This window comes from Staurois parvus, unplaced genomic scaffold (genome assembly GCF_062004578.1).
Source record: "Staurois parvus isolate SC_StPar_1 unplaced genomic scaffold, SC_StPar_1.0 ptg000320l, whole genome shotgun sequence".
NCBI lineage: Eukaryota > Metazoa > Chordata > Amphibia > Anura > Ranidae > Staurois > Staurois parvus.
The window spans coordinates 2,214,632-2,358,810 of record NW_028318116.1 but is presented as its reverse complement, the minus strand read 5'-3'; the positions used below and the strand labels follow the sequence as shown (position 1 = coordinate 2,358,810).

The 144,179-nt window shown below is 44.6% G+C and overlaps 1 protein-coding gene across 3 annotated transcripts; it reads right to left on the bottom strand.

Moving 5' to 3' along the window:
- Positions 1 to 58,334: 58,334 nt before the first annotated feature.
- LOC149457482 (uncharacterized) lies at positions 58,335 to 125,623 on the bottom strand. Of its 3 annotated transcripts, none has more exons than XM_089683708.1 (9): positions 125,483 to 125,591; positions 125,107 to 125,213; positions 105,643 to 105,798; positions 86,661 to 86,846; positions 86,448 to 86,571; positions 83,305 to 83,414; positions 68,892 to 69,059; positions 68,686 to 68,809; positions 58,335 to 59,467 (listed from the first exon to the last, which is right to left on the bottom strand). In XM_089683708.1, exons 3-9 carry the CDS (start codon positions 105,772 to 105,774, stop codon positions 58,464 to 58,466), a joined length of 1,848 nt encoding a protein of 615 aa, XP_089539834.1. In that variant the 5' UTR covers positions 105,775 to 105,798; positions 125,107 to 125,213; positions 125,483 to 125,591; the 3' UTR covers positions 58,335 to 58,463. The 3 variants fall into 3 exon arrangements, with proteins under 3 accessions (XP_089539834.1, XP_089539835.1, XP_089539833.1); XM_089683709.1 differs by having other exon boundaries at positions 125,156 to 125,213; XM_089683707.1 differs by lacking the exon at positions 125,107 to 125,213 and having other exon boundaries at positions 125,483 to 125,623.
- Between the last annotated feature and the right edge of the window lie 18,556 nt (positions 125,624 to 144,179).

Sequence of the window (144,179 nt, the reverse complement as noted above, 5' to 3'; positions counted from 1 at the left end):
GCCGATAACTGACATTTCCCTGTTTACATGTGATCAGCTTTGATTGGACACAGCTGATCACATGACCGAGCCGACATCTTCGGTTCTTTCCGTTGATTGGTGATCCGCTGTGTCCGAGGGACAGCGCACCACCGATCGCCGTGCTGCATGCTCCCAGAGCTGCGCATGCACGGTTAGAATGGGAGGACATCATATGACGTCCTCCCAGAACGAGAGAGCTGCCTTGCGCCAGTCATTGTACTATATGGTGGGCAGGAAGCGGTTAAAGAATTGAGCTCTGTCATTTCAAAACCATTGTTTCTCATTTTTAGGGACTGTAATGACTGGCATAGTACCACAGGATTGGCGTAAGGCCAATGTGGTGACAATTAAAAAGGGGTCAAAATCTTTACTAAGTAATTATAGACCTGTTAGTTTACCTTCTATAGTTGGGAAGATACTGGAGAGTTTAATAAAAGACCACGTAGATGAGTTCTTGCTGGGAAAAAACATTTTTAAGCAGCAGACAGCATGGATTCATGAAAGACAGAAGTTGTCAAACAAATCTGATTTCCTTTTATGAGGAGGAGAGGAAAACCTTGGACAGAGGGGTGGTGGTGGACGTGGTATACTTGGATTTTGCAAAAGCATTTAACACAGTTCCCCACACATGGCTAATGTGTAAGGTAAAGTCTACAGGCTTGGAAAAATCTGTATGTAAATGGATAGAAAACTGGCTAAAAGATCATATTCAGAGAGTAGTGGATAATGATGCATACTCTGCATGGTCTAGGGTCATCAGTGGTGTACCCCAGGGTTCAGTGTTGGGACCCTTACTTTTTAATATATTTATAAACAATATAGGGTCTGGGATTAAAAATCCCATTTCAGTCATTGCTGATGACACCAAGCTGTGCAGTGGAATAACGTCCTTACAAGATGTCTCCAACTTACAAGCCAACCTCAATGCACTGTGTAATTGGGCAACTATGTGGCAAATGAGGTTTAATGTTCATAAATGTAAGGTTCTGCACTTGGGAACTTAGAATATGCATTCATCATACATACTAGGGGGGGTACAACTGGGGGAATCAATGGTGGAGTAGGATCTGGGAGTTCTGGTAGATCACAAGCTTAATGACATGCAATGCCAAGCTGCAGGTTCTAAAGCGAGCAAAATCCTCTCTTGTATTAAAAGAGGTATAGACTCCAGAGAGATGTCATATTACCCCAGTACAAATTAGTAAGACCTCATCTGGAATATGCAGTTCAGTTTTGGGCACCAATTCACAAAAAGAACATTGGGGAACTGGAGAAAGTACAGTGAAGGGCAACCAATCTGATAAGAGGCATGGAGGAGCTCAGCTATGAGGAAAGATTAGAGGAACTGAATTTATTCTCTTGAGAAGAGGAAATTAAGGGGGGATATGATCAACATGTATAAATACATTAGTGGTTCTTATAGTGAACTCTGTGTAGAGTTATTTACCCTGAAGTCATCACAGATGACAAGGGGGCACTCTTACATCTGGAGGAAAAGAAATTTAATCTCAAAACATAGAAAGGTTTCTTCAAAGTGAGAGCTGTGAAAATGTGGAATAAACAACCTCAAGAGTTGGTTCTGGCCAGCTCAGTGGATTGCTTTAAGAAAAAAAAAAGTCCTGGATTCTCTTGTACACACATAACTGGATACTAACATTTATAGGTTGATCCAGGGAATATCAGATTGCCTCTCAGGGGATCAGGAAGGAATTTTTCCCCAGCAAGAGCAAATTGGATCATGCTTTGCTGGTTTTTTTTTGCCTTCCTCTGGATTAACCGTGGGTGTAGGATTATAACACTTTTTTGGTTGAACTGGATGGACTTTTGTCTTTTTTCAGCCAGACTAACTATGAATACAGGTGTAACATGTTATGAAAGGTGAACTTATCCAATAACATTCCCTTAGGGCATAAGGGTGGGTGGAACCTAAATTAGCATTCTGTGATACCATTACCCTTAAATCTGCTCCCCCCCTCCCTCCTAAGGGAGATCAAATGAACAGGCTGGGGCATCCTGAATAGGTAAATGTATCTTCTTTCTATGAAGTAGTTCATATAGGTGTTAGAAGGGAAAGGGGGGGAGCAGTTTTAGGATTAGTTATATCCTGGAATTCCACCGCATATGTGGGGTTAGACAAAAATATGGAAATATGGCAACACTACATGATTTGCAGGTGTGAAAGTGACTGCATGTTTCGTGTTGAAAGCAGAGGTGGTGTAACATTCTCTCTTCTGCTGTGTGATGAGACGCCTAGCTAACAGGTGGGAAGCCTCACCTTTTGTCATTCATTGCGTGCGCTGCTAGTAATATGGAGTCATGTTAGATCTTATTGAGCTTCAAAGAGGGCATGTTGTTGGCGCCTGCTTAGCTGGTGCCTCTGACGAAGTTGTCAAGTTATATGTCGTATTGCGAGATGCAGTATCAAAGGTTATGATGGCATATAGTTTCCTGGAAAATGTCGTCTGATAGGCTCAAGCATTGTCAACATGGTCAACTGAATAAAAGACAAAAAAGGACATTGTGCAGGATTGTGACCTGCAATAAAACCTGCAGAGCTCAATCTCAGTCTTCCAAAGCCCGTGTCCACAAAAACTGTGTGGAGGGAACGCTATAGGAAAACATTCAAGTGGAGCTGCAATTGACAAACCACTAGTGACTGATATTAATGCTCAGAAGAGAAGAGTTGTGCAACACCCATAAATCGTGGTCTATCGATCAATAGAAGACTAATATGGTGCAATGAATCAAGCTTCACACTGTTCCTAACCACCACTCGTGTTTACAAGTGGCAAATGGCATCTCAAGCTTATGACCAGGATTGTCTTTTACCAATGGTAAAGCATGGTGGAGGCACAATTATGGTTTGGGCAGCCACATCTTGGTATTCTGCAGGTCCATTATCACCTTGAAGGGTAGGAGTCACTGCCAGCGACTATGTAAAATTGCATCTGACCATGTGCACCCCATGGTGCAGACATAGTTTCACGAAGGCAGCACCATTTACAAAGACAACAATGCTCACATTCACAGTGCTGATGTTGTCAAATCATGGTTTGACGAGCCTGCGGATGAAGTCTCGCACCTTCCCTGGGAGCCACAGTTGCTGGACCTCAATATCAGAGCCACTATGGTCAATTTTGGAGAACAAGGTTTGGGTTAGTTTTCTGCCTCTGGCATCTGAGAACTGGAACAGTTTTTGCATAACGAGTGGTATCAGATTCCATTATCTACCATCCATGACAGATATGTCAATTCCCGGGAGAATTCAAGCTGTCTTGGATGCCAAAGGCGGTCCAACACCATAATAGGCAACGATTTCATTCTTTTACCCGGCATTTCCATAATTTTGTCCAACCCCCCATATAAGTCACTGTCTTGTCCTGGTGTTTGCTCCACCAAAACTCTGATTGAGCTGTCACCAACAACTCCTAGGACAACTACTGAAAATCGTAAGCAAGTAGGCATGGTTCTTGATATCAGCACTGTGCAGTCAATCACAGAGCTCAAAGATCGGGAGCCCCATGCCTACCAGCTCTAGGCACCACAACCCATTTTAAAGCATTGGCTGGTCTTGGTTGTCAAGGACTTGCTTGGGAAAGATATAAGTTGTATGGTTATCCTCTGGGTTAGCTTTGTCCAGCTCTCTCCACTTTGCTGATGCGCAGAGAATTTGGAAGGCATATGCCCATCTTTTTTGGTTTACATTGCTTTATGCTGGTAATCATTGGTGAATGCTAGGCATTACACTGGCCTTCAAAGCAGCCCAAATCCAACACTAAAAATTTTACTTCAGACATGTCAACCAATTAAGCTCTCACAACTATAGACTTGAGCAATTGTTGAATTTTGGAATGGGCCTATTGACTCAGCCATAAGGGTCAAGTTACCTTCAGGTATGATCTTTATTGCATTCTTACATTGGTCCAGCTTGGCACAATATAAATATGCATATCTAATTTCTGAGGGACTTCTGGGGAAGTGCAGACTACTACATGGGTGCAAATTTGCCTCTGAAGCAGCAGCTAGCGTGACTGGCAAAACGGGTCAGGTTCCCAGCTCTTCTCCTGTAATGTCAGCTTCTGGGATGCTTCTCCCCTCATCTCCGCCATCTACAGAAAATATTAAAGCATAACTAAAAAGGCAAAACTTTTTTTTTTTTTCTTTTTCAAATTTTTGACAGAGTGGGGGTTGGATTAGAACAAGTCAGTTTTTCTGGCTGTCTTTGCCTAAATTACCCTCTATTTGTCCTACTTACCATTATCATTGAAAGGGAAAGTAAAAATAAATACCAAATTTTGGGTTGTCCCCAGAAAAGTAACAGAGGGGAAGTTTCCAATGGGGACACTAGATCTGGTGGCCCCAAAGAAATTCCCTTAATTTGTAGGGATTTCCTATGACGTCCTGTTTGGCTATGGGGCAGAAAGTGAAGGTTAATCTCCCCAATGGGACAAAAACAAACATTACAGAGTTTGTAACCCTCTTTTGCTTTATCCAAAATGAAAAGTTTTGCCTATAGTTCTACTTTAAGGTCTCTCTGGATATACAGTGGGGCAAAAAAGTATTTAGTCAGCCACCAATTGTGCAAGTTCTCCCACTTAAAAAGATGAGAAGCCTGTAATTGGCATCATAAGTAGACCAACTATGAGAGACAAAATGAGAAACAAAATCTAGACAATCACATTGGCTGATTTGAAAGAATTTATTTGCAAATTATGGTGGAAAATAAGTATTTGGTCACCTACAAACAAGCAAGATTTCTGGCTCTCACAGACCTGTACCTTCTTCTTTAAGAGGCTCCTCTGTCCTGCACTCATTACCTGTATCAATGGCACCTGTTTGAACTTGTTATCAGTATAAAAGACACCTGTACACAACCTCAAACAGTCACACTCCAAACTCCACTATGGTGAAGACCAAAGCTGTCGAAGGACACCAGAAACAAAAATTGTAGACCTGCACCAGCCTGGGTAGACTGAATCTGCAATAGGCAAGCAGCTTGGTGTGAACAAATCAACTGTGGGAGCAATAATTAGAAAATGGAAGACATACAAGACCACTGATAATCTCCCTCGATCTGGGGCTCCACGCAAGATCTCACCCCGTGGGGTCAAAACGATCACAAGAACAGCGAGCAAAAATCCCAGGACCACACGGGGGGACCTAGTGAATGACCTGCAGAGAACTGTGACCAACGCAACAAAGGCTACCATCGGTAACACTACGCCGCCAGGGACTCAGATCCTGCAGTGCCAGACGTGTCCCCCTGCTTAAGTCAGTACATGTCCGGGCCCATCTGAAGTTTGCTAGAGATCATTTGGATGATCCAGAAGAGGATTGGGAGAATGTCATATGGTCAGATGAAACCAAACTAGAACTGTTTGGTAGAAACACAACTCGTCGTGTTTGGAGGAGAGAGAATGCCGAGTTGCATCCAAAGAACACCATACCTACTGTGAAGCATGGGGGTGGCAACATCATGCTTTGGGGCGTTTTCTCCGCAAAGGGACCAGGACGACTGATCCATGTATAGGACAGAATGAATGGGGCCATGTATCGTGAGATTTTGAGTGCAAACCTCCTTCCATCAGCAAGGGCATTGAAGATGAAACGTGGCTGGGTCTTCCAACATGACAATGATCCCAAACATACCGCCCGGGCAATGAAGGAGTGGCTTCGTAAGAAGCATGTCAAGGTCCTGGAGTGGCCTAGTCAGTCTCCAGATCTCAACCCCATAGAAAACCTTTGGAGGGAGCTGAAAGTCCGTGTTGCCCATCGACAGCCCCAAAACATCACTGCTCTAGAAGAGATCTGCATGGAGGAATGGGCCAACATACCAGCAACAGTGTGTGCCAACCTTGTGAAGACTTACAGGAAACGTTTGACCTCTGTCATTGCCAACAAAGGATATATAACAAAGTATTGAGATGAACTTTTGATATTGACCAAATACTTATTTTCCACCATAATTTGCAAATAAATTCTTTCCAAATCAGCCAATGTGATTGTCTGGATTTTTTCTCTCGTTTTGTCCCTCATAGTTGAGGTCTACCTATGATGCCAATTACAGGCCTCTCTCATCTTTTTAAGTGGGAGAACTTGCACAATTGGTGGCTGACTAAATACTTTTTTGCCCCACTGTATATAGTTGTAGACCACACCATCTTTGGAAAACTTTGATTCCTCAAGACCAGCATAGACAGCTAAATATCACTTTATCCATTTGAGTGTTATATGGCTTGGAACTTCATTGATATAGCTGGTGGCTCACTTATTATGGCAATGACAAGTTATGTACCATATAGTTTTGAAAACCTTCATATGAAGATGAATTGCCAATAAGTAAATACTAAATGTGCTATACTATCAACTATAAACAAGAATACATGTTCTGATATGGACACCCTTTCCCTTAGAGTCTTCCAGTGTTCTTTGAAATAATTGATGAGTTGCTCTGGCTCTACAGTATATTCCATTATATGAATCCCTTATGGACTGTAAGGGGTCCTTTGTCTCATGAAGTGGTCTGTTTTTGGTCATTAATATGGAGGAGATTCCTTTACATGATGTAGACCAGGGGTGTCAAACTGGCGGCCCTCCAGCTGTTGCGAAACTACAAGTCCCATCATGTCTCTACCTTTGGGAGTCATGCTTGTAACTGTCAATCTTGCAATGCCTCATGGGACGTGTAGTTTGGCCACCAGTTTGACACCTGTGATATAGACTCTGCTACCTATTGGGTATAAATATCTGCCAATTTATATGCATCTTGTCTTTTTTGGGAATGAAGCTTACAATTCATTTTTGTCTGGCAGCTACTATGGTTGGGGTTTAATAATTGCCCATTTATGGTTTTAGAATTTAGACAGTAGGTTTTCGTATGTTCTAGGGGTCTAATAAATTATATTTCAATTTACACACGTCAAGGGGTTTACTGGGTCTATTATATACATAATTGTTTCAGGGATACAGTAGAGATTTTGATACATGGAGGTCAAGCCCTAGTCTGGTTTTTATTTTTCTTCACAATGTAAGTATGCACATCTCATGTCTAAAGGGACTGGTGAGGAAGTGCAGACTACTACGTTTATGACTGATCTTCAGGGTCCTGTGCTAAGCAGTGTTCCCTTTGCACACTGCCACAGGGCGGCACTTGCTCAGCACTGACACCATTCTCAGAGTGCTTTTTTTTAATGGACGAGGTGGAGCTTGTGACATCACCACTCCTACTCTATCTCGTCAAGGTGAAGAGTGGTGGCAACCTCACAAACTCCATCTAGTCCAATCAAGGAATACCACTTTGGAAGGAGTTTATCAGGGTTGATTTGGGTTAAGAGTTTAACCACTTAAAGTCCAGACACTTTTACCCCCTTCCTGTCCAGGCCAATTTTAACCTTTCAGCGCTATCACACTTTGAATGACAATTGCGCGGTCATGCAACACTGATTGATTACCCATATGAATTTTTTAGATTTTTTTTTTTTTTAGACAGATAAAGGTTTATTTTGGTGGTATTTATTCACCACTGGGATTTTTATTTTTTTTGCTATATAAATGAAAAAGTCCAAAATTTTTGAAGAAAAAAAAAAAAAAAAAAGCGTTTTTCTTATAAAATTTTGCAAATAAATATTTCATCAAATCTTGGCCAAAATGTATTCAGTTATCTTTTTAGTAAAAAAAATAACCCAAATTAGTTTATAACCAAAATTTAAAATTTTCTTGCAGCCATTGAGAACTACTGTGTGAGCTGTGATTGGTCACAGCTTATCACATGGTACAAGGCTATTATGAATAGCCTTGTACCATGTGACCTCTGATCAGATATTTCACACGTAGTAAGCAATGATGTCAGAAGTGATATCTTGCTTATTACTCTGCATGTGATCACTGATTGGCCAATCAGTGATCACATGATCAGGATCTCGCACAGAGGTCCTGTCCGACGATCGGTGTTCCACTGTGTCCGGAGGACACAGCGGGCACCGTATCGCGGTGCTGCTCGCTCCCAGGGAGCGGGCACAGTCCAAAATAGCGGGCGACCTTTATGAACCGCAACCAGCCCCTGGACTGCCACCATCCGGCCATTTATATACAGTGGCCGGACGGCAAGTGGTTAAATAAAGTGTTTATTTTAATTAAAATAAACCAGAAAGTTACAATGACAACACTGTCACATTGTAACTCTTTTAGACACCGCAAATACTGTTCTGTGAGTAATCGTTTATCCAGCAGCAGAAAGATCTTCTGCTATGTAAAATGCCGGCTGTTAAGATGACTGCTGGGAATTTCCAGTAAATGTGGCTAAAGAGCTGTGAGGGAGGAAGAGGAGGGGCTAGGCATAATACATGTGGAGGAACCCTTCCACCTGGGCTTCCTCGTGCGGAGCAATGCGTCTCAGCCAATGGTCCCCTTTTCCGGCAAGTCTTCCAGCGCTCTGCCAAGGCGGGTATTAGAGCTCAAAGACAATCCTTCCCCGATATCCCAAACCACGAGTCGGAACTTCGTGTAGGGTGAATGAATGAATGCTTTATTGAACACCGCTCAGTATATACAGCACATCCTGGCAGTAATCCCTGCCCCCTTCAACCCCACCAGACAGTCTGGCACCTGGTTTTCCCCACCCGCAACAAAACTCTACAGCACAACAACAGCACAGTATAAAATCTAGAGAAGTGAAAGACTACAAGTTCACATTACCCTAAACAGTGTAGAATGCCTGTCTACATAACAGCTGCTAAACATATACAGCTTTAAAAAGGGTAGAACGGGAAGGCCACTTAACAAGGGGATAAAACCAGAACAGAAAGGGCAAAATGTTATCACAAAGGGACGGTTCGTATGCCCCAAAAAATAGATTTTTAGATGGGCATCAAAGCCCAATGTCCATAACTGGTTAAAAGGGTCTGGGCATACTACACATGCCCACAATTTCTTTGGATGGGTGTCAAAGCCCAATGTCTATAATTGGTTAAAAAGGACAAGAACTGGGACATTGGCTGGACTAAGGCATAAGTGCACTCATTCTTTAATAGACACTTAGGTTTTCTCAGGTAGATTAGAAGGTGCGGCTTAACCCACGGGTAAAAGCAGCAAAGCCGATTATGGTGAAATCAGAGTAGCAGACAGAAGAGGGGGTTTCTGGCCAGTGGGGTAAATGGCAGGCCTGTGCTTAAGCAGAACAAATACTAGCCGACAAGTTTACTTTGAACACAGTTACAAACCTCATTAAGTATTTTTGCCCATTGGAAACCATCTGGGTCCATGGAGAAGTCACGGATCGGAGACTTCTTTTGAATCTTAGGCAAGTAGCAGCAGTGGGGTCTGCAGAGAGAGACATGGCATGGTGTCAATTACAAAGAATTAGAAAATTACTAAACCCAGGACCCTGCATTCATATAGAAGAACCAACCAAATTCAAGAATCAACTGTGCAACAGATCAAATGGGCATCTTTTTTTTTTTTTTTATAATATTTGCATATTACCAGGAAATGTGACAATCTCTATTTAAAGTGTTAATAAACCCAAGACCCTGCATTCCTACTATAACCAGTCTCCCACAGTACACACAACATGGAAATGCAATTATTTTAGAGCAGTCTTACAACTTCTGTCAGTGTCCAGCAGAGCACTGGTTAGTCTTGTAGGAGTTTTCATTCTTCTCTGACTGTCCAATGAGGCTGCATGACTCCTGACCTTTTTGGACAGCACCGATTGGCACTATTTATCACATGCACCCTCACGAGAAAATAAAAAAAAAAAAAAAAAAAAGAAAAACTAGCAATACACACCAAACAGAGCATGTGCAAGCTTGCCACTGCTGCTCTGTACTAATCGGCAGATGGACTGGGGATAGTGACAGAAGGAGGGTCATACATTATACAATTTCCTTTCCTGCAACTGTGGGTTGAAAAAAATTGCTCTATCATAGTCAGTGTTGATAGGGAAATTCCTCCCACTGCCCTATTGTATTCCGACAGCAGAAGTTTATCTACTGTCAGAATAGAATGATCACTGCTGCCGGCTATAGCCGCCGGCAAGATTGTGCAAAAAACCCAGCAGGCTGGTTGTACTGAAGTCGACCGATAGATCAACTTCAGTACAGCCAGCCTGCCCATAGATGGATCAAAATTCGGCTGGTTCCTGCTGAACCAGTTGAATTTTGATCCATCTAGGTCTGGCTTTAATGCTGCGTACAGCCTGCATATATGCTGACAGTATAACTCCATTAGATTGCCTAAGGCAGCAGCCCAGATGAAAAGCAACTAGACAGAAGCCAATGAAAAGGCAAGTAAAACCACTGAACGCCAATCCCCCAGGGTATCCTGCGGCACCGGTGCCATCTTGAGGTTTTTATTTACTGCACAGAGATGGATTGCATGGACATTAATCCTGAGATTTATTTTCCCTTCGCTGCACCGACACCAAGCCATGCAGCTGCACCGACACCAAGCTAGGGGTATTTTACTGTACAAATTCTGGGGGTTTATTATTGCAGTCACTGACAATGTAGGGGGTCACTTTCAGTCGCTGATTGTTTAGAACAGGGTTTCTCAACCAGGGCTCCATGAAACTGGTTCCTCCAGAGGGGTCTAGGGGTTCTTTGAGCAATTTCTGCCTCTTAGAGAAGTTCTCACTGATACCGTTGATCTTCTTAGCTATTTGAAAAGGGGTAATTCTTCCCACTGACCCCAAGGCAAGAAGCATTCTTCCCACAGACTATGTATCATGGGTTGCAGATCTAGTCATTTTTAGCAGGGGTTCCTTCAGACTGAAAAGATATTTCAAGGGTTCCCCTGTGTTGAAAAGATTGGGAAAAGCTGGTTTAGAATGTGGAACCATTGATCTTTGCAAGCGGTTGACTATACTCCAAACCTAACCTTGGTGTTCATTTGTTACGATTTTAATTTATTGCACAATTTACTAATTGTTGCCTATTGGAGGACATGGAGTAGACATTTTAGATTATAGCACTCCTAAATTTCTTACAAAATTTTTTCACCCACTAGACTCAAAAGGTTGCCTACCCATAAATTAAACTATTCCACATAAAATGCTTTTCATATTGTTTTAAAGGGAAGATGAGAATAAATCAGCTGAACACTGAAATATTACCAAGGTTTAGATAACTAATGAACAACAAATACCATTCACATAAAAATCAATGGAAAATAGAACAGCACAACAATCTTTACCTGTGTAAAATCTTCTCTCTGGATCTGGTAGGAATCCAAGAATATTTCTGGTGCAATTTATCTTCCATCCTTGTTACAAAGACACGTTCCCTGTGTTTTTAAACACAATCTTCAACTTTAACATGTGCCATGTTTCATCTACCATTCAGCTCCTAAGATCAGACCTCCGGTCATACCAGCCCAGCAACTTGAAGGTGGTCCCTGACACTTATTTGTAACCTGGGGATCAGCTGGGAGAGTCTCCCAGATTAACCCTTTCATGGACATTTAGTGGTCTCAGGATCACAAAGCTTTATTGTAAGTTGTTTTATGGAATCTGGAGCAAATGGGTAAACCAGGTGCGGACTAACAACTCATGGGCCCCTGGGCAATAGGAGATCATGGGGCCCCTGCGTCCTTGCCCAAACTCAAAAAAGCCTATGAAAAAGGTATCAGGGGCATCTCATGGGGCCCCCTACTGACCCCGGGCCCTCGGGCAGTGCCCGAGTTTCCAAATGGTCAGTCCGCCCCTTTAGGTAAACTTCCTTCTATTGCCTACAGTAGTGGTGGCCAACTTACTAAGGGGCCTTGAGTGCAGCCCCAGACATTGCTAAGGGCCACACCTAGTATTCACTAAGACGGCTTTCACACTGACCAGTTTTTTGTCTGCTTTCGCATTAAAAAAAGTGGAAGAAAAACACGCGACCATGTATTTCTATGGAAATCTTCACACTGGTCCATTGCGAGTCTGGTGCATTTTTTAATCCTGCTTGCTGCATTTTTGGTGCAGGTTTGGTGTGGTGAAAAACCACACCAAAAATGCATCTCCCCATTGAAAATGTGGTTTTTGAGTCACATGTTCTGTAAAAAATGAATCGCAAACGTGGTAAAAACACATATGTGTTTTTGCTATAGATCAGTGTGAAAGTAGCCTTAAAGTGTTACTAAACCCACAACAGTAAAATCCATCTGTATATGCAGTAAAGCATGCTTGTTATACTCACTGTGGAACCTAAGGGGTTAATCCTCTGCATTGTCTAAAAAGGCTGTTTGATCCTGTCTTCTCTGATCCTCCCCTTCTTCTACAGTCCTCAATCCATCTGCTGATAGAACAGAGCCTGCACATGCTCAGTTTGGTGTGCATTGCTAGAGAGGTTTTTTTTTTCTTGGGAGACTGCGTGTGATTAGCACAGGGCCAATCAGCGCTGTCCAGACAGAGGGTCAGGGGTTATGCAGCCTCATAGGGCAATCAGGGGAGAATGAAAACTCCTTCTACAAGCTTTAACCAGTGCTCGGCTGGACACTGATAGAAGTCATAAGACTGCTATAACTGTTGATGAGAAAAGGTATTTAGCAGTTTCTATTTACTAAAATAATTGCATTTCCATGTTGTGTGTACTGTGGGAGAGCGGATATAGTGAATGCAGGGTCCAGGGAGACCAGATATAGTGAATGCAGGGTCCTGGGAGACCGGATATAGTGAATGCAGGGTCCAGAGAGACCAGATATAGTGAATGCAAGGTCCAGGGAGAGCAGATATAGTGAATGCAGGGTCCTGGGAGACCAGATATAGTGAATGCAGGGTCCAGGGAGCCCAGATATAGTAAATGCAGGGTCCGGGGAGACCGGATATAGTGAATGCAGGGTCCTGGGAGACCAGATATAGTGAATGCAGGGTCCAGGGAGAGCAGATATAGTGAATGCAGGGTCCTGGGAGACCAGATATAGTGAATGCAGGGTCCTGGGAGACCAGATATAGTAAATGCAGGGTCCGGGGAGAACGGATATAGTGAATGCAGGGTCCTGGGAGACCAGATATAGTAAATGCAGGGTCCGGGGACAGCTGATATAGTGGATGCAGGGAATGCAGGGTCCTAGGTTTAGTAATACTTTAATGTAATGCTACAGAAAGTTGGTAGATTGCAAACACATAACAGGAGCTGGTCAGAGACTGCAGCCATGATACAGGAGCTGGTCAGAGACTGCAGACATAATACAAGAGATGGTTAGAGACTGCAGACATGATACAAGAGATGAGCAGAGACTGCAGACATGATACAAGAGATGGGCAGAGTCTGCAGACATGACACAAGAGATGGTCAGAGACCACGGACATGATACAAGAGATGGTCAGAGACCACAGACATGATACAAGAGATGGTCAGAGACTGCAGACATGACACCAGAGATGGTAAGAGACTGTAGACATGATACAGGAAATGGTCAGAGACTGCAGACATGATACAAGAGATATTTAGAGCCTGCAGACTTGTTACAAGAGATGATCAGATACTGCAAACATAATACAAGAGATAGTCAGAGACTGAAGACCAGGGATGATCTCAATTGTATGTGAACATGAGTCTGAACCTGGCTGAGCTATCCCACTAAGAAGCTGTTACTGTGAGCAGCCAATCATAAGCGGTAGAGACATTCTCCACCCTGCATATACATGCTTCTTGTCTTCATGCAGCTACGGGGCAGGAAATGCCTCCGCTGCCTGTGACCCATGTCTAAACACGCTTGAGCTCATCCCTAGTCAGAGACTGCAGACATGCCTGTAGATGATGTAGGAGACTGAGAATGTAAGATGAGCATGGGGATCCTCCAAACTTATCTCTGAGCTGTAATGTATGCCTCCCAAAGCTCACGCATGTGGCCCCTTATATTGACAGTAGGTGGCATACATTACAGCATACCAGGTATTTTCCATAGTATAGTAGATCTGAGGATGAGGAGTCCCCATCGAAATGCATCAGTGCTGAATACTTGTATGGTAGTGACCAACAGATGTCAGAAGGATTCAAGAGTTCATCAGCTGTATTTGGTGCACTGGGCAAGTCTCCACCTGGATGGGTGCGATGTTTTAGATATTGCTTTTAGCCAAGTACCTTTATAAGTATAAGGCTAGGTTCACACCTCTGTGTGTTGAGATTGATGCGTTTTTTTCCAGTGCGTTTTCAAACACTTGTTTTTTCTGCATGTTTGCAGGGGTTTTTTTTCCAATAGGAAAGTATTGACTTTGATGCCACTTTGAGGAGACTTTGGATGGGTGCGACTTTGATGAAACTTTGGTGTAACTTTGGATGGGTGTGACTGGGATGCAACTTTGGATGGGTGTGACTTTGATGTGACTTGGATGTGACTTTGGATGGGTGCGAATTGGATGTGACTTTGGATGGGTGTGACTATGGATGTGACTTGGGTGCGACTTGGATGCAACTTTGGATTAGGGTTGCCACCTCATCCCTTTAAAATTGAACAGATTAATTACACAGGTTCTGAGGCAAATGTATTGCAGATAAGGCACCAAGTGAATTTAATTACCACCTTAATCAGCCACAGAACCTGTGTAATCAATATGTGTTGGATTTTAAAGGGATGAGGTGGCAACCCTACTTTGGATGGTGTGACTTGGATGTGATTTTGAATGGGTGTGACTTGGATGGGTGCGACTTTGGATGGGTGTGACTTGGATGAACCTTGGATGCGTCTTTGGGTGGGTGTTACTTGGATGTGACTTTGGATGCAGCTTGAATAGGTGCGAATTGGATGTGACTTTGGATGTGTGTGACTTGGATATGACTTAGGTGCGATTTGGATACAACTTTGGATGGGTGTGACTTGAATGCGCCTTTGGATGGGTGTGACTTTAATGTGACTTGGACGTGACTTTGGATGGGTGCAACTTGGATGTGGCTTGAATAGGTGTGACTTTGATGTAACTTGGACGTGACTTTGGATGGGTGCAACTTGGATGCAGCTTGAATAGGTGTGACTTTGATGTAACTTGGACGTGACTTTGGATGGGTGCAGCTTGGATGCGGCTTGAATGGATGTGAATTGGATGTGGCTTTGGATGTGACTTGGGTGTGACTTGGATACAACTTTGGATGGGTGTGACTTGGATGAACCTAGGATGCGCCTTTGGATGGGTGTGACTTTGATGTTACTTAGACATGACTTTGGATGGGTGCAACTTAGATGCGGATGGAATGGGTGTGACTTTGATGTGACTTGGACTTGACTTTGGATGGGTGCGACTTGGATGTGGCTTGAATGGGTGCGAATTAGATGTGACTTTGGATGTTACTTGGGTGTGACTTGGATACAACTTTGGATGGGTGTGACTTGGATGCGACTTTGCATGGGTGTGATTTGGATGAACCTTGGATGTGCCTTTGGATGGGTGTGACTTGGATGTGACTTTGTATGGGTGCGGCTTGGATACAACTTTGGATGGGTGTGACTTAGATGCGACTTTGGATGGGTGTGATTTGGATGTACCTTGGATGCGCCTTTGGATGGGTGTGACTTTGATGTGACTTGGACGTGACTTTGTATGGGTGCGACTTGGCTGCGGCTTGAATGGGTGCGAATTAGATGTGACTTTGGATGTGTGTGACTTGGATGTGACTTGGGTGCGACTTGGATACAACTTTGGATGGGTGTACCTTGAATGCAACTTTGATGCTACTTGAGTGCTAAAGACTGCATCAAAGTCACACTACATAAACAGAACTGTCTTACTTGCCTATTAGCAAGAAAAAAAAAAAGTTGCAACAAAGTTGCATCAAAGCTGTACCCATCCAAAGTCATATCAAAGTCAATACTTTCCTATTGGCAAAAAAAAAAAATGAAAAACACAAAAAATAACGCACAACATGCGTTTTCTGCCATGTGTCCGTTGAAGTCTATTGAACCAAAAACGCACCATGTTGCATTAAAAAAATTCCCTGACCATTTCCAAAAACACAGTGGCTGAAAAATGCATAGATGATGTCTCATAGAAAACCATGTTAAATGGACTGTAGTGCGTTTCCGCAAAATGCACTAAAAATGCACAGGGGTGAACCAGGCAGAGATGATTCGTAATAAAGTTTCACTGAAGGTGGTACGTGAAGCCAATGTGCTCTTTTTTGTATAGTTTTGTTCCAAGATCCTCAGTCTGGAAGGTACAGCAAGTCTGAGGATATCCTTTTATATTATGGACTCCCGTGAGAACATTAGCGTGATCGGACTTTGGGTTGAAAGCAATCAGCTTACAAAAATGTATTTTTTATCACATAAGAGCTGACAGGTTTTTTTAACACATACAAAACCATATTTATCCAATCCAATATAAACACGTCACTTTGCGTCACAAATCCCACAACTTGGTATAAAAACATTTTAACATTTTTATTGTAATAAAAAATCCACGTATCTTAAAAGCAATAATACGGCTTACAACACAAAAAGTCACAAAATACAAAACTGTCTCAGATGGCATTGACTTTGTGATGTGTCTCCATTCACCCAACACGTTTCAGAGATATGCGACTCTTTCTTCAGGGGTTTGAGGGATATCACATCTAGTTAGACAGACAGTAATGAACATAGAAGTAAAACCGTACAGATTAACCACGTCAGTACCGGACACTTTCACCCCCTCCTGCCCAGGCCAGTTTTCAGCTTTCAGTGCTGTAGCACTTTGAATGACAATTGGTCGGTCATACAACATTGTACCCGTATGAAAATTTTTATAATTTTTTTCACACAAATAGAGCTTTCTTTTTGTGGTATTTTTTCATCACTGAGTTTTCTATTTTTTTGTACTATAAATGAAAAATATCAAAATTTTGATTAAAAAAAAGTTTTTTTTTGTTTCTGTTATAAAATTTTGCAAACAGGTAATTGTTCTCCTTCACTGATGTGTGTTGGTGAGGCTGCACTGATGGGCACTGATAGGCAGCACTGATGGGCACTGATGAGGTGGCACTGATAGATAACACTGATGGACACTCATAGGCAGCACTGATGGGCACTGATGAGGCGGCACTTAAAGGCCACACTAATGGGCTCTGATAGGCAGCACTGTTGGGCACTGATGAGGCAGCATGGATAGGCAACATTGATAGGCTGCACTGATGAAGCGGCACTGGTGGGCATTGATGAGGAGGCACAGATGCTGCTGCACTGATATGCAGCACTGATGGGAACTAATAGGTGGCACTGATAGGCACTGACTGGGGGCACTGACTGGGGGCACTGATGGGTGGGCACTTCTGGACACTTTGGGGGCTGCACTGATAATCAGTGCCCTAACTATCTGTGCAGATGTCCACTGTGACACTTGCTGGTTATCTGCAGTACTGTGACAGCGTGAGGAAAGTGCTGCTGATATTTGGCAACTGTATTTACTTTGTGATCAGCTGTGTCAGTGGACACATCGGGGTTTATTTACTAAACCTGGTTGACTCAGAATCTTGGGCACCTGTGCATGGTAGCCAATCAGCTTCTAACCTTAGCATGTTCAGTTAAACTTCAGCAATAAAACCTGGAAGCTGATTGGTTTTTATGCAGAAGTGGACAAGATTCTGAGTCAACCAGGTTTAGTAAATAAACCCCAGCTGATCACGTGGTAAAAGGCCGCTGTGATTGGCCTTTTACCTTGTCATGTGATCAGCTGACAGCGCCAGGTGCGTGCCACTGGGGGTGCACGGGGGGCACGTTCTGGGAGGACGTCATATGAAGCCCTCCCAGAACTGGACAACCGTGTTGTATCCATCAATTGCCTATAGCGCGGTTGTAAAGTGGTTAAAAATGTGCGATTGTCACCACCCTGACTTTGTGATCTGTCTCCATTCACCCGATGCATTTCAGTGACTATTTCTTCAGGGGTTTGAGGGATAGCACATCTAGTTAAACAGACAGTAATGAACATAGAAGTAAAGCCGTACAGATGAAAAGCATGTGTGATTGTCACCACCCTGCCTACCAGTCACGAAAGGCCCAACCCCCAATCCTACCAAGGAGGGAAGGGGACACATAGACCCTGATTTACTATTGTGCCTGGGCGCATTTCTGTGGGCAAACGTCTAATTTTTACGAGCGACCGTCTACTTTTACCCCGCTAAGAGATTTACTATTGAGCATCGCCCATAAGTAGACGCCCAATTGAATTTACTAACCAGACACACACCAGGAATCAGACTCACAAAGCAGACTTGGTAAGAGGTATGTCTAACACCATGAAAAATCACTGCAGAAACATGTTCACTTTGAAATTTGCTTTGCCAAATATCAGGACTTCACTTCAAACAATATCTACCATTTAAAAAAAAAATTTAAATGTGTTAAAAAGTTTTTATTTTAAGCAAGATGACACTGCAGACGATTGTGCAGTTTATTTGGCTGATATAAATGCTCATGTGCAGAACACATTTTAGCCGTCCTCTGTGGGCGCTTGCTTTTTAGCCACTGCTCAATAGTAAATCTCAGTGTGGATTCCTCTGACAGCCGGCACTCGGTCTCGTCTACTGTGTTTAACAAACAGCAATAGGCATATCTTTATGTATTCTAATTTGATTTCTTTAGTTCTAGTGATTCTATTTTTGTTTCTTATCCTTTATAATTATTTCTGTAATGATTTTACTTATTTGGAAGGTCTAGATAATATTTATTTTGACAGCTGAATGTAAAAATAAAGGTCCACAAAAAAAAAAACAGCGTGGGTCCCCCCTCTCATCCATACCAAGCCCTTCAGGTCTGGTATGGATATTAAGGGGGAACTCAACACCGAAATTTAAAAAAAAGTGTGGAGTACCCCCCAATATCCATACCAGACCCTTATCCGAACATGCAGCCCGGCAGGTCAGGAATGGGGGGGGGGGACGAGCGAGCGCCCCCCCTCCTGAACCATACCAGGCCATATGCCCTCAACATGGGGGGGTGCTTTGGGGAAGGGGGGGTTCCCCCCCAAAGAGCACCTTCTCCCCATGTTGATGGGGACAAGGGCCTCTTCCCCACAACCCTGGCCGGTGGTTGTGGGGGTCTGCGGGCAGGGAGCTTATCAGAATCTGGAAGCCCCCTTTAACAAGGGGGCCCCCAGATCCCGCCCCCCCCTAAGTGAATGAGTCCCCCCCCACGTGAATCATCCGAGTGACCCCGCCCCATGTGACATCTTTGATGTCACATGGGGTAGGATCACATGCTTGATGTCCCCGGCTGGCCCCGCCCCTTACCTATTTAAGAGCTGTCAGCGAGCGACTCACCGCATAAGGCTAGTAAGCCTCGTTGAGTATTTTTGTTTTTTTTCTTTTTTCCGGTCGCCAGCGCGTGACACCGTGATTGACGTTGGATCTACTTCGGGGGACATTGTTTTAATAAAGGACTTGTCAAAGACCCTGTACTGTGTTTTTTTTACACAACACTTTGTTTTTTTGTGAATGAGTATTGGGACCATGTACCGCAGACTCATTCACGTGGGGGGGGGGCGGGATCTGGGGGCCCCCTTGTTAAAGGGAGCTTCCAGATTCTGATAAGCCCCCCACAACCACCAGCCAGGGTTGTGGGGAAGAGGCCCTTGTCCCCATCAACATGGGGACAAGATGCTTTGGGGGGGAGCCCCCCCTGCCCCAAAGCACCCCCCCCATGTTGGGGGCATGTGGCCTGGTATGGTTCAGGAGGGGGGGGGGGGCGCTCGCTCGTCCCCCCCTTTCCTGACCTGCCGGGCTGCATGCTCGGATAAGGGTCTGGTATGGATATTGGTGGGTCTCCACGTTGTTGTTTTTTTTAAATTTTCTGCGTGGAGTTACCCCTTAACATCCATACCAGACCCGAAGGGCTTGGTATGGATGGGAGGGGGGACCCCACACTGTTTTTTTTATTATTTATTTAATTCATGGAAATGATTTAAAATTCAGCTGTCATTGGGAAACCCCGATGACAGCTGAAACATTACTTCTGTCCCTGCAGAGAGCTCCGCTATTATATTTGACATTAAAAAGTATAGAGACTGCAACATTGTATCTATTTGTATCCATTTCAGATATACAGTCAGGTCCATAAATATTGGGACATCAACACAATTGTAACATTTTTGGCTCTATACACCACCACAATGGATTTGAAATGAAACGAACAAGATGTGCTTTAACTGCAAACTGTCAGCTTTAATTTGAGGGTATTTACATCCAAATCAGGTGAACGGTGTAGGAATTACAACAGTTTGCATATGTGCCTCCCACTTGTTAAGGGACCAAAAATAATGGGACAATTGGCTTCTCAGCTGTTCCATGGCCAGGTGTGTGTTAATTCCTCATTATCCCAGTTACAATGAGCAGATAAAAGGTCCAGAGTTCATTCCAAGTGTGCTATTTGCATTTGGAATCTGTTGCTGTCAACTCTCAAGATGAGATCCAAAGAGCTGTCACTATCAGGGAAGCAAGCCATCATTAGGCTGAAAAAACAAAACAAACCCATCAGAGAGATAGCAAAAACATTAGGCGTGGCCAAAACAACTATTTAGAACATTCTTAAAAAGAAAGAACGCACCGGTGAGCTCAGCAACACCAAAAGACCCGGAAGACCACGGAAAACAACTGTGGTGGATGACCGAAGAATTCTTTCCCTGGTGAAGAAAACACCCTTCACAACAGTTGGCCAGATCAAGAACACTCTCCAGGAGGTAGGTGTATGTGTGTCAAAGTCAACAATCAAGAGAAGACTTCACCAGAGTGAATACAGAGGGTTCACCACAAGATGGAAACCATTGGTGAGCCTCAAAAACAGGAAGGCCAGATTAGAGTTTGCCAAACGACATCTAAAAAAGCCTTCACAGTTCTGGAATAACATCCTATGGATAGATGAGACCAAGATCAACTAGTACCAGAGTGATGGGAAGAGAAGAGTATGGAGAAGGAAAGGAACTGCTCATGATCCTAAGCATACCACCTCATCAGTGAAGCATGGTGGTGGTAGTGTCATGGCGTGGGCATGTATGGCTGCCAATGGAACTGGTTCTCTTGTATTTATTGATGATGTGACTGCTGACAAAAGCAGCCGGATGAATTCTGAAGTGTTTTGGGCAATATTATCTGCTCATATTCAGCCAAATGCTTCACAACTCATTGGACGCCGCTTCACAGTGCAGATGGACAATGACCCAAAGCAGACTGCAAAAGCAACCAAAGAGTTTTTTAAGGGAAAGAAGTGGAATGTTATGCAATGGCCAAGTCAATCACCTGACCTGAATCCGATTGAGCATGCATTTCACTTGCTGAAGACAAAACTGAAGGGAAAATGCCCCAAGAACAAGCAGGAACTGAAGACAGTTGCAGTAGAGGTCTGGCAGAGCATCACCAGGGATGAAACCCAGCGTCTGGTGATGTCTATGCGTTCCACACTTCAGGCTGTAATTGACTGCAAAGGATTTGCAACCAAGTATTAAAAAGTGAAAGTTTGATTTATGATTATTATTCTGTCCCATTACTTTTGGTCCCTTAAAAAGTGGGAGGCACATATGCAAACTGTTGTAATTCCTACACCGTTCACCTGATTTGGATGTAAATACCCTCAAATTAAAGCTGATAGTCTGCAGTTAAAGCACATCTTGTTCGTTTCATTTCAAATCCATTGTGGTGGGGTATAGAGCCAAAAATGTTAGAATTGTGTTGATGTCCCAATATTTATGAACCTGACTGTAGATGTTTTTATTCGGATACATATAGATACAATGTTGCAACCTTTTATACTTTTTAATGTCAAATATAATAGCGCAGCTCTCTGCAGGGACAGAAGTAATTACTTCGCTATTATATTTGCCGGCTGTAGACGGGGCGAAAATCGGACAATTTTTTTTACCGTTGGTGGTAACGTCGGCCCATTGAACAACCGATTTTTTGTTTTGTTTTTTTTTTAAATGGCCAGTTTTCGCCCCATCTATGGCCTGCATTTTTCTTTTTCTTCTTTTTCTTATTCTTTTTTTTATGCTTCTTTTTCATTTTCTTCTTTTTCTTGTAGGTCATGGCTCATGCGCAGATTTTTAATCTGTAAAAAGATCAGTTAATTTGCCGATCATTGCCGCTAAAATCGGCCGATTTTTATCCAATTTTACCGATTAAAAAAAGTGGCAAAATCCCAAAAAATGGCTGACCAATTAACCCACTAACGGCCCGAAAATCAGCCGATTTTTTTCCGGCTGATTTTGGACCCATCTAAAGCAGGCCATAGATGGGTCTAAAATCGGCCGATTTTTCTGCCGAAAAAAAAAAATCGAACGATTTTTGGGCCGTTCGTGGGTTAATTGGTCAGCCGTTTTTTGGGATTTTGGCACATTTTTTTTATCAGTACATTTGTAAAAAATTTTTTCCAACTTTACTGATAAACAAAATGTGCCAAAATCCCGAAAAACGGCCGACCAATTATCCCACTAATAGAAGAGGCCCTTGTCCCCATTAACATGGGGACAAGGTGCTTTGGGGGGGAGCCCCCCCTGCCCCAACGCACCCCCCCTGTTGAGGGAATGTGGCCTGGTATGGTTCAGGAGGGGGGGCGCTCGCTCATCCCCCCCCTTTCCTGACCTGCCGGGCTGCATGCTCGGATAAGGGTCTGGTATGGATTTTAGGGGAACCCCAAGCTGTTTTTTATTTAATTTCGGCGTGGAGTTACCCCTCAATATCCATACCAGACCCGAAGGGCTTGGTGCGGATGGGAGGGGGGACCCCATGCCGTTTTTTTTTTTTTTACATTTTGGTGTGGAGTTACCCCTTAAGATACATACCAGACCCGAAGGGCTTGGTGTGGATGGGAGGGGGGACCCCATGCTGTTTTTTATTTATTATGGTGCTGGTTTTAAATGTAATTTTCCCTTTTTTTTTTCTTCACTATAGCTCAGAAATTCACCTGTCACTTCCCCCAGCTAAAAGAGAAAGTTTCTTGAAATTTATATCCCTAAAGGAAACAATGTTTACTTTGAGTTTATTAAAAGTTACAAAGTTTTCTGTAACTTCGGGGAAAGTTACTTCTAAGCTTGTGAACTATAGTAAAGAAAAAAAAAGGCTGGTATTTGCATTTGAAAATCAGCACCGACATACACTTTGTATTGCGAAAAAAATTATTAACAATTGTGTAAACCGAGGCATTATTTTCAATGGATTTTCATTTGTAAACCAAAAAATTACGTTAACCGAGGCGTTGGTAAACTGAGGTACGCCTGTATTAGTATTGCAATCTTTATTGGGATACAAAGAACCAACATACATCTGAATTGGCAACATAGCAAAACATTTGTGTCACATTTGAGATATCTGGCTAGTTACACTGACCTTGCCCAGGGACTTAGGGTTGATTCACACCACAGAAATAAAGGCAGGATTAGTGTTCAACAGCTCTGTAGATTAGTGGTTAGCACTACTGCCTCCCAATGCTAGGGTTGTTGGTTTGAATCCCAACCACAGCAATGAATTTGCATGATCTCCTTGTGACTACCCTAACATACATGTGCTGGTGGCAGCATCTTTGCTTTCTGTTTAAATGATCCCTAGAATGTGAATTAGAATGAGGCCTTGTCTGTTCAAACACCTTTAAAGTAGCACCTTATGTGAATGTCAAACGATGGGATGAGATAAGGGCCTGGACTAATGATTGATTGGACAATGCTGGTTTGCACTCCACCTCCTTTTGGGAAAGTTTGTCAAACCATGAGAAGAGTGAGCGAGAGAAAGAAAAGGATTAAAAAAAAAAAAATAATGGCATGGAATCCCCCCCCCCCCCAAATCCATAACAGACCCTTATCTGAACATGCAGATACTGCATGCCTTCAAAGATTTATTTCCTTTGTTGAATTGCCTGCTTGGTTCACACTAGATGTGATTTAAAATTGGGCTTTTTGTTGGCAATTTCACCGTGTTTTCTGTAGATTTACCAATGAGTTATTGCGTTTTCAATTGTGTTTTGCATTGCAATTTCTATTGTAGTCTATATGTGAAATCGCTACAAAATGCTGAAAAAGTTAGACGAGAACTACTTTTGAAATTGTGCTGCAGCAAATCGCTTACGTTAAGACGCTCACATCCACATTCATTAGATCGGATATCAGGTACAATTTCAATTCCCAAATTGCACCTGAAATCGTGCACCCTGGATGCGATTTGCATGGCATGCGACTTGCAAATCGTATGCCAAGTCGCACCCTATTGTCTGCTATTAGAGCAGTCACATGGGTGTGTTTCCGACACTGATTTCTAAAGTAGTACTACTTTTGTGACAATTTGCATAGATATCTGTGTCAGATGTCTTGCAAATCGTAAAGAAATCAGCATCTTCACTGTACGTCGCACACTTTCTAAATCGGCTTTGATGTGACCGGGGTGTAAGGCCTTTTTATGTTTGATTTCCTGAGTGTTTTTCCGATTTATGGAAAATGCCGCACACTAGCAAAAGTGAATTGACATTTTCAGTATTGCATGCGAGATGTGGTCATGTGACTGCCTTAACTCATGCGATAATCTGGAGTGAATTGTGCCCATAGGGCCAAGAAATATTGCCAATAGGGTTCCCTTTCAGATCCCTGTTCAATGTTCTGTTGTATGCTGCACAGGTACACTTCACTGTGGCTTTCTTTCTGACTCTGATTTGTGGGGCCTGTATACCAAGGGTTAACGCAGGTGGGAAGAGAATTAATCAGGTGCAAACACTTTCTCTGACCAAATGAATGACAGTGGTGAGTGTGGCCTACCTTATATAAAGAGATGCAGTAGTGGCTGATTTTTTTTTTGCCTTGTACAGGCACATTATTTCTGCAAGTCCTTGTCTGTGGTGGTTTGGGGAGGAAGAGATATTGTGGTGAATTGCCCCAGGCCACACTCACACTGTGTTTTGATGTGGGCTGTAAATGTTTTGCATGTTCTCCCTTCCTTAGAAGTGTGTTTGTGTGTTATTGTACAATGATTGTGTTTATTATCTTTGCATTGTAATCCTAACACATGTCCATTGCTCTGCTCTTCCGAGTTTGCTTTATTTAGAATGAAGTGCAGTTTTCAGACAAACATGGTGAGAAATGTATGTGTGGGGGATTTGGGGAGGTGGGAGGTGTTTTTATTTTTTCACGTATGTATTTTTATATTGATATTTCGATCTGCAGCTTGTTTTGTGAATAAGCCCAAGTGATTCATATTAACTGTTTGTTTCCTGCTGTAACCTGTGAAAGCACAGTTCATTATAAGTATAATCTTTTAGATTGTAAGCTCTTATGAGCACGACCGTTCTATTTTAGCAACAATCTTTTTTTTTTTTTTACACCAAGATATTGAATGTAGCTTTTTGTTGGTGTCCAAATAAATGTGGAATGTGTATTTGATCAATAAACATTTGTACTATGTATTTTTTGAGGGGATTATTTCATGTTCTAGTTGAATGTTGCACAGGGGCTAAATGGTTAGCACTTCCACCTGGCCGTACTAGGGTCGTTGGTTCAAATCCCAGCCACGGCACCTCCTGCCTGGAGCTTGCATGTTCTCCCTGTGCCTGTGTTTTCTCCGGGTACTCCGGTTTCCTCCCACACTCTAAAGACATGCTGGTAGGTTAATTGGATCCTGTCAAAATTGGCCCTAGTATATGTATGAATGTAAGTTAGGGCTCTTAGTACGCCCCTTGAGGGTTAGGGACTGATGTGAATTTACCACATCTATATGTAAAGCGCTGCGTAAATTGACAGCGCTATATATAAGTATCTGAAATATACTAGCACCCCTAACACTTATTTTTGCTAGCTATATAATATGCCCAAATCTTCCTTGTTAGAGCGCACATGTGCAAGTATGTCCAAAATAACAAACCAAAAGCCTTCTATTGCACGACAAGACCATGTTATGTACCAATGAATAGGTCGTGTTCAATGTGCAGCTAGCTATTCTTTTTCTACAATCCTCTTAACAGTAATAATTTGGGCCCCCAATTTATGTTGACTTTGGGCCTTTACTGGCAAATATATATTCGCCAATGTCATATACACAGTATAGCTGCAAGCATACGATCACGAATGCCAAATCTACAATAGAACTGCAACCATATATTTGCGAATGTCATATACACAATGGAGCCGCATGTAAAATTGCTATGGTGCACAAATAAACACCAAGACGGCTGTTGGAGGAGGCTCTAGAGCAGCTGTCATACCGGAAATACGTCATGATGTTGGTGGAAGGATGTTTGCACACACCCGGAAGTTGAAGTGGGGAGTGTGAGTGGATGGGAGTGTAGTTAGGAGAGTTTAGTGGTAATTTGCAAGTTTATTTTTTAGTTTTGTGAATTGTTCTTTTGTGGAATTTCAAACCACATCTGGACATGGCGAGATCGCTGTTCTCCACCGAGGAGCTGATCCTCATTTGCTGGGGAAACATTACTAATAATTGTTGTATTTTCAGTTGAAAACATGTCCAATTCCTAGATCCAATGAAGTACATAGCAGAGGTTCAAGGTTCTTCCTAATTATACAGGTGGCACAGACACAAGCATACACCCAGGGCCACTGTTAGATATCATGGGGCCCCGTACAGCATACCTGACAGCCGCCCACCTCCAGAGAAAATATCCAAATTATATTTATGGTAAAAATACACTAAAAACATTATTAATGGACATAATCCCAACCATATTCCTGTGAAATCTAAATGATAAAACTGTACTGAGTTTATAAATAAAGCTGTGTGTGTAATTGAGGTCTTGGGGCTCATGGGTGCTGTGGCCTGTAGAGTGGGAATCAGTGGTTTGTTTTTGTGGCTATCGCCGTTTGCAGGCAACCTATGTTACACTATGGCATTGCTGCAGGTCATAATTTGACAAGCATATGGGTGCAGGTATACAGCCCTGAACACAGACAGTGAGCATTCAGGGCCACTTCTCCACGCCTTCACACCTGTCAGATTAAAACCTGTGTTCATACAGCTGCTGTGTCCCCATAGTATAACAGATGGCTCTAGCCACATAAACAACCCACTCATTCATGCTGCACAGGCCAGAAGACCTGTGTGAATGGAGCATTTTTTCCTTTTTTTTTTTCCTTAGCTCGTTAATTTCAATGGGCTGCCTAATGTGTGGGAACATGCAAAAATACTGCAGGCATATTATTTTAAAAGTGTGTTGCACCTAACCGCGCACATCTGCAAAGGGCATTGCATTGCTTTGCTGTGCTGGAAAATGTGTGTTCTTGCATGCGTTTCTGCACCACCAATGGTGTGAACAAGTCCTAAGGGCCAGTTTACACTATAGAAACAGTCTAGATGTGTTTCTGATGCATTTTTGCATGCCCTTTTTGCATGTTTAGTGTGTTCCAGTACATTTTGGATGCGTTTTGGACACGTTGCATTGCATTTTTGTATCCCTTCCAGTTAGTTTTTTCTACTTTCTTTTTATTCAATTTAATTAGGGACATGTGTGTTTTAGTACATTCAAGGACGTTTCAATGTGTTCCAGTACAGTTCTGTGCAGAAACAATGCAGCGTGGTCAACTTTGTTTACAGCACCTGCAATGCACTGAAAATGCAAGCGCTGATGTGAACTATGACATTGACAACCATATAAGCTTCTTTCTGTGCGTTTGTGATGCCGAAAAAGCAACTGAAACACATGTAGTGTGAACTGGCCCTAAAGATTATTAGAGGAAAGGGAACGGGACTGACCAGGGATTGTGAATTCAATCAGACTAGTGGTGATATACAATCAGCAATCGTATAATAATGTGAGATCTGAGCTGTAGCTGATAGAAAATGAGACACATTCACTTGATCAGTAAATAGTTAAAAAGAGTGGGGCGGTGATCCATAGATTTGCATATGGGACAGGTGATGATGGGGTGGGGGAGGGGGTCAAGTTGTATAAGGAGACAGATTTAAAAGAAGAGAAAAAAGTTACAATGAAATATACACAGCATGAAACTTGCACATTTCCTAATTGGCAGAAGAACAGGACGCAGGTAACATTCATCCACTTTCTAGCCATTAGGCAAAATCATAATTGATTGATTAATATTCCTGGCACTGACACAACCCAGAAAATTGATCTCCATTTTTTTAACGTTCATAAATGTCAAGGAGTTTATAATCTAAAGGCAGAAACTCAGCCATGTAACTAGGTCCTATGAACCTAACAGCATGTCTTTTGAGTGTTGGCAGAAACACATCCATACAGGGAAAGCATGCAAACTGGGATGCAGCCATGACTGGGATTAGAACCCATGACCCAAGTGCTGTAAGTTCTGAGCTCTAACCACTAAACAACTGTAGGAGACACAGTTTGAGCTACAATGTAGAATAGTTACATTGTTTAAAAATGATAAAGCGAGCGCTGGTAAAATTATATAGACTACTAAAATGGTATTACACAAGATAAATATAGCCACGAACAGTAGTGCATGAACTCGTGAAAGGTCATTCACCCTTGTGACAGTGTACTACACTATTAAGCACCTTTCTGGCTCCTGTGGCTGAGCTAATGCCAGCTTTCTTTGAGAACGTGCTTGGCAGAAAGCTGCCCTCAGTGACTTTCTATCCACGTGGACCTCTTCTGTCTGGCCAATAGGCCTTTTGCATATCATGTGAGTTGTATTTGTTACCATTTCTCTGCATTTTGAATAAAGTAATGCTGCACTTAGATATTTTTGTTCTTTGGCTCTTTTTTTCTTGAGCCAATTTTCCCTAAGGAAATTATTGGATATTCTCCTGAGTTCTTTCTCCCTCTGGTGGTCGGTGAACACACTATACGCCTTGGGATACCTGGTCTGAAGAGATCCTGGTTGCTGGCTCCCTCTGGCGGTCTTCAATCAGAGCTCTGCCATTTGGAAATCCTGTTGAAATGCTGCGATAGATGTTGCCATAATCAGAACACCTGGGTCCAGATGCTCACATCTAGATGATCTCATCATCTACATGCGTTTTATATAGCGCTATCTGGTTAGTGCATACTATTCTCATTTCCTCACCATTTGATGTCACGAATATTGTTCGTTTGCTACAAATAGACTGTCACCCATCTTCACATTTCAATTTTGGAAATTTATTCATGAACTTATCCATGCACGGCGATTCATAGCTATGGGCATTATGCACTATTTTGCACACGTATAAGCATATATGTTAAATTCGGAGTAACATATATATGTTTTGTATTTTATTTGTTTTATATCATTTAGGAGTGCTACAGTTGTGACCAAAATTATTCAACCCCCACTGAAATTGAGTGTTTTGGCCAGTTTGACATTGCTTTTGATCATTCAGTCATCTTGCTTACATTTACATTAAAGAGGCACTTGTAGGTCAGACAAATATAACATAACAGTTATAATGAAATAACCACAAATGTCTTTTCTGTGCTCACAGCATTATCAGTTTTATTCAACCCCCAAGTGACATTCAATCTTAGTACTTAGTACAGCATCCTTTTACAGTTATAACAGCTTTTAAACGTGAAGCATAGCTTGACACAAGTGTCTTGCAGCGATCTACGGGTATCTTCGCCCATTCTTCATGGGCAAAGGCCTCCAGTTCAGTCACATTCTTAGGCTTGCGCACTGCAACTGCTTTCTTTAAGTCCCACCAGAGGTTCTCAATCGGATTTAAGTCTGGTGACTGCGATGGCCACTCCAAAATGTTCCAGCCTTTCCTCTGCAACCATGCTCTAGTGGACTTGGAGGTATGCTTGGGATCATTGTCCTGTTGAAAGGTCCAACGTCTCCCAAGCCTCAGGTGTGTGACGGACTGCATCACGTTTCCATCCAATATCTCCTGGTACTGAAGAGAATTCATGGTACCTTGCACACGCTGAAGCTTCCCTGTACCTGCAGAAGCAAAACAGCCCCAAAGCATGATTGACCCTCCACCATGCTTCACAGTAGGCAAGGTGTTCTTTTCATCATAGGCCTTGTTCTTCCTCCTCCAAACATAGCGTTGATCCATGGGCCCAAACAGTTCTAATTTTGTTTCATCAGTCCACAGAACACTATCCCACAACTTTTGTGGTTTGTCCACATGGCTTTTGGCATACTGCAGTCGACTCTTCTTATTCTTTGGAGACAGCAAGGGGGTACGCCTGGGAGTTCTGGCACGGAGGCCTTCATTACGCAGTGTGCGTCTTATTGTCTGGGCTGAAACTTCTGTACCCACATCTGACAAATCTTTTCTCAGTTCCTCAGCAGTCACACGGGGACTTCTCTCCACTCTACGCTTCAGGTAGCGCACAGCAGTCGAAGTCAGCATCTTCTTTCTGCCACGACCAGGTAGCGTTTCAACAGTGCCCTTTGCCTTGAATTTGCGAATGATGCTTCCTAAGGTGTCTCTTGGTATGTTTAACATCTTTGCAATCTTCTTATAGCCATTGCCCTTCCTGTGAAGAGAAATCACCTCTTCTCTTGTCTTCCTGGACCATTCTCTTGCCTTCACCATGTTTGTAACCACACCAGTAAATGTCTAGAAGGAGCTGAGTATCACAGTCATTTTAAAGCTGCCTAATTGGTGCTTATTATGCTTGATTGCTGCTCGGTGACATCCACAGGTGTTTTCAATACCTGATGGAAAGCACCTGTATGAACCTCTGTTCTTCAGAGTGGTAGTCTTTAAGGGGTTGAATAATTGTGGCAATGAAGAAACCACATAAGAACCATTTACTACTGTATTACATAAACAATTGATGTCATTTTAGTTGCATTTGGGTAGTTACAACGTCCTTGTAGGATTTGATTCTGAATACAATTCCAAATGTACACTATAGTCCCTAAACCCCTTTACAGCATTGGGGGTTGAATAATTTTGGTCACAACTGTACATGCTTGTTTTATATATTGAGCTAATTCCTCCCCAGGACCATTTGGGCACCCGCCCTGATTGATGGATGGATGGCTGGAGCTGGATGACTAACCCATAGCTGCCAGCATACCGCTGCACCCCCAGATGTGTGATGTGTATAACCCATGCGCATTAATACTTTTGTTCTGGTGAGTGTAGACCAGTCCCAAGGGTGGTTTATCTTTCACGAGTTCATGCACTACTGTCCGTCACGGAGAAACCACACGTGCCATTCATAGGCACTCTCTGAGTTGGTACTCTCACACGAAGGACATTCCATTATTCAGGAATGATTATATGAACTTATTTTAGCACCATTTACCATTTTACATCATTATTGCAATTATTTGCACTTTTTGGTTTTTACATGCGTTCATTATTGATCACATGCATTTATGGCGCTGCACTTGACTTTACCATAAAATAGTTACATGATTAAAGAGAATGAAGATATATCATTATATTGGGAAATTAGAACTAGACATTCCAAATTATTTGAGATATAAGTGTGAAAATGTTTAACATTTGAAAATAGAATGTATGACATTCATTAGTAAATGCATTAGTTGTCTGATCATTTTGGAGAAACAGCAAAAAAAAAAAAATTCTAATATAGGTGTACTATTTACTGTATGTTACATTCTAAGTATTCTCTTATGCTAACAGAAAAATGCCAACGCTACAAAGCCCACGCTTGTGCGCCATCTAGCGAACATATTGCACCTAAAAATGTGGCAGACGCGATTCCACATTTACTAATAGCAAAGTAGACGTTCGTCAATGAGATTGCTAGACGCCGCTCAGAAGACTCACAGGTCTTGATTGATTTAACTGAGTCTGCCTGAATGTTCAGAGTCTGCTGGTAGACTCAAGTCTTAGTAAATCAGGGCCATAACGACCAGTGGGAAATTATATTCCCCCAATAGGACTTTCAAGGCACTATTACCACAACTTATTATAAAAACATTGTAACACTTTTATTGTAATACAAAACCGTACCTTAAAACCAATAATATGGATTACAACACAGAAAGTCACACAATACAAAACTGTCTTAGATGATATAGACTTTGTGATGTGTCTCCATTCACCCGACGCATTTCAGCATCTCTTTCTTCCGGGGTTTGAGGGATAGCACATCCAGTTAGACAGACAGTAATGAAAAGTAAAGCCGTAGAGATGAAAAGCATGCGCGATTGTAACCACCCCGCCTACCAGCAATGAAAAAGGCCAAACCCCCAATCCTACCAAGGAGGGAAGGGGACACATAATGACCACTGGGGTCCACAAATGTCAATCCCGTAGCGGACTTGAAACACACACACACATATATATATATATATATATATATATATATATATATATATATATATATATATATATATATGGGACTACAGTGTAATAAAAAAAAAAAAGACTTCAGGAGAATTATGACAATGCCTGAAGTAACACGTGATAATAGCAAAAGCCACAATTTAGGGAGATTGTAGGCGACAGTCAAGCATTTGGTGGATTGGGGTTTCGGGACTTTTTGTGCTAGCAGCAACAGTGTGACTCAGAAGGTGTAGGTTGTACGGAGGGTAGAAGTAAAAGGTAGCGCTCAGGTTACATAGTTACATAGTTAGTTTGGCTGAAAAAAGACAAAAGTCCATTCAATTCAACCATTAAAAAGAAAAAAAAGTTATAATCCTACACCCACAGCTGATCGAGAGGAAGGCAAAAAAACCCAGCAAAGAACGATCCAATTTGTTCCTGCAGGGGAAACAATTCCTTCCAGATCCGAGAGGCAATCTGATATTCCCTGGATCAACTTTACCTATAAATGTTAGTATCCAGTTATATTCTGTTTATCTAAGAAAGAATCCATGCCTTTTTTTAAAGCAATCCACTGAGCTGGCCAGAACCAACTCTTGAGGGAGTCTATTCCACATTTTCACAGCTCTTACTGTAAAGAAACCTTTCGGTGTTTGGAGATTTCACTTCTTTTCCTCCAGACGTAAAGAGCACCCTCTTGTCCTCTGTGATGACCTCAGGGTGAATAGCTCTACACCGAGTTCACTATATGAACCACTGATGTATTTATACATGGTGATCATATCCCTAGTGCCACAATTGAAGGTGCAAAGCCACAGGGAACCTGTCCTTGTTCCAAGTACACAAAGCAAAAGAGAAAGAATTTGGCATTGGTACGCTTTCTTTCTTTTCTTTTTCAATAAACTTTATTCCATAGCGAACTGTGCCTAAAAAACAACATTGTTCACCAACCCCCCTAATGCAAACAATGGACAATTGTGTATGAAGAGGCTGTACATAACAGGAGGTAAAGGACAGTGGGCTCCATTCACAAAAGCATCTCTCATGCGGTATTTAGGCGATGGGACACATTTTCCTTAAATATCACATGCAATCCTGAAACTGTCCCTTCAATATACTGTTTTTGTGGTACTTACTGCAAAACGCTCCTTAAATACTACATGAAAAAGTCCCCCCACTCCAAAATAAAAACCAATCTCAGCCAACCTCAAAATCCGCACCCCCGACCTCACCACCCCCACCCCACCACAAAAAAAAAAAAAAACGATCTCAGCCGACCTTAAAATCAACCCCCCCGATCTCACCACTTCCCCCATTCCAAAAAATAACCTATCTCAGCCGACCTCAAAATACACCCCCCCCCCGACTTCACCACCCCCACCTCCCCAACCCCCCAAAAAAGCTAACACACCCCCGACCTCACCATCCCTGCCCCACTCCAAAAACAAAAACACTCTCAGCCGACCTCAAAATCCACCCCCCCGACCTCATCACCACCGCCCCACTCCCCCAACCCCCCCAAAAAACTATCTAAGCTGACCTCAAAATCAACCCCCCCGACTTCACCATCCCCGGCCCACTCCCCCCACCCAAAAAAAACCCCTATCTCTGCCGACCTCAAAATCTGCCCCTCTGACCTCAGCACCACCGCCCCACTCCCTCAACCCCCCCAAAAAACTATCTAAGCTGACCTCAAAATCAACCCCCCCGACTTCACCATCCCCGGCCCACTCCCCCCACCCAAAAAAAACCCCTATCTCTGCCGACCTCAAAATCTGCCCCTCTGACCTCAGCACCCCCGCCCCACTCCCCCAACCCCTCAAAAATAACTAACTATCTCTGCCGACCTCAAAATTCGCCCATCTGACCTCGCCACCCCCGCCCCTCTCCCCCATTCCAAAAACTATCTCAGCTGACCTCAAAATCGGCCCTACCAACCTAACCACCCCCAACCCACTCCACCCACCCAAAAAAAAAAACAAAAAAAAACTCTTAGCCGACGTTAAAATCCGCCCCCACTACCTCACCACACTCGCCCCACTCCTCCCATCACAAAACAACCCTATCTCAGCCGACCTCAAAATCACCCCCCCGACCTCACCACCCCCGCCCCACTCCCCCAACAATAACTATCTCAGCTGACCTCAAAATCCGCAGTACCGTCCTAACCACCCCCGACCCACTCCACCCAAAAAAAAAAAACTATCTTAGCCGACCTCAAAGTCTGCCCGCACAAACTCACCACACCTGCCCCACTCCCCCCACCACAAAACAAACCCTATCTCAGCCGACCTCAAAATCTGCCCTCCTGACCTCACCACCCCACCCCACTTCCCCCACCCCCAAATAAAACCCATTTTAGCCAACCTCAAAATCAACCCCCCGACCTCACAGCCCCACTCCAAAAAAACCCTATCTCAACCGACCTCAAATCCAACCCCCTCCCGAACTCACCACCCCCGCCCCACTGCCCCCACCCCAAAAAAAACCTCTGTCGACCTCAAAATCAACCCCCCTGACCTCACCACCCTCCGCCCCACTCCCCCCAGTCCTAAAAAAAAACAAACCTCTCAGCCGACCTCAAAATCATCCCCTACGACCTCACCACACCCGCCCCACTCCCCCCCCACCACAAAAAAACCCTATCTCAGCCGACCTCAAAATCAACCCCCTCCCCCCCACCTCCAAAAAAAACTCTCAGTCAATCTCAAAATCAACCCCCCCCGACCTCACCACCCCCGTTCCACTCCCTCCAGTCCAAAAAACTATCTCAGCCTACATCAAAATCCGCCACCCCGACCTCACCACCGCCACCCCACTTCCTCTACCCCAAAAAAACCCCATCTCAGCCGACCTCAAAATCCACCCTCCCGACCCACTCCACCCACCACAAAAAATATCTATCTCAGCCGACCTAAAAATCAACCCCCCCAACCTCACCACCTCAGCCCCACTCCCCCCACTCCAAAAAAAACCCAACCTCAGCCGACCTCAAAATCTGCCCCCACACCAAACCACCCCCGTCCCACTCCACCCACCCCAAAAAAACCCTATCTCAGCCGACCTCAAAATCCGCCCCCCCAACCTCACCACCCCTGACCCACTCCACCCACCCCAAAAAAAACCCCTATCTCAGCCGACCTCAAAATCCGCCCCCTGACCTCACCACCTCCGCCCTACTTCCCCTACCCCAAAAAAAAACCTATCTCAGCCGACCTCAAAATCCGCCCCCCCCTCCGACCTCACCACCTTTGCCCCACTCCCCCCACCTCAAAAAAAACCATATCTCAGTTGACCTCAAAATTCGCCCCCCCTCCGGCCTCACCACCTTTGCCCCACTCCCCCCACCTCAAAAAAAACCTATTTCAATCGACCTCAAATTCAACCCCCCCGACCTCACCATCCCCGCCCCACGCCCCCCAATCCAAATAAAAACCTATCTCAGCCGACCTCAAAGTCCGCCCCCCCCGGCCTCACCACCCCCGCCACAGTCCCCCAACCCCAATAGAAACCTCTCAGTCGACCTCAAATTCAACCCCTCCGACCTCAAAACCCCCGCCCCACTTCCCCACCCCAAAAAACCCCCATCTCAGCCGACCTCAAAATCCGCACCCCCGACCTCACCACCCCCGACCACTCCCCCCACCACAGAAAAAACCCTATCTCAGCTGACCTCAAAATCCCCCCCCCACCTCACCACCCCCGCCCCACTCCCCCAACACTCCAAAAAAAACAACTATCTTAGCCGACCTCAAAATCCGCCCCTACGACCTCACCACACCCGCCCCACTCCCCCCACCACAAAAAAAACCTATTTCAATCGACCTCAAATTCAACCCCCCCGACCTCACCATCCCCGCCCCACGCCCCCCAATCCAAATAAAAACCTATCTCATCCGACCTCAAAGTCCGCCCCCCCCGGCCTCACCACCCCCGCCACACTCCCCCAACCCCAATAGAAACCTCTCAGTCGACCTCAAATTCAACCCCCCCGACCTCAAAACCCCCGCCCCACTTCCCCACCCCAAAAAACCCCCATCTCAGCCGACCTCAAAATCCGCACCCCCGACCTCACCACCCCCGACCACTCCCCCCACCACAGAAAAAACCCTATCTCAGCTGACCTCAAAATCCCCCCCCCACCTCACCACCCCCGCCCCACTCCCCCAACACTCCAAAAAAAACAACTATCTTAGCCGACCTCAAAATCCGCCCCTACGACCTCACCACACCCGCCCCACTCCCCCCACCACAAAAAAACCCTATCTCAGCCGATCTCAAAATCCGCCCCCCGACCGCACCACCCCCGCCCCACTCCCCCAAAAACATTATCTCTGCCAACCTCAAAATTTGCTCTTCCGACCTCACCACCCCTGCCCCACTCCCCCCAACCAAAAAAAAAAAAAAAAAAAACTATCTCAGCTGTCCACAAAATCCACCCTCCCGACCTCACCACCCCCGCCACACTTCCCCCACCACAAAAAAACCCCTATCTCAGCCGACCTCAAAATCTGCCCCCTGACCTCACCACCCCCGCCCCACTCCCCCAAAAAGAAACTCAGCCAACCTCGAAACCCGCTCACCGACCTCACCACCCCCCCCCCAAAAAAAAAAGAACTCTCAGCCGACCTCGAAACCCACTTCCCTTACCTCACCACTAACGCCCTAGCCCCCCCCCCCCCCAAAAAAAAAACTCTTAGTCAATCTCGAAACCCGCCCACCCGACCTCACCACCAACGCCCCACAAAAATCTATCTCAGCCCACCTCGAAACCCGCCCACCCGACCTAACCACCTACTCCCCACCCCAAAAAAAAAAAAAAAAAATGATCACAGGCAATTTTGAAAAACCGCCCCCCCAACATCACCACAACCGTCCCACTCCCCCACCCCAAAAAAAAATCTCAGCCGACCTCGAAACTGCCCCCCGACCTCAACACCCCCCCACCCCCCCAAAAAAAAACAAACCTATATCAGCCGACCTCAAAACCCACCCAACCGACCTCACCACCACCACCCCACCCCCCAAAAAAAGAACAAAAAAAAAACCACCTATCTCAGCCGACCTCAAAACCAGCCCCCCGACCTCCCCACCACCGCCCCACCCCCCCAAAAAAAACCACCTATCTCTGCCGACCTCAAAACCCGCCCCCCGACCTCCCCACCCCCCAAAATAAAAACCTCTCAGCCGACCTCAAAATCCGCCCCCCCAACCTCACCACCCCTGACCCACTCCACCCACCCCAAAAAAAACCCCTATCTCAGCCGACCTCAAAATCCGCCCCCTGACCTCACCACCTCCGCCCTACTTCCCCTACCCCAAAAAAAAACCTATCTCAGCCGACCTCAAAATCCGCCCCCCCCTCCGACCTCACCACCTTTGCCCCACTCCCCCCACCTCAAAAAAAACCATATCTCAGTTGACCTCAAAATTCGCCCCCCCTCCGGCCTCACCACCTTTGCCCCACTCCCCCCACCTCAAAAAAAACCTATTTCAATCGACCTCAAATTCAACCCCCCCGACCTCACCATCCCCGCCCCACGCCCCCCAATCCAAATAAAAACCTATCTCAGCCGACCTCAAAGTCCGCCCCCCCCGGCCTCACCACCCCCGCCACAGTCCCCCAACCCCAATAGAAACCTCTCAGTCGACCTCAAATTCAACCCCCCCGACCTCAAAACCCCCGCCCCACTTCCCCACCCCAAAAAACCCCCATCTCAGCCGACCTCAAAATCCGCACCCCCGACCTCACCACCCCCGACCACTCCCCCCACCACAGAAAAAACCCTATCTCAGCTGACCTCAAAATCCCCCCCCCACCTCACCACCCCCGCCCCACTCCCATAACACTCCAAAAAAAACAACTATCTTAGCCGACCTCAAAATCCGCCCCTACGACCTCACCACACCCGCCCCACTCCCCCCACCACAAAAAAAACCTATTTCAATCGACCTCAAATTCAACCCCCCCGACCTCACCATCCCCGCCCCACGCCCCCCAATCCAAATAAAAACCTATCTCATCCGACCTCAAAGTCCGCCCCCCCCGGCCTCACCACCCCCGCCACACTCCCCCAACCCCAATAGAAACCTCTCAGTCGACCTCAAATTCAACCCCCCCGACCTCAAAACCCCCGCCCCACTTCCCCACCCCAAAAAACCCCCATCTCAGCCGACCTCAAAATCCGCACCCCCGACCTCACCACCCCCGACCACTCCCCCCACCACAGAAAAAACCCTATCTCAGCTGACCTCAAAATCCCCCCCCCACCTCACCACCCCCGCCCCACTCCCCCAACACTCCAAAAAAAACAACTATCTTAGCCGACCTCAAAATCCGCCCCTACGACCTCACCACACCCGCCCCACTCCCCCCACCACAAAAAAACCCTATCTCAGCCGATCTCAAAATCCGCCCCCCGACCGCACCACCCCCGCCCCACTCCCCCAAAAACATTATCTCTGCCAACCTCAAAATTTGCTCTTCCGACCTCACCACCCCTGCCCCACTCCCCCCAACCAAAAAAAAAAAAAAAAAAAACTATCTCAGCTGTCCACAAAATCCACCCTCCCGACCTCACCACCCCCGCCACACTTCCCCCACCACAAAAAAACCCCTATCTCAGCCGACCTCAAAATCTGCCCCCTGACCTCACCACCCCCGCCCCACTCCCCCAAAAAGAAACTCAGCCAACCTCGAAACCCGCTCACCGACCTCACCACCCCCCCCCCCAAAAAAAAAAGAACTCTCAGCCGACCTCGAAACCCACTTCCCTTACCTCACCACTAACGCCCTAGCCCCCCCCCCCCAAAAAAAAAAACTCTTAGTCAATCTCGAAACCCGCCCACCCGACCTCACCACCAACGCCCCACAAAAATCTATCTCAGCCCACCTCGAAACCCGCCCACCCGACCTAACCACCTACTCCCCACCCCAAAAAAAAAAAAAAAAAATGATCACAGGCAATTTTGAAAAACCGCCCCCCCAACATCACCACAACCGTCCCACTCCCCCACCCCAAAAAAAAATCTCAGCCGACCTCGAAACTGCCCCCCGACCTCAACACCCCCCCACCCCCCCAAAAAAAAACAAACCTATATCAGCCGACCTCAAAACCCACCCAACCGACCTCACCACCACCACCCCACCCCCCAAAAAAAGAACAAAAAAAAAACCACCTATCTCAGCCGACCTCAAAACCAGCCCCCCGACCTCCCCACCACCGCCCCACCCCCCCAAAAAAAACCACCTATCTCTGCCGACCTCAAAACCCGCCCCCCGACCTCCCCACCCCCCAAAATAAAAACCTCTCAGCCAACCTCAAAACTCTGCCCCACAGACCTCACCACCCCACCCCCCCAAAAAAAAAAAAAAAAAAAAAACCTCTCTCAGTCAACCTCGAAACCCGTCCCCCCGACCTCACCACCCCCGCCCCACCACCCCAGACCCAAAAAAAGCCTCAGCCGACCTTGAATCCCACCGCTCAACCTCACCACCCCCCAAACTATCTCAACCGACCTCAAAACCCACCCTGAAGGCAGGCTGCACAGGAGGAGAGGGAAATGACCCCTGCGGCCAACCTTACACCTCTATGGCCGTATAGACGCCCTGCTGAGGGATTCCGGCGCGGGCTGCCAACCGTCGCCGTGCGCCCCTGGTGAGTGTAGCGCAGGGCACGATAATTTACTGCGCCTGCACTCTCTGACAAAGGCTGCGCTCTCGAGAGCGCAGCCAGTGTCAAGGGGGCGTGCCTCATTGCCCCGCAACGCGGCACTGGGCTGGCCATTGCCGATGCAACCCAGAAGCGTCCGGGGATCTTTAAAAGGCCGGCGCAAGAGCCGGCCGGTCTCTTCCTCCCGCTGCTGTCCCTAGGGCCACCGCTGTCGTGGGAGGTCCGGGTGGGGACTGGGCCTCCGCAGGGATCCCCGCTGTGCACTCTGCATGAGCCCTTCACCAAAGGTCAGACAGCCATGACTCCCACTGCTGTCCCTTGCCGCTGAGCAGTCACAGAGGGAGCCCAGCTGTGGCGGGACCCTTGTGACCAGGCTCTGCCAGGGACCCCCCAAGCCTAGGGGGGAGATCGCCTGCCCCTACCTGAGACCCCCAAGCTAAGGGGAGACTGCCTGCCAGCCACCTGAGACCCCCAAGCCAAGGGCGATCGCCTGCCTGTTGCCCGAGACCCCAGTCCAGGGGTAGATTGCCTGCCTGTTGCCCGAGACCCCAGTCCAAGGGTAGATTGCCGACCTGTTGCCCGAGATCCCAGTGCGCTGTGCAGTCACGGAGGGAGCCCAGCTGCGGCGGGACCCTCGTGACCAGGCTCTGCCTGGGACCCCCCAAGCCTAGGGGGAGAACACCTGCCTGTTGCCAGAGACCCCAGTCTAGGGGTAGGTTGCCCGCCTGTTGCCCGAGACCCCAGTCCAGGGGTAGGTTGCCCGCCTGTTGCCTGAGATCCCAGTCCAGGGGTAGGTTGCCCTCCTGTTGCCCGAGACCCCAGTCCAGAGGTAGGTTGCCCGTCTGTTGCCCGAGACCCCAGTCCAGGGGTAGATTGCCGGCCTGTTGCCCGAGACCCCAGCCTAGGGGGGAGATTGTTCGCCTGCTGCCGAAGACCCCAGTCCAAAGGGGGAGACCACACAAGCCAGCCTGACTGAGACCCCTCGCCTGTCCCGGACCTCCAACAGGTATCTGTGTCTTACTTTCTTATCCCTAGGGGACCGGACACCCTGTCGGATCCATGGGCTCATGCTTTCCCCTGTTTTACCTGAACTGCTTCTGGGACGATCCCGTTTTACCCGAACTGTTCCTGTGATGACCCCTTGCCCCTTGTTGGATTACAATCTGCCACAGAGACTCTTCCTTTGCCCTTGGTGCTGGACTACAAGTATTTAGCCCCCTCCTCGCTGTCACCCCCCCTATTGGCGAGACAACCCATGCCAGGAACTGTCCCTATTGTGCGCACAGATCGCCCTTCCTGCCATTTCCCCATTGACTGACTGTCATTTTGTTGTCTCAATAAAGCTTTGTGTGTTCTCCATCTTCTTTGTCTGTTCTGTCCTGCCTGCACTTCCGTCACACCACCCCCCGACCTCCCCACCCCCTCCCCACCCCCCAAAATAAAAACCTCTCTCAGCCAGCCTCAAAACCCGCCTTCCCCGACCTCCCCACCCCCCAAAATAAAAACTTCTCTCAGCCAACCTCAATTCCCACCCCCCAAAATAAAAACTTATCTCAGCCAACCTCAAAACCCACCCCCCGACCTCCCCACCCCCCAAAATAAAAACCTCTCTCAGCCAGCCTCAAAACCCACCCCCAGACCTCCCCACCCCCTCCCCACCCCCCAAAATAAAAACCTCTCTCAGCCAGAATCGAAACCCGCCCCTAGACCTCCCCACTCCCCAAAATAAAAACCTCTCTCAGCCAGCCTCAAAACCCGCCCCCAGACCTCCCCACCCCCCAAAAAAAATCTCAGTCAACTTCGAAACCTGCCCCCCCGACCTCACCACCCCCAACCCCCCAAATAAATTTTTTCAGCCGACCTCCAAACCCGCCCCCCAGACCTCACACCACCACCCCACCCGAAAAAAAACCCCTCTCTCAGCAGACCTCGAAACCCAGCCCCCTTACATTATCCACCCTCTCCCCACCCCCCCACCCCAAAAAAAAAAAAAAAAAAAAGTATCTCAGCCGACCTCAAAATTCCCCCCCCCCCCCGACCTCACCACCCCCACCCAACCCCCCAAAAAACCTCAGCCGACCTCGAAACCCATCCCCCCGACCTCACCACCCCTGCCCTACCACCCCACACCCAAAAAAAAAACCTTAGTTAACCTTGAAACCTGCCACCCAACCTCACCACCCCCGGCCCACCCCCCAAACAAACTATCTCAGCCAACCTTGAAACCCACCCCCCGACCTCACCACCTCTGCCCCACTCCAAAAAAAAAAACTCATCTCAGCCAACCTCGAAACCCGCCTTCCCCGACCTCACCACCCCTGCCCCACCCCACCCCCAAAAAAAATTCTCAGCCGACCTCAAAACCCACCCTTCGACCTCACCACCCCCGCCCCACCCCTAATACAAAAACTATCTTAGCCGACCTTGAAACCCGCCACCCCCGACCTCACCACCATTTAAGTTTTTTAATTTTATATATATTTCATTTTATTTTCTGTCCAATTTTTGTGTGTTACTTTATAAAAAAAAGTTATTTTAAGTTACTTAAAATGCTAAATACATTTGTTTTTGTCAGCTCCAGTCAGTAATCAGCATACAGTAAACACTTATGACCATCTAGAATCAATTTAAAGGCATAGTTCACCTTTAAAAAAAAAAAACGAAAAACAAACTGCAGCTTCGACCAACATTGAATAATGCCCTTGCTATAGGTGTAGACCCTTTACACAGCTCCTGAAGCCTGACTGAAAAACTCCCGGAGGTGGCATCATCACATCCTGCCTTGTTGCTAGGATGTTGCTAAGACAAGCCCAGCTGTTATTGTTCACCTCGACCACCACTGGAGTGGAATCTGAAATTCTGAGCTCAGACCTACTGCACCAGGGGAAAAAAAACATGTGAGGGGGTTGAATGGTGGGGGTGAGCAGTAACAGCAAGGTAGGACGGGGTGATGCCATCTCTGGGAGTTTTCCAATCAGGCTTCATGAGATACGTAAATGGCCTACACCTATAGCAAGGGCATTAACGCCTTGGCGCTGGTCGTATGCAAATATGCAGCCACTCAGTGGGCGGGCCTTAACGCTGAGCAGCCACAGATGTGCGGCCCTGTATAAACCCCTTACCACGTTGAGAGCGCGCTCCCTGCACGCTCCTAGTACAGTAGCCAGTCATGATCGGTAAGCTCCCAATACATACTTGCCATCAGGAGCTTTTCAATTATGTGACCGCTGACATGTCCTGAATGCCTCCCTCCACCTCCCGGCATCTGCCTGCAAAAAGTTATCCATCAGATATCAGCAGAGGGTAGATTTGGGGGAGATGTGCCTGAATATGCCTTAGAGGAGCAGGATGGAGCTGGAGTAAAATCTCTCATTTACTCAATGCTGCTAGAGAGTGTATTCCTGATCCCTGGAAAGAAAATTCACTCCTGTACCATGTGGCCAGCGACAGTAGAAAATGCCCCAGCATCAGTGGGAGTAAGCATTACCTTAGGCTTGGAAGTCAATTGGATAGAAACATTTCATATCGCCTGTGGTCAATAGGAGGAGGAATGGTGTCCCTTCACTGGTAATAGTGGTATGCATGGAGCCCCATTGTTGGTGTCAGTGGAAGGAATAGCGCTCTATCGTTGGTGTGAGTGGGAGAAATAGTGCTCCGTTGTTGGTAATAGGGGAAGGAATAGTGTTCATCATTGGTGTCAGTGAAAGGAATAGTGCCCCATCATTGGTACTAGTGGAAGGGATAGAGCCCCATGGTTGGTGTCAGTGGGAGGAATAGTGCTCCATCATTGGTAATAGTGGTAGGTATAGTGCCCCATTGTTGGTGTCAGTGGGAGGAATAATACTCCATCATTGGTAATAGTGAAAGGAATAATGCCCCATCATTGGTGTTAGTGGGAGGAATAGTGCCCCATCATTGGTAATGGTGAGAGGAATAGTGCCCCATCATTGGTAATAGCGAAAGAAATAGTGCCCCATCGTTGGTGTCAGTGGGAGGAATAGTGCCCATTCATTGGTGTTAGTGGGAGGAATAGTGCCCCATCATTGGTGTTACAGTTGCAAGAAAAAGTATGTGAACCCCTTGGGATTACGTGGAGTTTTGCATGAATTGGGCATAAAATGTGCTCTGAACGTCATCTAAGTCACAACAATAGAAGAACACAGTCTGCTGAACATAATACTACACAAACATTAGATGTTGCCATGGTTTAATTGCACATAACATGTAAACATTCACAGTGCAGGGAGGAAAAAGTATGTGAACCTTTGGACTTAATAACTGGTTGACCCTCTTTTGGCAGCAATAACCTCAACCAAAAGTTTCCTGTAGTTGCAGATCAGACCTGCACAACGATCTGGAGTAATTTTGGACCACTCCTCTTCACAAAACTGTTTCAGTGTAGCAATATTCTTGGGATGTCTGGTGTAAATCGCTCTCTTAAGGTCATGCCAGAGCATTTCAATCGGGTTGAGGTCAGGACTCTGACTGGGCCACTCCAGAAGGCATATTCTGTGCTGTTGCAGCCATTGTTTTGTTGAATTACTTGTATGCTTTGGGTCCTGTTGCATCACCCATCCTCTGCGGAGCTTCAGTTGGCGGACAGATGGTCGTACGTTTTTCTGCAAAATGTCTTGATAAACTCTGGAATTCATTTTCCCATCAATGACAACAATTCGTCCAGGCCCTGAGGCAGCAAAGCAGCCCCAAACCATGATGCTCCCTCCGCCATGTTTTACAGTGGGGATGAGGTTTTGATGTTGGTGTGCTGTGCCTTTTTTTCTCCACACATAGTGTTGTGTGTTTTTCCCAAACAACTCAATCTTGGTTTCATCTGTCCACAGTATATTTTGCCAGTAGTGCTGTGGAACATCCAGGTGCTCTTTTGCAAACTTCAAACGTGCTGCAATATTCTTTTTGGACAGCAATGGTTTCCTCCGTGGTGTCCTCCCATGTACTCCATTCTTGTTTAATGTTTTCCTTATTGTAGATGTGTCAACAAAAATGTTAGCATGTGCCAGAGATTTCTGTAGGTCTTTAGCTGACACTCTGGGATTCTTCTTTACCTCATGCAGCATTCTGCGCTGTGCTCTTGGAGTCATTTTTACAGGACGACCGCACCTAGGGAGAGTAGCAACAGTGCTAAACTTTCTCCATTTGTAGACAGTCCGTCTTACAGTGGACACATGAACATCAAGGCTTTTGGAGATACTTTTGTAACCCTTTCCAGCTTCATGCAAGTCAACAATTCTTGATTGTAGGTCTTCTGAGAGCTCTTTTCTGCGAGGCATGGTTCACATCAGACAGTGCTTCTTGAAACCAGTAAACCCAAAACAGGTGTGTGGGCAGGACAGCTGTCAGCAACACATCCAATATCATCACACTGATTGGAGTCAAGGTTGGCTCACTCCTGGCTCCAATTAGCTCTGGGAGAAGTCATTAAGCTAGGGCCTCACATACTTTCTTCCTCCCTGCACTGTGAATGTTTACATGTTATGTGCAATTAAACCATGGCAACATCTAATGTTTGTGTAGTATTATGTTCAACAGACTGTGTTCTTCTATTGTTGTGACTTAGATGAAGTTCAGAGCACATTTTATGCCCAGTTCATGCAAAACTCCACGTAATTCCAAGGGGTTCACATACTTTTTCTTGCAACTGTAGCTGCACTTTCTTATAGACTTTTAATATGTTCCGAGTTATGGTGCGTTTTCTGAAAACACACCAAAACCGCGGGACATAATTGAAGTATGTAGGAAAGCACAGCTAACTGGCACGAAAACAGTTAGCTGCTCTTTAGCCAAAGAGCCACTCTAATACTGGACCCATGAGCTGGATTACAGAATAAAGTGATGTTTCTCCCAACAGACTTTAGGTGCACCAGAGCCACTGAAGAAGAGGGTTTAGCCTCAAAACGCGTAAGCCAGTTGGTTTCAGGTGACATCCTCAAAGAGTTTAGGAGCATGTGAAGAGGATTGTATAATTGCTACATTTTAATGTGCCTTTGAGACTTCTCGTTTGAGTAGATTTATTTACCTTTTTTCCCAATAAATGTGACTGGAATAATGCGCTAAGCTGGTGCGTCTTCTCTTTCATGTGTCTTTTCATTACAGTATGAAAAGCACAATATAAAAACAAAGCTACAAAAACATTCCTCACATTACAGGCATAGCTTTTTGGCAAGATGAGTCAGTCTATGCCGCTCCATGTACCTCCTAGTCAGAAACGTCTTCCCACACTCTGGATATGAATAGGGCTTCTCCCTAGTGTGAACCATCTAGTGCTTAAACAGACTCGATTTGCGGGTAAAACACTATTCACATTCTGAACATTTGAAAGACTTCTTGCCTGCATGGCTCTCCTGATGTACTGTTAAAGTGTAGGAAACTGAAAGCTTTGCCGCACTCTTTGCATTTAAAGGAAGCCTTGCCTGTATGGACTAGGATGTGATTACTTAGGTGGGACTTCTGAAGGAACCGCTGACCACATTCACCACAAGAATATGGCTTCTCAACTCAGTATGGACACGTTACATAGTTAGTCTGGCTGAAAAAAGATAAAAGTCCATCCACTTCAACCATAAAAAAAAGTTTATCCAGAGGAAGACAAAAAACCCAGCAAAGCATGATCCAATTTGCTCCTGCAGGGAAAATAATTCCTTCCTGATCCCCCGAGAGGTAAATCGGATATTTCCTGGATCAACTTTACCTATACATGTTAGTATCCAGTTATATTCGGTGTATCTAGGAAATAATCCAGGCCTTTTTTAAAGCAATCCACTGAGCTGGCCAGAACCAACTCTTGAGAGAGTCTATTCCACATTTTCACAGTTCTCACTGTGAAGAAACCTTTCCGTGTTTGGAGATTACATTTCTTTTCCTCCAGACATAAAGAGTGCCCCCTTGTCCTCTTTGATGACCTCAGGGTGAATAACTCTACACCGAGTTCACTATATGGACCACTGATATATTTGATGTGCAACAAGATGGAAGTTGTAGGTAAAAACCTTTCCACACTCTATACATGATAGGGTTTGTCCTATGTGGAGCCTCTGATGGGCACGAAGGTGGGACTGATATATAAAAGTCTTTTCACACTCGGAGCAGGAATATGGTTTTTCCCCAGTACAAATTCTGTAATGATTTCGAAGATTGCTGCTACTGGAAAAACTCTTGTCACACTCAGAACAAGTGAATGGCTGTTCCCCAGCATAAACTCGCAGATGAAGCTTGAGGTTACTGAAGCAATTTAAATTTTTATTGCACTCAGGACACTGCAGAATATCCTGCCCTGTGTGCACCTTCATGTGAATATTGAGTGTTCCTTTTGTCGCAAAATATCCCCCATATTCTAAATAATGAAATTTTACCTTAATGGTCTTCCTCATGCCATCTACTTTCTTAATTTCTTTGGACCATCCAACATGAGAGTTTCCACAGACTGGGTTGAATTTCGAATTTTCAAACCCACGTTACAAAATTGCTTTCCGTACACAGAACAATTTAAGTGTTGCATTTGGTGGTTTCTGCGATGGCGTAAGAAGTCAACAATCCTGGGAAATGAATTTGAGCAAATGGACCATTTAAACACTTTTGATGTGTCTTGTGTCTCATAATGGTCGTCATTTAACAGCAATTCATTGCAGATTTCAACATCTGTTTGTGTTAATTGCAAGGCTTCAACACATGCATCTTCTCTGCCATTGCTTGTTGGTTTTGGTTTGTTGAATGCTATGGATATGTTTTTGAATTTTGGATAAGGTCTTTCTACTTTTATCTCGTCTGCAGACTCTGCTCCAACTGGGATACAATTAGCTTGAGATGAATTGGCTTTATTATTGTCTGGTGAAGAAATACAACATTCATCAAAGCAGCATTCAAAATGGGATGCACCAGAGGTAAAGACAACATAATGATGTGGAAACAGCAGAATGCTAAAGGGTATCTGACAAATGAACACAGTCATATAAAATATGCAGTTACCTTTTACCTGTAAATGTTCACCTTTTTTCTACACACAACTGTCCCTCTCTGTTAGGCTGGCCATACATTATACATCTTTCTTGTACAATTTTCCTTTCGATTTACCAAAATCAAACTATGAAGTCAAACCTAAACACTTTCAATTTGTATGCAATCAGGAAGGCCCTTGTACTACATAGTTGGAGGTAAATCTAAAGAAAATTGAATAAGAAAATTGTATAATATATGGCCATTCTAAGTCTTCCTATCCTCAGTGGCCTCGTCCAGTTCAGTTACCCAGTAGACAACTGTGATGATGCAGCAAAGACAATGGATGGAAAGTTTCAAAAATGGAACCTCCAGGAGGCCACTGCAGATCAGTGACAAGTAAAAAAATCTACCTTACGTTACCTTAAAATGCCTACAATTGCAGTGTCTAAAAGACCCTTATGTCTTTTTAAAGAGAACCTGTCTTAACCTCTTCCCACCAACCAAGCATATATATGCGGCCTTTCGGCGGGTGGCCCTTAATGCCGAGAGGCCACATATATGCATACCAGGATGCAAATATTGTTGTGCTGAGAGTGAGCGTACTACACGCTCCCAGCACAGCTACCGGCAAGTAATGGAAACCTCCCAATCTCTACTTGCGATCAGAAGCTGTGACCACTGTTACATCCAATCATGGCGGTCACATGACAGAAATGCCCACCTCCACCCACCGATGTCTAGAACATCATAAAGGTCAGGGAGGCGACAGCAGGAAAGGGTTAAAAATAGTATTTCTCATAGGGTATTGTTTGTTCACTGTGTGATATAAACAAACTGTTATGATCCGCCAGGTGGTGCCTCAGGCTGCCAACTGACAGACCTACCCAGAGCGTGGGGTCTAAGCCCGGGCTGTGCTTTCACCAGGGCCCCTGATGGTGGGGATGGACTTGAAACAGTGCCGGACCAGGTTCACGACCTCTGAGCAGGCCCACCAGTGGCTGAGGAGACCTCCGGGGACGTACGCAGGTACCGGAGAGCCAGATGTGAAGCGGATGGCGGCCCCAGCAGGGTAGTAACGGATCGTGGTCCCGTGGGGGTAAGCGAGGTACAGAATCGGCGGGCAAAGAGTAGTCGGGTCACACGCAGGGTCAGCAGGGTAAGTCAGTCCGTAGAATGGTCAGGGCAATCCGGGTCAATCACAGGAGCAGGCAGAGTAGTCAGGGCAATCCGGGTCAATCACAGGAGCAGGCAGCGTAGTCAGGGCAATCCGGGTCAATCACAGGGGCAGGCAGCGTAGTCAGGGTCAAACAGGGTCACAAGACGGGTGCAGGAACTCGGAATCACAGATAGACCTTGCGGCAATTACTGACAGTGCAGGGCATGTTTAAATAGTGCGCCCTGCACTGTCATTGGCCGCCCAGGACGCGCCCCCGGGCTGTCATTGGCCGCCCGAGGCGCGCCCGCGGCTTCCACTGCGCATGCGCGGCGTCCTGTCATCCGCGGCTCGCCGGGACCTGGTGCCTGTGTCCCAGCGTGAGCCATCGCCAGCGCGCATGCGCCGGCCGACAGGACGCCGCGATCCCTGACATTGCCCCCCCCTATGGGCACCCTCTGGGAGCCCCACTGATCTCTCCACCGCGGGTGGCCACGAAAAAATTCCTGGATGAGCCTGGGGGCGTGAACATTCTGGATGGGTTCCCAAGAGTTCTCCTCAGGGCCATAACCCTTCCATTTTATCAGGAACTGCGTCTGGCCCCCCCTCTTTCGGCAACTGAGGATAGTCTCCACTTCATATTCCTCCTGGTCACCTATGGCGACTGCCTCAGGAGGTCTGGATTCACGGTCCGGGAAGGGATCCGGTCTGGATGGCTTCAGGAGAGACACATGGAACACAGAATGCATCTTGAAGGTTCGCGGAAGCTCGAGTTCGTAGGCCACCTCGTTGACTACTCGTTTTACCGGAAATGGGCCGATGTACTTGGGTCCCAGCTTCCTTGAAGGGCACAGCATCTTCAAGTTGGTCGTTGCCAACCAGACCTGATCCCCTGGTTGAAGCAGTAACTCTCCTCTTCTTTTCCTGTCGAACGCCCTTTTACTGTCCTCTTGAGCTTTAGCGATGGCTTCCTGAATCGTCTTGTTATTAACAGAAAAGAAGTTCAAGATGTCTTGAGAAGCCGGTACCGGATTTTCAGGCATCAGATCAGGGAGGAATGTGGGATGATACCCGTAATTGGAAAAGAACGGGGATTGACCCATAGCTGAGTGATTCGAGTTGTTGTACGAGAATTCTGCGGAAGGCAACAACGTCAGCCAGTCATCCTGAAGGTAGGATGTGTAGCATCGTAAGTACTGTTCCAGCGTTTGGTTGGTCCCCTCGGTTTGGCCGTTGGTCTGTGGATGGTAGGCGGATGAAAGCGACAGCTTGATTCCCAGCGCTTTACACAAGGCGTTCCAGAACCTGGAGGTGAATTGGACTCCCCGATCCGACACTATATCTTCGGGAACCCCATGAAGCCTCACTACTTCCTTAATGAAGATCCGTGCCGTTTCTGGTGCTGATGGGGTTTTCTCCAGGGGTACAAAATGTGCCATCTTTGAGAAGCGGTCGACGATCACCATTATTGCTGTGTAGCCTTGGGATGGTGGGAGTTCGACCACAAAATCCATGGCTATCATCTGCCAGGCCCGTTTGGGTATAGGTAAAGGACGTAACAATCCCCATGCCCTGCTCCTGGAGGGCTTGTTCCTTTGACAGGTGGGACAGGTCTGGACGTAACGCTCGCAATCCTTGATCATATCCGGCCACCAGAACGAGCGCCGTAGTAGTTCCAGAGTTTTCGTAACCCCGAAGTGACCCGCCATTGGATGGTCGTGGCAGTGCCCTAGGACCAAGGTTTGCACTTCTTCCGGGACCATGATCCGGTCTTCCTTCCAAAACAGCCCACCGAGGTTCTGGAGGGGCGACCCAGACAGAACTGGTAGTCCTACAGAAGCGTCGAGAAGTCGGGAGCGAAGCTCCGTTTGTAGAGCGAGGAAGCTTCCGGAAGGTAAGATGGTGTCAGTTACCACTGCGTCGTCGGGGTCCTCAAACATGCGGGATAGAGCGTCTGGTTTTGTATTCTTAGTACCGGGTCGGTACGTTATATGGAATGTAAATCGAGAAAAGAAAAGAGCCCATCTTGCCTGGCGAGGTCTCAGTCGTTTTGCCGTTCTTAAATATTCAAGGTTTTTGTGATCTGTGAATATTAGGATTGGGTGTGTGGCTCCTTCCAGTAAATACCTCCATTCTTCTAGAGCGGATTTAATGGCCAGGAGCTCCCGATCTCCAATGTCATAGTTACGTTCCGCCGGTGTCAACTTCCTGGAGAAGAACGCCACTGGGTGCAGTAGTTCCTTGGTACCATTCCATTGGGACAGCACCGCTCCTACCGCGTTTTCGGAGGCGTCCACTTCCAAAACATATGGGAGAGAAGAATCCGGATAGCAGAGAATGGGAGCAGAGGTGAACAATTTCTTGAGCTTTTCGAATGCCGTTTGAGCTTCGGGAGTCCACTTAAAGCGGACCCCTTGTTTCGTCAGTTGCGTGATGGGGGAGACCAGACCGGAGAAGTTCCTAACAAACTTTCTATAAAAGTTAGAAAAGCCGATGAAACGCTGTACCCCCTTTTTGTCGGCGGGAATTGGCCAATCTAAGATCGCCGTGACTTTCTGGGGATCCATCGCGACCCCCGCGGAAGAGAGAACCAGTCCCAAGAACGTGATTTCGCGCTGTTCGAAACAGCACTTTTCTGCCTTAGCGTATAGCCCGTGTTGACGCAGCCGTTCTAATACCCGTGACACGTGACCTCGATGAACCTCCAGTGAGGGGAAAAAAATTAGGATGTCATCCAAATAAACCACCACGAAAACATCGAGGAAATCACGAAAAACATCGTTGATAAAGTGCTGGAAGGTTGCCGGTGCGTTACAGAGCCCAAATGGCATCACCAAATACTCATAGTGGCCGAATCTCGTACGGAAAGCCGTCTTCCACTCATCCCCCTCCCTGATACGAACAAGGTTATAGGCCCCCCGCAGGTCTAATTTAGTAAATATCATTGCTGATCTCAATCTCTGGAGGAGCTCGGGGACTAGGGGTAAGGGATAACGATTCTTTACCGTTATTTTGTTCAGATCACGGTAGTCTATGCAGGGCCGTAATGATTTGTCCTTCTTCTCTACGAAGAACAGCCCGGCACCGGCTGGGGATGTGGATGGACGAATAAATCCCTTCCGAAGGTTTTCGTCAATATATTCCCTCAGTACTCCCGATTCCGTTTCAGACAAAGGAAAGATACGGCCGAACGAGATTTCAGACCCGGGTAGGAGGTCTATGGGGCAATCGTAGGAACGGTGTGGAGGAAGAATGTCAGCTCCTCGCTTACTGAAAACGTCTAAGAAGTCATGGTAGGCCGGAGGAATAACCTGGGATAGATTGGTGTCGCCATCCAAGCACAGGAGGAACCGGGGAACCACGGATCCTGTGACGTGGCAGTGACTCAAACAGTAAGGCGACCGAAATTGAATAGTTCCCTTTTCCCAGTCAATCTGGGGGTTATGGGCCCGCAGCCAAGGGAGCCCCAGAATGACTGGAAAAAGGGGAGATGCGATGGCATCCAAACGGAGGAACTCCTGGTGATGGTCTGCCATTGTGGTGAAAATGGGTGGTGTCTCCTGGTCCACCACCCCTGATTTTATACTGGACCCATCTGCCAAGAAGATGTTGAACCCCCTTTCTTTGGTCTGGAGAGGGATTTTTTGCCGGTGGGCAAAAGTCAGATCGATAAAACAACTACAGGCTCCTGAGTCAACGATTGCGGTCACCGACAATGTTCCTCCGGGGAGCTGTAAAGACACAGGTATGGCCAGGTAACTTGACTGATCATCCCTTCCTGCAGGTAAAGTAAAAGAAAAGGACGTGGACTTACTCATTTTTGCAGGACAGGAGCGCACCTGGTGACCAGCTTCCCCGCAGTACAGACATAGGTTCTGTGATCGTCTCCTCTGACGTTCCTCGACCGATAAGTGGGAACGGGCCAGTCCCAGTTGCATGGGTTCCGGGTTGTCCCCTGATTCCGTGCTTCGCAGATGGCTCCCTGGGGCTGGAGCTGTGTCCCTTGGTGGAATCCATGCCACCCTTTGACCCTGGCTGCTCCTTTCCAGCCAACGTTCCCTTAGTCTACGGTCAATTTGAATGGCCAACTCAATCAGTTTTTCCAGGGAGTCAGGTAGGCCTACTCGTGCTAGTTCATCTTTGAGAGACTCAGACAGCCTGATGCGGAACTGGTGACATAAGGCCGCATCGTTCCATCTGGTGTCTCCTATGCAACGCCTAAAATCGGACGCGTATTCTTCGGCTGTCCGGCGGCCTTGCCGTAGAGAGTATAGGGTAGCCTCTGCAGAAGCAGCCCGCTGAGGGTCGTCATACAAAACAGCCATGGGCTGAAAGAACTCGGTCACGGAGTCAAGATGGGGGTCGTGCTTCTCCATCAGGCGGTGAGCCCAATCCTGGGGCTCATCCTGAAGGAGAGAGACTATAAACCCCACCTTGACGGTCTCGGTGGTGAACGTGCGGGGCTGCAAGTCGAAATACAGGGTGCAAGCGTTCCGGAAGGCTCGGAAGCGGCTCCGGTCACCACGGAATCGCTCCGGCAGGGGAACACGGGGTTCAGGAGCTAGGGATGTGGCAACCGCTCCGGATGCCGGGGCAGCGGGAGGTTCTGCAGATGGAGGACTCTGAGCAGGGGGAGTCAGGGGGGCTAACGACTCCATGCAGTCCTCCAGTCGGGCGCAGCGACTGTGGAAATTCTGGAAAGCCTGGGTCAAAGTTGCCAGGTGCTGGCAAATATCCTCTAGGGACGCTGGTCCACTTCCTGGCTCTGTCATGGCCGCAAGGTACTGTTATGATCCGCCAGGTGGTGCCTCAGGCTGCCAACTGACAGACCTACCCAGAGCGTGGGGTCTAAGCCCAGGCTGTGCTTTCACCAGGGCCCCTGATGGTGAGGATGGACTTGAAACAGTCCCGGACCAGGTCACGACCTCTGAGCAGGCCCACCAGTGGCGGAGGAGACCTCCAGGGACGTATGCAGGTACCGGAGAGCCAGATGTGAAGCGGATGGCGGCCCCAGCAGGGTAGTAACGGATCGTGGTCCTGTGGGGGTAAGCGAGGTACAGAATCGGCGGGCAAAGAGTAGTTGGGTCACACGCAGGGTCAGCAGGGTAAGTCAGTCCGTAGAATGGTCAGGGCAATCCGGGTCAATCACAGGAGCAGGCAGAGTAGTCAGGGCAATCCGGGTCAATCACAGGAGCAGGCAGCGTAGTCAGGGCAATCCGGGTCAATCACAGGGGCAGGCAGCGTAGTCAGGGTCAAACAGGGTCACAAGACGGGTGCAGGAACTCGGAATCACAGATAGACTTTGCGGCAATTACTGACAGTGCAGGGCATGTTTAAATAGTGCGCCCTGCACTGTCATTGGCCGCCCAGGACGCGCCCCCGGGCTGTCATTGGCCGCCCGAGGCGCGCCCGCGGCTTCCACTGCGCATGCGCGGCGTCCTGTCATCCGCGGCTCGCCGGGACCTGGTGCCTGTGTCCCGGCATGAGCCGTCGCCAGCGCGCATGCGCCGGCCGAGAGGACGCCGCGATCCCTGACACAAACGTTTTAGTGAATGTTAATGAAAAAAAGTAAAAAAATTATATGCAAGCACTTAAAAATTTAGATCCCACCCCGCCCCTATGTATGTGCACACAGGAATAAAAATGCACCTGTTGGGGTACCTGTATGAAAACATTGCTTGTGATACAGGTTACATATCGTTGTGCATGCCAGAGTGAGAGCAATAATTCAGGGGTTAATTAATCACAGTTCATTCTAAACTGATGACCTGCAGGGACCTTTAAAGCGTCATCTATGAAAACCGCTTAGATGTGTTTCCTAGCGAACACATTATACAGTGTCTTTATTCAACCTTACCAACATGTAACTATTAAAAAGACTGGCCAAGGCCAACTTTTGTTCTTTCATAGTACTCAAGGCTAGATATTAGTCCAGACCAGATTGGAGGAAAGAGAGAATGCATTAATCAGACAACTTTCTAGGGTGAAAGTTTCTTTGACATGTGCCAAGCAAAGTAGGCCTTACAGGTTGATTTTGGACTTGTGAGAAGCATCTAGGAGGGTAGGGATAACAGAATCCAAATGTGCCTGTCCCTCAGGACTGTAATTTCAACACAAAAGCCAGCAACTGAGAAACAGTATGAAACATTGGCTCCTGGAACAGTAGAAGTTCAAAACAAAAACAAGGTGCTGCAACCTTATCCAACAGGTCTTCAGGCTAAAGCTTAAACATTACCGTGTAAGACTAGCAGTCCCCATCTGCTTGTACATGAACATCCAAATCACTAAAAGTCAAGGTAAAAATCTCTTCTTTATTATTCCAAGGAGTAAAACGTGTTTCTGTCATAAAAAGACTTTACTCATACCTTCATCTTGTTGCTGACTTCTAGTGATTTGAATGTTCTTGGAACAGTAGGTCCTGGTGATCTTGAAGGGCCCTTGCAGCATCTGCCAGGAGTCTGGTTATATTTGAGTACCAAATCTCCCTGGGTTGATTAGTGCAAGGAGAACCACCAGAATCCTGTGGAGTGGTCAAAAGCAAATCTAGAGTGGTGGAAAAGCTAAACAGATCCCACAGAGTCACCAGAGCATCTGCTGCAAAGACCAGAGGGTTCTTTGACCTAGCAAAAATTCTGTCTACTTAAATCTGGACATCAGCAAATCCACATCCACCACCCTCCCTCTATGGCAAAGGGTGCAGCTTCTGGCATTGTCCAATTGCATTCTTGTTTGGTGTCCTCGCGGGGGAGTCGAACATTGAAGGAACAACTGAATTACTCTGAGTTCCAGAATGTTGATGTAAAAATTAGCTTGTGTTGACAACCAAGTACCTTACACCGAGAAGGCTTCCAGGACTGCTTCCCTGGCCAACAGGATGGCATCTGCTGTGACAGCCTTCCACGACTGTTGAGGAAAGCGATTCCCTAACTTCAAGACTGGGTTGGAAATCTACCACACTATGGAAAGTTGGTCCTTGAAGGCCAGATGCATGAAAAAGATCAAGTGTGTCTAATTGTTCCACGTTGCCAGAATGCTAAATCACAACAGTCCGGAATGAAAGTGGGCATACGGCACAGCTTCAAACGATGTAACCATAGGACTCAAGACCCTTATACAAACTCATATCTACAGGATCAGGGCTTGAAAGCGAATTGACACAAGTTTGTCCCAATTCAGGAAGGTACTTGGGTATCATCTGCTGGATGTTAAGTAACAGAGACAGGGAGATCATCCAAGTACCTCAAAAATTGGGACAAGCACCTTGGTGAAAACCTGGCATCCATAGACAAGCCAAAAGTGAAGAGTGATACATGGGTAGATCTGATCATCCACAGCAAAACACAGATAGTGTTGACGTGGCCTAAACATGGGAATGTGCAGATAAGCATCTTGGATGTCTTTTGAGGCCAGAAAAAAACCCATAAGAAGGGGAGGCAATGACCGACCTGACATTTCCATGAACAACCTTTGAACCTGCAAAAACAAGTTGAGAATCTTCATATCCAGAGTGAGCCCAAACTCCTCCATCTGGTTTTGGAACTGTAAGGAGGTTTGAGTAAAAACCCCAAAAGAGTTCTTCTAGTTGCACAGTGACATTGACCGATTTGAGAAAAGAGCTGGTGGACCACAACAAGCATATTTGCTTGATGTAACGGGGAGAGAGGATAGTTTGGGGAAGTGTAGAGTCTACAACTCCAGTTTGTAGCCCCTGGAATTGACACTCTGGACCCAGGTGTCTAAAGTTCAGGGGCCAGAAGAACAAGAAAGCTGACAGTTGTTCCTCACCACAGGAAAAGGGTTTGGAACCAGACTTAGGTGGTTTCGATGGCCATGTCTTTCTACAAAAAATGATCTTAGCCTAAATTTTTCAACTGGATTCTTGAAAGAGAAGAAAGAAACCTTTTTTACTACAGGAGTGGACCCTGCTGGTAGAAAGGCTGAGAATCATTTTTCTGGGAAAGATTACGCTGCAAGTGCATGGGCCATACAGGTGCCTGCATGCCGCAAGGTGAGTTCACCTTGGCACAGTAGGGCCAGTATTGATGCAGCAACGTATTAAAGTGGTAGTAAAGGCTTTTATGAAGAAAAAAAACCCTTGCAAGTTAAGAGAATAATGTGCTAGTATGCACCGCAAACTAGCACATTATGGAAGACTTACCTTAAGGGCTCATGTACACGGGGCGTTTGGAAAACTCTTCTGAATGATGGAAACTGACTGCTGGAAAAACGAGGTTAAAAAACGTCAGTTTAGCCTTGTTTGCATACCGCGTTTAGCCGTGTTTATGTGCGTTTGCGTTTAGAAGCGTTTTTAAAAGATAACCTCAGGAGACCTTCCCAAATGCCCAGAATGCACTGAAAAATAGTAAATAATTAACTAATTCAGACATTTTGAGAGAAACAAAGAGAGCAGAAATAGTGAGAGCAGTATGTGTTGAGATTACCTGTCTCTTCTGGTTGCATTCACTATGGATCCCATCATGAGCATAATGCAGCACGTTCCACCATTTTTTCCTTCACACGAAACCTGGAACTGACTGCACTGGTGTAGTAGGTCAATTTGAATACATGGAAAATGCTTTGCATGCATTTCTGATGATGAAAAAATGCTCTGGACAGCCTCTGGATATGGAACAGTTAAAAAACGCTCTAAACGCAAACGCTTCTAAATGCAGCTAACCGCATTTACACGCATTTGAAATGCCAGTAAAATCTACTCCTGAACGCAAGTTTGGTGTGTTTAAAAAAAATGACTGTAAACTCAAGTGCCTGTAAACGACTATGTGTACATGGACACATAGGAAAACATTAGGGAGAGTACAGGGTCTGCTGAAAAAAACGCTGAACAGATCCTAAACGTCAGTTTAGCAGCTGCAGTGTACATGAGCCCTAAAAAAAGTCCTTTGACACCGCTGACAGGGCTTCCATCTTCACCCAGTCTTCCTTCCGGGTTCGCAGGCTCCAGCTGTTTGGAAACTGGTTGAGGCGCGATGACGTCCCTCCCGCGCATGCGCACAGGAGCTACAGCTACCCCTTCAAGGTGCAGTGCGCTGGAGACGGCACCAGCTGCAGAAGTAGTGATATATCTATTAACCCCTTAGTATTCAGTCTGCAGAGCATGTGCATTTACCTCTCAGTGTCCTGTCTCCATAATATATACATTAACCTTTTTTGTTGAAAATAAAAATAGCTTTGCTTTTAATATAGAATTTAAAAAGAACACAGGATGTGGAAAGTCCAATGCATAAACATGCATGCCACACTATATTAGGTTAAATATGCACATCGCTTCCTACAATAACCCATCATCCCCCAGACTAGATGTTTTTTTTTTCCCTCTCTCTATGCACACCTGCAGACTGGTGGCAGATCACTTTACAATGGTATTCATTTGAGATATAATGTATATATTCAGCAAATATCTAAAATCAAGCAGTACTACAATAAAAGTTGAAAGCATAATAATAAAAAAGTATTTAATCATCACAAGTTTAAAAACCTTGTTTCAACATACATCTTACAAAATGTTCCTATGGGACTGAAATGTTTTGTTCAAATCTCTTTAACATAATCTAAACAACCTTACATTTAACTTAAACTATTTAAGGCTTTTTGTTTTTTGCATTTCCTCTTCTTCAAATGTCTTCTAACTTCTGTTTTACTTCTAAAAAACATCCCGCAAGCAGCACACCCGAAGGGCCGAACCTCTGTGTGCAACCGTTGATGCATTACGAGGTGATATTTTCTGCCGAAACCCTTCCCGCACTCCGAACATGTAAACGGCTTTTCTCCAGTATGAACACGCTCATGTTCTACAAGACGTGCCCTGTCCACAAAAAACATCTCGCAAAAACGGCATGTTAGCACCTCTCCTGTGTGATAACGCTGGTGGGAAACAAGGTGGGACTTGTATGCAAACGTTTTTCCACATTCTAGACAGACAAATGGTTTCTCTCCAGTGTGAACTCGATAATGAGCTTTAAGATTTCCTTTGTAGAGGAACTGCTTTCCACATTCGGTACAGGTGGCCTGGCTTTGGAATTTATGATGGCTCTTTATGTGGTCCTCCAATTCTTGCTTGGTTTCAAAGTCTTCTTTGCATGTCGGGCATCTGTAATAACATGCCTCTAGGCAGTAGCGTTGCTGGTGAACAGCTAGGGTACCCTTGGTGGAAAACCATTTGTGGCACTGAGAGCAGCTGAAAAGTTTGACTCCTGTGTGACTGCTCTGGTGAATCTCAAACTGGTGTTTTGTTCGGAAGATTTTATCACACTCTGTGCAAGAATAAATCTTTTTCTGAGTATGAAGCTGGTGATGGATGTCTAGTTTCCTCTTACTGGAAAAATAGCACCCACATTCGGAGCAGATAAAGTTTTCTTCTGTGTTGCAATTTTCTGCTTTGTTCGAATCGGCAGCCTGGACACTTTCTTCGTGACTGGAAATGTTTTTTTCCCCATTCTTTACAGATCCCCTTTCACCTACACTGGCTGTTCTGCTCTGGGTGGAATTCACAACAAATATGTTTTTGCTTCTATCTTCTAAATGACGAGAAGGAAAGGAATATCCATCAGACTTATAGGCAAGTAGATCCCCTTTTAGGAAAAAGAACAAGAAATGACATTATAAATTCTCTGTGTCAATTATGAATGGTCTGTTGGTTCTAAAATAACTCTGTATAGAAATCAGAAGTGAACATCCACAAAATGAGGTTAGGTGCAGCTGTGCCATCTTTCTGTGATTTGTAAAAAACAAAACCTGCATTGAAGGTTACAAAGCAAATGAGGAAGGCCCTTAGTATGGACTTGCATTGTGTGTAATTGAATTTGAAAATGCACTTTATATCGACATGGGATATTGATAAATAGTAATCGTCTTAATCCCCGCACCCGACTGCTAGCCGGATCCTTCTCCACCAAGCGTCCTTTACTTCTTCCCTTTTTCTTTTCTTTTCCCCAATCTCTATTCTCACTCCTCTCTCTCTCTATTTCATTTCTCCTTTTTTTTCCCCCAAGTCCCTTCTCTGGTTTTGGACACAGTTAACCAAGCACCACCTTATGGCCAGTCGAACATTTGAGGGTGATTGCCCCCTTATACAGGTCCTGATGGTCTAAGACACTAGACTTGATTAAACAGTTTTACATTAGATTTAGTTTTTTCTGTTATCTTATTGCTGCAGGTCCTCCATCTACAGGTCCCTATGGGACCCCTTTGGTCACCATCAACAGATAATTGTTTTGAAATATTGTATTTTCTGCATTGTTTGTTTCAGCCTGATAGGGCTGCAGTTTATATGGGGGAGGGGGGTGGAAATGGATGTACATTTTTCTGTACTGGTTTGTAACTTCTTTCATATGGAAAAAACAAATAAACACTATTGAAAAGAAAATGCACTTTATTTCCCATTTCTTTGTTGAGTTTTTCTGCTTTTTGCTCAGTGTAAGCTGCAGTGATACCTCCAGCTTATACAAAGGATCTCAGTGTCAACTGGAGAGGCTAACTGCTTGATAAAAACTACATGAGCAAAGTTCACTTTAAAGGATATGATCACCTTTCGTAACGTCTACGGGGGATCAGGAAGGAATTTTTTCCCCTGCAGGAGCAAATTAGATCATGCTTTGCTGGGTTTTTTGCCTTCCGCTGGATCAACAGTGGGTGCAGGATTATAACTCTTTCTTTTTTTATGGTTGAACTTGATGGACTTTTGTTTTTTTTTTCCGCCAGACTGACTATAACTATGTAATGATGTTACACCCATATTCAGCCCCCCCCCCCTTGCGACAGCTAGCAGGAGATCTTCTCCCCCTGCTAGCTGTCACAATTAAAAAAAAAAACCTGGCCGTGCAGGGCTCCGCCCAACTGTACAGTACTCTGTGAATAGGAAACTAGAAGTCCCAAGAGCCTTTACAGCTGTTGGCTTGGGGTTCTCAATGAACTACCAAGGTGCTGTGGAGCACTCTGGTAGTTCATTGATTCATCCTGTCAGAGTTTATCTGCTTGCCCATACAAGGTACGAGATCTGCAGGAGTCCTGCATGGCACCAGTGATCTGCTCATTGCTGGTGCAATCCTTTATAGGCTCCCAAAACAAAAAAAAGTAAAATCAAATTTGTTTACCTGCAAATAATGTTTATTTATTATTTGATATAATGTGAACTTCTTCTTTAAGGATAAGTTCACCTTTGGAATAGGTTACTTGTCCCACCAGTTTTTAGGGTGGAACATGTAACATGTTCCCATAGCCACAGCTTCACTCGCTGCCCCCTCCCTCTGACAGAGAGTACGAGAAGTCTCCCCATACTATCAGATTTGAAAATAGCATGGCTCAGCCCACACGGATGCGTCACTAGTTCACAGAGTTCTGTGAATGGGTGCCTACAAGTCCCAGCATCCTTAGCTGCTGTCTGCTTGTAGTTTGAAATGAACTACCGTGGCGCTGTGGTAGTTCGTTGAAGATTCCTGTCAGAATATCAGCTTGACCGTACATCCCATACAGCAAGCAGATATTCTGACAGGTCTGCAGGAGACCTGCGTGGCATCAGTGATTTACTGATCGCTGGTGCAATGCTTTACAGGCTCCTTTGGACAAAAGTAATATATGCACTTTTTTTGCCTGCAAAAAAATGTGCATTTATTATTTTTGTCCAAAAGGTGAACTTCTCCTTTAAGCCTTCCATTCACAGGCATTCTCTGTACATTCAACAGCTTGACAAATGTCATTAGAAAATACAGTACTCAAACACTGAGTTTGCTTTTAACATTTGATTTTTGAATGAATGGACTTGCCAGAATGAAAACCACACACAACATTAGAAATACTTTTGAAAATGTGTTATTACACGAAACACGTCAGTGAGACCCCCCTGTTAATGGATTACTGACTTGCCATACTCTGCTTTATTCATGGATGTAAGTGTCCGTTTTTTACTGTGTTTTTTGATTGTTACTCCCCATATTTAATAAATACTACACTATTGGAGCTTTTTCTCTCTTCTGGGCTCATTTTTTGGGATACTCTGAGCCCCCCTTCCTTCAAGGTGCACCATAGTAGGCGACTCACACTTAAGTGTATCAGTCCCCCGGTGGCTGAAATTGGTACTACAAGATGCATCTAATCTGATGAATATACATTATACTGGAATGAGGAAATCTGCCCTGGTCTGATGACATCTGGTGACTCAACTCCACCTGACCACTTCACCTGTCTGCAGAGTTCCCGCTTCCAGAGCACCTTGGAGTAGGTCTTATTTACTCCAAAGCACATAACTTTGTGCTATCTGGTTAGTGCATTGTATACTCATTCTTCACAAGCCACGGAAGTCACAATAACTCAACAGCCATCTAGTGAACCACGATTATCACATTGCACCTTTTTGATTATTACCTTTAAGACTTTCGCACATTTATCATTACTTTGTATGTGTTAAAATATTGCCATCAGGAAAATCATCTCAAGCCCCAGGTAGTAAGATGACCTGAAAAGGGTTCTAACCATTCCTTACTCCACGCACAGAAAAATAGGGTTTTTGTACTCCCTGTAAAATCCTTTTCTTGGAGACCATTGGGAGGCACAGGAAGTCCAGTTATACTACTGCCTACAGGATGAATGAACACTGGGTAAGCAAAAAAAATGTAGGGATAACCTCTCCTACGACCAGCATGCATTGGTGTTGGATTTTAAAAACATATAATACTTCTTTAGTGTCTTGAGGCAATTATGAATGAAAGAGCTGTTGAAATAAAAAATAAAGTGTGATTTTATTTTATCACACAATGGCTTAAAATAACAATGTAAAGTGTATCATGAACAGTTCCATGTAGATAAAACTAGAAATATCAAGCAGAAGTTTAAAGAAAAGTCACCATTATTGTCATGGCTGTCCGGCCATGTGCTGTTCTGTCCTTCATGTGATCTTGTCTTGTACAACACAGCTGAGTCCGAGTAAGAAGACGGAAGTGACGTTAATGACTATTTCTTGTCTTGTAGCACCTGTTCCAGCATCTCAGAAAGTTCTTATGAACATCCATGTGTGTGTGTGTGTTAGAGTGTCAGTGTTAGCCTGTATCTGTTTGTGTATGAATGTCCTTGTGTCCGTTGTCTCATGGTCTTTTATGAGGCAAGTACACGTCATAGAGGCCTTGTATGGAAATCAGTACTGCTTAGCAAAGCAATTTCATAGAAGGGAGGGTACGCTAGATATATGATGTTTTTGATGGACAGGTACATATGTTGATGATGTAACCTCAACTATCATATTTAAATGATAATATAACTTAAGAATGTATCTTTACAACATATCAATGTATAATCACTAATCTATATATGTATCAATATTAGCAACTTATAAATCATACTAAATACACAGATACTATTAAAATACATTATGTACACTTCTAATACCCTTGACATTTACCAGAGACTTCTAACCAGCTGTGCCTTAATATAGAATACTCAGCTATCAACTGGTTTAGCTAGTCTCAGCTTAACTAACTCATATTTTTCAGTCTCAGCTATAACTGAAGAATTGTAATACTACCATTTGTGAAAGACCATTCACACATATTAAAATTAATTATGATTATTCATAAAAAACAAATATTTTGCAAGCTTGCCATCAATATAAGTGCCGAATCATAAATATGATTAATTAATTTCCTTCATCTGGTTTTAAAGCAAACAGCAACAAGAGCATGACAATAAACACAGAGGGGGGTGGGACCTGTGTCCCTTAAAGGACTCCAAAAAGGATTTTATGGTAAGTATAAAAATCTTATTTGAGTCCACTGTGGGACACAGAAGGTCATAACCAACGGGATGACTAAAAGCAAACTGACTGTGAAGTGAACAACAGCAAACAAATGTTAAAAGGTCCACTAAAAACAGGAAACTGGGGACTGCCTGCAGGTCAAAGAGACACCTGAAGGACCTTACGCTCTAAGATGGCATCAGACGAGGCATGATCATCCACCTGACTTAAAGGGTAAGTGAATCTTGATCAGAAAGTCACCAATTCTCCTTTCTGTCTTACCATGGCTACACATGAATATCCCAGCTACCATTAACAACTACCCTCTGACTGGTTCCACACTAAGGGTGATGGCCACAGTAAATGGTCTCTCTTCTCAAACCACAGGCCTTTCCTTAATGACACCAGTGATGGTCAACCTTCCCTCCCTTCGAGTCAACACAACAAATGGTTTAAACAGTTTCCAAACCAAAACATTTTAGATTGCAGCACTTTCTCTCCCAGGAGAGTCTGCAATCGAAATTCTGTGCTGGCAAGCGATACAAACCGACACTTCCTGGCCACTCTGAAACCACAAAATGAAAATCCCTTACACATTACACATTGGAATCTATCTGCTGAGATTCAGCTCCTCTTAGGGACACTCTGTCAATATCATATTCCACAACTCTTCCCGAGGACTCCCTGCTCCCCCTATTTATGCTGGGAACAAGACCTAGACCAAACATTTCCTTCAGAACCACGTGAATATATACTATACTTCACACACAGATCCTCTATTTCTAGTAGGTTGCAGGAAACAGATTACAAATTGATGACAAGGTAGTGCGGAGCCCAACAACTACACAGGATATATTATATTTAACGATGGAGATGTCAGCAATGGGGGTACATTACTTCCTGCAAAGTCTTTTTTGACATGGTTTTCTGAATGTACTATACAGGCGTACCCCGGTTTATGAATTTAACGCGTTCTGCGGGACTTTTCATATTCCGAAAAATTCATGAACTGAAATGCGGTTTCCCATAGGAATGCATTGAAAAACAATTATTCCGTTCCGGAGGTCAGAATAAAAGTCAAAAGAAGTCTATCTGTTCAAAATTCTTTATGAAGTGCACTTTAAAAGGCATAAATACTGTACAGGGACATGATAAAAAATTAATTTGTAAAGGCATTGAAAACCGATTAGTCCATTCCGGAAGTCCGAAAAAAGGCAAAAAAGTCTTATCTGTTCAAAACTCTTTATAAAGTGCACTTTAAAGGCATAAATACTGTACAGGGACATGATTAAAAAAATTTGTAAATGATTGAAAACCAATTAATCTGTTTGTATTGCGAACAAAAATTCAGAAACCGAGCCATTATTTTCAATAGATTTTAATTCGTAAACCGAAAATGACGTTAACCGAGGGATTCGTAAACTAAGCTATGCCTGTATTGGCAAATTGCTGAGACATCTGTTTGGCTAATTCACAAACATACAAATCTTTGATGTGACTGAACACATACAAATCTTTGATGTGACTGATGTTGTGCTATGCTATCCTTTAAATAGACACTAAAACTCACAATACCTTTCAATATAAGTAGAATGTACTGTCTATAGCTCTCTTCCTTTGTTTTATCTCTCAGATACAAGCTTTTTCTGCTATTCTCAGACTTTCCATTCTAGAGTGGCTACGTTTGTTTTCCATGCCCCCCTTGTGGCTGCACAAGATGGAATACATTTATCTGTAGGCGCATTCAGCACTATGGGAATTGTAGTACGCATAGAGCAGAGCATGTGATCAGAAATAATTGGCACTGCTTGCTCCACACTAATATCAGGGAAGTGCATCATCGGAGGATCAGGAGTGTGCATAAGATAATAAAGAAGCCTGAAAACTACTGTAACAGCTGAGGTATACTCGATAATTTAAGACAATTTATGTAAAACAAAAAGTAAGTTTAGTGTCACTTTAAGTCTTCACCATAAGCCCAGTAATAAAACTGAGCGGTGGGCAAAACAGCAAACAATGCCAACAAGACCAAAACAAAGGAATCAGATTCCCAACTCAAAGAGCAGCTTGAAACACTTTACTGCTGAAGCTGGCATCAGCAGAGGCCTGGACATCCATTTGATAAAACGTCACATACATGCGAGCAAAAGACCAGGTGGTGGCCTTGCATAATTTAAGAAACAGGCACCTGATGCTGAAAAGCACATGAGGCACTGACTGAATGAGTCATTAGGTGGTTGTAAACAGCAGACATTAAAAATGTACAAAAAATATCCCTCTATAGTGTGTACTTGTCTCAATTAAGAGCACTAAGTGTCATTTCTGTCTGCTGCTTCATACCTCTGCTATCAGAATGAATCACTTTTGCAAAGTTTTGTCAACACCAAGAGAAATATGGTGACAGAGGAGGGAGCTCCACCAGATTGACAGCCTCAGCTCTGTTCCTATGTGAAGGGGTGTGTGTCTTTCACTCCAATCAGCTCTCATAGCTCTCCTCATAGAGCTCTGCAGAGTGTAACTTCAGCTGTCCACCCTCTTTTTAAGATAGTTCTACCAGCTTTATAATTTCAGCACTTTGAATGGATGTAGAAAAGAGAAGACTCCAGATAGACAGGTACAACTTATGTTGTTTCACCTCTGTGTATCACCTGAGGCCAGTCACTTTACTAGGTACATGTAAGGTTTTAAAATCACTTTAACTGGCTGTAGATGGATCAAAATTTGGCCAGTTCAGCAGGGACTGGTTACATTTTGATCCATCTATGGCTCTTGCCACTCAACAGAAGCTGATCTAATGACTAACTTAAATTTAATGGAAATGCTGGAAAATTTTCATTCAATTAGTAACTTCAGCACTGATCAGTGTATTCTGACAGCAAAGAAGTCCCTTCTGTCAGAATACAATAGAACAGCAGGGAGGATTCCTCCATCTACCTTACTTTTGTGGATGAGGGAACCCAATAATTTTTTTTTATCAGCCCTCTGATAAAAAAAAAACCCCAAATCATCTATGGCCAGTCGTAACAAGGAAAGAAGGAGTCCTAACCATTAAGGTGAGGCAGCAGGGCACAGACAGGGTGGAAGCTAAAGTGGACATAGGAGGAAGAAGGTAAGTCTGGAATACTTTGACAACCACGTCTCTTAAACCTTTTCTATCTCTTCCCGCTTTCGACAAGCTGGCATCCATTGTGAAAACTGTCCAGGTCAATGGAAGGAATGACTTCTCTGCCTCCAATGCAGGACTGGTCAGCCACCTGGACTGAAATATCCTGGTCTTGGGAGAGAGACCCATGTGCATGTCTAGGGACTGACATGTGCTTGTCCCACAGAGTGAGTACATTAAGGTGCAGAGATCACTTCACTGCCCTCAATTAAGCCACCATGAAACCCAGTATCTTCATGCTAAATCAAACTGCAAGCTGTTTGGAGCAAAGGATCCAACATGAGATCAGCATTCATTTCCAGGGGAGGAATACTCAGGCTTGGGCTGTGTCCAAGTCTACATAAATAGAACATATACTCATAAATCCTCCACCACTGTATTCTGAATTAACTACAATATCCCATATGTGTAGATTCTGCCAGGTAACTTGCGGTGAATTCCAACATCACAAGTGAGACTCCTATATGTGACAAATCATCCATCCCCATTAGATTTGAATCAAGAAGGGTGAGCCTCAAAGCCTAGTATGGTACAGTCTCGATACAGAATTTAGAAAGGACTTCAGCCACCTTCAAGGTAGGCTTTTTAAAACATCTCAAAAAACATGAAAAACACTGCTTTGCATAAAACCTCCAAATACATTACATGCGGCATGCATGATGACGTCAGCATCTGGATTCTCTGTTCTATGTGTTTCACCTCTACCTTACTGGTGGCATGTGTGATAGTGTCAACATGAGAAGCTTATGCTTATGCATTTTGTCACTATAGGATGTCCTCAGGAACACCCTAGGTCTAGCGGGGGGCAAGGATTCTAGCTTCAAATAGGAACGCACCTTGTTCACCAAAACCATAACCGTTTCATTCAGTTTGGGAGATGGAGGGCAACTGCCCATCTTCCGGACAGGAGTTCTTCCATCGGGAAGCAATGCAGCCATGATAGACAATTTGGACAATGACTCAGTAGGGCTTATCCCCTCCTGCATACTGATGAGAGCAAAGACTTTCCCCATCAGATCTGCCATTAAAGCTCTCTAGTTAAAAAGGTGGAATGGGGAGTACCCAAGCAGATAAGGGGAGACTCTGAGGTATGTAGGCTGAGGTCCAAGGACTCAAATGTAATGTTTTGAGACAGTAGCCTGGACAACTTTATTGTAGCCCTGCGCACAGTGTGGCCAGCCCCAGTATCCAAATTCCCATCTGTCTTACTTTCACCAAGGGGCTGAGGGGGTCCTCTATAAGTGTACTCACAACCTTAATCAGTGCAAAGACTGTTGCCACAGATCAGAAGAGGTGCAGCCACCCTTTGCCCCTTGACTGAGGTTGAAATGGCTCCGCAGGAGGGATTCCACCATCTACACTGACTGTGTTGATAGGGAAATTAATTTTCTTTCCTGTAATCTGCGGTAATAGGCTCCATCTATGGCTGGCTTTAGGCCTCATGCACACAGAATGTTTTTGCAGCTGCTTCCTGCCTCTAAACTCCCCTGAATGTTTGCATGTGTCCATGCATACATAGACTTTTAGCAGTATTTAGTGGCAGGAGAGTTTAGGGGTACGAAAGAAAAAAAAAAACATCTCCCAGTGCATTCAGCAGCAGCAGAGTTTGGGCAGAAAAAACTCTTGACGCTTCTAAACGTGCCTAAACGCATTCAGACTTTTCAGTTCCTGGGTTTTACTGGAATCAAGATCCACAATTTCAGATTTTACCTGTAGTGATAGTGGTTTGTAAAATCTGGTAATCTGAAAAGATCTTAAAATGACTTTCTATATACTCCATTGTTTTAGTATGATGACTTCAGGTCACATGTCAATGTACATGGCAGCGACCCCTTCTATTACTGTTAGAGCGGTACAAAATACAGAAGAAATTGCATTCAATCAACATATCTTGTAACACTTACCCAGTGTTATGAGAGGCTGCTGATTCTCCATGAGGTCATCCCTGTAGAGATCCTTATATCCTTGTAAATACTCCCACTCTTTCATGGAAAAATGGACAGCGATATCCTGATACCTGATAGGAACCTGACACACAATAATACAGTCACCATCCAGACACATCAATTAAGTTACTGAATAATCTCCCAAAATTTCTGGCACCACTCACCTCTCCTGTCAGCAACTCCAGAATCATATTGGTGGCTTCTAAAATCTCGTTGTCGTTTCTATTAGGAAGGTGGGGCAGGGACTCGATGATGGGATCTTGACCACTACTAAGATATCCAGAGCTTTGTTTGTCTGTCACTGTTCTAGATGTCTGGACAAGTATATAACTCTAAAGAGAGAGAAGAACAAGAAAAGGTAAGAAAAATATTGTATATATAAAGACTCTTAAAGTAATGTTTTTTATAACACAATGGAAAAACTTGATATAAACCACTTAAAAACAGCATGTACATAGACATACAATACTTATGTATCATCGATAAATCCCCATATATAAGTTCCGTGTCATATAAACACATATTTCCAATTTACATATCTCCAAATGCTCAAACATGGGCTCCAAAATTGTCATTACCCGCTTTAACACCGGTCACTTTCACCCCCTGTCAGTGCTGTTGCAATCTGAATGACGATTGTGTGCTCATGCAACACTGTACCTATATGAAAGTTTATCATTTTTTGAGACAGATAGAGCTTTCTTTTTTGGCTTTATTTAATCACCACTGGTTTTTTTTTTTTTGCTAAACAAACAAAACAAGACTGAAAAAAATGTTTTTCCTTGTTTCTTTTATAACATCTTGCAAATCAGTAATTTTTCTTCTTCACTGATATGCACTGATGAAGCTACACTGATGGGCACTGATGAGGCTGCACTGACGAGCACTGATAGGCTCTGATGAGGCTGCACTGATGGGCACTGATGAGGCTGCACTGACAGGAACTGATGAGGCTGCACTGATAGGAACTGATGAGGCTGCACTGATAATCAGTGCACTGACGATTAGTGCCCCGATTATCAGTGTAAACAAAGTACTGATAGCCTTTCTGAATATCAGCTGTCCTGTCCTCACACAGACACAGATTGTGAGGAAAAGACTGCTGAAAACCAGCAAGTCTGTTTACATGTGATCATCTGTGATTGAACACAGCTAATCACTTGGTATAGGGCCACTGTGATTGTCCCTTTATTGCGATCTGTGATCAGCTGTGTCCAGGGGGTGTGGGAGGTATGTAATGGGAAGACATCTATAGATACCTTCCCAGAACTCGAGAGCCGCGCTGTAGCTGTCTTTCAGCAGTACTAAAGTGCTTATATGTATCCCACCCAGTCAGGACCTACCAAAAGTGGTCCACAAAAGGAAAACCGGTAAACCAGCAACAGGTTCATGTGCAGCCATGGATCCCTGACGCACATGGGGAGTGAAGGCTGATGCAATCCAATAGACAAGCTACTGAAATTGCTGAAAACGTTAATGCAGGTTTCAATAGAAAAGTGTCAGAACACACAGTGCATCACAGTTTGTTGTGTATGGGCGCTGCATAGCCACAGACTGGTCAGGTGCCCATGCTGATCCATCTCCACAGCCAAAAAGTGTCTGCAATGGGCATGTGAGCATCAGAACTGGACCACAGGAACAATACACGATTGACTTGATCTGATGAATCACTTATTCTTTTACATGATATGGATGGCTGGGTGCATGTGCATCGCTTACCTGGAGAAGAGATGACACTAGGATGCGATATGGGGAGAAAGCAAGCCAGCAGAAGCAGTGTGATGCTTTGTGCAATGTTCTGCTGGGAAACCTTGGGTCTTCTCATTCATGTGGATGTTACTTTGCAGTCCAATGCTTGGACAGGTCAGGTCTGCTTTGGAGGCAAAAAGGGGACCTACTCATTAGATGGGTGGTCATAATGTTAAGGCTGACTGGTGTACATGAGGATGTATGGGTGGTACATAAAGGTGTTTATAAATAAGCTGTTGCAAAAATTTTTAAAAGCGATATTAAATCCACAAAGCAAAATAAGCTCTCCTGCAAATGTATCAGTTAAAGCGGTACTAAAAACTATTGTTTAAAAAAAAAAAAAAAAGCCTCTTACAGGTTAATGTTGTTATGTGCTAGTATGCGCTGCTGTCAGTGTCCCAGTGTACCACCACCAACTGTTATAGTGTCCCTAGTCAATGATCAACATATCCCAGTGTTCCAGTACACCAACATCTGTTAATGTCCTTAGTGTGAGATCAATATCTGTCACAGTGTCCCAATACACCAACATCTGTCAGTGTCCTTAGTGCGGGATCAACATCTGTCACAGTGTCCCAGTGCACCAACATCTTTCGTAGTGTCACCAGGGCACATCAACATCTGTCAAAGTATCAGCAGTGAAGTATCAACATCTGAATGCCATGTCTAAAAGTGTACACCAGCGAGGAGGCATTCCAGATATTGAGCATGATAGATGAGAGTAGCATTTCTTACTGTCAGATTCAGATTCTGGATATGATCCAGTTGAGACCAGTGGCTCAGTAACGGATTCTGAGGAGGAGAGGTTCCCAACAAAGAGAATGATCTGAGGAGGAGCAGGAAACCACCAGCTTGCTACTGGTGAATACTAGCAGCGCGGTACACCCAGATGATAGTCCAGGTACTAGTAGCAGGGTGTCACATCTACCACAAAGGGTCTATACTATCAGAAGTGCTTTTATATCTCATATCTAATTAAATAAATATTGCGCTATGTGAAACAACAAACTTCATACAACATGCATATGCACTATGAAGACTGTCATACCTATGAAAGGCAATCAAAACAAAAAAATAAATAAATACATAATACTGTGCAAATTTCATTAAACATATGTATACATAGGAAAAACTGTGGAATGTGATCAAATCAACAAAACAGTGACATATTGTCCATGTAAACATATAATAAAGTCCATATAAGGATACAGACTCCCAACCAAGATGTGTGCCACCACCAAATAATTAAATGGAGGCTTACCAGAAATGGAGACTCCTTAATTATAGGGGGTCCCAACCAGCATTGCAATGTAAGATATTAGCAGGTTCTCCATGCCATTTCCCGAAACAGGGATCTTCCAAACCTCCAGACCCAAATGTGAACTCGAAAAACGGTGCCAAATAATGTCATGAAAGAAAAGACATGCCTCTCATAGTGTAATACGTATCAAACTCCTTTATTTGTGCAAGTAAAATCCTACTTACAAGCTGTAGAACAATTAAAAGCATTCAAAAAGACCGCTTCCAGAGGGAGGCTCCGCCCGACACATCTTGTCATCAAAAGACGTCTTCTAGGAGCTACGGAGCCTCCCTCTGCCATCGCGCTTAAATAGTATCTAACCAAACCTTGATTTGGAGCATAAGCAGCCCAAACTGATCACCAGAAGTGGGTAACACAGGAAGTGAATCCAAGCCTCGATTCGACTGTTCCATCTACTAGTATGTAATACCGGAAGAGACCAGTTTGCAAACCAAATCTCAGGGTGAAAACAAGAAGAGAAATTTGCAATGGCCAATATCCATATAGAATGGCCAGATCTACACAGGAAGTGAATCCAGATCCATGTAAAATGGCCAGACCCACACAGCAAGTGGATCCAAGCCTCGATTTAACAGTCCCATCTACCAGTATATGATACCGAAAGAGACCAGTTTATAAACCATTGAAGAATTTAAAGTTTTTCTTGATGAAAGGATATGGAGTAACCCTCGGGTGATACAGGTCACACCCAATAGATACAACAGTGCCACGTCCTGGTATGTACTATTTATAAAAGAGGAGAGATTGTATAAATTATTATTATTATTACATTGAGTTTATAAAGGGTTTGCTCAGCGCTGTACAATAGAGGGGGGGCCAATACATGAAACAGTACAACAACAACAAACAGCACACAAGGAGTTAGAGGGCCCTACTCTTTCGAGCTTACAATCTAGGAGGGAGGGGGTAGTGGTACAGGAGGAAGTGGCTGTGGGGGATGGAGTGGTAGGAGGAATGAAGGAGGATGGCTGTTAGGTAAGGGTGGGGTAGGCTTCCCTGAAGAGGTGGGTTTTCAGGGAGCTCCTGAAGGTGAGGAGGGAAGGCGACAATCTGATGGATTGGGGTAGTGAGTTCCAGAGGATGGGGGAGGACCTGGAGAAGTCTTGCAGTCGTGCGTGGGAGGAGGAGACCAGGGAGCAAGACAGAAGGAGGTCCTGTGAGGAGCGAAGGGTACGGGTAGGGTGGTACTTGGGAATCAGGTTGGTGAGGTAGTTAGGGGCAGTGTTGTGAATGGCTTTGTAGGTCAGAGTTAGCAGTTTGAATTTGATGCGTTGGGCAACGGGAGCCAGTGGAGGGATAGGCAGAGGGGGGTGGCAGAGGTGGAGCGGGTGGGGAGGTGGATGAGTCTAGCCGCTGAGTTCAGGATGGTCTGAAGCGGGGAGAGCCCACGCTGGGGCAGGCCGGTGAGAAGGCAGTTGCAGTAGTCAAGGCGCGAGACAATCGGGGAGTGCACGAGTAGCTTAGTGGTGTCTGGGGTAAGGAAGGAGCGTATCTTGGCGATGTTGCGGAGGTGGAGCCTGCATGTGTTTGTAAGTGATTTGACATGAGGTTGGAAGGAAAGGTTTGAGTCCAAAGTGACGCCAAGGACTTTGGCTTGCTGGGCAGGATTGATGGTGGTGTTGTTGGTAGTGATGGATAGGGGAGGTGGGGGTGGGCAGTGGGAAAGACGAGGAGCTCGGTTTTAGAGAGGTTAAGCTTGAGGAAATGGAGCGACATCCAGTCTGAGATGTCATTTAGGAGGTGAGTGATGCGGGCGGAGACTGAGGGGGTGAGGTGAGGGGTGGAGAGGTAAATTTGAGTGTCATCAGTGTAGAGGTGATAGTTAAAGCCGTGGGAGTGTATGAGTTTGCCAAGGGAGGAGATGTAGATGGAGAAGAGAAGGGGTCCAAGGACAGAGCCTTGGGGGACCCCAACAGAGAGGGGGAGGGGAGGTGGCACCGTTGTAGGAAATGCTGAAGGAGCGTTGGGATAGATAGGAGGAGAACCAGGAGAGAGCGGTGTCTCTGATGCCAAGGGAGAGTAGTTTATTAAGGAGGAGGGGGTGGTCAACTGTGTCGAAGGCCGCAGAGAGGTCCAGGAGAAGGAGGACAGAGTAGTCGCCTTTGGCGGTTAGTAGGTCGTTAGTGATTTTGAGGAGGGCGGTTTCGGTGGAGTGTTGGGGACAGAAGCCGGACTGTAGTGGGTCAAGGCGGTTGTTGTCAGTTAGTTGGGCGCTCAGGCAATCGTAGACTAAGAGCTCAAGGAGCTTGGAAGTAAGTGGCAGCAGGGAGATGGGTCTGAGGTTGTTTGGGTCTGTGGGGTCCAGGGAGGGCTTTTTGAGTATGGGGGTAATGTGTGCATGCTTTAGGGGGGAGGGGAATGCACCAGTAGAGAGGGAGAGATTGAAGATGTGGGTGAGGGAGCGGATGAGGGAGGAGGGGGGTGACCGGAGGAGATGAGAGGGGATAGGGTCCAGGGGGCACGTAGTGAGGTGGGCTTCTGAGAAGACCCTGGTGACTTCCTCGGTGGTAGCAGGGCTGAAGGAGTACAGTGCTCGGGGGGTTATGTTAAGAGGGGCCTTGGGTGTGGTGGGCCGCAGTGCGGTTGCGAGGTCAGAGGAGGGGAGAGATGAGGGGGTGATGGGGGGGAGGCTAGGTGGGGAGGTAGATTGCGAGTTGACTATGTCCTTCCGGATTGCGTCAATCTTGTTGTGAAAATAGGTGGCGATCTCGTGGGTGGTGAGTGAGATACTGAATGGAGGAGGGGGGGGGGAGCGAGCAGGGAATTGAAGGTGGAGAAGAGTCGGCGAGGGCAGGTGGAGAGGGTGTTGATCAGGTTTACGAAGTAGGCCTGCTTGGCGGCGTGGAGGGAGGAGGTGTGTGAGCGCGAAGGAGGAGGTTAGGTGGAGGAGTTGGGAAGTAGCCAGGTTGTTGTCGTTGATGGGGATATTGAAGTCCCCAAGGATGATGGTCGGTAGCTCAGAGGAGAGGAAGAAGGGAAGTCAGGCGGCGAAGTCATCCAGGAAGCGGGGTATGGATCCGGGAGGCCTGTAGATCCTTAGGGGGGTGGGGGAGAAGAGCCGGATGCAGTGAGCCTCGAAGGAGGAGAAGGATAGAGAGGGGGGGTTAGGGAGGACCTGGAAGGTGCTCAGCGGTGATAGGAGCAAGCCAACGCCACCACCTCTGCGACCGCTCGGTCTGGGTGAATGGGTCCAGATGAGACCTCCATGGGTCCAGGGGAAGTAGAGTCAGTTGCCTGTACCCAGGTTTCGGTGACCGCTAGGAGGTTGAGGGAGTGGGAGATAAAGAGGTCATGGATGGCGGTAAGCTTGTTACAAACCGAGCGGGCGTTCAGGAGTGCAACCGAGAGAGGGGGGATGGATGCGGGGAGGAGGGGTACAGGGATGAGGTTGAGGGGGTTGCGGCGTCTGGTGGGAGCAGGGGGGTCCCTGGGGGGGGGGGTGAGGTGGTGAGGGGCCAGGGTTCAGGGAGATGTCCGCAGCGGATAGGAGAAGGAGGTGGGCGAGGAAGGTGGCATGGGAACGGGAAGTGCAGGAGCGTGTGGGTCTGATAGTGGTGGCACGTGGGTCGACGGGGGAGTGGAGTAGCAGGAGGAGGTGGTGAGTACCGTAGTGGGGAAAGGGGAGAAGTGAAGGGGCAATGTAGAACTGATTTGGGGGGGTAGGCGGGTAGAGGGAGGTGATTTTTGGGATGGAGGAGAGGAATACGAGGAGGAGGAATGCAGGTGGCATGTTGGAGTGAGCGGGGTGCTGGTCAGGTCGGGGGAGGTGAAGGGGTACAGGTCAGGGCATGGTGATGTGGAGAGCCTGTATCGCCATGGAGGAGTCCATTTGAGTCCTTCTGTAGGGGGAGGGGGAGAGTGGAGGGCAGCTGGGTCAGCAGCTGGCTGGTTGCAGTCTGTGGATGCAGTATGCTGGCGTCTGTGGGTGCTGTGGCACGTCTTCAGTGGGTACAGTGGTTCGGCGAGCGGAGGGGTCGTAGGGTGCGATGTCTGGGGGTGTTGGTAGGCACGGCGTCTGGTGATGTTGGTGGCTCGGTGACTGGAGATGTTGAGGCCAGGCGTCGGGTGCTGAGGGCTCGGCGTCGGGAGGCGCTGAAGGTGCTGAAGGGCCCAGCGTCAGGAGGTGTTGAAGGGTTGTCATCAGGAGGTGGTGTGGACGGACGTCTGGAGGTGGAGTGGGCTAGGCGTTGGTAGGTGAAGAAGGGCTCGGCGTCCGTGGGCAAAGTAAGCCAGTGCATGCGGATGTTGCGGGCCAGCAACTGAGGGATGCTAGGGGCCCAGCGTCTGTGGGAGCGGTAGGGCCTGGTGTCAGTGGGTGCTGTAGGCCGCGTGGCACGCTTGACTCTGCCGAACTGGACAGGGCTCGGGGCTGTGCGGTGGTAGGTGCCCGGTCGTGTGGTACCCGGAGGAGAGCAGGGAGGCAGCTGGTAGCGGAGGCTGACCCTCTCGGTGGCGGTGGGGGCTTACCCTCTCGGTGCGGGTGGCAGGGGTGCGGCGACGTCTCAATTCGCTGGGTGGCCTGGAGAGGTCCCTGGTCCGAGGCTGGGTGTTGGCTGATGCAGGGTGCTGGGTGGTCTGAGGCAGCCCCTAGGTGCCGGGTGCAGGTAGCTGGGTGCCCGTTGGCTGGGTGTCCAGAGGTAGTAGCTGGGTGCAGGGTGTCCAGGGGTGGTAGCAGGGTGCAGGGTGGCCTTTATAGGCCCAGAGACTATATATGCAGAAAAGTAAGATCAATGTTCCTTTAACATCAAATCACATATAGACAATTTTGGATAAAATATTGTTGTACAGTGTACCCGCAATGAATGTCCCAAAGCCCACCATATATTCAAAAGGATGCCAACCAGTGATACAGCGTAGAAGTTACCACTAAAACAATCCTGTGGTGTGGAGGGGAGGGGCAAGGAACATTCAAAGACTGCAGAGAATGCCTGACATGTTTCGTGACGACAGTCGCTTCCTCAGGGGCTAATTATATATCTAAAAGAGATACATATACTTAGACAAAATGAAAATTATAAACAGCAAACACAATTAAACATTGTAAAATTGTTAAAGAGTTTAACACTTACAAAAAAGACCATTATGCACCAGACAGCAGTGGCCCCTTCAATCGCATAGGGGAAAGCCTCCTCTGAATCCAAGGTGGGGGGAGAGAGACACTCCAGGGGTCAGATATGGGGGTGCAAAGACCACACAGGTTGGAAAACCAGGGAAACCCCTAGAGGCTTGGTTCACAATATAAATGGCAAAAGTTGGAAAGCCAATAAGGGCCTAAACAGAAATATATGTTCAGGCTAAGGATACTGCTTTCTACTCAGTAATTTTAATACATAGAAACTGACTTCCTAGGTAGTATTTTACCTTACAGTATAGTAGATATGTGTATATTCTTACACCAAAACAGTCCATTTATACAATCTCCTCTTTTATAGTTTTGCTTGGACTTACTTTGAATTTGGGACTGACAAAAAAATGAAGTCCACTCCTACTGGTCCACCCACCCCATATATCACATGCCAGTCTATTCTAATATGCCCAGAACATGCTATGAGATGATCATTAGGTTTTTATCCTTCAATAATTCCCTATGCCTTCCTTGAAATCAGCCTGCTTAAAACAAGCTGTTTTCAGCCACTCATCAATTTTTGTCCAGTAAATTTTCGAAATGCTTACTCCAGACAAACATTTATGTCAATGAGTCCCTCATCCATTTCACCAGAAGCCTGGCCATTAAACTGTACATCCTCAGTAAACAGGCCAAATATGGGGTGAAGTTAGAAAACTATGTGACAGGGCCACTGGATACACGCATAAATTTCAAACTTATGAGGGAAAGGACAGTCAGCTAGAGCCCACTGGATGACCTACCTATATGGGGACTAGTGGAAAAATTGTTTGTCACCTTGTAGAACCACTATTCAAGAAGGGGTACCATCTGTACATGGATAATTTTTTTTACACAAGCCTCCCACTATTCCGCCATCTGTATCTCAAGCAAAGGGCTTCCCACAGAGATGACTATGTCCTTTCCTCCATCCACAATGACACCTCAGTGGAACTTCAAGGAAGACAAGGTACCATCCAAAAACCCAAGTGCATACACAACCATAACCAGTTTCTGGGGGTATGTGGAGAGGGGTTGGATTTGAACAATGAAATTCTACAGCCCTACTTAGCCATCATTGGTATAAAAATGAATCAATATACAGTATTCCCCCGAAATTCACTCCAACAACACCCACGAATTTTGGAAAAACTTGAAGTTTGGATGTGGTAAAAAAAATAAGTAAATGTATGGGTACTCGCCAATAATGAATACTGTACAATGAAAGCAGGGGATTTACAGCTCCTCGGGTGGTGCCTCTTCTTCAGGTGGTTCAGGAGGAGTCGTATATTCTCCCAGGTCTTCTTGTGGGGTTTTGGGTTGACTTTTCTTGATAGGTTTGAGGAACATTGTAATGGGAAGTTGCTGTCGTTTCTTCATGGTGGTGAGGATGATTTTATATGTCTGAATGGCAGCATCAATGCCATTATTAACTTTGAGAGCCCAAACCATATGGGGATCCCATGCTTCAATCATACCTTGCAAATGCTTCACTGTTTTCATAATCTGGGACAGACACTCCAATGTTAGGCCCTGCTCCTCCTCCTCTTGCTCTAGATCTGTCACTTCACTCCCCTCTTCACTGGCAGACTTCGTTAACTCCAACAAATCCTCATCCGTCAGGGGTTCAGAGTGGACATCGATGAGGTTGTTGACCTCATCTTCAGTGATGTCTTCAAAACCTTCAAAACCAAGTATTTTTCCAGTCTCATAGCCTTGTCGACAACTTTGTGCTGAACTTCTTCAGGTGAGAAGCCCTTGTAGTCATGGATACACTCTGGCCACAGCTTCTTCCAGCATGCGTTGAGGGTTTCCTTTTTTATCTGCTTAAGAGCAGTTTGGATGACTGAAAGGCAAGTTACGCCAGTAACCCTTTAAGGCAAATTGTACATTGCATCCTCAAGGTTTTGGAGAGAATTGCAGCTATAAGAGCCTTAAAGGCATGGATCATGCCTTCGTCCATAGGTTGGATGAGGGAGGTGGTGTGGCAGGGAGGAATTCAATCTGGACTCCCTCGTAATACAGATCCAAAGGGTGGCCGCCAGCATTATCCATAATGCGCAACACCTTGACGTCCATGCCTAAGTCAGGGAGGTATTCCTTAGCTTGAGGAATGAAGCACTGGTGAAACCAGTCTGAAGCTAGGACTTTGGTAATCCAGGCCTTAGGGTTGTGCATCCAGCAGACAGGCAGCAGGTTTTTATTTTTGTTTTTGAGGGCTCTAGGTTTCGCTGACTTGTAGATGAGGCCTGGTTTCATCATGTAACCAGCAGCACTGCCACACATAATGAGCGTCACTCTCTCCTTTTGTGCCTTAAATCCTGGAGCTTTAGCTTCATCCTTCATGATGTAAGTTCTGGGCGGCATCTCCTTCCAGAACAGCCAGTCTCATCCATGCTGAAAACTTGCACAGGCTTGTATCCCTTCTCCACTATGATGTGCCTGAAGGTCTCGGGGTACTTCTGCGTGGCTTCTGTCAGCAGATGCTTCCTCACCATGTAGAAAAATACTTTTAATATTGAATCATTTCTGAAAACGATCAAACCATCCCTTACTGGCTTGAAAATCTTCAGGCTCCGGTGCTGCTGATGGTTCTGGTTGCAGTTCTTCTGCATTGTCTCCTGTAGCGAACTGCTAGTACAATTTCCGTGCTTTCTCATGGATGATGTTACTATCCAAGGGGATGTTTTTCTTCCTGCAGCCAGTGATCCACAATGCCAAGGCAGATTCCATCCTCACAATATTCTTATTTATTACAGTTGTTACCTTTTTGGCACTATCACAGAAACTGACTGCTACAGTGCTCCTGATCGCTGCCTCGTTCTTCTTTATGTAGCTTATGGTGCTTTCGTTGATGCCATAATGGAGCACTACTGCGGCATAACTTTTTTGCTCACGTAGCAAATCCAGTAGTTCAGCATTCTCCTGAAGTGTTTTAAACTTCTTCTGGTGCCTAGGTTCGTTGCCAGAAGCCTTAGGAGGTGCAAAGCGTTTGGGCGGCATCTTAGGGCTATTGTTTTCACTCAGCAAAACACTCACGATAGCTACCATGTGGTAAGTGAGAAAAATCTGTGAACGACTGAGGCCATGAATACTGAACTGCGAATTTGCGGGGGTATACTGTACTTATTTCAGTTATCTCTGCACAATTCCTATGTCATCTTTTGTAAGTGCACACAAAGACCCCTGGTTGACCAAGAGGACCTTGGTGCAGCCCTTCTCTATCCGGAAGGCCATGCCTCTGAACAAATTTGCTCTGATTCAGTGAGCAGACCTAATAGAAGACATTTCTCCGATATCCTCCCTCCTACCCAAACAGGCTGCAAACACCCCCAAAAATGTTGTGTATGCACCAGTAATATAATTTGCCGTGACACCCGATACTGTTGTATCCAATGTCCCTCCCAGCCAGGAGTGCATATATGTCTGTATAGGAGTGCTTCCAGATCTACCATACATCACAACACTATTAGTGAAGTAGAAGTGAAGGTATTTCTCCAGTGTCTGCTACCTGCTATTTATCTGCATGACTACGCCTCTGCCTGCCACCTGAACTGACCTTACCTGTTTACTGACCATGCCTCTGTCTGCTGCCTGAACAAGCCCTGGCCTGTTTATTGACAATGCCACTGCTTGCCACATGAACGCAATATCGACCAAGTTTCTGCCTTCCACACGAACTGACCTCGGCATGTTAATCTACTATGTTTTACTGCCTGCCACCTGAATTGATCTTTTGCCCTGCCACTGTAGTAGTGGGATTCAAGATAACACACAAGTGAGGGGCTCCAGAAAAGTTTTTCTGTGTGGAGAAAACTAATTTTTTTTTGTTTTTTTCTGGGTTTTGTAATGCCCAGATCAGGGTCTAGAGATTGGAGGCTTTGAAGAGATTTTATCTGGGTGAGAAGAAGACTCTACCACTGTGTCCAGGTCTTACCTGACTGACGCCCTAAGCCGGATGTTTCTGCCTGCTGCCATCTGATCCTGACATGTTAAATCGACCATGCCTCAGCTTGCACCTGAATTGGCCATGTCTCGGTCTTCTGCCTCTACTGAACATGTTCCTGCCTGCTGTCTGGATGTCAGCCTGAAGCCTGTAATGACCCTGAATTGTTTATGGACCATGTTCCTGCCTGCTGCCAGTACTGACCTAGGCCTGTTTATGCAGCATATTCCTGCCTGCTGCCTTGACCAATCCTTTGGCTGTACTGACCATGAGAGACACCAGTCCCACTCATCTCCTGCCGACAACCGCACTACTAAAATCACAGTTGGGTGTTTGCTTTCTAAAATGTGATCAATTTGTGTGTGTTTCCATTGTCCTGGTGCTCCAGGGCCTTCAGAAGTGTGATAGGTACTCAGGAAATTATATGTGTAATTTATGCCCCTAGAATGCCTGAAATTATTACTTGGATTTTGGGCCCCTCTATGTGGTTAAAGTGGAGCTCCACCCAAAAGGACTGCTCCCCCGCTCCCCATTAAGGATTGGCACCTTCTGGGGCGGGGGGGGGGAGCGGGTACCCAAATTTGACAGGTACCCTCTCCCACTTACAGTCCCATCGCCTAGGTGATCGGAAACGGAAGGTGCCCTCCCTCCCTGTAGTCTTTTGGGACACATAACAGGTCCCAGAAGACTACAGGACCATTCATGAAGATCAGCGCTACTCGCGCATGTGCAGTGGGTGCCCGGCTGTGAAGCCGCAAGCAGTCACAGCCGGGTGCCTACACTGAAGATGCCGGCCTCCAGGAATACAGGATGGCCGGTGAAACGGGCAGCAGGGGACACACAGCGGGACCAAGGGATAGGTGAGTGGCTGTTTTTTAAAAGTCAGCAGCTACAGTTTTTGTAGCTGCTTTTATTTTTTGACAGGGTGAGCAGAACTCCGCTTTAAGCTGTGAAAAAGTCCCATACATGTGGTATCATCATACTGAGGAAGAGTACCAGAATGTATTTTGGGGTGTAATCCTTGGTATGTCCATGCTGTGTGTTAGAAATAGTTTAGAAATTGACAACTTTGTGTAAATGTTCTTTCCACATTTTTCCAAACATTTGTAGCAAAAAAAAATGACATGTTTAAAAGGCTCATTATGCCTCATAGAATATATGTTGGGGTGTTTGTTTTCCAAAATGTGGTCATTTTGTTGGTGTTTCCATTGTCCTGGTGCTCCAGGGCATTCAAAAAGATGATAGTCAGGAAATTACATGTGTACTTTATGCTCCTAGAATGAATGAAGGTGCTGCTTGGATTTTGGGCCTCTCTATGTGGCTAAGCTGTGATAAAAAAAACTCACACATCTGGTATCCCCTTACTAAGGAGGGGCAGCAGAATGTGTTTTGGGGTGTAATTGCAAGTATGCCTATGCCGTGACATAACTTGTTAATAAGACAATTTTGTGAAAAAATTTTTTTTTAATCATTTCCCAAACAATTGTGACAAAAACAATTACAATATCAAAAAGCACCATGCAACTTACTAAATACCTTAGTATTAGACTGTCTGCTAGACCCAAAAAGGGGTCATTTGGGGGTATTTGTACTGTCCTGGCATTTTAGGGTCTAAAGAAATGAGACAAACTGTCAGTACATCAGGACTGATCAATTTTCAATGATACATACCATAGCTTGTAGATTATAACTTTTACACACACTAAATAATATACACTGATTTGGTTATTTTCACCAAAGAAATGTAGCAATATAAATTTTGGCCAAAATTTATGAAGAAAAATTACTTATTTGAAAAACAGAAATTAAGAAAGGTTTTTGTTTTCAAAATGTTCTGTCTTTTTTTGTTTATTTAAAATTAAAAACCAAGTGGTGATTAAATACCACCAAAAGAAAGCTCTATCTCACAAAAAGGGATACAAATTTAATTTGGGTACAGTATTGCATGACTGACCAATTGGCATTCAAAGTGTGACAGTGCTGAAAGCTGAAAATTGCCGTGGGCAGGCAGGGGATGAAAGTATATGTTACTGAGATGGCTATAAAAGAACTGGATGTATTCCTAAATGCACAAAATATAATTAGATATTAACATTTATAGGCAATAATGCCAGGGGTAGTTGATCCAGGGAATATATGATTGCCTTCTGGGGAATCAGAATGAATCTATTTTCCTCCGCTGGTACAAATTGGATCATGCTTTACTGGGTTTCCTCTGGATCAACTGTGGGTATAGGATTGTGTTTATGGAGGTTTTCTATTTGTTTTGTTTTTTTCTATTGGTTGAAGATGACAGACTTGGTGGGTCTTTCTTTCAACCTGGGATTTAACAACAGAAATAACAAATTACCTCCTATGACAAGCCCAGAATTCTCTTCACCTGTCTAGTTAGGTATGTGGCATATTAATAGAGTGAAGAACAGTGCTGACATGGGACACTCCCAGAATCCCTCTCACCTCTCCAGTCTGCAAATCAATTAACTCTTTAGTAACATTCAACAAAGCCTCAGCTCTGAAGTTCCCCGGCTTCCCTGTTCCAATTATTTTCTCAGAGCTCCTGAAGCAGCCTGATATAATGAAAACAGAAAACAAAGAGGATGAATAAATGATCAATCAATCTAAGCCTAAATACCTATTAAAAAGCTTTTCAGGGAGTTGTAGGAATGATTTTTAGGGATGACCAAGCATCAGTGGCTGTGCAAAGTCTGATATTTACAAGCAATACAACATGCTAAAGCATCACATACCAGAATTACCAGAAATATTTGTGGCAGTGCTTAAAGTGTTACTAAACCCACAGCAGTAAAATCAGTCTGTATATGCAGTAAAGCACGCTTGTTAAAATCACTGTGGAACCTAAGGAGTTAATCCCCTGCATTGTGTAAAAAGGATGTTTAATCCTGTCTTCTCTGATCCTCCCCTTCTTCTACAGTCCCAGACTCATCTCCTGATAGAACAGAGCCTTGGGGGCAAGCTGCACATGCTCAGTTTGGTGTGTATTGCTCAAGTTTTTTTTTTCTTGGGAGAGTGCATGTGATCAGCATAGGGTCAATTAGCACTGTCCAGAGGGTCAGGAGTCCTGTAGCCTCATAGGACAATCAGGGGAGAATGAAAACTCCTCCTACAAGCTTTTACAAGCTTTGCTGGACACTGATAGAAGCCACTGGACTGCTCTAACTGCTGATTAGAAAAGGTATTTATCAGTTTATATTTACTAAAATAATTGCATTCCCATGTTCGGTGTACTGTGGGTGACCAGATATAGTGAATGCAGGGTCGTGGGTTTAGTAACACTTTAACGCCCCTTGAAAAGCAGCCCATGTGGACCACTTTTCGTAGGATGGTGAAAAGAGGTGTGCGGACGTTTAGGAGGCAATGCTGACACCTGTTTTTTTTTTTTTTAAATTGCCAAATGCATATTTTGCAGTGCAAGATAACACTGCAACTGCAAGCCAAACGTTTGGCTCATAGTTGCAGCACAGTCCTATTCACTTAGATGGGAGTGTTTGACAGGGGGTGCTGCCTGTCAAAGTTGCCATGTAAGTTCACCTTTTAAAGAAAAAGAATAATAAATGCACATTATTGCAGGCTAAAAAATGTGCATTTATTATTTTTTTATTAAGAGCCTGTAAAGCATAGCACCTATGATCAGCAAATCGTGGGTGCAATGCAAGGCTCCTGCAGACTGACAGTGTAGCTGTCTGCCGACACCTCGTACGGGTAGGCTGTTACTGAATGACAGGAGGAATCAATGAACTACCTAGAGCGCTCATTAGCACCCTGGTAATTCAGCTGTCAGTTGCAAAGGATGACTGTACTTGTAGTTCTCCCATTCAGAGAACTCTGCAGAGATCCACCCACACAGCCGCATTTTTATAAAAATGGTGACAGTGGTGCGGGAAGATGATCCCCGGTCAGCTGCCACAACCGGGGGCTCGGGGAGGGGGGGGTGTGGAGGCTGCTCATATAGTAACATGTTACATGTTATGCAGGCCATAGATGGGTCGAAAATCGGCCGATTTTTCGGCCGAAAATAAAATCGGCCAATTTTCGGATCGTTAGTGGGCGATTTGGTCGGCCGTTTTTCGGTATTTTGGCCGTTTTTTTTTTTCGGTAAAGTTGGAAAAAAATCGGCCGATTTTGCCGATCGGCCAATTTTCGCGGCAATTAGTGGGCAAATCGGCCGATTTTTTACCGATAAATCTGCGCATGAGCAGTGACCTGCAAGAGGAAGACAAAAAGAAGAAAAAGAAGAAGAGGAAGATGATGAAGAAGAGGATGAAGAAGAAGAAGAGGATGAAGAAGAAGAGGATGAGGATGAAGAAGAAGAAGAAGAGGATGAGGATGAGGAAGAAGAAGAGGATGATGATGAAGAAGAAGAGGATGAGGATGAGGAAGAAGAAGAGGATGAGGAAGAAGAAGAGGATGAAGAAGAAGAAGATGAAGAGGATGAGGATGAAGAAGAAGAAGAGGATGAGGATGATGATGATGAAGAGGATGAGGATGAAGAAGAGGATGAGGATGAAGAAGAAGAAGAAGAAGAAGAAGAAGAAGGAGGATGAGGATGATGAAGACGAAGAAGAGGATGAGGATGATGATGAAGAAGAAGAGGATGAGGATGATGATGAAGAAGAAGAATATGATGAGGATGCAGAAGAAGAGGATGAGGATGATGAAGAAGAAGAGGATGAGGATGAAGAAGAAGAAGAAGAAGAGGATGAGGATGAAGAAGAGGATGAGGATGAAGAAGAGGATGAGGATGAAGAAGAAGAAGAAGAGGATGAAGAAGAGTATGAAGAAGAAGAAGAAGAAGAGGATGAGGATGAAGAAGAAGAAGAAGAAGAGGATGAGGATGAAGAAGAAGAAGAAGAAGAGGATGAGGATGAAGAAGAAGAAGAAGTAGGATGAAAATAAGAAGAATTCCAGTCCAGCAAAAAGTGTCTCTGCAGAGAGCTCCGCTATTTCTGACAGTTCTCTGACAGTTCCTTGACATTTACAGCGGTTGAAACATTGTATCTATTTGTTTCCGAATAAAAACATCTGTATCCTAAATGGAAACAAATAGATACATTGTTGCAACTTCTATAAATGTCAAGGAACTGTCAGAGAACTGTCAAAGAAATAGCAGAGCTCTCTGCAGGGACACTTTTTGCCGGCTCTAGACAGGTAGAAAATCGGCCGATTTTTTTTACCATTGATGGTAACGTCGGCCACTTGAACAACCGATTTTTCGTTTTTTAAAAGAAAAATCTGCAGTTTTTCTCCCCATCTATGGCCTGTCTTACACTCTGATTATGGGTGTAAATATGAGTGTAACATGTTACTAAAGGTGAACTTATCCTTCAAAATTACATTTGCGGCAATGTGTGCCCATCCAAGCAGCATCATAACAGCTTGTGGTGGGTGGTCAAAAAAGCAAATCAGCCACCTGTGTTTTTTTTATTACCTCCTGGCCGCCCGTAAGAAATGAGCTTTGCAAAGTCAAAAACATGAGAATCTATCCTAACAGCAACATCTTTCCAACCAAGTTCTCAGCCTTTTGCCACCCAAAAGCTAAAACATATCCATTAAAACACAATTACTATTTCTCTTTAACATACCAATTGATCCAAAAAGTTGCTGATTCTCCACGAGAACATCCCTGAACAGGTCCTTGTGTTCTTCTATATACTCCCACTCCTCCATGGAGAAATAGACTGTGACATCTTGATACCTTATAGGAACCTGACACACAAATCACAAAGATACCATCACCCCATGGACACATCCCTTCTGTTACTATATAATGTCCTGGAATTCCCAGCACCACTCACCTCTCCTGTCAGAAGCTCAAGGATCTTGTTGGTGACTTCTAGAATCTTGTTGTTGATGTTCTCTGGTATCAGGGAGGGAAGTGGATGCTCCATGAGCAAACTCTGGGTTCTGCTCATTGCTTCTAAACTCCGGGGACGACTGCAGTGGTTGTTAAGAGTCCCATACTTCTTCAATATGACATAATGCTGGATATAGAAAACATAGATGTAGTTGTACCCTCAAATTTATATTTTTAAAACAGTGGTTACGGTTTAAAAAAATGTTAAAGCTGAATTCCAGGAATTCTATGAGTTAAGTCCAACTTGGTGCATGCCACCTCCTGGACATATCCATTATTCACATCTGACAGGTGCATGGCACTCCCAGAGGAGACACTCTGGGCTCTGAGAGAAGAAGCACACACAGCAGCTCTGCACCCACGCCCCCTCTCTCCGCTGCCTATTCACCTTTGTATTTTGTGAGTGAAATCACATAATAAAAGGCTTCTGTGATTGGGCAGGAGAAGGGCAGAGAAGGGGAAGGAAGAGCATTGACTCTGTTGCTGAAGTAGCTGAGATCAGAATGTCCACATTGGAGCTCCCAGAATGATAGATAGCTGTCTTCCGGGAACTCCATAAACCTGTCATATATATAGTACAGTGGGGATCGAAAGTTTAGGCACCCCAGCTAAAAATTTGTATTAATGTGCATAAAGAAGCCAAGGAAAGATGGAAAAATCTCCAAAAGGCATCAAATTACAGATTAGACATTCTTATAATATGTCAACAAAAGTTAGATTTTATTTCCATCATTTACACTTTCAAAATAACAGAAAACAAAAAAATGGCATCTGCAAAAGTTTGGGCACTCTGCAGAGTTAATATCTTGTACTGCCCCCTTTGGCAAGTATCACAGCTTGTAAACGCTTTTTGTAGCCAGCCAAGAGTCTTTCAATTCTTGTTTGAGGTATCTTTGCCCATTCTTCCTTACAAAAGTCTTCCAGTTCTTTGAGATTTCTGGGCTGTCTGTTACGCACTGCTCTTTTAAGGTCTATCCATAGATTTTCAATTATGTTGAGGTCAGGAGATTGTGAAGGCCATGGCAAAACCTTCAGTTTACGCCTCTTGATGTAATCCCCCGTGGATTTTGAGGTATGTTTAGGATCATTATCCATTTGTAGAAGCCATCCTCTCTTTAACTTCAGCTTTTTCACAGATGGCATCAAGTTACCATCCAAAATTTGCTGAAATTTTATTGAATCCATTTTTCCTTCTACTCGTGAGATGTTCCCTGTGCCACTGGCTGCAACACAACCCCAAAGCATGATTGATCCAACCCCATGCTTAACAGTTGGTGTTAGGAATGGACTTGCCACTAGTGGTGGGACTCACCTGCCTTGTGGGCTGCAGTACCAGGGCTGGCCAGCGGGTGCTCCCAGCAATCAGAGACTCAACCCTGCAGTCAGCCAAACACCTGAAACTGCTTATGCAGGTGTATTTAAGTGATGGCCAGACCTGCAGCCTTTGCCTTGGTGTGTGTGTTTTTCCTGAGCCCTGTATCTTGTAATCCTGCATTCTTGTTCTTGTTCCTGTGTTCCTGCTAGTACGTTTCCTTGTTGCCAAACTCTGCCTGTTCTGATTACGCTGACCCTCTCCTGCTCTGACCCCGGCTTGTTCCTGACCATCCCTCTGCCTGACCCTCTGTACCACGCTGCCCGCTACCTGCTAAACCTGGCTTGTGACCCCGACCATTCTCCGCTTGCTCCCCCTGTACCTACCTGCCCGATTGTTATTGACCCGGCCTGCCTGACGACGCTTGCATTGTATGTACTGTTATCTGTGGGTGGTTGGTTTGGTTTGTTTGCACTGTGTTATGTTTTAGTATTGCACTGCGTTTATGTTTGTATTGTTAGTGTTAATAAATTATATTGTTTATAACATATCTGAAGTCTGCGTTTCCCTGCGTCAGTTACATACCTCTGGTCATACCCGGGAGCCCTGACATTACACCAAGGCACATCCTGACCAGAAGTGGCTGCACAGGGAAGCCATCTTTGTTTGTTGCTGGGAAGGATGGATCTTGATGAGGTTGTGTATTTATATCTGCTAGTGTTTGATGACAGAGAATATGCTTATCAGACTCTGAAGGAGTATCCCAGGGATGAACTGCTAGAATGTATACGGCTCGCTCATGTTCTAGTAGATCAGGGCACAGAATTCTCTGAGGTGCAGCCATTGATTCAGGTTTGTGCGGAGTTGGTTTCATCTGGTACCCCCGAATGCAGGGATGAATTTTTGCCACAATTTAGTGCCGACCAGGTAGAGTCCCTGGTATGGTTATTAGAGGATGATGTGGATTACTTTCTGGAGCGTTATTCTGCATGTTCACCACAGATACTAAGAGATTGTATAAATGCAGTGCAGTCTTTGGTCAGACAGGCTTTGTGTAAGCTCAGCTTTGTTCAACCCATACTGCAGACATGGACAGATTTGTTGCACCCAGCCTCAGTCAGCTTGCAAAAACCCAGTCCTGCTTCTAATCTATTTCCTCAAAGCTCTATTACTGCATTCCCAACAGCTCCTCCTGCCCTGCTATCTACCGCATGTCAGTACCCTGTTCACACTCGCTGCACCTATCCTGCCTTTAACCCTGTAAAGAAGTCCTCTGTAGCAACTGTTCACTCCCCTGTTCCATCCTCCAGCTCTTCTCTGTCTCCAGCTGCTCCATTCGTTTGCAGACCTGCGTTTACTTGCAGTGCTCCAGTAGTTAAAACCAGAAAAAAGCAAAAATTCTTTCCAACCAGTACCATCCTGCCAGTATCTAAACCGGTCAGCCTGCCGTCTGAGAACCGGCCTTCCGTGGTTCAGCCTGGTGCCTTGGCATCCGCACTTCAACCTGATGTCTGTACCCAGCCTGATGTCTGTACCCAGCCTGATGTCTGTACCCGGCCTGATGTCTGTACCCGGCCTGATACCTCTACCCGGCCTGATGCCTCTATTCAGCCTGATGCCTCTATTCAGCCTGCTGCCTCCATTCAGCCTGCTGCCTCTACCCAGCATGATGTTTCTACCCAGCCTGATGAACTGATCCAGCCTGATGATCCTATTAGGCCAGTTGACTCGATGCCCGCTGTTGATCCAGACGATCCGGTACCTGATGACCCGGTGCCCGCTGTCATACCTGGTGACCAGATGCCCGCTGTCGAGCCAGACGATCCAGCGCCAGATGACCCGGTGCCTGCTGTCGAGCCAGACGATCCGGTACCTGATGACCCGGTGCCCGCTGTCATACCTGGTGACCAGATGCCCGCTGTCGAGCCAGACGATCCAGCGCCAGATGACCCGGTGCCTGCTGTCGAGCCAGACGATCCAGTACCTGATGACCCGGTGCCCATTGTCGTGCCAATTGACTCAGAGCCCGCTGTCGTGCCTGGTGACTCGGTGCCCACTGCCTTGCCAGGTGACGCGGTGCCTGCTGGCGAGCCAAATGACCTGATGCCTGGTGACCCAGTGCCCGCTGTCATACCTGGTGACCCGATGCCCGCTGTCGAGCCAGACAATCCAATGCCTGATGACCCAGTGCCCGCGGTCATGCCTGGTGATCCGATGCCCGCTGTCGAGCCAGACGATCCAGCGCCAGATGACCCGGTGCCTGCTGTCGAGCCAGACGATCCGGTACCTGATGACCCGGTGCCCGCTGTCGTGCCAATTGACTCAGAGCCCACTGTCGTGCCTGGTGACTTGGTGCCCACTGCCTTGCCAGATGACGCGGTGCCTGCTGTCGAGCCAAATGACCTGATGCCTGGTGACCCGATGCCCGCTGTCCAGCCAGACGATCCAATGTCTGACCCAGTGCCCGTGGTCATGCCAGTTGACTCGGAGCCCACTGTCGTGCCTGGTGACTCGGTGCCTGTCGCTCCGCCTGGGGGTCCGGCGCCCGCCGCTCCGCCTGGGGGCCCGAGACCTGTCGCTCCGCCTGGGGGCCCGAGACCTGTTGCTCAGCCTGGGGGTCCGGCGCCCGCCGCTCCGCCTGGGGGCCCCGAGACCTGTCGCTCCGCCTGGGGGTCCGGCACCCGCCGCTCCGTCTGGGACCCGAGACCTGTCGTTCCGCCTGGGGGACCAGCGCCCGCCGCTCCGCCTGGGGGCCCGAGACCTGTCGCTCCGCCTGGGGGTCCGGCGCCCGCCGCTCCGCCTGGGGGCCCGAGACCTGTCGCCCCGCCTGGGGGCCCGATGCCTGTCGCCCCGCCTGGGGGCCCGATGCCTGTCGCCCCGCCTGGTGGCCCGGTGCCTGCCGCTCCGCCTGGTGGCCCGGTGCCTGCCGCTCCGCATGGTGGCCCGGTGCCTGCTGCTTCGTCTGGTGATACGATGTGCCTCTGCCCGGAGTCCAGCCCGATGTGCCTCTGCCCGGAGTCCAGCCCGATGTGCCTCTGCCCGGAGTCCAGCCCGATGTGCCTCTGCCCGGAGTCCAGCCCGATGTGCCTCTGCCCGGAGTCCAGCCCGATGTGCCTCTGCCCGGAGTCCAGCCCGATGTGCCGCTGCCCGGAGTCCAGCCCGATGTGCCGCTGCCCGGAGTCCAGCCCGATGTGCCTCTGCCCGGAGTCCAGCCCGATGTGCCTCTGCCCGGAGTCCAGCCCGATGTGCCTCTGCCCGGAGTCCAGCCCGATGTGCCTCTGCCCGGAGTCCAGCCCGATGTGCCTCTGCCCGGAGTCCAGCCCGATGTGCCTCTGCCCGGAGTCCAGCCCGATGTGCCTCTGCCCGGAGTCCAGCCCGATGTGCCGCTGCCCGGAGTCCAGCCCGATGTGCCTCTGCCCGGAGTCCAGCCCGATGTGCCTCTGCCCGGAGTCCAGCCCGATGTGCCTCTGCCCGGAGTCCAGCCCGATGTGCCTCTGCCCGGAGTCCAGCCCGATGTGCCGCTGCCCGGAGTCCTGCCCGATGTGCCGCTGCCCGGAGTCCTGCCCGATGTGCCGCTGCCCGGTGTGCCGTTGCCCGGAGTCCTGCCCGATGTGCCAGTCTTTGATATCCCGCCAGTTACCAGACCCGGGCGGTGGAACATTTTGCCCAGCTAGGACTGTTTGGAGCGTCCTGAGGCCGCTCCTTGAGGGGGGGGTACTGTTAGGAATGGACTTGCCAGTAGTGGTGGGACTCACCTGCCTTGTGGGCTGCAGTACCAGGGCTGGCCAGCGGGTGCTCCCAGCAATCAGAGACTCAACCCTGCAGTCAGCCAAACACCTGAAACTGCTTATGCAGGTGTATTTAAGTGATGGCCGGACCTGCAGCCTTTGCCTTGGTGTGTGTGTTTTTCCTGGGCCCTGTATCTTGTAATCCTGCATTCTTGTTCCTGTTCCTGTGTTCCTGCTAGTACGTTTCCTTGTTGCCAAACTCTGCCTGTTCTGATTACGCTGACCCTCTCCTGCTCTGACCCCGGCTCGTTCCTGACCATCCCTCTGCCTGACCCTCTGTACCACGCTGCCCGCTACCTGCTGAACCTGGCTTGTGACCCCGACCATTCTCCGCTTGCTCCCCCTGTACCTACCTGCCTGATTGTTATTGACCCGGCCTGCCTGACGACGCTTGCATTGTATGTACTGTTATCTGTGGGTGGTTGGTTTGGTTTGTTTGCACTGTGTTATGTTTTAGTATTGCACTGGGTTTATGTTTGTATTGTTAGAGTTAATAAATTATATTGTTTATAACATATATCTGAAGTCTGCGTTTCCCTGCGTCAGTCACATACCTCTGGTCATACCCGGGAGCCTTGACAGTTGGACAGAGGTTCTTTTCATTAAATTCTGTGCCCCTTCTTCTCCAAACGTACCTTTGCTCATTCCGGCCAAAAAGTTCAATTTTAACCTCCTCGGTCCACAGAATTTGTTTCCAAAATGCATCAGGCTTGTCTATATGTTCATTTGCAAAGTTCAAACGATGATTTTTGTGGTGAGGACGTAGAAGAGGTTTTCTTCTGATGACTCTTCCATGAAGACCATATTTGTACAAGTATCTCTTTATAGTGGAATAGTGAACCACAACTCCAGTGTCTGCCAGATCTTTCTGGAGGGATCGTGCAGTCAAACGTGGGTTTTGAATTGTTTTTCTCACAATCCTGCGAGCTGTTCTGTCTGATATTTTTCTTGGTCTTCCAGATCTTGCTTTAACTTCTACTGTTCCTGATGACTGCCATTTCTTAATTACATTCCGAACAGAGGATATTGACATCTGAAAACGCTTTGCTATCTTCTTATAGCCTTCTCCAGCTTTGTGAGCGTCAACTATTTTCAGTTTCAGTTTTCTAGACAACTGCTTAGAAGAATCCATGGTGCTGATTGTTGGGGCAAAATCAAATGAGTCTGGGCATTTAAAACCTTTGAGATTGACATAACCTGGTCTTCCCAGACGATGATTGAGAACAATCCATGACACTGGCAGGTCTCAGCTTGGCAAAGGGGGCAGTGCATGCTATAAATTCTGAAGGGTGCCCAAACTTTTGCAGACGCCATTTTTTTGTTTTCTGTTATTTTGAAAGTGTAAATGATGAAAATAAAATCTGACTTTTGTTGACATATTATAAGAAAGTCTAATCTGTAATTTGATGCCTTTTGGAGATTTTTCCATTTTTCCTTGGCTTTTTTATGCACATTAATACAAATTTTTAGCTGGGGTGCCCAAACTTTCGATCCCCACTGTAAATAATAGAGATAAGTCCAGGAGGTGGCATGCACTTTTTACAAAGTAACCAAATTCATGGCATTCAGCTTTAATATCATGCTACCAAGCAGTTTCACTGGGCACTGTGAACACATTTCAAGTCTACAAATATTTCTCCATGTACTGTAACTCTCAGGGAGAACTCTTTTCACCATCCAAAAAAACAAGTGTTGACTTTCTCTAAATACCAATACTGCCTGCAAGATCTATTCTGGCTATTACAAAGTATAGCTTGGTCCCCACTGGTTATGTGATCCCCCTCCCCCGGAGTGAAGCGGCTTGGTGTGCGCATGATCCCCTGCTACCACTGTACACTGTATCGGAGCATCAGCTTTGGGCTGTGTTTATCTGCCCACTCTACCCCCCTCCCTCCTGGCAGCAGGACCTAAGTCAATCAGGAGGAAGAAGGACTGTTATACAGCTGTCACTGGGATAGGTAGTCCTGTTGTAGTGCTGCAAGGAAGGGAATTAATACAGATAAAACTACAACACCCAGGATTCCCTGCACATTAGGGGACAGGGCAGCATTTTCCTGGACAATTTACGAGCAATCGGGCAATCTTGAAAGAGACACAAGAAAGAAGGGACTTACTGCATGCACTTGTGTCTCATTCAGAGAGAGAGACAGAGTCTGAGGATTGAGCAACTGGGATCCAGCCAGGGACCAGGCAGCTAAGACCTGTGTGCCACATGACCAGAGACAAGTCACTGAGGACTGGAGCTGAGAGACTGCACCTTGTGAGGACCAGAGCTGAGAGACTGAGCCAACAGTTCCCAGATACCTGAAGACAGCAGACCACCAAGTGATCAGAACTGGAACCCTGTGTACCAGGAGGGGTGAGCTGAACCATCTCTTCTTGTCTCAACATTGTCATAATTTATGCAATAGAGACCGCTCTTTGTTTAACAGACCATTAGTTATTCAATACACACTCTCAAAGGGACAGTTATATGTGCACCACCTTACAAAAGGGCCCCAACTAAAGCCGTCCAACACTGACATTTAGGCGCCAGGTACTTTGCAATCCTGGTGAAGGGGTACCCCTGGAGGTGATTGCATACGCCTATCCACTATTGGGGCTGTATGCGTAGTGTGCGCACAAGGACCCATTTATTTTTTTGGGTTAGTTGCTTTAACCCTGCTTACACTGGTTATAACGTAGTTAAACATTGCTATAGTTCAGTTGATTGCCATCCTTTGGATTAGTGTTTGCTTTACCTATTACAGCACCTTTGAATATTTTTATTTGCTAGTTGAATGATTATTGAATTAACTGCATTGTCTTAATACATCTATTTAATCTTCCACCAGTTGCTTGTGGCCTCTTTTCTGTGTAGTGTTATAGAGTGGTAGCATACTAACGCTAAGTTACTCAAGTGTGAGCAGCCTTTTAACCTACAGCCAGGTGTGTAAGTGGGGACCGAGCAGCTTTAAGAGTCATGGCAGAACACAGAACCCATCATCACCAGCAGTTCCTGCGGTGGAAGCGCTACACAAATTAATATTTAAATAAACTCTGAAAAACAGGACATGGTAGAAATGTAGTCCCCATTAAGTGGACCCACAGCATTGAGTGGGGACTGAGATAATCCAACATACCCAGCAGTGTGCTGAATGTGAAGATTCTATCGAAGCAATGGTTTTTTTGTTGCTTTAGAGTTGCTTTGAAAATGTTACTATTGTTTTTTTGAGCTCTGTTCTTAGATACGAACAACAAAGATGTAGAAAAACGGTTTGCTTATATACAGTATCTGCTCTCAGGAACAAAATCAATGATAAATATACACTAGTCAAATATAAAAGGCAAAAATACAATAAAAAGTTGCTGTTGTTTTGGAACCTTAATCATTTCCTGTTCGACCCATGTACAAAAACGGCCAGGCGGGAGCGCTGTCGGAGCGGGTGGACGTTTCTAAACCTTTCCCCGCATCCATTGCCTGTGCGCGCTCCCTAGGAGCATGCGGCACCACGATCAGTGCCTGCTGGGAACACTGATCACTGTACGGGACCTCTGTGTGAGGTCCCAATTCATGTGATCACTGATTGGCCAATCAGTGATCACATGAATAGTAGTAAACAAGATGTCACTTCCTGACATTATTGCTTACTATGTGTGAAATCTGTGAATGATCACAGAGGTCACATGGTACAAGGCTATTCACAACAGCCTTGTACCATGTGACAAGCTGTGACTAATCACAGCTCGCACAGTATTTCTCAATGGCTGCAAGAATGCAGTCAGACAGAAGGAGAAATGATTGCTTTTACAGCCTTTATGGGTGTAAAAGCAATCAGTGTAAAAAAAAAAAAAAAATCACCCCCCACAAGCAGTACAGTGTCACTATGGTGACACTGTACTACTAGAGTGACAGTATACAACAATACAATGAAAATGTAAACATTTTTTTCAAAAATTATAATTTTTGGTTATAAACTAATTTGGGTTATTTGTTTTACTAAAAAGATAGCTAAATACATTTTGGCCAAGATTTATGAAGAAAGATTATTTATTTGCAAAATTTTATAAAAAAAACACTTTTGTTTGTAATTTTTGGAATTTTTCATTTATATAGCAAAAAAAGTAAAAATCTCAGCGGTGAATAAATACCACCAAAATAAAGTTTTATCTGTCTCAAAAAATGCTAAAAAATTCCTATGGGTATAGTGTTGCATGACCGCGCAATTGTCATTCAAAGTGTGACAGCACTGAAAGCTGAAAATTGGCCTGGACTGGAAAGGGGTGAAAGTGTGGTTAAACATATGGTAACACTGACCAATACAAGTACTTACTGACTACTGAGATAAACATATTTGTAGTGTGTATGCGGCGACTATATGTGTGGATCTCTTTACAATTCATGTCTAGAGTTAAAAAAAACAGTTTTTAACAGCAACATATAGTTTAGTGCTTTAGTTACATAGTTAGCCAGGGTGATAAAAAACGCAAGTCCATCCACTTCACCCAATACAAAAAAAAACAATAGAAAACCTCCGTATACACAATCCTATACCCACAATTGATACAAAGGAAGGCAAACCCAGTAAAACACAATCCAATTTGCTTCACCGAGTGAAAACATTTCTTCCTAATACCCCAAGAAACAACTGGATATTCACTGGATCAACTATCCCTGGTATGATTATCAACAAATGTTAATATCCAGTTATAATTTTGCATTTAGGAATGTATCCAGCCCTTTTTTTAAAACCATCTAATGAGCTGGCCAGAACCAGTTCTTTTCACAGCTCTTACTGTGAAGAAGCCTTTTTGATTGTAAAGGTTACATCTCTTTTCTCCTAGACATAAAGAGTGCCTCCTTATCCTCTCTAATGACTTGAAAGTAAATAGGTCTACACCAGGTTTACTATATGGAAGGTGACCATATCCCTTTAACCTCCTCTTCTCAAGAGAATAAATTCAGTTCAGCTATCCTTTCCTCATAGCTGAGCTCCTGCATGCCTTCATAGAAATGACTGCTTTGAAATAGCAGAGCTCAACCCTGGGAGGACATGTGGGTGTAAACTATCTGGTCCAGGTGCTGTATTCATCTTTATTGTGTCGAAATGTTTCTGGACCATATCAATTTTGAGCCACTGTTGGTTCTTTTGGGGCCCAGTACAGACTTGAGCTCCCTCATGCTCCTTTTTATTCACAGAGCTGAAAAGGGTATTCCATAAATTTGACTAAAGATAGTTTTTTTGGAGGTTACAAAATAAATTACTGTATCACCCAATATATGGCTTCCATTCAGTAGCCCAAAGAGGCATACAAAAAAGAAGGGTTTGTGAAAAGGAATTCACAGAAAGCGGCTACATTATGAACAGAATGTGATACTCAGAAAAATTTCCAAAAATTATGCTTTATTACATATAAATATTTGACATATGGGCAATCGCCCTGGTTTACCATCACCTCAGTATGAGACAATACACACAGACCTAAAACCATATAAAATAACACCAAGACCGGTCTGGATAGATGTGCTGCAAAGACAATGACCACTAAAGTCTAAAGTCTTTGTAGCACTGGCACATAGGTTGACACTTCCCAAAGGAGGTGTACACAAAAATTATACCATAGGTATATAGTGTCACATGTAATAAATATAAAGACATGTGTCATAACCATATAGGTTCTATCCCATAGAGGGGAATTCCCAAAAATTATACCAAAGGTATGAAATATCACATGTATACAATGCAGCGAGCACAGTGTGCGTCAAAAGAGAGGCATAACCATGAGCCTATGTTAGGCAGCAAAAAGGATATCACAAATGAAATGCAATGCAGTACAGTCCCATGCCGGTACATGTGGTTGGGGCCCATTCATCTGTAATATAAGTGACTGATTCTTAGGACTTTTAGATATAAATAGCACCCCAGTTGTTGCCTGGATGGAGAAACAGATGCAAGTAGCAAAACATGCTTCAAGTGATTTCTTCACCACAGCATGTGGACTACACACCACTTTTTGTTGAAAACAAGATAAGGCCCAGCGGCTCCTCCGCCCGTTGAAATATATGTGGCATGCCTTGTTTCCTATATAAAGCACCATAATGTCCCCATCCTGTAGTAAGACAAACAATATGAGGGAAGTCACTGTAAGAGCTTTCACTCGATAATAGACGTTTATGCCATATAGGTCACAAGGGACCTTTAATCTAATGTCCTGTAACAGTCCACTCACCACCTGTGCAATGGGTAGTAAGAACAAAAAGGATATCCTTCATAAGTACTGCCCTTCAAAAGGTACTGCTGTATGGAACCAAGGAACCACCGCTAACATCAGCCGACCTACCGCAGGTTCCGACCTCTCCATGGCGCCTGTGCCGCCTAAGTATGCCTCATGGCATGTGAAGATGGCTACCTCCTTGTAGGTCAGCGTGCGTTCCACCTAGTGCGCATGACCGGAAGTGACGTATCTGACGTATGACGTCAACGCGTTTCGCCGATGGGCGTATCTCACTCAGCTTCGTCAGGACCAATGACGAAGCCGAGTGAGATACGCCCATCGGCGAAACGCGTTGACGCCATACGTCAGATACGTCACTTCCGGTCATGCGCACTAGGTGGAACGCACGCTGACCTACAAGGAGGTAGCCATCTTCACATGCCATGAGGCATACTTAGGCGGCACAGGCGCCATGGAGAGGTCGGAACCCGCGGTATGTCGGCTGATGTTAGCGGTGGTTCCTTGGTTCCATACAGCAGTACCTTTTGAAGGGCAGTACTTATGAAGGATATCCTTTTTGTTCTTACTACCCATTGCACAGGTGGTGAGTGGACTGTTACAGGACATTAGATTAAAGGTCCCTTGTGACCTATATGGCATAAACGTCTATTATCAAGTGAAAGCTCTTACAGTGACTTCCCTCATATTGTTTGTCTTACTACAGGATGGGGACATTATGGTGCTTTATATAGGAAACAAGGCATGCCACATATATTTCAACGGGCGGAGGAGCCGCTGGGCCTTATCTTGTTTTCAACAAAAAGTGGTGTGTAGTCCACATGCTGTGGTGAAGAAATCACTTGAAGCAGTGTTTTGCTACTTGCATCTGTTTCTCCATCCAGGCAACAACTGGGGTGCTATTTATATCTAAAAGTCCTAAGAATCAGTCACTTATATTACAGATGAATGGGCCCCAACCACATGTACCGGCATGGGACTGTACTGCATTGCATTTCATTTGTGATATCCTTTTTGCTGCCTAACATAGGCTCATGGTTATGCCTCTCTTTTGACGCACACTGTGCTCGCTGCATTGTATACATGTGATATTTCATACCTTTGGTATAATTTTTGGGAATTCCCCTCTATGGGATAGAACCTATATGGTTATGACACATGTCTTTATATTTATTACATGTGACACTATATACCTATGGTATAATTTTTGTGTACACCTCCTTTGGGAAGTGTCAACCTATGTGCCAGTGCTACAAAGACTTTAGACTTTAGTGGTCATTGTCTTTGCAGCACATCTATCCAGACCGGTCTTGGTGTTATTTTATATGGTTTTAGGTCTGTGTGTATTGTCTCATACTGAGGTGATGGTAAACCAGGGCGATTGCCCATATGTCAAATATTTATATGTAATAAAGCATAATTTTTGGAAATTTTTCTGAGTATCACATTCTGTTCATAATGTAGCCGCTTTCTGTGAATTCCTTTTCACAAACCCTTCTTTTTTGTATTCCATAAATTTGCCTTCTCTTTGTCCCCAGTCACCAGTTGTAATCTATCTAGTAAAAGGCCTACACGGTGAAGAATTTTTGAGGGTTTGTTCTACTCTCTTTTGTAATCATTTATTTGTTTTGATTTTTTGCAGCCTCAATTTCCTTTTTACATATTATGTATATTCTTTGAAACTTTTAAATAATGACAGTGTTCTTTCATTTCTTTATTTTTTAATTTTTTTTTCTTATTACTTTTAGCTTTAGAAATTTGGATGTGAGCCACATAGGTTTTACTTTTACGCTTTTAAATGTATAGCCCATGGCAGTTGATTTGAAGCATTCTCATTTCTGTTTTGTGTCTTTTAATGACAACATTCCCTCCCAGTCTAATGCAGGCCATAGATAGGTCGAAAATCGGCCGATTTTTATTTTAAAAAAACGAACAATCGGTCGATCAAGTGGCCGACGTTACCACCAATGGTAAAAAAAAAAAAAAAAAAAAAAATCGGCCGATTTTCATCCCGTCTACAGCCGGCAAAAAGTGTCCCTGCAGAGAGCTCTGCTATTTCTGACAGTTCTCTGACAGTTCCTTGACATTTACAGCGGTTGCAACATTGTATCTATTTGTTTCCATTTAGGATACAGATGTTTTTATTCGGAAACAAATAGATACAATGTTGCAACCGCTGTAAATGTCAAGGAACTGTCAGAGAACTGTCAAAGAAATAGCGGAGCTCTCTGCAGAGACACTTTTTGCTGGACTGGAATTCCTCTTATTTTCATCCTACTTCTTCTTCATCCTCATCCTCTTCATCCTCATCCTCTTCATCCTCATCCTCTTATTCATCCTCTTCTTCTTCATCCTCATCCTCTTCTTTTTCTTCTTCCTCATCTTCATCCTCATCCTCTTCTTCATCCTCTTCTCCTTTTTCATCCTCATCCTCTTCTTCTTCATCCTCATTCTCTTCATCATCCTCATCCTCTTATTCATCCTCTTCTTCTTCTTCATCCTCTTCTTCTTCTTCATCCTCTTCTTCTTCTTCATCCTCATTCTCTTCTTCATCATCTTCATCCTCTTCTTCTTCATCCTCATCCTCTTCTTTTTCTTCTTCTTCTTCCTCATCCTCATCCTCTTCTTCATCCTCTTCTTCTTTTTCATCCTCGTCCTCTTCTTCTTCATCCTCTTCTTCTTCTTCTTCATCCTCATCTTCTTCTTCTTCCTCATCCTCTTCTTCATCCTCATCCTCTTCTTCATCCTCATCCTCTTCTTCTTCCTCATCCTCTTCTTCTTCTTCATCCTCTTCTCCTTCATCCTCATCCTCTTTTTCTTCTTCTTCCTCATCTTCTTCTTCATCCTCATCCTCTTCTTCTTCATCATCCTCTTCTTCTTCTTCTCCTTCTTCTTCTTCTTCCTCATCTTCTTCTTCATCCTCACCCTCTTCTTCATCCTCACCCTCTTCTTCATCCTCACCCTCTTCTTCTTCTTCATCCTCATCCTCTTCTTATTCATCCTCATCCTCTTATTCATCCTCATCCTCTTATTCATCCTCATCCTCTTATTCATCCTCATCCTCTTATTCATCCTCATCCTCTTCTTCATCCTCATCCTCTTCTTCATCCTCATCCTCTTCTTCATCCTCTTCTTCTTCTTCATCTTCTTCATCTTCATCCTCATCTTCATCCTCATCTTCTTTTTCTTCTTCTTCCTCATCTTCTTCTTCATCCTCATCCTCTTCTTCTTCTTCATCCTCTTCTCCTTTTTCATCCTCATCCTCTTCTTCTTCATCCTCATCTTCTTCTTCTCCTTCTTCTTCATCCTCATCTTCTTCTTCTTCATCCTCTTCTTTTTCTTCTTCTTCTTCCTCATCCTCTTCTCCTTCAGCCTCATCCTCTTCTTCTTCTTCATCCTCATCTTCTTCATCCTCATCTTCTTCATCCTCATCCTCTTCTTCTTCTCCATCCTCATCTTCTTCCTCATCCTGTTCTTCCTCATCCTGTTCTTCTTCTTCATCCTCTTCTTCTCTTTCTTCTTCATCCTCATCCTCTTCTTCTTCTTCTTCATCCTCATCTTCTTCTTCATCCTCATCCTCTTCTTCTCCTTCTTCTTCATCCTCATCTTCTTCTTCCTCATCCTCTTCTTCATCCTCATCCTCTTCTTCTTCATCTTCTCCATCATCCTCATCCTCCTCTTCTTCTTCATCCTCATCCTCTTCTTCTTCATCCTCTTCCTCTTTTTCTTCTTTTTGTCTTCCTCTTGCAGGTCACTGCTCATGCGCAGATTTTTTATCGGTAAAAAATCGGCCGATTTGCCCACTAATTGCCGCGAAAATCGGCCGATCGGCAAAATTGGACGATTTTTTTCCAACTTTACCAAAAAAAAAAACGGCCAAAATACCGAAAAACGGCCGAACAAATAGCCCACTAACGATCCGAAAATCGGCCGATTTTATTTTCGGCCAAAAAATCGGCCAATTTTCGACCCATCTATGGCCTGCATAAGGCTCCGTTCACACCAATATGTTTTTTAGTGCTTTTTGCAGAAATGCACTACAGTCCATTTAACATGGTTTCCTATGGAACATATTCACATCTATGCATTTTTGGAAAGGGTCAGGGACTTTTTAAAAAGCAAAAAGCAGCGTTTTTGCTACAATAATACAATTCAATGGAGAAGCTGCTGAAATGCATGGTAGTGTGTTTTTGCTGCGATTTTGTCACGTTTTGCATTTTTATTCTGCCCAGCAACAAAAAAAATCCTCTTTAACAAAAACAAAAAAAAAAACAAAGCTGAAACCCCCCCACAAAACGTGGTAAAAATACATCAAAAATGCATGTAGAAAAATGCAGAACAAACTGCAAAAAGCACTGAAGAAAGCATCAAATGTAAAATGCATACAGTATATGTGAACAAAGACTAAATCCTAAAGAGCAGCCTTGGAAAATTTGCCGTCTTAGAATTATGTCTTTTCTTTCCAGTATGTGGTTTAACCAGTGCTCTGCTGAAGTCACAAGACTGCTCTAACTGCAGATGAGAAAAGGTATTTAGCAGTTTATATTTACTAAAATAATTGTGGGAGACCGGATATAGTGAATGCAGGGTCCGGGGAGACCAGATAGTGAATGCAGGGTCCTGGGAGACCAGATATAGTGAATGCAGGGTCCAGAAAGACCAGATATAATGAATGCAGGGTCCTGGGAGACCAGGTATAGTGAATGCAGGGTCCAGGGAAAACAGATAAAGTGAATGCAGTGTCCGGGGAGATCAGATATAGTGAATGCAGGGTCCGGGGAGACCAGATATAGTGAATGCAGTGTCCGGGGAGACCAGATATAGTGAATGCAGGGTCCTGAAAGACCAGATATAGTGAATGCAGGGTCCTGAAAGACCAGATATAGTGAATGCAGGGTCCAGGGAGACCAGATATAGTGAATGCAGGGTCCTGAAAGACCAGATATAGTGAATGCAGGGTCCGGGAAGACCAGATATAGTGAATGCAGGGTCCGGGGAGACCAGATATAGTGAATGCAGTGTCCGGGGAGACCAGATATAGTGAATGCAGTGTCCGGGGAGACCAGATATAGTGAATGCAGTGTCCGGGGAGACCAGATATAGTGAATGCAGGGTCCGGGAAGACCAGATATAGTGAATGCAGGGTCAGGGGAGACCAGATATAGTGAATGCAGGGTCCGGGGAGACCAGATATAGTGAATGCAGGGTCCGGGGAGAGCAGATATAGTGAATGCAGGGTCCGGGGAGAGCAGATACAGTGAATGCAGGGTCCTGAAAGACCAGATGTAGTGAATGCAGGGTCCTGGGAGACCAGATGTAGTGAATGCAGGGTCCAGGGAGACCAGATATAGTAAATGCAGTGTCCAGGGAGACCAGATAAAGTGAATGCAGGGTCCGGGGAGACCAGATATAGTGAATGCAGGGTCCTGAAAGACCAGATATAGTGAATGCAGAGTCCGGGGAGACCAGATATAGTGAATGCAGGGTCCTGAAAGACCAGATATAGTAAATGCAGAGTCCAGGGAGACCAGATATAGTAAATGCAGGGTCCGGGGAGACCAGATATAGTGAATGCAGTGTCCAGGGAGACCAGATATAGTGAATGCAGGGTCCGGGGAGACCAGATATAGTGAATGCAGGGTCCTGAAAGACCAGATATAGTGAATGCAGAGTCCGGGGAGACCAGATATAGTTAATGCAGGGTCCTGAAAGACCAGATATAGTAAATGCAGGGTCCAGGGAGACCAGATATAGTAAATGCAGGGTCCGGGGAGACCAGATATAGTGAATGCAGGGTCCTGAAAGACCAGATCTAGTGAATACAGGGTCCGGGGAGACCAGATATAGTGAATGCAGGGCCCAGAGAGACCAGATATAGTAAATGCAGGGTCTGAGGAGACCGGATATAGTGAATGCAGGGTCCTGGGAGACCAGATATAGTGAATGCAGGGTCCGGGGAGACCAGATAAAGTAAATGCAGGGTCCAGGGTTTAGTAACACTTTAAAACCTTGTAGATGTAGTCCAAGAGGATTAGTTAGAATATTACCTTCTTGATGGTGGATAGTGATAAAAATTATTTTTCTTAAAAATGACTAAATGATGTTATCTGTTACTTCGCCTCACACCTGTTCACCCCCTATGGACCAGAACAATTGATACAAGTTAACTATGGACCTGTTTGCATGGCAATAACAGGGATTTTCTTTTTCTCTTTCAACAATGATTTTTTTTCACAATTCTTAGACAATAAAACGTAGCAAAACTAAACAAAATGCACTTTGTCTTTTTTTATTGAGCAGTTTAAAAATAAATCATGTTACTGCATATAAAATATGTTCTGTTTAAAATACCACTAAAATTATGATTCTGGTACAAAGCTTTGCAAAGTTATTTACTAATTAAATAAAGTGTTTCTTTTTCAATGTTGCGCTTTTTTTAAATGTGAAATGTGTAAATAATTGTTAAAGGTGTAAAAAAAGATTAACAAATAAAACAAAGTTTAAATGGTAATGGTTATTAAAAGTAGAAAAGAACAAAAAGAAAGCAGCAAAGTAATTGAATGGAGAAGGAGACTAAGGAGTTAATTACGGCTGATTAGAGTAAACCAAGGGTTAATAGGAACATTTTCTTTAAAAAAAAAAAAAAAAAAAAAACTACTTTTTTTTAACTTGTCAGGTTGCTTTAACTGACATCATCTGCAAATCAAAGGTCCTCCCCTTGATCTGCAGATGAATGAACAGAATGATACAAAAGTAACAATATGTTACATTGTATCTACCAAGAAAATGTTATCTGTAAACACAATCAGACAGCTTTTTTTGACAGATGAAGCTGCCTATCTTTTCTGTGTACACAACAATGCTGGCTTTGGGGGGTCCTGGCAAACAGGCAGCAAAACTGGAAGTGCCACACACTTCCTGTGTACAATGATGAGCTTTTTTGGGCATGTAAAGCACCCCAAAACTCTGCAACTAGTTAACCACTTACCCTCCAGAGCAGGGGTAGGCAACCTTAAAGAGGTGGAGATCTACCTGAACAACATGGGAAAAGTCAAGGGTCACCGGGCACAGTGTTGCCTCCTCACACCTGATTTAAACCTTTAATTGCCATATTACCGTGTCACAATCACGTGCATTGCACGGCAATCATGGGTTTAAATCAGTTGACAACATATCACCTCCTCACCACCTGTTAAACGCATTGAGATCGCTTTGCAGAGGAGCAGCAGCAAAGAATACAAAGCAGCATGTCCTTGCTGAAAGGAGAGAGACCTGTGTTGTTTACACACAGGTATCTCCTGTCAGCTGTACCCTACGATCGGCGAGTGCCGGCTGGGAACTGGTGACTGACATCCCTAGCGGCATGGGTAGGGCGACGAGCACGCCTCCTACCCGGAAAAGCAAATCACATATATATATATATATATATATATATATGTGATTTTGTGCAGCCCTGCTGCCCTGTAGCAGTACTTCTACTATAGGGCTGCGGGAAAGTGGTTAAAAGGAATCAAACACTTCAGGGAGTGTTGGATTATAATTGAAATCCCCCAGCCCCGCTTACTCTTTTTCCTGCTGGATCTCCTTAGTAGTACATTTTTTGCTCTCACCTCTCCAGTCTGAAGACAAAGGAGTTGGACAGCCAGATGTAGCAGCCTTTCAGCCAGGTTGTTTTTATCTTCAGTTACCATGTTGCGTTGACTCTGGTGCCAGAAAACTGCAGTTTGTGAGAAGCTCTCCATTGTACAACAATCAGTGGGGTAATTCTGAAAGAATAAAATGTGGAATAACTTCAGTACTCCAATGACCTTTCAGTAGATAATTGTGTTTGCTTTTCTCCCCTTTAAATCTATTGTTTATTATATTTTATCAGCGCCATATGCTCTGGATGAAAAAAGTAAAATATTCCAGCAATTATGACAAATTGAAATGTCAATATATTAAAGTCTATGATTCTGCATTTCAAGGGCTGTGAGTACCCCTCTCCTTGTGATTTTTATATTTATGTAATTCAGCAGTGAACTACTCTCTCCCTGTTTTGTGTGGTACCCACTCTTGGATTATATATATATATGTATATACTGTATTTGTATACATATATAATTTAGAAATATACACACACAAACATAAGATTTATTTCAGTGTGTTTTGCTTTGTGGGCTCATTTACAGTTGCTGTGCCCTCTAAAGAGTGATGCGTGATGGATTACTTTTCGGAGGGTGTTTTGACCAGTGGCGATGAATACATTACACGTGACTGCAGGGTGGTTGCGGTGTGGCGTCATTGAGCTGAAAAGTTCATGTTCAGCGGGTGGTTGTGCCCAGTGAACACGTCAAGGAGATGATTTTTCACACACAGCATGTGTAGACTCCCCTCCACTGCCTTTGCAGCTTAAAAAATATATAAACCCAACATTTCCTATTCCTGATATGTGCCTGCTGTGACATATACTTGACTGAAAAAGTCTCCTGTTTTCTTTGTATTGCTTCCTTTGTGTTAAATCCCCAGTGTTCCTGCCAGTCCCTATGCATTCCTATCAAAATCTGACCACACTAGGCATGAGAGCACAGTGTGGTCAGTTCTCTAGCTGTGCAGGATACTCAGTCTGCTCTCCTCCAATGATCAGACTTGTGCTGACAGCACCCCCCCCCCTGCAAGCCATTCACTGGGAAGACCAGTGTGCCACTGTTTCTCCACCCCCACCTCCCTATGCAGCTCAGAACAGAGGATATGTGATTACTGATAAAGAAAAGTGGAAAAAAAGGTATTTTTAGATCTATACACAAATATTTAACTTTTCATTTCTATTTTAAACAATATGGGTTGTTTTACAAGGTGAGGGTTTATGTATACTTTAAGTGGGAGTGGTTGTGATTATTTACAGTCTAGATGTTGTATGTGAATGAATAACCTGGAATATTATGTATTCCTTACCCATTTATGTAGGGGGGATAAGGGTGGATATGTGAAGGTTCCCTATGTTGAAGGGGGCTTCTATATTCTGAAAAATCCCCCAGCCCACAGACTCCAACAACCACCAGGCCAAGGTTGTGGGGAAGAGGCCCTAGTCCTCATTATTATGGGGAAAATGTGCCTTACCAAGAGGGGTGAATGGAGGAGGCAGCTAAATGGCAGATGAGGTTCAGTGAAGAAAAGGGTTTTCAGAGAGTGCCTAAAAGTGGATAGAGAAGGAGATAGTGAGACAGATTGGGAGAGAGTTTCATAGTACGGGAGAGGCTCAGGGAAAGTTCTGAAGGCCAGCATGGGAGAAGGTGACAAGGAAGCTAGGTAGCAGGAAGTCTTGGGAGGAACAAAGAGAAATACTTGGATACTATTTTGAGACTAAGATAGTGATGTAGCTGGGGGCTGAGTTGTGGTTGGCATTTTAAGTTCTTGTTACTACAGAACTGAAGCAGGTAAGGATGTACAATATTGTTTGCTAAATTCATTGCCTAAAATGTTTCTGAAGGCTGAAAGTTTTTATCTTCATACATTCTATGAATGAAGGTAAAAAAACTCTCTATGTGCAGCTCCCTCCTCAGCCTCCTCTAATACCTGAGCCTGACCTTGATCCAGTGATGCATACAAGAGCAGTGACTCTCCTGGCTCTCTCTCTCATTGGCTCCTGCTGCTGTCAATCACAGCCAATGATGAGGGAATGGGGGGCGGGCAGAGCTACACTCTGTGTGTCAGGGGACACACAAAGTCTTGTTCGGAAGCGAGCATGCATAAATGAAGTTTGCTATGCGGGGCACCGGCGGGGGGAGGAACCAGGAGCACCGATGACGGACCTGTGATGAAGAGGATCGGGGCTGCTCTGTGGAAAACCATTGCACACTGCAAGGAACTATACCATGTTTGTTATTTTAAAAAAATCTGAAAACATTTTCAGACTGGAACAGCCAGCAACAGTGTTCTAGATTGCTAGCCACACCAGTCCCAGCGTCACCAGACCAGTGTAAGCCATCAACAACGTTCCTGCTTGCTAGCAACATCATGGTCACCAGAGCAAATGCAGCCAGCAACAGGGTTCCTGATCCCTAACTACACCAATGCCAGTGTTGCCAGATCAGTGCAGCCAGCAAAAGTTTTCCTAATCCCTAGCCACACCAATGTTAGTGTAATCAGACCAGTGCAGCCAGCAACAGTGCTCTGATCATCGCTACACCAGTACAGTAACACCAAAATCAGTGTAGGCCAGCAACATTGTCCTGATCACTAGCCATACCAACAACAGTGTAGGCTAGCAACAGTGTCCTAATTGCTAGCCACACCAATGCCATGTCACTGGAGCTAATGAAGCCAGCAACAGTGTTGTGAATGCTAGCCACAACCGTGCCAGTGTCACCAACGCCAGTGATACAAGCAACAGTGTTATGATCACCACCACCATGCCAGTAAAGGGTCACAAGAGGCAGTGTAAGCTAGCAACTTTGTCCTGATTGCCAGACACACCAGTACAGTGTCATCTAGTACCCGTTTTTCAGAACCAGTGTCCTAACTGCCAACCAACACCAGTGCCAGTGTCATCGGGTACCAGATCAGCCACTGCCATAAATGTCCTAAAAAATGTGGAATAGTGAGGAGTCACTTTAAATTCTGAGCATGACTGAAGAAAGTAGAGACCTCACAGTCAGATTTAGATTTGGAGAATGAACCTGTGGAAAGCAGTTGTTTTTTAAGGTCCACCTCTGAATCACAATTGATATGATCCAGAAATATTTAGACAAAATAAGGTGAATAAAGCACGTGGACCGGATGGCATACACCCACGGGTCCTTAACGAATTGAGAATTGTCATTTCAAAGCCATTGTTTCTCATTTAAGGGACTCTTTAATAACTGGCATAGTACCACTGGATTGGCATAAGGCCAATGTGGTGCCAATATTTAAAAAGATCAAAATCTTTACCAAGTAATTATAAACCTGTTAATAAAATACCCCATAGATGAGTTCTTGCTGGAAAAAAATATTTTAAGCAACAGACAGCATGGAGTCATGAAAGACAGAAGTTGTCAAACAAATCTGATTTCTTTTTATGAGGAGGTGAGCAAAACCTTGGACAGAGGGGTGGCAGTGGACATGGTATACTTGGAAAGAGGGGTGGCGGTGGAGGTGGTATACTTGGACAGAGGGGTGTCAGTGGACGTGGTATACTTGGACAGAGGGGTGGCGGTGGACGTGGTATACTTGGACAGAGGGGTGGCGGTGGACATGGTATACTTGGAGTTTGCAAAAGCATTTGACACAGTTCCCCACACATAGCTAATGTGTAAGGTAAAGACTACAGGCTTGAAAAAATCAGTATGTAAATGGATAGAAAACTGGCTAAGAGAGTAGTGATTAATGATTCATACTCTGAATGGTCTGGGGTGTCAGTGGTGTACCCCAAGGTTCAGTGTTGGGACCCTTACTTTTTAATATATTTATAAGCTGTGCAGTGGAATAACGTCCTTACAGGATGTCTCAAATTTACAAGCTGACCTCAATGCACTGTGTAATTGGGCAACTACAGTTGCAAGAAAAAGTATGTGAACCCCTTGGGATTACGTGGAGTTTTGCATGAATTGGGAATAAAATGTGCTCTGAATGTCATCTAAGTCACAACAATAGAAGAACACAGTCTGCTGAACATAATACTACACAAACATTAGATGTTGCCATGGTTTAATTGCACATAACGTGTAAACATTCACAGTGCAGGGAGGAAAAAGTATGTGAGGCCCTAGCTTAATGACTTCTCCCAGAGCTAATTGGAGCCAGGAGTGAGCCAACCTTGACTCCAATCAGTGTGATGATATTGGATGTGTTGCTGACAGCTGTCCTGTTCTTAAAAACACACACACCTGTTTTGGGTTTACTGGTTTCAAGAAGCACTGTCTGATGTGAACCATGCCTCGAGGAAAAGAGCTCTCAGAAGACCTACGATCAAGAATTGTTGACTTGCATGAAGCTGGAAAGGGTTACAAAAGTATCTCCAAAAGCCTTGATGTTTCCACGGTAAGACAGACTGTCTACAAATGGAGAAAGTTTAGCACTGTTGCTACTCTCCCTAGGTGCGGTCGTCCTGTAAAAATGACTGCAAGAGCACAGCGCAGAATGCTGCATGAGGTAAAGAAGAATCCCAGAGTGTCAGCTAAAGACCTACAGAAATCTCTGGCACATGCTAACATTTTTGTTGACACATCTACAATAAGGAAAACATTAAACAAGAATGAAGTACATGGGAGGACACCACGGAGGAAGCCATTGCTGTCCAAAAAGAATATTGAAGCACGTTTGAAGTTTGCAAAAGAGCACCTGGATGTTCCACAGCACTACTGGCAAAATATACTGTGGACAGATGAAACCAAGATTGAGTTGTTTGGGAAGAACACACAACACTATGTGTGGAGAAAAAAAGGCACAGCACACCAACATCAAAACCTCATCCTCACTGTAAAACATGGCGGAGGGAGCATCATGGTTTGGGGCTGCTTTGCTGCCTCAGGGCCTAGACAGATTGTTGTCATTGATGGGAAAATGAATTCCAGAGTCTATCAAGACATTTTGCAGGAAAACGTATGACCATCTGTCTGCCAACTGAAGCTCTGCAGAGGATGGGTGATGCAACAGGACAATGACCCAAAGCATACAAGTAATTCACCAAAACAATGGCTGTAACAGCACAGAATATGCCTTCTGGAGTGGCCCAGTCAGAGTCCTGACCTCAACCTCATTGAAATGCTGTGGCATGATCTTAAGACAGCGATTCACACCAGACATCCCAAGAATATTGCTAGACTGAAACAGTTTTGTGAAGAGGAGTGGTCCAAAATTACTCCAGATCGTTGTGCAGGTCTAATCTGCAACTACAGGAAACGTTTGGTTGAGATTATTGCTGCCAAAGGAGGGTCAACCAGTTATTAAGTCCAAAGGTTCACATACTTTTTCCTCCCTGCACTGTGAATGTTTACATGTTATATGCAATTAAACCATGGCAACATCAAATGTTTGTGTAGTATTATGTTCAGCAGACTGTGTTCTTCTATTGTTGTGACTTAGATGACGTTCAGAGCACATTTTATGCCCAATTCATGCAAAACTCCCTTGAGAAGAGGAGATGAAGGGGGGATATGATCAACATGTATAAATATATCAGTGGTTCATATAGTGAACTCGGTGTAGAGTTATTCACTTTGAGGTCATCACAGAGGACAAGGGGGCACTCTTTACGTCTGGAGGAAGAGAAATGTAATCTCTAAATACGGAAAGGTTTCTTCGCAGTAAGAGCTGTGAAAATGTGGAATAGACTCCCTCAAGAGTTGGTTCTGGCCAGCTCAGTGGATTGCTTTAAAAAAGGCCTGGATTCTTTCTTGGATACACAGAGTATAACTGGTTACTAACATTTATAGGTAAGGTTGATCCAGGAAATATCCAATTGCCTCTTGGGGGATCAGGAAGGACTTTTTTCCCCCTGCAGGAGCAAATTGGATCATGCTTTGCTGGGTTTTTTGCCTTCCTCTGGATCAACTGTGTGTGTAGGATTATAACTTTTTTTTTTATGGTTGAACTGAATGGACTTTTTTTTTTCAGCCAGACTAACTATGTAACCTCTGATTCAGAGGATAGAGGGGTCCTCGCTAAAAAAGTCAAGCGTAATACAGTTAGGTCCATTTATATTTAGACACAGGCATAATTTTCATACGTTTGGCTCTGTATGCTACCAGAATAAATTAAAACGAAAAAATCCAAATGAATTTGAAGTGCAGACTTTCAGCTTTAATTCAGGGGGTTGAACATAAATATCAAGTACAAATTGTAGGAACTGCAACCATTTTTATACACAGTCCCTCCATTTTCAGGGGCTCAAATGTAATTGGACAATTGAATATAGTCATAAATAAAATGTTCATTTTTAATATTTTGTTGAGAATCCTTTACTGGCAATGACTGCCTGAAGTCTGGAACCCATGGACATTACCACAGACTGGGTTTCCTCCTTTCTGATGCTTTGCCAGGCTCTAACTGCAGCAGGGGCATAGCTATGATATTTTGCGCACGGGCACGAACTATAAAATTGGCGCCCCAGCCCCCCTCCCCATTTATTCACATTTTTCGATTACATTGGATAAGGAAAAACAATTTAAATTTTAATGAAATGTATTTAAAGAAGCAAATTTATAGAAATTATATTGCATGACTCACTCAGTCACTGTCGTAGACTGGTTTACATATGCCCACTTTTTTATCAACGCTCAATAAGTGCAGACTGAACCAGCTGTACGCAGAATCCGTATCTCCGCTGGCTGCAGTGCTTGGCAGGCAGCATCATCACTGTGGATGGCAGACGTATCAGTTGACACGTCTACTGCAGCCGCTGCAGTGATCTTGTGACCGATTTATTACCCTTGTTCACTTATTATAATGTAACGTTGTAAGCCTCATTTTGGCGCCCCTGTACCTTGGTATCCGGGTACACGTTACCTCCCTGCCACCCTCTAGCAAGCCTCTGAACTGCAGCTGTCTTCAGTTGTTCTTTGTTTGTGGATCTTTCTGCCTTTAGTTTTGCCTTCAGCAAGTGAAATGCATGCTCAATTGGGTCGAGATCAGATGACTGACTCACCATTGCAAAATATTCCACTTCTTTTCCTTCAAAAGCTCCTGGGTTGCTTCTGCAGTGTGTTTTGGATCATTGTCCATCTGTACCGTGAAGCGCCGTCCAATCAACTTTGCAACATTTGGCTGAATCTGGGCTGACAGTATATCTCTAAACACTGCAGAATTAATCCGACTGCTTCTGTCACGTCAATAAACACCAATGACCCAGTGCCACTGGAAGCCATGCATGCCCATGCCATCACACTGCTTCCTCCACCATGTTTTACAGCTTTGGAAGCTGTAAAACAGCTTCTCCACACTTTTTTCTTCCCGTCATTCTGGTACAGATTAACCTTAGTTTCATCCGTCCAAAAGAATGCTTTTCTAGAACTGGTATGGCTTTTTTTAGATATTTTTTGGCAAAAGTCTAATCTAGCTTTTCTATTCTTCAGGCTTATGAATGGTTTGCACCTTGTAGGGAACCCTCTGTATTTGCTCTCATGAAGTCTTCTCTTGATTGTAGACTTTGACAATGATACGCCCACCACCTGGAGAGTGTCCTTCACTTGTCTGGATGTTGTGAATGGGTTTTTCTTTACCATAGAGAGGCTCCTGCGATCATTCACCACTGAGTTTTCATTCTCTCCTGATCGTTTTATGAGGCTGCATAACCCCTGATCCTGTCTGGACAGTGCTGATTGGCCCTGTGGTGAACACATGCACTCTCCCAAGAAAAAAAAAAAAAAAAAGCTCTCTAGCAATACACACCTAGCAAACTGAGCATGTGCAGCTTTCCCCCAAAGCTCTGTTCTATCAGCAGATGGATTAGGGACAGTAGAAGAAGGGGAGGTTGTGGGTTTAGTAACTTATTAAAAGTTAAAGTGCAACAACCCCCCCAACATTTTTTTCTTACCCACTTCCACCATTCTATCCTTGGTGAGAAATCCATCAGCTTCTCCAAACCCCCCCCCCCCTTATTCCCCCCCTTACCCCCTGCCCTCTTTGGACATGTGACACGTCCCCGGAGGCTACGGGGCCAATCAATCTGAAAGTGCAGCATGATCTTGCGTATGCATACTGGGGGTCTGGCTGGCTCCCACATCAAAGATGGTGTAGGCGGGAATTCAAAAACCGGCAAGGGTTCAATTGTGGTGAAGACACTGCTGGACTCCTAAGCTGGTGAGTGTCTGTTTTCTAAAAGTTTTTTTTAGAGTATTTGTAGCTGCTGACTTTTAATTTGATAAAAAAACAACTGAAGTTCCTCTTTAAAGGTGTGTGTGTGGGGGTATGATAAAAAGTGTGGGAGAAACTGTGGTGTGAAAGTTGGGGCTGAGACTGCTGTAAAAAGAAGAATTTGATGGGGGGCGGGGGCTGAGAACATTGTAGTTAAGGGGAGGGGGCCATGATGTAAAGGAGGGGACTGTGATGTGCAGGTTGGGAACACTGCTGTAAAGATGGAAATGTGAGCAAAGGGGGCTGTGCTGTAAAGGAGGGGCTGTGATGTGAAGGGGAAATTGAGGACATTTAAGTTGGTGGAGGGGGACCATTATGTAAAAAGGAGGGGGACTGTGATGTGAAAGGTGACTGGGTGACTGAAGATATCACTGTCAAGGGGGGGCTGTCATGTGAAGGGGACTGTGATGTGAACAAGAGACAGATACTGCTGCACTTCTGCAAAGGCAGGGCTGTGATGTGAAAGGGGGGGGGGGATGTGATTTGAAGGGGATCTGTGATGTGATGGTGGGACAGAGGTCACTGCTGTAAAGGGGGGCTATGATGTAAAGGAAGTGTGGGGGGGTGTAGTGATGTGATAGTGGGACTGAGAGTTTTGCTGTAAAGAAGTGGCTGCGAAGTGATGGATTTGAGTCACAGCACAAACATAGGCCCCTTTCACACAGGTGTTCCGTATGTCCGTTTTTCATCTGTCCATTTACGGATGAAAATCGGACACCCACGTATATGGACTAGTGGATGTAAATAGATGATCACCTGTTTACATGGGGCAGCACAGTGGCTTAATGGTTAGCACTTCCACCTGGCAGTACTAGGGTTCGCTGGTTCGAATCCCAACCATGACACCACCTGCCTGGAGTTTGCATGTTCTCCCTGTGCCTGGGTGGGTTTCCTCCGGGTACTCTGGTTTCCTCCCACACTTCAAAGAAATGCTGGTAGGTTAATTGTCTCATGTCTAAATTGGCCCTAGTATGTGTATGTATGAATGCGAGTTAGGGACCTTAGATTGTACACCCCTTGAGGGTTAGGGACTGATGTGAATGTACAATATATGTATGTAAAGTGCTGCATAAATTGAATAAGTACTTGACATAAATAAAATAAATAATAAATGCGTTAATGTCCGCATCCGTTTTTTTTGAACGGAAAAAAACGAATGGATGAAAAACGGATGTAAATGGACAAAAATGGACGCAAACGGATGTAAACAAATGTAAACTGATGAAAAACTGTAGTGAACTGATGAAAAACTGATATAAACCGATGAAAATTGATGTAAACTGATCCATTTTTTCTTGAAAAAAAAAACCATAACTGAACTGATGAAAAAAACAGAACGCCCATGTGAAAGGTGACAGATTTGACTGACTGGATCTCTGTGTATTTTAATTTAAAGGAAAAGTATGGCCAAAGGTCAAGTTTGTCCCTGCAATGGTCTGAACAGGAGGAGGGGTTAGCATACCGGTCTACAAGTGGTTAAAGTTTGTTTAGTTATTTATGTATACTGCACCAGGGATGCAACTTGCCTCTAACCACTTGAGCCCCATAGGATTTACCCCCCTTAATGACCAGGCCTTTTTTTGCTGTTTGGCGCTGCACTAATTCAAATGATAATTGCGCGGTCATGCAATGCTGCACCCAAACGAAAATTACGTCCTTTTTTTCACACAAATAGAGCTTTCTTTTGGTGGTATTTGTTCACCTGTGCGCTTTTTATTTTTTGCGCTATAAACAAAAAAAACACAAAAATTTTGAAAAAAAACAATATTTTCTACTTTCAGCTATAAAAAATATATCGTAAACTCAAAGTTAGTCATAAATTTAAGCCAAAATGTATTCTGCTACATGTTTTTGGTAAAAAAAATCCCAATAAGTGTATATTGATTGCTTTGTGTGAAAGTTATAGCGTCTACAAACTATGGTATAGATACTGTAATTTATGCCTTTTTTTGCTATACAGCGCTGCACTAACTCAAATGATAATTGCGCAGTCATGCAATGCTGCACCCAAACGAAAATTACGTCCTTTTTTTCACACAAATAGAGCTTTCTTTTGGTGGTATTTGATCACCTGTGCGCTTTTTATTTTTTGCGCTATAAACAAAAAAACCACAAAAATTTTGAAAAAAAACTATATTTTCTACTTTCAGCTATAAAAAATATATCGTAAACTCAAAGTTAGTCATAAATTTAAGCCAAAATGTATTCTGCTACATGTTTTTGGTAAAAAAAATCCCGTGCATTAGCGGGCAAACTGGCGCTATCTAGGAGGGGAGCTAACACTATCGGAAGTCACCAGTGACACTAATACAGTGATCAGTAAAAATCTGTTCACTGTAATCAATGACACTGGTGACAGGGCAGTGAAGGGGTTAACTGGGGGGGGAGGGGGGCGATCAAGGGGTTAAATGGGATTTCTGGTGCACTAGCGGGCAAACTGGCGCTATCTGGGAGGGGCGCTAACACTATCGGAAGTCGCCAGCGACACTGATACAGTGATCAGTAAAAATCGGTTCACTGATCAGTGACACTGGTGACAGGGCAGTGAATGGGTTAACTGGGGGGGGGGGAGATTAAGGGGTTAAATGGGATTACTGGTGTACTAGCGGGCAATCTGGCGCTATCTGGGAGGGGCGCTAACACTATCGGAAGTCGCCAGCGACACTGATACAGTGATCAGTAAAAATTGGTTCACTGATCAGTGACACTGGTGACAGGGCACAGTGAAGGGGTTAACGGGGGGGGGGTGATCAAGGGGTTAAACGGGATTACTGGTGTACTGGCGGGCAAACTGGCGCTATCTGGGAGGGGCGCTAACTCTATCGGAAGTCGCCAGCGACACTGATACAGTGATCAGTAAAAATTGGTTCACTGATCAGTGACACTGGGTGACAGGGCAGTGAAGGGGTTAACTGGAGGGGGGGGGGCGATCAAGGGGTTAAACGGGATTACTGGTGTACTGGCGGGCAATCTGGCGCTATCTGGGAGGGGCGCTAACTCTATCGGAAGTCGCCAGCGACACTGATCAGTAAAAATCGCTTCACTGATCAGTAACACTGGTGACAGGGCAGTGAAGGGTTAACTGGAGGGGGGGGGGGCGATCAGGGGGTTAAATGTGTCCTAGAGTGTTCTAACTTTTTGGATGTCTTCTTCTCTGTCTGGAACGGAATGTGTCCAGGCAGAGAAGAATGACATCATATCCTGCCCTGTGTGTATGTCAACACAAGACAGGATAGGACAGGGACCGATCATGTGATTTCAGCCAGAAATCACTGGCTGAAATCTAATGATTGATCCCTCCTGGATCAAATAGTGTCACCCGCAGGTCGGCGGGAGCGCGCGCGCCCCCTGCCGGCGAAAGTGTCGGGAGCGCGGAACCCGTTTTTAAACGTGGTTTTGCGCTCCACTGCCGCCCTGCACACGTATATACACAGTGGCAGGGCAGCAAGCGGCTAATGAAGGGTGTCCTACGTCCTGCTGGCTGAAATACTCTTCCCTGGTGTTGGATCGCCCTGGGAGCTGTGAATGTCTAGCACGGCAAGGGTTAAGGGCAGCAGCTGCGACTGTGAAAGTCCCTTGAAGGGTGCCCTCCCCTATACATAGTTATCACTGTACTAAAGCGTTTTACACTCTTCTCTGTTCTACATTGTCAAGTACATTCCTACAACTCTGATAGCACACACAGGCCTCGGCTATGTGTTGCTCAGTTGAGGCTTTTACTTCCTAAAGTTTTACACCGGAACTAAACCCATCAATTTAACGGTTTCCAGAAATGTTATAGTCAAGGCATGCCATGAATGATAACTGTCACAGTTGCTTGTACACTCAATAGAACTATCAAGCCGGGGGGGGGGGGGGGGGGGTTAGTCCCACTCTAAGAGGCATTTTTTATGCACACATTATGACATGCCTACATAAGCACATGTGTGCAAACTTCAACTTGCCATAGTAACATTTAGAACAGTTTCACACGATACCATGAGTGTATGTTACTGCAAAAAAAAAAAGAATTGATCAGGACTACTATGGACTACTAACCAGTTACTCCACAGATTCACCGTGAATCGAAAATTTCCACAGTACTGTTTGGCCTCTTTCACCCGGGTGTTCCGTATGTCCATTTTTCATCTGCCCGTTTAAGGATGAAAAACGGACCCCCCTGTATTTCTGTGGACTTGCGGATGTAAACGGATGAACATCTTTTTACATCCGTTAATGTCCACATCGTTAATAGAAGAAAACCCTATTTTTCTTCCGCAAAAAAAACCCGTAATGAACGAAAAACAAATGTCAACGGACCAAAAACAGATGTGAACAGATTAAAACGGACATAAATGGATGAAAAATGGATCTGAATGAATGAAAAACGGCTGTAATCCAATGTAAACGGATGTAACCAGATCAAAAAAAGGATGTAAATGGATGAAAAAATGGATGTAAACTCATCCGGTTTTTCTTTGAAAAAACGTGACTGAACTGAAGAAAGAAACAGAACGCCCATGTGAAAGGACCCTTTCTGTGAATAGGGGAGGGGTGGTTGAATGATAGCGTATCCTCCTGCACTCACAGAATGTGTGGGTGAAGGAAGAGGATTGAAGGAAGAGGATGTACCTGGCGCAGTAAACAAAAAGACACTAAACTATTTGCCCCCATTAACCATTTTGCCAGAAGATTTACCTCCCCCCCTTCATGACCAGGCTGTATTTTTTGCGGTACGGGATACAGTGCTGCATTACTTTATCTGACAATTGCGTAGTCATGCTACTCTGTACATAAATTATTATTATTATACATTATTTATAAAGCGCCAGAAGTTCGCTCAGCGCTGTACATTACAAAGGGGGACAGAACATGTGACAGAACAATAACAATACAATGCAAAACATGAGGGGATCGAGGGCCCTGCTCTTTCGAGTTTACAATCTAGGAGGGAGGGGATGGTGGCACAGGAGGAGATAGCTGTGGGGGATGGAGTGGTAGGAAGAGTGGAGGAGGTCAGCAAGTTAGCAGGGGGTGGGGTAGGCTTCCCTGAAAAGGTGGGTTTTCAGAGTGTGCCTAAAGGAGAAGAGAGTAGGTGATAATCTGATGGGTTGGGGCAGGGGGTTTCAGAGGATGGGTGACACCCTGGAGAAGTCCTGGAGGCGGGAATGGGAGGAGGAGACCAGGGAACTAGAGAGAAGGAGGTCTTGTGAGGAGCGGAGTGTGCGTGCTGGGTGGTACTTGGATATTAGGTCAGTGATGTAGTTCAGGGCAGTATGGTGGACAGCTTTGTACATCAGTGTTAGGATTTTGAATTTGATCCGTTGCGCAATCGGAAGCCAGTGGAGGGACTGGCAGAGGGGGGTGGTGTAAACGGAGTGGTTGGAAAGGTGAATGAGTCTGGCAACCGTATTCAGGATCGACTGAAGCGGGTATAGCCAGCGGCAAGGCAGGCCAGTGAGGAGGGAGTTGCAGTAATCGAGTCGTGATATGATGAGGGAGTGGATGAGCTGTTTAGTGGTTTCTGGGGTTAGGAACGTGCGTATTTTGGCAATGTTGCGGAAGTGGAGTCTGCGTGAGTTTGTTAAAGATTGGACTTGGGGCTGGAAGGATAGGTTGGAGTCCAGAATGACACCAAGTACTCTGGCCTGCGGGGCGGGTTTGATGGTGGTGTTGTTGGATGTGATGGAGAAGTCAATGGGGGGTGGTGTGCGGGCTGGGGGGAAGACAAGAAACTCGGTTTTGGAGAGGTTCAGATTAAGGAAGTGATTTTTTTTTTATCCCTGAGCATTTTGGAGCTTCACTCTACAAAATTCTCAGGTGTGAATGGGTCCCAAGTGAGCAGCATTACATTAGGGGGATGTAGAGGTGAGCCGTGTTAGCAGAGTGCAGACGTAAGCAATATTGGAAAAGGGCTGCAGGGGACGCAGAGCTCAGCAGCATCGGAAAAGGGCTGCAAGGACCACACAGGTGTGCAAGGTTGGATAAGGGCGCCAAGGGATGCGGAGGTGAGCAGCACCGGAAGAGGGCTGCGCAGGATGCAGGGATGAGCAGTGTTAGAAGAGGGTGGCAGGGGATGTAATGGAAAGCAGTGTTGTAGGTAGATTACAGGAGATGCAATGTTGGAAGAGAGGTGGCAGGGGATGCAGGGGTGAGAGGTGATGGAAGAAGGTTGCTTCTATAATTCTCATCTAGGTTAGAATTGCGGAAGTGGGGGCAGGTACCTGTCTGAAAAAGGAACCCGCTCCCAGAAATAAAATATTGTTACAGTGTGGGGGAGATAAGCGGAACTTTACAGTGATTCTAAAGGCTTTTTAAGAAAATGAAATTTATATATTTTTTCCCCACAAATAGAGCTTTCTTTTGGTGGTATTTGATCACCTCAGTGGTTTTTATTTTTTGCACTATAAACAAAAAAAGATTGACAATTTTGAAAAAAAAAAAAAAACAATAATTTTTACTTTTTACTATAAAACATATCCAATAAAAAAACAAAATGTCTTCATTAATTTAGGCCAAAATGTGTTCTGCTACATGTCTTTGGTAAAAAAAAATATATATACTGGGATTTTTATTTATTTAGCTATTTTAATACTAGTAATGGTGGCGATCAGCAACCTATGGCAGGACTGCGGCAGGCATTCTGACACTGGGTGGGAGCAGACTAACTGCCACTGACATCCCCAGTGACACTAATACAGTGATCAGTACTAATAAAAAGCACTGACGCTGTACTAGTGACCCTGGGCAGGAGGGGTTAACATCTGGGGAGATCAAAGGGTTAACTGTGCACTGTTTTTACTGTGTTTTACTAGGAGACTGTGTTTTTACTAGGCAATGCACTGCTTTCTATCTCTCTGCTTTGCAGCACGTCCCCGCTGACAGGAGAAAGATCTCTGTTGTTCACAAACAGATCTCTCCCCTGTCAACTTCTCCACCGATCACCGATTCCCGGCCATGAATCGCTGGCCAGGACCCAGTGGTTAACATCTTCGGGAGCCAGAGACAGCGTGGGTAGGGCGGCGCGTGCCCCCTACTCAGAAATGCAAAATCACGTATATATACGTGACTTGGCACAGCACGGCCGCCCTGTAGCAGTACATCTGCTATGGGGCAGTCTTTAAATGCTTAACCAAACTTCAGCTTTAAAATCCATTCAGAGTAACTGTTTGACAAGCTAGCAGGCTCCTCCACTCGCTCGAACATGGACTTAAGGACTTTAACCACTTTAGCCTCTGCCGCGAACCCATACGTTGCGTAGATGAGGTGGTTATACTAGGATGAAGCTGCAGACATCATCCCAATATCCTTTGTTTTCAGGTGATGATTCTCTTTTATGTAAAAGCGATTCTGGTGGCTAATTAGCCACTGGATCGCTTTTACAGAGAGGAAGGGGGGCCAGGCTCTCCTGTCTCGTCAGGGAGCCCAGGACTGAAGCCGGCTTACCATACGAGCATTTTGTTACTTCCAGTTTCACCAGGATGTAAACAAGCCATTACTGGATTGTGAAAGCATCTGATCAAACCGATCTTGGTTTGATTAGATGCTTTGAAGGGCAGAGGAGAGATCTGAGGTCTAATGGACCCCAGATCTATCCATAAAGAGGACCTGTCACTCCTCCAGCTATCACAAAGGATGTTGTGCATCCCTTGTGATAACCATAAAAGTGATACAAAAATGTAAAGACAGTGTAAAAAAAATCCCAAAAAACTAAATTAAATAAATGATAAAATTAATTAATTTTAAAGTGCCCCTGTGCTCGCATGCAAAAGCAAACGCATGTACGTAGGTCACCCGTCCATATGTAAACTGTGCACCATGCGTGTGAGGTATCGCCACAAACGTTATAGCAAGAGCAATAATTCTAGCACACCTCCTGTGTAACTCTAAACTGGTACCCAGTAAAGGCTTTTAAATTGTCACCTAGGGGATTTTTAAGTACCATAGTTCATTGCCATTCCATGAACATGCGCAATTATAAAACGTAACATATTAGGTACATATTTACTTGGTGTAACATCATCTTTTATATTTTACCAAACAGTTGGGTATTATATTGTGTTTTTGTACATTAAAATTCATTAAAGTGTATTTTTTCCAAAACAATTGTTTTGGTGAAAAAAAACAAAAATTACAATATATTGCTGTAGCCGCTGGTGCACACAACCCATGTCTCAATGGGGCAAATATACAATCAAAAAGTGAAATGAAAAAATGCTGCGCTACATAAACCAATGGTACAAACCATTATATTACCAAAAACAAAGTGAAAACATAAATAATTATTAGAAGAAAAATAGTAGTAGAAAAAATATTAATATTGAAATAGAAATATATATATATATAAAAAACCACACAAAAAATAAAATAAAAATATATAGAAATTAAAAATATTTTAAGTATGAATCAAATGAAAGTCAATCAAAAATCAAGTTCAATCAATGAAGTGTTCATTCAGTGAACCCTCCTTTGGATAACGAAAATATGTGCATCTGTCATCAGTTCTCGTGCAAAGACATCCTCCACCATATATCTGCTCACCTCACGGAGTGTGACCTCGCATTATACAATGTTACGGTCTAACTGCACTTTTGGTCCCATATGGACTCAGAAGATCAGCTTGCTGAATGAAGACTCCAAATTAAGCTCCCTCCTGATGAGCATCTTTGTATCAGCCGTATTCCTCATTAAAAAGAACTCCACATAGTGCTTTATCCTTATAAACTTTCATTCATCAATTAAAACATAAGAAATACTCTCATATTCCGGAGGTGTATTTTGCACCAGGTATGATGAAGATCCAGTGATGTACTGATTAAACACTAGATGGCAGTATCATCTCAGCAGCAGAGTCGTGTACATGCTCAAAACAGACACCATCCATAATATATTGCAAGGCAAAGCACGGGCCCACTCAATGAATGCTATTGCCTGCTGTAATGCCGTTTCAAGAGCAGTTTGTAGAGTACTACAGGCCGCTATCCCGATGAATGGCAATGTCATGACGTCATCAGCACACTCCTGTCCGACGCATTTCATCACTAGTCACGTGACTTTATCAAGGGGATGCGATTTTTGAAAAACCGCTGCACAAATACCGTATAACATACAAAAATTGCAACACCCGCCAACTGATTCTCTAAGGTCACTGCTTTAAAAGAAAAAAAATTATACACACAGTATCTCACAGAAGTGAGTTCACCTCTCACATTTTTGTAAATATTTTATTCTATCTTTTCATGTGACAACAATGGCTGTGTGTTGAGTTATTTTGAGGGGACAGCATATTTACACTGTTATACAAGCTGTACACCCACTATGTCACATTGTAGCAAAGTGTCATTTCTTCAGTGTTGTCACATGAAAAGATAGAATCAAATATTTAAAAAAATGTGAGGGGTGGACTCACTTCTGGGAGATACTGTAGGTGTACACAGGGGGTGTGCTGGTTGTGCCTGGGCACATCTTAATCGCCCTGTGCGTATTGTCATTATCGCTTTGTGTGTCTGGGCAGCCTGCCTTTCCACGAACATGAACTTTAATGGCCTCCCAGTCTTAGTCCGTAGGGTTCAATATTGAGTTGGCCCGCCCTTTGCAGCTATAACAGCTGGGAAGGCCGTCCACAAGGTTTAGGAGTGTGTCTATGGGAAGGTTTAACCATTCTTCCAGAAGCGCATTTGTGAGTTCAGGTACTGATGTTGGACGAGAAGGCCTGGTTCGCAGTCTCCGCTCTAATTCATCCCAAAGGTATTTTATGGGGTTGAGGTCAGAAATTTGTGCAGGCCAGTCAAGTTCCTCCACCCCAAACTCTCTCATCCATGTCTTTATGGACCTTGCTTTGGTGTGCAGTCATGTTGGAACAGGAAGGGGCCATCCCCAAACTGTTCCCACAAAGTTGGGAGCATGAAATTGTCCAAAATGTCTTGGTATGCGGACGCCTTAAGAGTTTCCTTCACTGGAACTAGGGGGCCAAGCCCAACCCCTGAAAAACAACCCCACACCGTAATCCCCCCTCCACCAAACTTTACACTTGGCACAATGCAGTCAGGCATGCATTTTTCTCCTGGCAACCGCCAAACCCGGACACATCCATCTGATTGCCAGATGGAGAAGCGTGATTGGTCACTCTAGAGTCCAGTGGCGGCATGCTTTACACCACGGCATCCGACGCCTTGCATAACACTTAGTGATGGAAGGCTTGGATGCAGCTGCTCGGCCATGGAAACCCATTCCATGAAGCTCTCTACGCACTGTTGTTGTGCGGATCTGAAGGCCACACCAAGTTTGGAGGTCTTTAGCTATTGACTCTGCAGACAGTTGGCGACTTCTGCACACTGTGCGCTTCAGCATGCTCTGACCCCGCTCTGTCATGTGACGTGACCTACCACTTGGTGGCTGAGTTGCTGTTGTTCCCAGTTGCTTCCACTTTGTTATAATACCACTAACAGTTGACTGTGGAATATTTAGTAGCCAGGAAATGTCACGGATGGACTTATTGCACAGGTGACAACCTATCACGGTACCACGCTTGGAGTCACTGAGCTCCTGAGAGCGACCCATTCTTTCACCAATATTTGTAGAAGCAGTCTGCATGCATAGGGGCTTGATTTTATACACCTGTGGCCATGGAGGGGATTGGAACACCTGAATCACATGATTTGCAGGGCGGTGACAATACTTTTGGCAATATATAGTAATGCAGGCCATAGATGGGGAGAAAAACGGCCGATTTTTCGTCCGAAAATAAAACCGGCCGATTATCTTATCGTTAGTGGACAATTTTGTCGGCCGTTTTTCGTGTATTTTGGACTTTCAGATTATCGGTGATGTTGGAAAATTTTTGAAAAACGCCCGACTTTATCCTCATTGATGGTCAAAAACGAACGATCGTTTTCCGAAAAAGGATCACAAAGGCCACAAAATGACATCATTTCCCGTTATAGGTTGCTCATTAATCGGCCGATTTTCATAATAATTGGTGGTCAGGTAAGTTTTTTAGACCGACCGATAGTTCGTTAATCGGCCGAAAATCTGCCGTTTTTCTCCCCATCTATGGCCTGCATTACATAGTCAGTCTGGCTGAAAAAAGACAAAAGTCCATCTAGTTCAACCATAAAAGATAAAAAATATTATATATATATATACACACACACTGCGTATACAAATACACAGTATAAACACACACACATTTAGGTGTTTTAGATTTGGGGCGCACACCTTAATGCAGTGGGCTGTGCACAACTATGGGGGCTTATGTGACCATCCAACAATAGGGCACTCACCTGAGACTGATCACATGGGGAATGGGGGAGGGGCTTAGCCTAGAATTACCTCTGACCTCAAATATTACCCAGGAACTTTGTCAGAAGAGCCTGTGGTTTGTATGTAACTGTAAAAAAAAAAAAAGTATGACTAAAAGCAAATGAAATAACAATGCACTGTATCATATCATTACAGATATTACATCCACAAAGTTCTCAGCACACCATACTAGTCCCCAGAAATAGGAGTAAAAAGTTACCCATAGAGGCTACAAGAAAATGGCGGCCGCCTTCTCCCACACGCCTACCACATATAAACCCGGCTGCCCTTCTAGTGCTGCTATTAAAAAGAAGCGAGCAGATGTGCAGAACATGAAGATATTCTATGGCTACTTACCGGGCGGGCAATGTATGTGCGACGGGTAAACCGACCGGAGAGCCTGACCCCGGACCCACACTGCTTCGAGTTGAGAACACGTGATCGGGGGAGCGCATGCTCAGCACAGCCCTTCCATAAACTTTGACGATTATGGACAACTGGGAAGGAAATGGGACCAGTCATGAGCTGAGAGAGGAGGGCCACCGGGGAGGAAGTGTGCTCTGGGAGGGGAAAGGGCCAATAAACGGCTAAGCAGCTTCCAAAGTGTGTTTACACAAAGAATTACTTTATGAGGAAGGCTGACATTTGGCTGTACACAGCAAAGGGGTTCTCTGACAGAACCCCCTGTATACAGACCCTGCCAGAATGGGGGCAGTAATATGGAGCTGAGGAGAAGGCAGCCAGAATCATCATTTCTGCGCTCCGCTCTCTGACCCGGTCCAACACGCTCCCAAGGATACCCGCCACTGGTCCTGGGGGCCCCCTCCGCACAATAGCATTGGTGCGCTTTTTAACACTTTCAGAGACCTTTTTTTTGGGGGGGGGGGGGTCATTTCAGTCGGGCGTTCCATTTTTTTCATCAATTCAGTCACGTTTTTCCCAAGAATAGAACATGTCAGTTTTTCATCTGTTTACGTCCATTATTTTTTTACATCCTTTATCAATGCAAAAACGGACCGCATGTCCCTTTACATCCGTTTTTCATCCGGTTACATCTGTTTTGTCTGGTTACATCTGTTTACATCCGGTTTTCATCTGGTTACCCTGCAAAAAGAAGTCATTTGGGGGATCCAGTTACATCTGTTTACATCCGTGTTTTTGTCCAGTTACATCTGTTTACAACCGTGTTTTCGGCTGGTTACATCTGTTTATAACCGTGTTTTCGGCTGGTTACATCTGTTTACATCCGTGTTTTCGTCTGTTTACATCTGTTTTTCATCTGGTTACATCTGTTTACATCCAGTTACATCTGTTTGCATCCATGGTTTTTGTCCGGTTACATCTGTTTACATCCGTGTTTTTGTCTGGTTACATCTGTTTACATCCATTTTTCATCCAGTTACATCTGTTTACATGCGTTTTTTTTGTCTGGTTACATTTGTTTACATCCATGTTTTTGTCCGGTTACATCTGGTTACATCTGTTTACATCCGTTTTGCTGTCTGGTTGCATCCGTTTACATCCGTTTTGTTCGGTTACATCTGTTTACATCCGTTTACTGTCTGGTTACATCTGTTTATATCTGTTTTTCATGCGGTTACATCTGTTTTGTTCGGTTATATCTGTTTTACATCCGGTTACATCTGTTTTCATCCATTTTTCATCCGGTTACATCTGTTTACATCTGTTTTGTTCGGTTACATCCGTTTTTTGTCCGGTTACACCTGTTCACAACCATTTTTCTTCCCTTCTGTTTTTTTTTTATGGAAAAAAAATGTTTTTCTTACGTGCAGAAAAACCGGTGCGGACATTAACATATGTAAACCGATGAATATCTTTTTACATCTACTAGTCCATAGAAATACATGGGTGTCCATTTATATCCGTTTTTTCATCCGGTCACATCTGTTTACAGCTGTTTTTCTTCCCTTCCGTTTCTAAGCTTTATATGGAAGAAAAATACAGTTTTCTTCCGTTCAGGAAAAATGTCTGTGGACATTAACAGATGTAAACAGATGATCATCTGTTTACATCCGCTAGTCAATAGAAATACATGGGTGTCCATTTTTCATCCGTAAACGGACAGATGAAAGACGGACATACAGAACACCCGTGTGAAAGGGGCCTATATGTTGAACCTCTTCCATACCGGGCACTTTTACCCCCTTCCTGCCCAGGCCAATTTTCAGCTTTCAGCACTCTCACACTTTGAATGACAATTGCGCGGTCATACAACATTGTACCCAAACTAAAATTTTATCATTTTCTTCACACAACTAGAGATTTCTTTTGGTGGTATTTAATCACCACTGGGGTTTTTATTTTTTGCTAAATTAACAAAAGACCGAAAAGTTTGAAAAAAAAAACCCACGTTTTTCTTTGTTTCTGTTATAAAAGTTTGCAAATAAATAATTGTTCTTCATAAATTTAGGCCGAGATGTATTCTGCTACATGTCTTTGGTGAAAATAACCCAAATTAGGATGTATTTTTTAGTTTGTAGGAAAGTTATAGAGTTCACAAACTATGGTATAGATCTGAATATTGATCAATCCTGAAGTACTGACGGCCAATCTAATTTCTAGGTCCAAGAATGTCAGAACAGTACAGATATCCCCCAAATGACCCCTTTTTGCAAAGTAGACAGTCCAACGTACTTCATAAGAGGCATGGCAAGTTTTTTGAAGTTGTATTTTTTTGTCATAATTTTTCGGAAAATTAAAAATATTATTTTCACTATTTTTTTTTTTTTTTACATACTGTCACCAGTGCAGTAAAGTGTCATCATATAACTGGCATGGCGGTGATCAGGGACACTGACTGGTGACAGTATGAAAAAAATTTTTTTTTAATATTTTAAATTTTTTATTACATTTTTTAAGATTTTTTTTTTTCATATTTCACTATGACCAAAGTAGTACAATGTTACCATAGTAACATTGTACTACTTTGGGGAAGTGATCAGTATTTTTTTTTTTTGCACAATTTACCTGAATGGCATCGATTCATTCAGGGTTTTTTTTTTTTTTTTTTTTTTGTGCTTAGCTGTGATTTGGCCACGGCTAATCACATGACACAGCTGGGCTGTGATTGGCCTAGCTTGTGCATGTGATCGCTGTGACCATTCACAGCTAGACACACTAGTATACAATGGATGGCATGAATGAAGCCATCCATTGTATACAACTGTCATGTGACCTGCTGTGATTGGTAAAGCAGGTCACATGGTACCAGCAACGGGGCCGGTACTCAGATCTGTCATCGGCTGTGTCCGAGGTACATGGCCGATGGCAGATCGTGCCGCTGCGCGGCTCTGCGGGCATGCAAACTGCGCATGCCCGAAAGGATACCATATGGCGTCCACCTGGAGGGACGAGGGGTTTTGCAGGCCGCCATCTGGCTATAGGCCGGGTGGGAACCTGTTAAAATGGAGTATTCCCCCTGTGCTAAATATGTACCTAAATAACACACTAAGCAGCAAACACCTTAATCCTATACCTATAGGTGAACAAATGTACTTAACAATAAAAGGTGGTGTAGCGTTACATAAATATAAATAAATATAAAGTATTAAGCTGAATATATAACATATCATGGTGGATATATGTGAAACAACACACGTGGTCCTGCACTTGGACCCAATAGGTGACCGATAAATAATAAATGATAAATCACACAATCATAAATGTAAACCCAATCCATATAGTTGGATCCAACCAAAAAGTGTTAGCAGTGACTCCCAATACTGGGATACAAAAACTTTATAAAAATATATACACCAACACGTGTATAGTGTGAATCCCAAATGTGGGATATATATGATCTGTGTCAAAGTGTACAAGCAAATGATAGGAAAACAAACACATTAAATCAATATGTGAAACTTAAAAGTCCAATATATGTGAATAACACAAGATGCTTCACTGCTCCAGAGCATGCAATATATGCAGTGTGGGTGCACAGCACACTGATAAATAATCCTTCACTGGCTGCAATGGCCTCTCACCTCCAATCGGCGACCCCAAAGGGCCACAAAGCCTTTTGGATCACCCCTGGATCCTTCCTGTATGTGCACTTTTAATTGCCTGATCTCCTGGGAGTTTAACCACACTAATGTCATGCAGCAACACTGGTATCATTTCCTCTGATTAGGTAGGTAGGTAGGCACCCTCACAAATACCAACTTACTCTCATAAGCTCATGAAACAAGAGAAAACATTCTCCATAGTGCAAAACCGCTTTATTCCATATAAAATAGCCTTAAGTATGCCAAAAAACACACTTACATTTTGTTGGTAACAAACAAGCCTTGACACCACATGTAATGGGTGTATTGCATGAATCAAAGGTGTACCAAGATGGCGTTCTGCCGGATGTACGTTGACACGTTGCATCACGCCTACACGTGACTTCCTCAGGAACGGTGGAACGCCATCTTGGTACACCTTTGATTCATGCAATACCAGTCTAGATGCATTCCGGATGCGTTTTTGCATGTGCGTTTTTGACACGTTTTTGGAGCATTCCGATGTGCTTTTTATGCATTTTAGTTAATTTTTTCCCCTCTCTTTTTCTTCAATTTAAATAGGGACATGTGCGTTCCAATGCGTTTTACTGTGTTCAGTACAGTTCTGTGCAGAAAAAAAAAAATGAAGCCTGTTCTGCTTTTTTTCTGCAACTGGAACTGCGAGCACTGATGTGAACTATGACATTGACAACCATATAACCTACTTTCTGTGCATTTTGGATGCAGAAAAAAAGCAGCTGAAATGCATGTAGTGTGAACTGGCCCTGATTGGAATAAACTTGTGCTGCATAACAAAAAGCACTTGAAACTGCATTTCTGGTTAGTATTTTTATGCAGGTACACACACAGGCGTATTTATGCACATATGCCACACCCCCTTGATTAAAAAAAGCTAGAAGAATTTTTCAATATGCGCAAAAAAGCCCATGGGCTTTATAGCCTATCCTCACATTTTTTGCCAGAATTTTCTGATGTTCATACATCTGTACCGGAGACAAGTACCAAGCTTAACCCATTAAAGTAGTACAGCATTAGATTCCTATGAAGTCTATACTCACATAAACTACACCACCAGACAATCTCTTTGACAGCCTGTAGTTCTTCACATCTGCAGAAAGAAGCAATTTTGGGAACTGCTAGAAAAGGCCTCTGATTAACTAAAAAAAAAAAAATCAAGTGCCCATGAGGGTCCACACTATAGTTCCCCTATAAGATCACACTTTAGAAACGCAGTCCAGATGCGTTCCGGATGCCTTTCTGCCAGGATTATCTATCGTTTGGGGAATTTATTGGAAACTAAATACCAGTCCCTTTGGCTATCCAACATTGAAGTGTAGATGTTGGTGATTATACGTGGAGGAACCTCCAGAGATTATCCTGATTTACAACACACAATGCGATATATGACCACTGTAATGGGGCATATAGGTCTGGTGAGTGATTCATTCGTTTGCTTTTGCACTGAGGTGTGGACACATGGATTTCTATGTCACTAAATTTTGAGGTCTAAGGGCTCATGTACACTGCAGCTGATAAACTGACTTTCAGGATCTGCGTTTTTTCCAGCAGCCCCTGAACTCTCCCTAATGTGTTCCTATGTGTCCATGTACACGTCGTCGTTTACAGACAGTTGAGTTTCCAGTCGTTTTTTTTTAACGCAGCAAACTTGCGTTCAGGAGTAGACTTTAACAGTGTTTCAAATGCCAAACGCTTGTAAATGCGGCGAACCGTGTTTATAAGCATTTGCGTTTAGAAGTGTTTTTAACTGTTCCATATCCAAAACCTGTCCAGAGCCTTTTTTCATCATCAGAAATGCATGCAAAGTGTTTTCCATGTATTCAAATGGACCCGGTACACCAGTGCAGTCAGTTCCAGGTTTTGCATGAAGGAATAAATGGTAGAACATGCTCATGATGGGATCCATAGTGAATACAACCAGAAAAGACAGGTCATCTCAACACATACTGCTCTCTCTGCTTCTGCTCTTTCTATTTCTCTCAAAATGTCCCACCTCAGCAACAATAGATCTACTCTAGCAACAATAGACCTCCCACCTCAGCAACAATAGATCTACCCCAGCAATAATACACTTGTAAGCAACAATAGATCCCTAGCATCATTAGACCCCCTACAACAATAGATCCCCCCAGCAACAATATACCTCCCACCTCAGCAAAAGTAGATCTACCCCAGCAATAATAGACACTTGCCAGCAACAATAGATCCCTAGCAACATCAGAGCCCCCCTACAACAATAAATACCCCAGCAACAATAGATACTCACCAGCAACAATAGGCCTACCAGCAACAATAGATCCCTAGCAACAATAGACTCCCTACAACAATAGATCCCCAGAAACAATAGACACTCACCAGCAACAACGGACCTACTGGCAACAATAGATCCCTAGCAACAATAGATCCACCAGCAACAATATACCTCCCACCCCAGCAACAATAGGCACCAGCAACAATAGATCCCTAACCACAATAGACCTCTCTACAACAATAGATCCCCAGCAACAATATACCTCCCACCCCAGCAACAATAGACACTCAACAGCAACAATAGATCCCTAACAACAATAGACCTCTCTACAACAATAGATCCCCTACAACAATAGATCCCGCCAGCAACAATATACCTCCCACCCCAGCGACAATAGATTTACCCCAGCAATAATAGACACTTGCCAGCAACAATAGATCCCTAACAACAATAGACCTCTCTACAACAATAGATCTCCAAGCAACAATATACCTCTCACCCCAAAAACAATAGATCTACCCCAGCAACAATAGACACTCGCGAGCAACAACAGACCTACCGGCAACAATAGATCCCTAGCAACAATAGACCCCCTACAACAATAGATCCCCCCAGCAACAATATACGTCCCACCCCAGCAACAATAGACACGCCAGCAACAATAGACCTCCCAGTAACAATAGATCCATCCCTCAACATTGGATCCCTCCCAGCAACAATTGACCCCCCCAACAACATAAAACCCCCATAACAACAATAGTCCCCTGCCATCAAAAGTAGACCTGACAACAACAATAGATTTCACCCAGCTACAATAGATCCCCTAGCAGCCAGTATCAACAGACCCTCTAGCACACTCCAGCACCCCTTGATATTACATACATTTAGAGCTGGGGGTGCCGGAACTGCGTTCCCCCGTGTTCCCGCTGAGAAAAAGCCCTGCGTATATGATATTCTTCAACTCTTAGATTGTAAGCTCTAACGAGCAGGGCCTTTTGAACCCGCCTGTATTAATTTGTATTGTAATTGTACTGTCTGCCCTTATGTTGTAAAGTGCTGTGTAAACTGTTGGAGCTACAGAAATCCTGTATAATAATAATAATAGCTTCTGTCAAACCTTACAGAACACACAGTAGACATCTACAGGACATTACAAAATATAAACACTAGATGGCACTAGAGACATTTCTAATTATTTTTTACTTGCTCTGTAGCAGATCTTTATTTTGTTTTTTATTTCTTTTATTTTTTTCCTTGATGGTGTTATTTAGTAAAATACACCTGTCAATAAATCTTTCCAAGAAGTGTTGATAGCTAGTTCATCTTTGGGACCTTCCTTTGTGGCCTGGAGGATAACTATCCTAGTGATGAACCAATGGAAAGGCAAACCAGCATCAGCGAGAGCACAACCGTGTTCAGCTATTCACATGTATGAAAAGCTGTACATGGCACGTGTGGTTTCCAGGCACTGGGAAAGTACACTAAGTGCCAGGACAGCACACTAGGCATGTAAAATGTATTGGCACTGCTACAGTAGTTATTAAGGATGAAGGTTGTGTGCAGGGGTGGACTGATAACTCATGGGGCCCCCGGGCAATAGGGAATCATGGGGCCCCTGTGTCCTTGCCCAAACTCAAAAAAGCCTATAAAAAAGGTACCAGGGGCATCTCATGGGGCCCTCTACTGACCCCAGGCCCTCAGGCAGTGCCCGAGTTTCCAAATAGTCAGTACGCCCCTGGTTGGATGCCGCAGTTTTACTAATTTTTGTGTAATTTTTGCCCGGTCAAACCTTTTAAAAACCGCAATGCATAACATGGCCTTTGAACACTTGTCACTAAGCTTAGAATTACCAGCAACAGGGCAAATATTAAACCATCCAACAACACATATTGTAAATGTGTGTTGAAAGGTTTAAGGAGAGGCTAGGGAGAGCTATTCTGTTTCAAATTCTGATATCTGCAACAACATATCTTCTAGACCTAGTCTGTGCAGATAGGATAGCCAGTTGCTGACTTGCCAGAATCCACAGGCAGCTTAACTCTTCAATAAGACACAGACATTGAGTTCATTGAAGTTTTACTTCTGATAAGATCAATTCAAAGAATGTTTTTCTGGTCTATTGAAGTGCAAGAAGACACAGACTTTCCTAAACCCTGTCTCTGTGGTGGAAAATATAACTAATTGGGCAACTATGTGGCAAATGAGGTTTAATGTTGATAAATGTAAGGTTCTGCACTTGGGGGCTAAGAATATACATGCATCATACATACTAGGGGGAGTAGGACTGGGGAATCAATGGTGGAGAAGGATCTGGGAGTTCTGGTAGATCACAAGCTTCATAATGGCATGCAGTGCTAAGCTGCGGTTTCTAAAGCGAGCAAAATCCTCTCTTGTATTAAAAGAGGTATAGACTCCACAGAGAGAGATATAATTTCCCCCGGTACAAACCATTAGTAACACCTCATCTGGAATATGCAGTTCAGTTTTGGACACCAATTCACAAAAAGAACATTGGGGAACTGGAGAAAGTACAGAGAAGGGCAACCAAACTGATAAGAGGCATGGAGGAGTTCAGCTATGAGGAAAGCTCTTGAGAAGAGGAGATTAAGGGGGGATATGGTCACCATGTATAATACATAAGGGGGATATGATCTCCATGTATAATACATAAGGGGGATATGATCACCATGTATAATACATAAGGGGGGATATGATCTCCATGTATAATACATAAGGGGGGATATGATCTCCATGTATAATACATAAGGGGGATATGATTACCATGTATAATACATAAGGGGGATATGATCTCCATGTATAATACATAAAGGGGGATATGATCACCATGTATAATACATAAGGGGGGATATGATCACCATGTATAATACATAAGGGGGATATGATCTCCATGTATAATACATAAGGGGGGATATGATCTCCATGTATAAATACATCAGTGGTTCATATAGTGAACTCAGTGTAGAGCTATTCACCCTGAGGTCATCACAGAGGACAAGGGAGCACTCTTTACGTCTGGAGGAAAAGAAATTTAATCTCCAAACATGGAAAGGTTTCTTCACAGTGAGAGCTGTGAAAATGTGGAATAGACTCCCTCAAGAGTTGTTTCTGGCCAACTCAGTGGATTGCTTTAAAAAAGGCCTGGATTCTTTCTTGGATACACAGAATATAACTGGATACTAACATTTATAGGTAAGGTTGATCCAGGGAATATCCGATTGCCTCTTGGGGGGATCAGGAAGGATTTGTTTTCCCCTGCAGGAGCAAATTAGATCATGCTTTCCTGGGTTTTTTGCCTTCCTCTGGATCAACTGTGGGTATAGGATTATAACTTTTTTTTTTTTTTGGGTTGAACTGGATGGACTTTTGTAATTTTTCAGCCAGACTAACTATGTAACTAAGCTGAACAACAAGATAAGGCAGGGAGTGTGTAGTTTGGGAGAGGACCAACTAGACTTCGATAAGCCTCTACCTGCAGACCCCCACAACCACTGGGCCAGGGCTATGGTTAAGTGGGCCTCATCATAGGAATGAAGTGCTTTGCCAGGGGGCCCTGTCAAGGTAACCATCCCATGTTAACAGCATGAGGCCTGGTATGGTTCAGGAGAGAGCCCATGCGCATCATTCTACTTTCCCAGCTCACCAGGCTGCATGACCAATTGGGGCTCTGGTAAGAATTATGGGGGGTCACCATGCGTTTTCTTTTTTACATGGGGTTACCCTTTAAAATCCATTCCAGATCTGAAAGAACCTGTATGAAAATTTAGGGGGATCCCATGCATTTTGTTTTTCATTGTTTTTGTATGGAGTTCACCTTGACATCCATGCCAGACCCTCACTCAGGACAATCCTCGGTGCCCCCAATGACATCAATTGTGACGAAACACATAGGGGGAGCTTACACTTGTGATGTCATCATGCCGTATACTACAAGGAAGTACCTCAGACTGGTTCCTGGGACCAATATTTACAAAGCGCTTTTTACTGTCTATGATGTGAGTGGATTCAATCTTTTTAATAAATTTGTATTTATGGTTTCACGCTATGTGAGTCTCTTCGCTTCTTTTTCATATCACGAGTGATACTTAGTTACATTGGATGTCATACTCTGATGATATTGAGGAGAAATATCAAGGAGATCATAAACAGGATGTTTACTTCTGATGCCTATATGTGGAGATGTTGAGGGGTCACAATATCCATTTTGGATGGTTTTCATCACATGCTTGTTTGACTCTTCTGTGATGGTGCACTTTGGCGTTTGAAAGACACGTTGATGCACAAAGACTCTTCTTGTTTCCCTTATGTTTCGTTATTTCACTGGGACTTTTATTTTTTTATTTTCTATATACAGTTGCAAGAAAAAGTATGTGAACCCCTTGGGATTACATGGAGTTTTGCATGAATTGGGCATAAAATGTGCTCTGAACGTCATCTAAGTCACAACAATAAAAGAACATAGTCTGCTGAACATAATACTACACAAACATTAGATGTTGCCATGGTTTAATTGCACATAACATGTAAACATTCACAGTGCAGGGAGGAACAAGTATGTGAGGCCCTAGCTTAATGACTTCTCCCAGAGCTAATTGGAGCCAGGAGTGAGCCAACCTTGACTCCAATCAGTGTGATGATATTGGATGTGTTGCTGACAGCTGTCCTGCCCTTAAAAAACACACACCTGTTTTGGGTTTACTGGTTTCAAGAAGCACTGTCTGATGTGAACCATGCCTCGCAGAAAAGAGCTGTCAGAAGACCTACGATCAAGAATTGTTGACTTGCATGAAGCTGGAAAGGGTTACAAAAGTATCTCCAAAAGCCTTGATGTTCATGTGTCCACGGTAAGACAGACTGTCTACAAATGGAGAAAGTTTAGCACTGTTGCTACTCTCCCTAGGTGCGGTCGTCCTGTAAAAATGACTGCAAGAGCACAGCGTCGAATGCTGCATGAGGTAAAGAAGAATCCCAGAGTGTCAGCTAAAGACCTACAGAAATCTCTGGCACATGCTAACATTTTTGTTGACACATCTACAATAAGGAAAACATTAAACAAGAATGGAGTACATGGGAGGATACCACGGAGGAAGCCATTGCTGTCCAAAAAGAATATTGCAGCATGTTTGAAGTTTGCAAAAGAGCACCTGGATGTTCCACAGCGCTACTGGCAAAATATACTGTGGACAGATGAAACCAAGATTGAGTTGTTTGGGAAGAACACACAACACTATGTGTGGAGAAAAAAAGGCACAGCACACCAACATCAAAACCTCATCCCCACTGTAAAACATGGCGGAGGGAGCATCATGGTTTGGGGCTGCATTGCTGCCTCAGGGCCTAGACGGATTGTTGTCATTGATGGGAAAATGAATTCCAGAGTTTATCAAGACATTTTGCAGGAAAACGTACAACCATTTGTCCGCCAACTGAAGCTCCACAGAGGATGGGTGATGCAACAGGACAATGACCCAAAGCATACATGTAATTCAACAAAACAATGGCTGCAACAGCACAGAATACGCCTTCTGGAGTGGCCCAGTCAGAGTCCTGACCTCAACCCCATTGAAATGCTGTGGTATGACCTTAAGAGAGCGATTCACACCAGACATCCCAAGAATATTGCTACACTGAACCAGTTTTGTGAAGAGGAGTGGTCCAAAATTACTCCAGATCGTTGTGCAGGTCTGATCTGCAACTACAGGAAACGTTTGGTTGAGGTTATTGCTGCCAAAGGAGGGTCAACCAGTTATTAAGTCCAAAGGTTCACATACTTTTTCCTCCCTGAACTGTGAATGTTTACATGTTATGTGCAATTAAACCATGGCAACATCTAATGTTTGTGTAGTATTATGTTCAGCAGACTGTGTTCTTCTATTGTTGTGACTTAGATGACGTTCAGAGCACATTTTATGCCCAATTCATGCAAAACTCCATGTAATCCCAAGGGGTTCACATACTTTTTCTTGCAACTGTAATTGTTTAAATTTATACACATTATTATTATTCTTTTTGCTACATATTATGTTATTTACACTGGATTGAAATATGTTGATGTACAATCAACATTTTTGGAGTTCTCATCAAGATTCTCTAACTGTTTTGCAGTTGTTATGTATAGTTCAGTCAATGAGAGCGGGTAGGGCACGCGCACGTGATTTTGCGCACCCCTGCCGCCCTGTAGCAGCATTTCTTCTATAGTGCAAAGGGGAAGCGGTTAAATAAATCTTAAATAAATCTATTCTTTAAAGTGTTTGTGTTTTTATTTTTATTATTTTATCGATTTATGACTGGGTATCAAGGGGTGCTATGTACCCCATACTCATTCACAAAAGAGGGAAGCCTGGATATTTCGGGACCCCCTTATTTTAAAGGGGCATTCAAATTTTGATAATTCAGCATTATGGTTGCCCTCAAATGGCCAGTTGTCAAGAATCCCCACCCTCCCTAACATCACCTTGCACACTATTTTGGGGTGGAGCTGGAAAGCAGAAAGTGCAGGGTCTGGAGGAGGACCAGAGGAGGAGTGGACTGAGTTACCAGAGTCTGCTGAGTGCTGAGACCAGGGGAGGCAGAGATAAGGGGGTGCTGCAACTGCAGGAGGTGCAGGATCTGGCAGAGGAGTTCTGCTGACTGCTGAGACAAGGTGGAGGCAGAGACAAGGGGGGTACCGTAGCTTTAGGAGAGGTGCAAGGGGCACATGAAAAGCCATGGAGGGCCGAATTCGGCCCGTGGGCCTTGTGTTTGACACCTGTGATTTCGAGGCAGTAGTTACTTTGCCACAAAATTAATCACTTCTGGTTTGGGCAGGTGAACAAGCCAACTATAGCCACTAGAGTGCATCCATTTGTCGAGCCTCAGCCAGCTAAAGTTTGAGTCAACCTCTCATTCAAGCCAAGCCCAAAGCTCACCTCTAATCAAAATTTGACAGATTTTAGTTTAATACACAGTTGCTTCAGTGTGATTTGTAAGCAGATCTCAGAGTCTGTAAAAGAGCTCAGTGAGTGCAGACAGAGACCACTGGGCTTTCTGCAGCAGAAGTAAAACCTCACAGCAGATAAAACAAAGTGTGGAGAAGTATTTAGAAATACCTTGTCTGTGCAGACAGTATGGGCACTTGCTGACTTGACAGACTCTACAGGCAGCCTAACTCTTTAATAAAACACAGAGGTTACTTCAGATAAGTACAATACAAAGGATGTATTTCCAGTCTTTTAAGATGTAAGACGGGGCCTAACTAGTGTTAGATCCTAGATCTAGAGCTGTACCCCAGGTCCCAATATCACTCACAACCGCTATCAGTTCTGTAGCACAGAGATGAGAGGAGTGCTATGAAACGCCTCCTCAGTTATGGCTGCAGCTGGTGGCAGGTGGAGAGAGGAATCGGAAGGTGTGTGTCTGGCAATACTCCAACGCTTGGGTTCATCCTGCACAGATGAATAAATATATATCCTCCTGCGCTCTTACGATAAATACAACACTTAACTAAGAAGCAGCCAGCATCTATCCCATACCAAAAAAAAGGACAATAAAGGAAATACATATAAAAGTGATGCAGCGCTAAAGATAAAAAATATATCAATCAATAAATAATATATAAAAAATACTGAAAATATATGTATATTAAGCAAAACAAAATGGCAAATGACCCAAATCCACAAGGGGATATAGGAGAGACCGTGACCCTTAACAGACAAATAATAGTGGCTTAGTGCAAAATAAAGTGTCCACAGTTCATATTTCTAAGACGTGCAGGTGAATCACAGCACACTCCAAACGTGATCCCAGGCAGTCTGGCTGCAATGGCCTCTCACCTCCACTCTATGACCCCACAGGGCCACAAAGCATAATGTAGATCACCTCTGGATCCCTCCAGCCAGTAGCTCCTCAGATAAAAATGGCATGGGCAGTCATCGCATGAACATGAACAGTATTCAGCCGGACCAGTGGGCAAACGGAATGTACCCTCCTCAGATGTCAAAAAGCTCATATGCTCATAAATGAGGAAAGAAACACAATCCTCATAGTGTATTACTGCTTTTAATGGCCAAAAGACAACAATAAGCCAAGAAAACAGAAATATATACACTTACATAGCAACAGCCTGTTTCCAGTTAGTTTCAATAAGCTGGGTGTACAGCATGATCAAAAGGTGTTCCAAGATGGCGCCACGCCGGAAGTACGTCACCACGCTATTGCCGTCGACGCATTGCGTCACGTAACTCGTGACTTCGTCAGGACCAGGTCCTGACGAAGTCACGAGTTACGTGACGCAACGCGTCGACGGCAATAGCGTGGTGACGTACTTCCGACGTGGCGCCATCTTGGAACACCTTTTGATCATGCTGTACACCCAGCTTATTGAAACTAACTGGAAACAGGCTGTTGCTATGTAAGTGTATATATCTCTGTTTTCTTGGCTTATTGTTGTCTTTTGGCCATTAAAAGCAGTAATACACTATGAGGATTGTGTTTCTTTCCTAGTTTATGAGCATATGAGCTTTTTGACATCTGAGGAGGGTACATTCCGTTTGCCCACTGGTCCGGCTGAATACTGTTCATGTTCATGCGATGACTGCCCATGCCATTTTTATCTTAGGAGCTACTGGCTGGAGGGATCCAAAAGGTGATCTACATTATGCTTTGTGGCCCTGTGGGGTCATAGAGTGGAGGTGAGAGGCCATTGCAGCCAGACTGACTGGGATCACCTTTGGAGTGTGCCGTGATTCACCTGCACGTCTTAGAAATATGAACTGTGGACACTTTATTTTGCACTAAGCCACTATTATTTGTCTGTTAAGGGTCACGGTCTCTCCTATATCCCCTTGTGGATTTGGGTCATTTGCCATTTTGTTTTGCTTAATATACATATATTTTCAGTATTTTTTATATTTTATTTATTGATTAATATATTTTTTATCTTTAGCGCTGCATCACTTTTATATGTATATCCTGCACAGATGAACGCTGAACCTGTGGGGGCGGTTGTAAGGGTGGCTGGTTTAAATTAGTTGCTTTCTGTCAGACCCTGCCCCCCTCCCTTCCTCTACTTAGTCCTGACCAAAGTGTTCAGTATCTCAACAGGTGCTGTTGAAGAAGTTGTTCTTCTTTAAGGTAAGCTTATACAAAATGATAGTTTTTTTTGTGTGCAAAAAAGCTTATACAGTATAATGAAAGTTTAATTTATTTAGTAATAACCCATTGTACTGAGATTTAGGTGAGCCTGTGAAACTGTCACTTGTAGCAGAGCAATTAGGAGTATTTTGTGAATATAAGGACTTTGACATGTGTTTGTTGTTGGCCCTTTACTTACTCCTGGCCCTTGCATTCTCTGTGTTATATATTCCTGACCCCTGCACTCTCTGTGTCACCTACTCCTGATCCCTGCACTTTGGTGTTACTTCTGAGATCTATGCACTACTTACTCCTAAGTTCTGTGCTTAATGTGTTACTTACTCCTGACCCCTGCATTCTGTGCATTACTTTAGCCAGACCCCTGCACAATGTGTGTTACTTACTTCTGAACTCTGTGCTCTGCAAATTACTGACTCCTGACAACTGCACTTGGTGCATTACTCACTCTTGACTTATACAGGCCACACCCGGGTCAAATTCTGAACAAATGTTCTTTAGAAAATCGGAAATTTCATGCATTTTGTAATCCGGTGGTGCCACCATTGATTTAGAAATTTGACCAACCAAGCCTTTAATTTCAACTCATGTTGCTACAGAAAGGAATTTTCGTGGCCAAGAATTTTGTTTTCTTTACAGGTCACAGCTCATACGCATTTCCTTTTTGATTACATTTCTCACATGATTTTTCCATCATTGCTTAGAAATTAGTTCGCTTTTCAAAATATTTCCAACATGCCCAATCACTGAAATTCGATGGCTGCTTGAAAATCAGTTGTTGCTGTGACCCACTAATGGGGCAAAATTCCAACGAAAATTCTTAGAAAATATTTTTGAAAGAAAATTCTTTCGAAATTTGACCCATGCACGATCCGCGTTAGAGCAGAATAGGCTTTTGTTTAGCCACACCCCTTTAAGCCCCTCCCACTGTTAGCACAATTTGCACACACGCACCATAACACCACATCGATACACTCCTTAGGGTGCCCTATTTTTTACAATCCTAGGTATACTCTATGTGTTAGAAGACAATGACTTCCTGAGTATTCTGACGGGAAAAATGAATGAACTACCATGGCGCTTCACAGAATTTAAAACTTGAATCTCGGAATTCCAAAATCTGGTCTCGAAATCTGAAACATGGATCTAGAAATCAGAATGCTTAATTCAGAACATGGATCTCAAAATTCAGAACTGTCAATTTAGAACCTGTATCTCAGAAATCAGAACTCAGATCTCAGTATACTGGAACTCAGATCTTGGAATTTGGAACTCAGAATTCAGATCTTGGAGTTCAAAATTCGGAACTCTGAATTCAAAACTCTGAACTTGGAATTCAGAACTCAGAACACGGATCTCAGAACTCAGAAGCTAGATCTCAAAATTTAGAACTAGGAACTCTGAATTTGGATCTCAGAATTCAGACCTTGGAATTCATTTCAGAACTGGGAATTCATTTCTCAGGATTCAAAACTCGGAATTTGGAACTCAGAATTCAGAACTTGGATCTCAGAATTTGGAATTCAGATCTTGACATTCAGAACTCGGATCTCTAAATTCAGATTTTGAATCAGGTAACTCATATGTAGGAACATATCTCTGAATTTGGAATTCAGAACTCGGATCTCAGACATCAAATCTCTGAATTTGGAACTTGGATCTAGAATTTCGAAACTCAGAACTTGGATCTCAGAACTCAGATTTCAGAACTTTAATCTTGGAATTTGGAACTCAGATCTCAGAATCTGGAACTCTGGCCTTGGTACTCAGAACTCAGATCTGGATCTCGGATCTAGAAATTCAGAACTCAGAGCATGGAATTTTGATTTCTGATCTCATGACTCAGATCTCGGAATTTGGAACTAGGAACTCAGATCTCCTAACTCCGCTATTAGTGCTTGGAACTCAGAACACTGAATTTGAAACTAAGTATTAAATGAGTCCCCATTGATTTTACTTATGTTCAAAGCTGAGAGCCCTGCATCAACACATACCAAGTTTCCTAGTCAGCAGAATCATTCACACCAATGAAGTTGCTCCCTTGAGGGGAAGAAGGACAGCCCCATAGACCCCATAGTAAGGAGGTGACTGGAGAGCTGTAACCAGCAACAGGATTGCTCATCTGATATCAAATGTACTGTAAAGAACAACAAAGCAATGTATTGTGGCCATGGCATATGTATACTTGCCCATTGGCTTTGCAGCTTAAGGTGGAGCGGCTTGGGTGCTGTAAAAATGCAGCTCAGACATGTGTTTTTACCCCCTCCAAACCAAAAGCCAAAGTGTAAATAAGCCGTAAGTACAGTCAAAATTAAAAAAAAAACCTGAAAAATCATAACAAGGGATATCACTTACAGTCAGTAAGATGTATACTTGTGCTGATACCTAATTTCTTAGGTGCAATCCTCCTCCGTCTACCCCCCCCCCCAAACCTCTCGCCACCACAATCGACCGGTGCAGGGGGGCATAATAGAACTGTGCAAGCTGTTGATGGCTCCCATCAGCACTGCCTGACTACGTCCTCCGTTTCCTCCCAGCTCCTCCATTCTTAGAAACTGGTACTATGATTGAAAAAAGGTCTGTGAATTAATGAGGGAGAATCTTTCAATCATCCACCCTTCCTACATTCATATATCATTTTTCCTTTATAAAAGTTGTAGTACAGCTTCTATGAATGGAGGAGCTGGGCAAAAAACTGGGGCATAGTTGGGAGCTCTTGATGAGAGTTCCCTCAGTTCTATTAACCCCCACTGCACTGGAAGGTGATGGGGGTGGGGGCATTAAAGGAAGAGGATTTCACATAAAAAAAACAGGCATCAGCACAAGGGACATATCATAATGACCGTAAGTTATGTCCCTTGTATAGATTTTTGTGAGTTTTTTTTATTTATAAGTACTTATAAAGTTGGCCATGCACTAGCTGATTTTCGAATGTACGAATATTTGTACAGAAATTTTGGATGATGATCATGAATATCATTCAAAAGTACTTTTGTTTGCTTTTAACATTCAATGAATGGACTTTACCAAAGAAAGTACACACTCACTGTTAGAAAATTCATTTGAAAAATCTTCCATCCTGCTCTTTCAAATTTACTTGTCACTGCAGTGGAAAACAAACATCATTTTGACCCCACTAATGATAGGAAAATCAAATGAATGTTCTAAGGCCTCCTGGCAGGGGAAAAGCTATTTACAAACGACGGTAAAATCTCCATATTGCACACATGTACAGGCATGTTTAGGGGCATCAAGCATTTGACGTTAATTGATTACATTGGCCAGAATGTTAATTTATTCAAGACAATAACACTCAAACACTAGATACTTCTAGCAATTGGGCGCATTTACACGCATATATGCGTGTTTAGTGGGTTTTCTGTGCTCCAAGTTGTTTCAATATAGTGTTCCTATATTTCTGTGTAACTACTGTACTTCACGATTCAGTAGAGATATATTCTTCAACCAGTAGATGGCAGTAGCTGCATCTATGGGTAAACTATATGTCTTTTCTCTACTAAAAAGTTCCTGTTTCCTGTTAGCAGAGAAGCAGCAGATAAACACATGTGGACTGTGCACTGTCTGCTCTGTAAGGCTAGATACTGTACAGAAT

Coding starts and splice junctions, on each gene's coding strand:
- LOC149457482 (XM_089683707.1), bottom strand. CDS start 105,774: ATGGAGAGCTTCTCACAAACTGCAGTTTTCTGGCACCAGAGTCAACGC. Junction 86,572..86,660: donor TTGAGCTTCTGACAGGAGAG/GTGAGTGGTGCT, acceptor TTTGTGTGTCAG/GTTCCTATAAGGTATCAAGA. Junction 69,060..83,304: donor TTGATTTGCAGACTGGAGAG/GTGAGAGGGATT, acceptor CTCTCTCTTTAG/AGTTATATACTTGTCCAGAC.